Source organism: Meriones unguiculatus, chromosome 1 (assembly GCF_030254825.1).
Source record: "Meriones unguiculatus strain TT.TT164.6M chromosome 1, Bangor_MerUng_6.1, whole genome shotgun sequence".
Taxonomy (NCBI): domain Eukaryota; kingdom Metazoa; phylum Chordata; class Mammalia; order Rodentia; family Muridae; genus Meriones; species Meriones unguiculatus.
Genome location: NC_083349.1, coordinates 144,613,199 through 144,735,094, shown reverse-complemented (window position 1 = coordinate 144,735,094; position 121,896 = coordinate 144,613,199). Strand labels below are relative to the sequence as shown.

Genomic DNA, 121,896 nt, shown 5'->3' with positions numbered 1-121,896 from the left:
GGTGTTAATTTTTATTCTTCCAAACAAGGTGTCAGCTAACCCAGACTAGTCTCAGACTCAATTTCTAGCCAGTGAGGATGACCTTGAACTCCTGATCCTGCTGCCTCCACCTTCCATGGCCAGGATTATAGGTGGGTGCCATCATGGCGAGTCTCACTTCGTAGCCCAGGCTGGCTAAAATCTTCAAACCCTCCTGCCTCGGCCTCTCAAGATCAAGAATAAGATATGGCCACCGTACCCAACAGTGCCAGGGTTCTTGCAGGCTGTGAACTCCACAGGGCTGCCATGGAGTGATGCTTCCTACTGTGTGCAGAACTGTCTTGTGCTGTGACTGCCCAAAGGAGGGATTTGGGGAACACCTATTGACCAAATATAGATCCACCCACCAGTACCCCAATAAGGGGTATGTCCAGATGTCTGTAAAAGCAAATGGCAGCAGAAGGGCTCGGACACAGCACTCAGTGAGACACCAGCCAGGCTTCCTAAGTTTTGGTCCAATGAAGAACAGTCCTTGCCATGCCTCAGGCCCTGAGGATGGGAGGGTCCCGTAAGAAATGCCAACTGTAGCCTGTACTTCTGTCCTGGGAAGGGGGAGCTGCAGCTCAGCAAGAGAGTGCACATGACCCCCTGGCCCTGCCCTCAGAGTAAGGGACCTTCCCTGTTAAGACTCAGCAGGGTGGGAGGCAGGTGGAGCACGAAGGAACCTCGGATGGTCCTGTGTCCATTGCGAAGTACCTGGTACGGACTCAGATGGGTCCTTGAGGCTAACACTGCAGAGCCAGCCAGGATTCACTCTGCCCTCTGCGGCCCAGGTGAATGAGTACAGGCCCTACTCCTGTTTCTCCACTGAGGATGGCGGCCTCTGCACCCATACACAGGTTTGGTAGTGCCTCCTGTTCCAGGTCTTGCCTGGTGGCATGCTGCTGGCTACAGGGACACCAGGTACTTGCTCTTGGCCGGCAGCCTCATGAGGAGATGAAAGGGTGTTGGGAGTACGCTTGCAGGGCAGTACCGTGTGTTTGGGGATGTGTGCCACGGGGTGTGTGCGGAGGAGACAACACTAGTGGCTCCCTCCTGCCTTTCTGTGTGCTCTGATGATCAGGTTGTGTGACTTTGTGACATGGGGCAGTGCAAGCCCAGGCTGTCAGGGTCGCACAGCAGATGCCTCCACCCACTCTCTGAGAGAGAAGTCAGCTCTGGCTGGCAGGCACACACCACCACTAGCTTAGGCAGCGCAGGGTTAACCCAGGGCACTGCTCTAGTTAGTATTAAGTGATGGACGACCCCAGACCCCATTTGCTGCCATGCACCGCCAGGTCTCTCGCAGACTGGGCCAGTCGCACGTTTCAGGCAAGGAAGGCTGAGGACATGCGGTGGTTGAGCTTAAGTTAAACACCCATATGAATTTATTAAATCCAGACTGTGTTAAAGGGTGGCGTCGGGGAGCGGGGTGGTCAGGGGATGACGGACAAGATGATGGAAGACCACAGGCGTCCCACAGAAGAGCCCTGGTCCCTTCCCCGCCTGGCCCACCCTCGGCGCCATATTGGCTTCACCATGATTCCCGATGGTGCTGGGCTGGCAGGGCGAGATGTCTGCAAACACACAACAGACGGACAGACAAGACGACGGATGGTGCCTCCACATACACAGCCAGCCCTGGCCTGCCTGGCCCCACCTCACACACTGGCCCTGGCCCTAGGGGGCCTCCTGCTGCCCTGGCCTGATCTGTCCAGGAAGAGGGCGACAGGGAGGGGAGGGGTGGGGAGGGGCCAGGGAGGTGGGTGGTGGTCACCAGGAGCAGATAAGGGGGACCCAATTGGCTAATCCTTTTTCTTGTCCTCTGCTGGCTTTGGAGGGGCTTCCTGGGGTTGGCTGGCAGTGCAGGCCCCAGGAGCAGCCTTTGGGACTGTGGAGGCATCCTCTCCAGTGACAGCCGTGCTGGGTGCAGGTGTGAGATCCCCTGCTGCGGTGGACGCCTGGGCTCTGGACGCCGCTGCTGAGACGTCCTCTCCACTCATGCCGAACTCATTCACACGGGTGGGGTCGACGCGGTAGATCCACCGTTGGTAGAGGTATATGAAGAAAACCACGTCTGGGGGAAGGCACCATGTGAGAAACGGCACTTCCCGCCAGAGAATGAGGCTCCCCCCAGCCCACAGCATCCCTGTACCCTGTGTCCCTTGGTTGGGCCTCACCGTCCCGCAGGCAGCCAATCCGATACATGACAGGCATCTTGATGACAAAGGCAAACAAGTCATCAATGAAGGTGTTGAGGGCCTTGTAGGTGAGCATGCGCCATGGCAAGTGGGCCACAGACTTGAGCTTGTAGTTGATGAAGAGCTGGGGTGTCATGGTGATGAAGCCTGTGGGGGGACAAAGGGCACCATGACCAGCCACCCTGACTCACTCTGCTCCTCCGGCACAGCCTACCCCAGGCCTTTGCATTCTCTCTCCAACAATTCTGTTTTGTTGTTTCTTAAGACAGGATGTTAGGATATAGCTCAGGATGGCCTTGACCTCAGAGACCCTACCTCACCTTCCCAACCTCTAGAGTTCCCCTATCTTTATGTTGTCCCTCCTAGTCACCTTTGGGGACTCTTGAGGCATCCTTTCCTAAGAGTGATTCCTAAACCCCACCTAAGTTCGCCCTTTATTATTCTGCCCTTGCCTCTGCTTACTACTCACAGTGAGTACCTGGCTTCTCTTTGCACTTTGGGGTCCCCATAACACACGAATTCCTCGCTGTAGACCTCGCCAGAAGCCTTCTTAGGGCTCCCTATTCCCATGCCCCCCCACCAATGGGTGGGCACTGTCTGGACTGATCTGCCTCCATGCCTGGCCAGTGAGACCCAGGACAGGGACTGGCGGCCATGTTCCCTGAATCATGAGAACATGGCCCTGAGACGTGCTGCTGTCACCCGCCCTATGGGTGGGGGCAAAGGTAGGCCTGGCAGGCAGCCTCAAGGCCTACAAGAATGATTGGCCTGGGACAATTCGGGCAGGCCCTCCAGGCAGGGCACAGCTAGGCTGCTCACCAAAGGTCAGCAGGAAGCCGTAGAGCATGCTGAGCACCCACGAGTACCAGCCCTTGTGCTCCAGGTACAGAAGGCTGTAGACGGCGTAGCAGCCCAGCAGCGGGAAGAGGATCCATGACAGGTACCGGAACGCCATCTGTGTATGGGGAGGGTCACAGAACGGGCTGGGGCTGGCTCTGCAGGCCCTGTTCAGTGGCCCTACTCTTTGTCTTCATCCACCCACACCTGGTCCAACAGGCTGGGCCAGGGGAATTTCCAGGTGGCTCTGGGAATTCTGGACTCGGCCAGGAAGTAGATGTGGCAGGCGGGGAACACAGGGTGTGATATGGGCCTGGCAGTGATAGCAGCACTCAGGACCAGTGGCCCAGTCTGCTTCATGAATTTGGGTGCTGTCACCACCCCAAGGCAATGGGGTCACTCACATCATCATACACTTTGGTGGAAGACTCAATGTACGTGGACTTGTCTTTGAAGGTTAGGCAGGGGAAGATTCCTGCCACTCTGTGCTCCTGGTCCAGCTGTAACCGGGAAGGAGGTCAAGGTCAGCTAGGACCTGGCTCTTGCCACTCCCCAGCCAGAAACTGGCCCTGCCCTTCCTCACTCTTCCCAGTTCCCCTGCCCTAATATGACCCCAAAAATCCCCTGCTGTGAAAATCCCCTAGGTCCTGGGAGCCAGACAGGCGTTGGGAAAGCCCCAGAGACCAAGGCAGGGCCTGGCTGAGCAGGCGACCCTCTTCCCACCCGGCAAGCAACATGGTGCCCGACTCACCCGGACATCCATGACCTTGGTTATCTTCCAGAGGTCAATGAGGACCCCGATGAAGACGCTGACTTGTACCACGAAGTTGGTCTCATTGTCCAGGATGTAAAGGAGAACCACAAAGGACTGGAAGACGCCAAAGAAGACGGAGCGCACTGACAGGCCCTCCAGGGACTGACGACTGTTCCAGAACTGAATGTCTGCAGAGGGTGTGGGCACAGGTGATCAAGCAGCCTTCCCTGGGCACACTTTCTCCCAATAAAAGGCACATGGGGCCCTTTCCATGGTCACATGGGACAGGAACACCAGTTCCCTGGGTTTACCCACTTGTGAGGGTAGGACACCAAGTTAGCTGTGACCATACAATCTTGCACGGTAGAACCTGGGGAATACCAAGTCAGTATCACACAACATCACCCTAATTCCCCTGGACAGGAAGATCCAGGGTGTGTTTTGGGGATCTTCTCTTTTAGCCTCCCAAACTGTGAGCTATCCTTGGGCACAGACAAGGCCTGGTCTCCATGTAAATACCTGGGGGACCCGAGTTCACTATATCCCTCTATTTCCTGGTTTCCCTGGTGCCTGGATTAGAGGTCAAGCTGGACCACAGTATACAGGGGTCCTGGCACTCGTGATCCAGGAGCATGGACCCTGGCACACACCCCACTCACAAGTTCACCCATGCCCTAAAATGGTGGGGAAGGGTCTGGAGACAGGACTCTGGAGGCCAAGTGGACAGAATCCCTTCCTGGATCAGGGGGCACCTGACAAGGGTAAAGCTGAGCTCATGCCTGCGGCTGCGCATGTGCGGCAACACCTATTCCTCACTAATCTCCAGCTCTGCTGCGGTTTTGTGGTCCTGGGGATAGGTCCAGCACCTCACAAATGCTAGACCAGCTCTCCCTCTGCTCTGTGCAGAGGTAGGGGGCATGGGAAGCTCTCCATGTAAGGCCTTCCAGGAGAGGCCCCACTGAGTGCTCAAGTTTGTCCACTATATTCTGGATGGCAGTTTCCACTGTGCACCGTCATCATGATAGGGGTGCCATCACTCCTGACAATTCCAGGAGCTTCAGGGCCCCCCCAAACCCCCATGCTCTGGGCCCCAGTCCTAGAAGCCGACGGCCGTTGGAATGACTGCCACAGCAGAGCTGTGTAGTCCAGCAGTTTCATTCACTAGGCCTCTGCCTCCTCACCTCAAGTTGAACATAGTGATGGGCTGTTCCAGAACTGAGTAGCTGCATGTTGGGGCCACCCTGACGGGCAGGGTGCTGGGAGCAGCCCCGGGGCTTCCCTTTCTCTTGGCTTTGGAGATCCCCACCCTGCTTCCTGGTGGTGTCACCCTGGCTGTGGCCCAGACAGCAGGCCAGCCCCTCCCTCAGCAATGTGCCTGGTGGGGTCACTGTTGCTCCCCAGCCCATGAGGTCTCTAAAGTACAGTGAGAGACCCCAGGTGGCGGGAGGAAACAGGGAGCAAATACTTCCTCTGCCAGTTGCCTCAGTGTCCCAGGTCCCCATGCCTACCGTTTTTGAAAGCTAGGAACTCAAAGACACTGTGGACGATGGAGACGATGATGGTGAGTGCCAGCAGGTACGGGCTGGTCTCCAGCAAGGCCACCTGAGGAGAGGAGCCTGTGAGTACTGTCCTGTCCCTGCTGTGCCGCCTCACTTCCAAGAGCCATTCCCCACATGTCCCTTGGAATCCCAGGGAGGACCTGGTAGGACTTCTACAGACCTGCTCTAGGCTCTAGGAACCATCAGAGAGAGTGAGAGAGAGGTAAGGGCAAGAGAAAACAGGCCAGAGGAGGGCATGGGAAAGGGAGCTAACACAGGAGACAGCGAGAGCAACAGGGAAGAGCAGTGAGGAATGAAGCCCAACTGCAACCCGGCCCAGACAAGCCGGCCCAGCTTCAGAGTAGAGATGATAAAGGAGAAGACAGGAAGGGACTTAAAGACACGGGGAGAAAGTAGCAGACTCGAGTCAGGGAGCCAGGGATGGTACAGACAACCGGCAGAAAGCTGGGAGCCAGGTCCCTAGTATTAGCTAAGGTTGGGGACTCACTTCCTGCCCACTGCTTGGAAGGGGGCCTAGGCAGTTGTGAATCCAGGTCTGGGGGAGCACTGAGTAGGATTCCCTACTTCCCCTTGGCCCGTGGCCACCCTGCACACCTTCACTGAATCCTGCTCCTCATCCGATTGCTCATACAGTTCGTCACCTAAGAAGTTCCAGGGTGACTTGGTACTCTGCGCAGCATAGAGCTGCCAGCGCCACAGTGACAGCGGGCAGAAGGAGACGCGCAGTGGAAGGCTGGCCAAGCTCTCATTAATGGGGTAGTAATCCTTCTGCAGGTTCCAGTAGTCGTTGAAGTAGATGATGGGGTAGTAGTCGCCACTCACGGCATCAAACTTCACATCTGTGGGCACATGGGGCGGGCATTGCTCAGCCTGGCCAAGACAACACATAGCATTTCTTGACTGTGCCACGAGGAGCAGGGGAGTCCCTTGACCCCAATGGAAAAGATGCAGTGGCAAAGGGAGTGGGCCTGAATGAAGCCACTGAAGCTTCTGTCCAGAACAGCTAACCCTGGTGGCCATGTACCCCAGCTCTGGAGGAAACAGTGAGAAAGCAGGTGTGAATGACACTCAGGGCAGGTCTGCAGCCTCAGTCCCACCCAGTGGCCAGTCCTTGGCTCATGAGGGATGTGGGAAGGAGGGGACAGAGGTGTAAAGTGGTTAGGAGATGTGGAACGAGAAGGGTCTCTCACAGATGGGGCTGGGCTTACACTGGTCCAGTGGGGGAGGCACACTGCCCTTCACCCATGGTGTGTGGTCATCCACGATGTTGATGGTGATGTTGGGGTGCCAGTGCGAGATCACTTCCACAGGGCCATAATCCTCAGCCCTCTGTGGGGAGACGGGAATGAGCAGTAGGCCTCCGGCAGGCAGCAGCCCCATAAATACCACTGCTCATGCCCTCCCATGACAACTGGGGCAGAAGAGCAGCCACTACCACCATAACTGGTAAGCACATGCTAGTGTCTACTGCCTATGAAACCTCACACCAGACTTGCATTGGGCCATCCTCCTCCTCCTCCTCACCTGAAAGCAAGAGAGAGGCTCATGGAGGCAGAGGCAGGCTGATCACCAGCAGGACAAAAAGCCCAACCCAGAGAAAGCACCTCGGCAACCCCTGTCATAGGGTGGCCCTATTTCATTCTGGGACCATGCCTCCAGCCCAGAACCACAAAGGAAAGCTGTGTGCCTTCAGAGATATGCCTCGGCTTGCTCAGCCCACTAGAAGCCACAGAGCCCATTAAGCCCACAACTGCCCCAGCTACGGTCTCCAGTGCCTGCTCTGTGCAGGAGCATGGTGGAGAGCCAGCCTTACATCTGCTGCCTCTATAGCTTGGAGCAAAGGTCCCATCTGAATTGGACTCATGGCCAGACCTACTCCCAGGGCTGCTGGGGCTGACCTTGTCTGCAGCTCTTCCTGCCACAGTGGCCGAATCCCTGAATTCCAGGGAATGGCACAGAGGTGGCAACCACTTGGCCTGACTGAAGTTTGTGTGCAACTAGGTGATACCATGAGCCCCAACAGCCCTACTTGTGTTTACCTTGATCATTTCAGGGTCTGCTTCTGTCTCTCCTGTCAGCAGGTTCTTAGTCTTCTGAAATCGCCTACGCTTGTACTTGTTGATCACTGCAGGCAGAGTGCGGTGAGTGAGGCCTGTGAATACTTCAAAGCCTGGATCCAGAATGCCCTCCCTCGGCAGCTGTGTCCTGACCTTCTGCTCATGATCACATCAAATGGAAAGTCTCAACCACTCCCTAAATTTCAGGGAACCATCCATTATCCCACCTTTCCAGAGTCACCCTGGCAGAAAGCAGAGCCTCCCTTCTCTAAAACCTGCTTGGCCACACCCTAGGCCAGCAGGAGACATCCATCTACCTGGACCACACACCAGACCATTGCTCCCTTCCTCAGGACCTCCTCCTGAACGGCTGTGGCCACTTTGTTTTTCTGTGTGACCTAGGCTGGCCCCAGGCTTGAGGTAATCCCCCTGCCTTAGCTGGGATGGCAGGCATGAGCCACTTCACTGGCTCCACCCTCTCCTAGGAGGCAATGCAGCCCCTCTCCTGTACCGTCTAATTCCACCACTGCACAGGGCCACCCACCTCCTGTCCACCCGTGTGCTCAGGGACACCCCACTAAATACATGCTCACACATGGCAGCTCAGAGGACGAGGCCAGAGAAGGTCTGGGACCAGCAACGTGAGAAGCCAACACAAGAACTCTGATGCTGTGAATCCCCAGCCACAGGTGGACTCACTTCCCCTTGCTAAGGTCAGGCTAGCCAGGGTTCCCACCACCCTGCCCGAGACTAGAGCAAAGGGCCGACCACGCCCTCTCAATTTGTATGCTACTAGCTCTTATTCATGTTAAGAAGCAAAACTGCCTGCTTTGCTGGACCTAGTGGTGCAAGCCAGTAATTCCAGGTAGTTAAAGGCTCAGGCAAACAGGTAAGAGTAAATTCAAGGCCATACAACTTAGTTAGACCCTCTCAAAATAAAATCAACAGCAGCTGGTAATATGGCTTGTGAGTGAGACCACTGGAGTGCAAGTATATAAATACAAGAAAACCACTTAAATACATAAAATCAAATAATCTAACAAAACAATAGTAGCTGAGTATAGTGGCATAAGCCTTTAATCCCAGCACTTAAGAGGCAGAGGCAGGAAGATCTCTGTGATCTTGAGGCCAGCCTGGTGACTTACAGGACAGCCAAAAAAACACAGAGACCCTTTCTCAAAAAAACAACAACAAAATTTTAAAACAATGATGAAATGGGCTTAGGACTGTCAGTGGTAGAGCCCCTGCCTAGAATTCCCCAGTGAGGGGCTGGGGTGCAGATGAAAGCACAGCACTTGTCTAGTGTGTGAGAAGCCCTGGGTTCCACCCCGAAGTGGCAGACAAAAACAAGAAGACGTGCCCTGCTGAGCTGCCCCATTCCATCCCAAAAAAGGGAAGAGAAAACTGGCCAACACAGAGCTATGGGCTAAGATCCTAGCTCTTATCTCCTGCAAGGTAAGGGCTGCTGGTTAGTTAAGGCCAGTTCCCTGGACCTCAGTGACTACAGGGAGGACGAGAACAGAGCCCACACTTCATGGCTCAGGCTGGTTGCTCCTATGATGCCAACATCACCCCATCGTTTCTCTGTGAAGTAAAGTAGGCCTGATGTTCAGGTGGGCAGCAAGCAGCTCAAGTGGGTAGCTCAGAGAACAAACTCTAGGGCCATGCTCCAGGGAGGGAGAAGGCTGTAAGCCCTCAGGAGTACAAGGGACAGGCAGAGCTAACAGAAACAGGACAGAGATGGAACACGGACACGCACACAGCACCTATTTGTAGTTCCAGTTTCAGAGGGTCTGATGGCCTCTGACCTCTGCAGGTACCAGGAACGTACATGGTGTATATGCTTGCATGCATGTGTAACGCACACACAAAAATCTGAAATCTTAAGACAGACTGTAATAAGAATCCTCCCCAGTCCCATAGGAGCAGAGAAGCCCTGTTCTGGAAGGCCAAGCTTTTCATTTTTTTTTTTTTTTTTCAAGACAGGGTTTCTCTGTGCAGCCTTGGCTGTCCTGGACTCACTTTGTGACCAGGCTGACAGCGATCCACCTGCTTCAGTCTCCCCGAGTGCTGGGATCAAAGGTGTAAGCCACCGTTCCCCACTAAGGCCAAGCTTTTAAAGCCACTCCATCCAGCATAGGGTCACAGGTACTGGTACAACTGGGCATAAGCATGAGTGTGACACATAATGACTCTGACACTTGTTGCCCCAAACAATATAAAGTATCATATTTGTTCTTTTCCACAGTCCCATGATGAAATAATGTTGAATTCAGTACTATTACGTTGCTTTGCTTTTTTTCTTGGTGTGCGGTGTTGTGCCTGTGTGGGGAGTGTTGTGTGTAGGTGTGGGGCACGTGGAGGCCTAAGAAAGACATCAGTTATTTTTTGTATTCACCAATACAGAGCTTCTTCCTTGAACTAGGGCTTGCTGGGCTGCCTTGGCAGTTGACACAGATGCTGGGGACACAGACTCTGGTCCTCACTTTGACCACTGAACCATCTACCTTGTTACTGTTTTTGAGATGTGGTCTGGCTACACGACCTGAAACTTACTATTTATCCCAGGATGGCCCTGAGTGTGAGCACCATCAACCCCCAAGCCTGAAAAGTGCTGGGATTAAGGTACTTACTACCAGGGTGACTCAGTACTTTTCTGACAGTTACTATTATTAATCAGGTGGTTTATTTACTTCCCTACCAGAGCTTCTGCAGCAGGCAGCTGTAGGCACCCATCCCCATGGACAGAGCTGCCCCCAACCTTAATCACTAATCACGGGCCTTTACTGTCTGGTCCTCCTCCACCCTCCAGTGATGGAATCACAGGCATACACCACCACATCTGGTTTGCTGCATAAAGAATCCACAGCAGGGCTTCCTGCATGATAAGCAAGCACTCTGCCAACTGAGCCCCAGCGGCTCTTTCAAGCCCACTGCTCCTTCCCTCCAGTCCAGCCAGGCTCTGTGATGGGCGCCTTCTGCTCAGCTGTTCTGAGTATCACCTGCTCTTTCTGATCTGTTTGCTCTTACTGGAGCATCTCCCTGAGAAACCCAGTATGACTTCACACTCAAAGCCCTGCTTCCCCCTTAGCCCTTGGCTCCCCAACTATGATTCCCGGCTTGCACCACACCCAGATTCTCCTGCTCTTCCCGGCAGGCTCCTGGGTGTCCAGAAGCCAGGAAGAGATGAGTGGGGCCAGTACCTGTCTCAATCCCTAGTCCCAGAGCATAGGGCTCCTGCCTGCTCTACAGGACCTGAGATTCTGTGTGCCACACTCTAGTCAGGGTCCAGTGGGATCAGAAGGGAAGGAGCTTACTTCGGGACATGTGGACGGTGGCAAGCCGGCGGTATAGGGCCTTCTGCCGGGGGTCTGGGTGGAAACCGCTCTTGGTGAAGTAGACATGGATATAGATGGAGCCATTCTGTTGTACACTCTGCAAGAGAAGGCAGCCAGTGAGTGGAAAGTAGAAAATGCCAGGGCTGCACACCTGCCTACAGCAGCCTCCACCTCCAACTCTCTATTTACCAAGGACTCAGGGCAGTGGGCAGCTGACTGGTTCTGCACAAACACTGGAGCAAAACAGACTGAAGACTGGGTCCCAGCTGGACTGGACACTGAGAGCTGGCCCCGGCTTCTGTTATGGACTCTGTGCCACAACTGTGGGATGAAGGCCATCCCAGCATTGCAGCAAGGACTGCAGAGCAGCCAGCGGAGGAGCTTGCCCACTGGCCAGTCCTGCTCTAACATGTCATGGAGCACCACTCTACACTAATGGGTTAACAGCAACAGCACCTCAGCCCTGCAGCATGGCAGGGTCACAATACGACCCTGCTGTGCTGATGAGCCTCTGGGCCCACACCCGATGGTTAGAGACAGGCTGCAAGGGAGTCAGAACACAGTTTTCTGAAAGCCAGCTGTGGCGGTGCTTCTAATTCCAGCTGAGGCTGGAGGATTGAGAGTTTGAGGCAAGCCTGGGCCACAAAGGAAGACCTTATAATGATAAAACAAAACAAAACAGAAAGTAAGCAGTCTGTGAGCCCATGACCCTCTCTCCTACTCCATGTGCCACCCACCACTGCTCCTCTATCCACAGCCTTCCTTACTCCCAACTTTTCAGGAATGGGAGCTTTAAGGGAAGGTGGCAAGGCTGTGAAAGGGGGAAGAAAGGAAGGTCTGAGCTGAGTTTGCTGTCCTGACTGTTAAGCAGAGCTTGGCCCACACTGAGTCCTGCCCTCCAAGTCCACCAGGTATTTCTTGGAGATGTGACCTGAGTCCCCAAGACTAGCTCATTGGTCCCCCATCCTTTTCTGAACCTCAAAAAATGGCCACAGCATCACTAGAGTCACAAGCTGTGTTTGCTCACTTCCAGCCATTCAGTGGTGGGGTATCTCTTCCCCATTCCCAAAGCCTGCTGGGTATGAAGGACAGGAGCTCTACCACACCATGAACTAACATACACACTGGCTGTAGCTGCAGTTCTGGGCACAGGCCTGTAGTTTCAGTCATTCAGGAGAATGGGACAGGAGCTCACAGTCAGTGAGCCCCTCCCTATCTACATGTAAAGTAAAAAAAGGCTGAGGTCAGGTGTGATAGCACACTCTATGAGCCAAACAGTTGAAGTCAAAACCAGCTTTGCCAGGCAGTGGTGTCTGATACCTTTAATCCCAGCACTCTGGAGGCAGAGATAGGTGGATCTCTCTGAGTTTGAGGCCAGCCTGGTCTACAGAGCAAGTTCCAGGACCACCAGTGATACACAACGAGAACATGTCTCAAAACAATAAAACAAAACAGATTCAAAAACTAAAATCCAAGGCAGGGGATCTATCTCAGTTGTACAGTATTTATGTAGCATGCAAGATAGATGCTCTAAGTTCAATTGCCAACAATGAAAAAAAAATTGCTGTTTGCATATGGCCAGTCCTCTGCTGGACAGCGATGCGATACGGAAATTGCAAAGCCCAGCTTTACCCTCCTAGGTTTCAAGGACTCGTGAAAAAGATCTGTGCCTAAACAGAGGACCCAGCATGCCTAGCCTGGGCTATAGAAGCCCAGCAGACTGTGAAAATCCAGAACATATTCAAACAAGGTGAGGGATTCTTCCTGGAGGAGGCAGACAGAGCCAGGGAGCAAAGTGAATTTCTCAGTAGTTATTGCTCCTGGAAAGCCCCCAAGCTGCTGCTAAGCCCAGGTTCATCTATCGCACAGACAGCAGATGGCGACAGTTCCACAAGACAGGGACAGTTACATGGGGCAATAATAGCTGCTTTTGTTCAAGACAGGTCTCCCAGAGTTCACAGCCTGGTCTGAACCCATGATAGCTGTCTGTCTCAGCGGTCCGAGTATTGAGAATATAGGGGAGAGCCACCACACTGAGCTGCCACACTTCTCAAAACTATGGGTAACGGAGGTTTCCACATATCAGTCTGGCTTGGGTCTTGCACAGCAAATGCCCATCACTGTTCATTCGTATAAGCCTGAACCGAAGCTGTTTGGCACTGCCTGCTAAGCAGGCCCTGCAGGAAGACTTAGTGATGGCTGAAGGGCTAACGGTGGCTGGGAGGACCCAGACGGGACGAGGGTGGGGCGGTCTCGGGGAAGCCCAGGAAGACCTGCCTGCGGGATGTCAAGCTCTGCGAAGTGTTCGTAGCAGCCGTCTGAGTTCTCTCCGCTGGTCCAGTCACCGTACACCAGGTCAAGCTGCTCCCAGAAGAGTGCTGAGGTGGCGTTGAAGTCTGTGAAGTGCTCGTGCTCTGAGATGTACACATGCAGGTTCTGTGGGGAGCAGGGGGGAGTTGGGGCCATTTGTGGTCAGGATGTGTCAGAAAACTGGTAAACTAAACTTTTGTTTATGACATATGCTGGCTGGCCCTGAACTGTCACACTAAGGAGCCCCAACCTGTCAATAATGAACTTAAGGACAAGGAAAGCAGGCTCATCAGGGACGGCCTCCCATTTGGAGCTGTAGAAAGCTGGGACAAGGAAATTAAGTGCCTATACCCCAGAAAGGGACACAAGCTTGGGGCACCCTCTCCTACTCTCCCCATCCCAGGGATCCACTAGTCAGTGGTGGCCTGCTGACAAGCTAGGAACTGCAGCAACAGAGCATGGGCCTGAGAGAGAGAGGACAAAGGCTGGCTGTACTCTTAGCTCAGGAACCTGGGCTGATCCCGGCACCCTGTCACCAACAACCAGGAAGGCCACACACGTTTCTGAAAGAAACACCCAGGGACCCTGTTGCAAAAGGTGCACAGCAACTGGGAAGACAACTGCATGAGCTCCCCAGAGTCCCATTTTTTCCATGTCCCTCGGGTGGCACAAGTCACCTGCACTGATGGACTAGAGCATCTGGTCCCACATGTCCACAGCGCTGACAGCAGCCAGGACCTGTCCCACCCTGCCTGTCTCCCTCACATCTCTGTCTCTGCCCCTCAAGATGCTTCCCACCCAGCGTTACCATTAGAGTGTCTTTAGGGAACAGGTTGCGGCTGGCGACTCGTGGGGCCCCTCCGGGGCCTGACTGGTCCTGAGGGGATGGCCCTCGGCGGAACCAGCTGCTGATGGCCCAGATGATGAAGATCCTGAGGAAGGAAGGAGAACAGGTAAAACCTACACTCCGTGCTGGAGTCCACTGTATCAGCCTCCAAATCCATCTCCTACTTTCTGAGGTCTGAGGTGGCTGAGAATTCGCTGGTGGGGATAGTGAAGACTCTTTCGGGACCGAGGTTCAAGAAGACCCATACAAGTGGGCTGTCACCCACACAGGGCCTTGCCACCTCCAGGACCTCACATCATTCAAGGGCCACAGGGCTTAGCCACACAAGCTCAGAGCTGTCTAAGGCAGTCAGACACCCCAGCCCCCGGAGGCCTAACAGAGATGCAAAGGATCTAGAATCTTCCCACCATACTTAGGAAAGGATTTCCATATGCAGGAAATCTTAGTGCAATGACTTTCTAATTTCAATTGCAATAAAAAAGTGAGAGGTAATGGTTAACCTTTTCAGCCATAGAAAGGCAGGTTTTGGTAGTGCTGCTGTTTTTCTGTGGTACTAGAGACCCAACTGAGGCTTCTCACGTGCTAGCCAAGTGCTCCACTGCTGAGCCACACCTCCAGCACCTCCACACCTCCAGCGGGTACTCCAGGTAGATGCTCTGCCACTGAGCCAAGCCTCAAGTCTCTCACTGGGGACTCTAGGCAAGTGCTCTACTATGGAGCCAGGGCTTCAGCCCTGCCCTGGTGGGTTCTAGACTTTGGCACTCAACAATATTCCCAGCCACCTCCCCGAGCCCAAAGACAGGGTTTCTCTGTGTAGCCCTGGCTGTCCTGGAACTCACCGAGTAGACCAGGCTTGCCTCAAACTCACTGAGATCTGCATGCACCACTAGTGAACCAGGATTTTATTAAATTGTTGAAGCTGGCCTTGAACTTGAGATTTCTTCACCTTGAATCATCCAGCTTGGACAACATTTTCAAACTCACTCTCCCAGTCAAAAAAGCCAAAGGGCTTGATAAAGCTAAGTATCTTGTGTGGGACACACCTGTGATTCTAAGACTTGAGAAGTGGTGACAAGAGAAACAGGAGTTCAAAGTTATCCTTGGCTACACCGTGAGCTCAGGGCCAGCCAGAGTGATGTGAGATCCTGTCTCTAAAACATAAAAAAATTAAAACTACAACAAACAACAAACAAAACAAATAACAAAACAAAACAGGTCAGACAGATGGTTGAAAAACTGTTATGAATTAGCCTATGGCTATGTCTGTCATATGTCTTATGTCTTCATTATTAACTGATACAGGAGGGCCCGCTGTGGACAGTACCATCCTAGGCTGGTGGTTCTGGGCCATGTAAGAAAGCTGTACCTAAGCACAGATCTGGGAGTTAGCCAACAAGGATTGTTCCTCCACTGTTTTGGCTTCAGGTTCACACCCTGACCTCCCTCAACATAACCTGGAAATATAAGCCAAATAAACCCTCTCTCTACTCCAAATTTCTCCTATCAGAGTATTTTATCTCAGCAACAGAAAACTGACATCACTTAAAGTCCAGCTCTAAAGGGAGATGACCCTCTCCTGGTCTCAGCACACAGAGAGCCACATGGACTACACATATGAACGCACGCACACGCGCACACGCACATGCACACACACACACACACACACTCTTTCACACAGAACTTTCATTTCATTTTATGTGTTTTATTTATTTTGTTTTTTTGAGACAGGGTTTCTCTACACAGCCCTGGCTGTCCTAGAACTGTGTAGACCAGGCTGACAGAATTTTTAAAAATTAAGACAAAACAAAGAACTAAAATCAGTATGTAAAATGTTTTTTGTTTTGTTTTTACAAAATTACTATAGTAAAAGAGCTATGGGAACAGCATGCAGCTCAGTGGTCAGGAGTGTGCCTGGTATATGCAAGGCTCCAAGCTCCACTCCAGCACCAAACACAATCTGTCCTCCCTCCCTCACTCTCTCCTTCCCCCCCTCCTTGGGCACTCTATCAATACATGTTATATTTGCAATAATACTGACAAGGCTGCACTGGGCTGCCCTATCTCCATCAAAAGAGTCACCCAACTACAGATCAAAAACAGTAGGCTTACTAAGGCTTGGTGACATGCTTGCAGTTCAGAAGGCTGGAGCAGGAGGCCCCTTTGAGCCCAGAGAATTGAGGCCAGTCTGGGCAACACTATCATACCATCTTCTGAAAAAGAACCTAGATTTTGGTTGGGCTGACTGGCCAGTAAGCCCCAGCAATTCTCCTGTCTCTGGCCCCCTCCCACCAGGGTTAAGGTTTCAGACTCATTCGGGCCAGGGATGAGAATTAACTTGGGTGAGGCTGTTTGTTTGTTTGTCTTCAAAAGAGACAAGGTTTCTCTGTGTAGCCTTGGCTGTTCTGGATCTCTGGTGCTCTGTCCAGACTACCCTTAGGCTCACAGACATTCCCCTGCCTCTGCCTCAGAGTGCTGAGCTTAAAGGAGTATGCCACCACACACCCAGCTTCAGGGAAGACTCTTACGCTTTGAAGTGGGGTGTGAAGAACATACACCTTCACCAAGTTGTTATGTCACCACCAGAAATGAGCCTGGCACTCACCCCATGTATGCATTCCCATGTTGGCTGCTCCAGCTATTTCATCAGGGGAAATGTATAGCTCTCAGGGTGGAGCTCAGTGACAGAGCACTGACATGTGCAAGGCCTTAGATTTCAAGCTTTGAAATACAAAACAAGAACAACAACAACAAAAAAAAAAAACCACTAAGAGGAAAAGAACTGAGAGTGATGGCTCAGTGGGTTGTTGCCTCCCAGCTGGGTACCATTAGGGCAGGACTGGGCACAGAGACTTGCCTCTGCCTGTTGAAGCCATGGAGCCCTGGAGTCTGGGGTCTCAGGGGCTACAGCCCAGCTGAGCCATCTGTTCCCCGATGCACACAGCTGACAAAAGTCTGGAATCAGTGCTCTCTGGGGACCCCTGTCACCTCCATGGAAAGCTCCCACTGTAGTAAATACTCCAAGGGAGGGTGTGGGAACAGCACTGCCCGGCTCAGAGACGAGACCAAGGATTCTCAGGCCTCTAGCCTCTGTCCCCATGTGTGAACCAAAGCAGGCTGGACCAGTGCTTTCTAGGGTTCAGGTCCTAATCTGAAGTGCACATGAGGCGTCCGTGCATCACCTCAGGAACCTCTCAGAGGGCTCCTGGGACAAAGAAAGCCCTTCTTCTGTGCACCCAGGCCTACAGAGGAGACTGTCCCAAGGCTTCTCAAATTATTTGAGTAAAACAAGCATGGTGGTTCATGCCTGTGATTCCAACATTTGAGAGGCAAGAGGGCTGATCAAGTTCCAGGCGAGACTAGACTATGGAGCGAGACACTGTCTCAAAAAAGAAAAAAAGGAAAGAAAAAATATACATTAAATTCTCTATTCCATTTCAAATAGCCTTTTTTGAGGGGCTGAGGGGGGTCAAGACTGGGTTTCTCTGTGTAGCCCTGGCTGTCTTGGAACTTGCTCTGTAGACCAGGCTGGCCTCGAACTCAAGAGATCTGCCCACCTCTGCTTCCAGGTTAAAGCTGTGCATCACCACCACCTGGGCAGTTTACATAGCAATTTTTACAATCAGAAGTTCAGAAAGCTTATAAACAAATGTGCATATGATAACTCATAACTGTTAATTCCAGCATTCAGGAGGCAGACACAGATGGATCGCCAAGAGTTTAAGCTAGCCTGGAATACAGTGAGTTCAGTGCTAGTCAGGATTACATAAGTTGCTATGTATCCCACTCAAAAACAACCAAAACAACAACAAAACACACACACACAAAACAAGGGACGGGGCTCTAGTTCAGGGGGTAGAGCACTAACTTGGCGGAGCTGAGGCCCTATGTTTAACCTTCAGTACTGTCAAAAGAAAAATCAAGCCAAGAGCAGAAACACACAGAGGAGGACACACAGGCATGTGCACACACACACACGCAATTTGGAAAGACATGCAGAGAACCCTCTCTCCACTCCTTCTCCAGCTCCACTCCACCATTGTAGGTCAAAGGTGAAGTTCAAATCTGTGGACATCATCCCACCAGAGGGCCACTGGCACACAATCTGTGTAGGGGGCTCTGTGCATCCTTTAATTATCAGAACCTTGGTACTCATCTGTAAATCTGGCACTCAGAGCTTGAGAGATGGCTTGGCTTATCGATTAGGAGCACTGGCTGCTCTTCCAGAGGACCTGAGTTCAATTTCTAGCACCCACAGGGCAGCTCACAGCTGTCTGCAATCCCAAGGGATCCGATATATCATGCAGACATAAATTTAAAGGGAGAGAGAGAGGTGGCTGGGTGCAGTGGCTCACACCTTTAATCTTAGCACTTGGGAGGCAGAGGCTGGCTCTGTAAGTTTGAGGCCAACCTGATCTAAATACAGAGCAAGTTCCAGGACCCCATCTCAAAAAAAAAGAAAGAAAAAAAAGAAAAAAATACGGCATTCAAGAGGTGAAAGCAGGAGGTCATCCTCAGCTAAACAAAACTTTTAAGAGTGTCCTCAACTATGAAAGGCAAAAGACAGAACAAGGGAAAGAGCCATGGTCCTATATACAGCGTCGACTTTAGATTTACTCTACTTATTTTTAAGCTGCACCTCTGTTCCTGTTACTTTGTAAAACACATGCTGAAATGGAAGGTTCTGAGCATCAAATTCATATTGCTCAAACTATATGCATTTTAGTCATTAAACTTTCATCATTTATATGTTTAAGTTGAAAGTATTAAGATTATGTTTAAAACAAATTTTAGAACAAACAACTCACCTGAAGATGAGAAATAAGGGGAAAAATTTCCCCTTAACAAACAAGGGGAAAAATTATCCTTAACTGCATGAAACTTTTTTTTTGTGTGTATAGCCCTGACTGCTTACTGTAGACCAGGCTGGCCTCATAGATCTGCTTGCCTCTGCCTCTGGGCTAAAGGCAAATGCTGGGACCACTCCTGGTCCGCCTGAGTTTAAGACTGCCAACCTTGGGGCTGGAGATATGGTTAGCAGCACTTGTTCCTTTCCCTGAAGATTGGGGTTTGATTCCTGGCACCCACGTGGGGGCTCAAAGGTACCCTTTACAGCTCTAGGAGATCCGATGTCCTTTTTTGATAAATGAATGGAGCTCCAACCAACAGATGTACACTCTTTTTTTTTTTTTTTAAGATTTATTTATTTATTATTTATACAATGTTCTGTCTGCATGTAGACCTGCATGCCAGAAGAAGGCATCAGGTCTCATTATAGATGGTTGCGAGCCACCATGTGGTTGACTGGGAATAGAACTCAGGACCTTTGGAAGAGCAGCCAGTGCTCTTAACCTCTGAGCCACCTCTCCAGCCCCAGATGTACACTCTTGCAAGCACAGTCCTGAAGAGGCTGAGGTGGGAGGATCATGGTAAATTCAAGGTCTGCCTGGGTTGCATAGTAAGACATTGCCTCAGAAAAACAAACAAGTGCCTTCAATTCTAGAACCCAGGAGGCAGGGGCAGGCCAATCTGTGAATTCCAGGACAGCCAGTTAAATGGTGAGGCCCTGTCTCAATAAGTAAATAAATAAAATAAAAATTCAATGCTAGGGCTTGTATAATCAATGGCTCAGTAGATAAAGTGTCTTACTATGCAGGTCTGGTAAACCTATAAAAATAAGAAAACCAGTGCCATAAATTTGTCCCCTGACCTCCACGACAACACATGCGAGACTCCGACCTCACATACAAACAATAAATATAGTAACTAAAAAGAAACTCTCCTAGCATATTTGGGGCCCTCTGTTCACCCACAACACACACACACACGACTTAGGATGAGCCGGTCTGTGAGCTGCCGCCCACACCCACCTGATGTCTGCTGCCACTAAGGAAATGAGCTGCAGAGGCTGGATCAGAGCCCCTCAGAAGGAAGCATCCTCAGCATCAATGTGCAGATTTCCAGATAGGCAGTTAATAAAAAGCACCGGGAGGGCCTGCTGCCCTGCTGGCTGTGAGGAAATGAATGGAAGGACCTGAGTGAGCTGCCTGTCCTGTACCGTGGCTTGGAACATGAAAACAATGAGTGAGCAGGATGAGATGACAAAGGTCTGTGATCCAGCACTCAGGGAGTAGAAGCAAGAGGACTGTCCCAAGTTACAGGCCAGTCCAAGCTACCTACCAAGATAGTTAAAAAATCAAAAAACAGAGAGTGGGGGCGTGAGGAGAAAGGAAAACCTAAGGCGCTTCGCCGACAGAGTGCCTACCTAGACACACAAAGCCCTGGGCTGCTCCCCAGCACTTGGGGGATGAGAACATAGCAGGGCCAGAAGAGGCTCAAAATACACTATACACAACAATCAAAGTGTTACAGGGAAACCGCTGTTATATATAACTAATATATGCTAATAAAAACATTACCTCTAACACTTAAAAAGCAGAGGCAGGGAGATCTCTAGACACGCGAGGCCAGCCTGCTTTACATAGTGAGTGCCAAAATAAAATAAATAATTACGTATTAATTTTTCCTCAAAATAAATAAATGAGTAAATCCTGAGAGGGAGCTGGCAGGATGGCTTAGTCATCCTGACAACTGAGCTAACTCCTCAGGACCCACCTGGTGGGAGACAAGAGCTGACTCCAACTTCCACACGCATACCACAGGATACGTGTATATACACAATCAATCAATAAATGGAATTTTATAAAGTTTGGTTTTTTGGTCTTTAAGACAGGGTTTCTCCCTCTTTGTAAAAGCTCTGGCTGGGCAGGCTCTCTGATCACCTCCCCCTGAAGGGTGCAGCCTTGCCAGGCCACAGAGGAAGATGATTCGGCCAGCCTTGATGAGACCTGATAAGTCAGGGTCAGACAGAAGGGGAGGAGGTCCTTCCCTATCAGGGGACTAGGGAAAGGGCATAGAGGGAGAAGAGGTGGGGAGGACTGGGAGGAGAAAAGAGAGGGGGCTGCAGTGGGGATATAAAGTGAATAAATTGTAATAAATACATATAAGCCTCGACTGTGCCGGAACTCGCTTTGTAGACCAGGCTGACCTCAGACTCAGAGAGGTAACGGACAGGGTTCCATGGCTGGGAGGCCTAGGGCACACACAGCAGGAATGACACCCAGGTTTGGAGTTTCTCTCTTTCACACAGCTTCACACCTGGAAGCCACAGGCAGGCAGTTCTGTCCCACATCAATATGTGACTGGAGATTGCAACAGAGTTCATGAAGACTTGTCACTCTTTGCAGTGGTGGGGAGAGAACCCGGAACCTCATGCATGCTGGATGGGTGCTGTACTGCAGAGCCATGCCTACTGCAGACTTGCACCTTCTGAAACAGCAGCCAGCCTCCTTCCCTGTCACACGCACCTCCTCCCACACATGACAGATTTCCATGGGATGCCCGGGATGAACTCAGCATAGGGCTGGGAATGTAGTACAGTTGGCAGAACACTTGCTTTGGCATTCCTGATGGTCTAGACAGCATTCCCAGTACTATATGTGGCATACAGGTATGATGGCACATGCCTGTAATTGCCATATAAAGAAATTTAAGAAGCCAAGGCAGGAGGATAGAAACTGGGGGCCATCCTCAGCTATAAACTTGAACTAGCTTGAATTACAAGAGACCATGCTTTGAAAGAAAGAAAAAGAATGCTTTATTAAGCGGGATGTGGTGTCCTGGATCTGGAACACCAGTACTCGAGATGCCTGGGCAGGAAGACTGCCCCAAGTCCCAGGCCAGCCCGAGTAAACACCTGTCTATAAAGAACAAGGGCCAGCAAGAAGGCTCAGTGAGGAAGGGCACTTGCAGCCAAGCAGCCTGAACCTGAGTCTGATCCCCAGGTCTTAGATGGAGAAAACTGAATTCTGAAAGTTGTCCTCTGACCTCTGAGTTCACATACTCACACACAGTTCACCCCCCCCCCCCGGAAATAAAGCTTTAAAATACAGTTGGGTGGTGGTGGTACACTCCTTTAATCCCAGTGTTCAGTAGGCAGAAGCAGGTGGATCTCTGAGTTCAAGGACAGCCAGGGCTACACAGAGAAACCTTGTCCCAAAAAATCTTTAAAAGAAAGAGTGAGTCAACATAGGGCTAGAGATAGCTCAACAGTTAAGAGCACTGGATACTCTTGCAGAGGACCTGGGTTTGGTCCCCAGCATCCACAAGGTGTCTCACAACCATCCATAACTGTCTGTAGTCCCAAGGTTTCCATTGCCCTTTCCCGACCCCTGCAGGCACCAAGCATACACATAACACACATATATGTATGGTACCCATACATAACACACAGGCAAAACAATAATAAACATGAAATACATCTAAAAACCCTATTTCTTTTACTACAACACACAATGAAAGAAAGGAAAGAAAGAAAGAAAGAAAGAAAATATCGTGGGGACTGGAGAGATAGCTCAACACTTCAGAGTTCCTACTGCTCTTGCAGGAGACCGGATTTCAATTCCCAGCTCCCAGGCAGCAGCTAACAACTGCTGGTAACTTGAGCCCCAAAGGATCTGACATACTTACATGTACATACTCACAGACAGACAGACAGACACATTTAAAATTATAAATGGGCCGAGCAGTGGTGGCTGGCACACCTCTTTAATCCAGAACTCAGGAGGCAGAGGCAGGCAGACCACTGAGGTCAAGGCCAGCCTGGTCTACAGAGCATGTTCCAGGACAGCCAGAGCTACACAGAGAAACCCTGCCTCACCTTCCTACAAAAAAGACAAAAACAAAAACAGCTAGGTGAGCTGCTATGTGCCTTTAATGAAATGTTGGTAAAGGGTGATGTTCCTGTGTATTAACTGCGCTCACTGGCTCCCCTCAAATTCTGTTAGCCATCCTCTACTTTAGACAAAATGTTGCTCCTCATATCTGCAAACATTAAATACATCTGCTAGACCTGGTAGCTCACCCCTGCAATCCTGGCTGGGGCAGGAGGGTGGCCATGTTTGAAAGCTGGACTAGAAAGTGAGACCCTGTTTCAAACAACAAACTCCTGCAGTTACACTGAGTAAGTATAAACTTGTACTGTGGTTAGCCCCTAAATACGCTGCGCTGCGGGTCTCAATGAGGGTCCTGTGAGCCAGGAAGACCACTGCAAGCAAGTTCAGGCCAGCAGAGGCTACATAGAGAGACTATTTCTAAACAGGACACAACACCTATTTTTGTTGTTGTTAGTGTAAGGCCTATTTACAGGCCACTGCCAATAGAGGATATACACATGTCCTACGAAAGGGGATATCATTCCATTGTGCACATGCTCAGCAGCTACACGGTACAGTCTGTTGTAGAAGGGCACAGATAATTCCCAAGTTCAAGGAAACATCTACTAAGGCAGATTCTCTAATCTCTAATTATCACCTCTATAAAACCTTCTCCCCTTCCCAGTGCCTGGTGGAACTCCATTTCCCAGAAGACCAAGTGGGCTTTCAGCTAGACTTTGTGCTTCGGGCCTGTCACCTCAGCATTTGGGAAGCTGAGGTAGGAGGATGAAGGTTCAAGGACTAAGGACTTGGGCCAGTGAGACAGCTCAGAGGGTGAAGGTGTGTACCATGAAGCTGAGTTTGATCCCCAGGACCCACATGCATGGTAGAAGAACTGACTCCCCAGGCTGTTCTCTGGCCCCCCATGTGCATCTAGTCATGTACAAACCTTTCTTCTTTGCCCCCACCACAGGAGGTTTTATTAACGGAGGAGAGGGGTCACAGAGACAGCCTTTGGGTGAGGCAGGAGAGGGCTGTACATACCTTTCTTTTTTTTTTTTTTTAAAAAAAAGATTTATTTATTTTATTTATATGAGTGTTCTATCTGCATTTACACCTGCCAGAAGAGGGAATCAGTTCACATTATAGATGGTTGTGAGCCACCATGTGGTTGCTGGGAATTGAACTCATGACCTTTGGAAGAGCAGATAGTGCTCTTAACCACTGAGCCATCTCACCAGCCCCCTGTACATACCTTTCTAAGCCCCATAAAATTAATAAGTCAAAATAATAAAAATGCTCTAGGCCAGGGCTGGAGAGATGGCTCTGTGCTTAAAAGTACTGGCTACACTTCCAGAGGACCCAGGTTCAATTTCCAGCTCCCACATGGCAGCTCACAACTGTCTGTAACTCCAGTTCCAGGGGATCCAACACCATCACATAGACATACATCAAGGCAAACACCAATACACATTAGATAAATAGACAGTTTACATAGCAAGTTCAATCCAGCCTGGCAGCTTAGTGAGAACCTGCCTTGAAGTAATGGTCTGGAGGTGTGGCTCAAAAAGAAGGCATTTTATCACAGCACTCGGAAGGCAGAGGCCGGCAGATCTCTGTGGGTTCAAGGCCAGCCTGGTCTACAAAGTGAGTGTCAGGACGAGAGCTACATTAATAGAAAACCCCTGTCTCAAAGAACAAAACAAAAAGAAAAACATCTGTCCAGGAGGGCTCCCGGGGGCTCAGCAAACACCATAAAGAAAGCAGCAACTAGAGCGAGACTATGCAAGCCTGTGAGTGGCTGCGGTTTAGCCACAAGGACCTTCTCTGGGCACACAGGTCCTGAGGCCTCTGTGGGTGCAGCCCCCCACCTATGCAGTGATGTGCTATCCCTGGTCACTGCTCCCTCTCCCCAGGCCCCAAGCCCACCTGCTCACCTGAACAGCACGCCTTTGATGACCTGCCAGGCGTTGGGGGCTGGCTGGGGTGGGGGGTTCTGAGGCTGGGTCTCGGCTGGCGTGTCCCTCCCAATGCTGCCATTGCTGGTCACCTGTAGGAAGGAACAGAGCATAGGGTGAGGGGGTTGATATGGGTACCCAAGTTTCAGAGGCTGAGCACACAGAGTCTTTGTCAATCTTCAGGAAAGGCACATCCAGGAGTGCCCAGGCAGGATGGTCTTCCCAAGGATACCTGCGTTGGGACCGGTCCTGAGTGGCCTTCCAGTCTGTGGGGACCTGTCTACCAGCATCAGCCCAAACTGAGTGCACTGAGAAGTAAGCGCTCAGAGGGAAACTGTGGCCAGACCTGGCCTCAGATGCTAAGAAGTAAATCACAGTACACTGGGACAGGGAATGAGCAGTGCAGCCAGCAGTTGAGGGATAGTCCGACAGCATGAGCTGAGCATTGTCCATGGAGGGCTGTCCTGGGGCTCTGCAGCTGGCTTTAAGAGAAGTGGCTATCATAGAAAGCTGGGCTGATCCACAAGGTCCTCCCCTGGGCGGAAGAGCCCCAATCCCTCAACTCAAGCTCTCTGGCGGCAGCAGTCCAGCAGAGAGACTGACAGAACCTCGCTGCTGTGAGCTGGTATACAAACACCCATCCTGTGCACCCCTCCTGACTCCAACCTCTGAGTAGCTGTGCTCGGCAGCTGGGCAAACAAAGCTCAAAGAGGTTAAGACACTTGTCTGTGTTACTTAGGAGCAAGATGCCAAGAAGAGAGCAGGTGGGGATGCCATGGAAAGAAGCATCTCCCACCAGGCAGAGTGCACATACCTGTAATCTCAGCACCTGAGAGGTGAAAGCAGGACACTCAAGAGTTCAAAGTCAACCTAGGCTGTCTCAAAACAAAACAAGAACTCTTTCTCTCAGAAGCAGAGACACCCTGATAGCCAGGTGAGAGAGAGTTCAGGGCAGGGCCATTTTGAAAGCCTCTCTTTGGACAATGCAGGGTCCCCAGTCCTATGCTAGCCTCTCCCACCAGCTGTCCCATCCCACCAGCCTTCAGAAGGTAGGACCTGGGGGTTGGAGAGATGGCTCAGAAGTTCAGAGCACGGGCTGCTCTTCCTGAGGACCCAGGTTTAGTTCCCACCACCTACATGGTGGCTGACAAACTCCAGCTCCAGGGAATCCAATACCCTTTTCTGACCTCCATAGGCACTAGGCATGCATGTAATGCACATACATACATGCAGGGAAAGCCCCGCATACATAAAATAAATCAATCTTTTTTAAAAGAGCGGGGAGGACTCACTACGGCGGGCATCATGGAGAATCTGCAGCTGATGTACACTTGTGAAGTCAGCTCATACAGTGCCTCCCTGTGTCTGGGCCATCCACACCCACTGTCCCCAGGATCTGCTGCTCAGTCCTTTCCCCCAGGACCCTGAACTCCAGTCCTGCACATCTTTCCTCACCACCTCACAGCAGGGAACAGAACAACCTGGAGCAGGGCACATGTCACTTGTTATCTCTGGTCCTCATTTCCAGCAAGTGCACAGGACGGCACTCAGGTGGCAGGCAGGGGGCATTTGGGGTCCAGAGGACCTCAGCTGCAGTTCTTCCTCCATGGATCTCGTCTGAGACAGCTTAGGCATGTCATTAGGCATGTCACCCCTCTACCTTGAGGACAGGCTTGGGCAAACACAGGTACAGTGTCAACAGAAATGCTCTCCTCCGTGGGTTCCCAGGACTGCTCTGCATCCCTACTGTGTGCCAGGCCGAGCTAGGTGGCAGCCACTAAGCTCAGGACCATTAAACTATCCTCTAGATATGTCAGATTTTTTTTTTCCTTTTTGGTTTTTGGAGACAGTTTTTCTGTGTAGCCCTGGCTATCTTAGAACTTGCTCTATAGACCAGGCTGGCCTTGAACTCACAAAGATCCACCTCCCTCTGCCTCCCAAGTGCTGGGACTAAAAGCATGGGCCACCACACTGGGCTCTATCTGTATTTTTTTTTTTTTAGGTAAAGATAGAGGCAGTATCCCAGTCACTGCCCAGCCCTTCTTGTGGCATACTCAGTGTTCTTCCTAAAATAAGTAAATAAGACTAACAGAAATATGCTCTGGAGAAATCAAGCGAAGGTGACAGCCCCTAGGACATAAGGTAGGAACCACACGGATTGGGCTGACACCTCAGTGAGTCTCTCCCGCTGTGACAGAGAACACCCAGGGAAGAGTGTTTTAAAGGCAGGGAAAAGGATGAGGGCCAGGAGACCTGTCCAGCCACAAGGTCCCTACTCTGAGGAGTCTGCGGTTGGAAATCAGGTTTCTAGCAAGTCTGGGTCGATTCCGAGTCAAGAACAGAGGCAGGGCCAGGCCAGGCTTTGAGGTCACACCTATCAGCTCCCAGGTGGTCCAGCTGCTAAGCCTCCCACAGACAAGCAGACCAACCCCAAGGGGTGCTGCCTCATACCCAGGAGCACGACCACAGTCAGAAAGTCCCTTAAAGTGCAGCCTGGATGTGAGGCAACAGGAGCAGGCTCTGAGCCACTGCCCACCCAGAATTCACCACGGGGGGGGCATGTATGTTCAGAATTCAGGATATACTAGACCCTGGGGCCCAACAGAAAGGAAAACCCACATGGTAGCTCACAACTGTCTGTAACCCCAGTAGTTCCACAGATCTGCTGCCCACTCTTGGCCCCCACATGTACCAGGAATGCATGAGACGCACATACACACATTTGGGCAAATACTCATATATAAGAAATGAAGTAAACATAAATGTTTACCTTTTTCTTAGTGCTTCTTTCACTTTATTGGGAAGTGGAGGCATATGCCACAGCATGTGTATGGACACCACAGGACAATCTGTGGGAGATGGTTCTGTACTTTTGTTCCAGGGATCAAATCCAGGTTGTCTGCCTTGGCAATGGACACCTTTGCCCCTGCTCAATTGCACTGCTCCCTACACTGTTTTCATGTGTGAATGGTCAAGAATAACAAGTACTCTTTTTTTTTTTTTAAACAATAAGATCATTTTTATTTTTGATAAGAATTTTTTCTATAAATGTAAACAAGTACTCTTTTAGAAACATTTTTTAAAATATATATGGGTGTTCTGCCTACATGTATGTCTGTGCATAATGTACACGCCCAGTGCCTGGAGAGGCCAGATGAGGTCACTGGATCCCCACAAACTGGACTCACAGAGTCCACCATGTGGGTGCTGGGAATCAAATCTGGGTCCTTTGGAAGAGCAGCTGGTACTCCTAACTGCTGAGCCATCCAGAGATTTTATCTATCTACCTAGCTATTACTACACAACTTGTTTGGTTTTTGTTTTTGGAGACAGGTAGCCCTGGCTGTCTTGGAACTCTCTATACGGACCAGGCTAGCCTCAAACTCACAGATATCCTCCTGCCACTGCCTATCAAGTGCTGGGATTAAAGGTGCGAGCCACCGCTGCCCAGCCTTTTTGTTTTGTTTTAATTGTGTGCAGGCACATGGCATATACATTTGAGTGCATGTGCCCCTGGAGGCCAGAAGAGGCTGGGGAGCCCCTGAGCTGGAGTTCACAAGCTACCTGTGAACTGCCCGATGCAGGTAGTGGGCACTGAACTGTAAGAGCAGTACAGTTCAGTACAGCTGAACCAGCTCTCCAGCCCCTGAGAAGAAATGTTTAGAAGCTGACATGATGGCCCACTCCTGCAACCCCAACATTTGGGAGGCAGACACAGCAGATCTCTGTGGGTCTGAGGCCAACCTGGTCTACATGTCCAGTTCTGGTTCAGTCAGGGCTACACAAAAAGACCCTGTCTCAAATAAATAAATACACAATTATTATTACTGTGTACATGTGTATGAAGTTGTGTGCTCCATCATGTGTGTGGAATTCTGAGAACAACTCCACATAGTTCTCCCTCAACCTTATGTAGGCTCCAGGAACCAAATTCAGCTTGTCAGGCTTGTCTGGCCACTGCTGTATCTACTGGTCCATCTCAAGAGCTTCCCCGACTCCAGCGTCTTCAACTGCATCTGAGCCAGGTGTGGCAGTGCACACCTGTGATACCAACTGGTTGAAGAAAAGGCTGGAGGGCTGCCTTCAGCTTGAGAACAGCCTAGGTTGGTGAGATCCTGTCTCTACAGAACACAATAAAGCTGTTAAAGCTGTTGGTAGCCCACACCTTTAATCTCAGCATTTGGGAGGCAGAAGCAGCTGGATCTCTGTGAGTTCAAGGCCAGCCTATTCTACAGAGTGAGTTCCAGGGCATCAAGAGCTATATGAGACCCTGTCTCAAAACAAACAAACAAACAAACACCAGTGAACAAGGCTGGACAGATGGCTGAGCAATTATGAGCACTTGCTGCTCTTGCAGAGGACCAGAGTTTGGTTCCCAGCACGCACACAATGGCTCAAACCATCTATATCCCATTCCAAGGCATCAGGCAAACATGTGGTGCACATATATACATGTATGCAAAATACTCATATACATAAATCATCTGAAACAAAACCAACCAACCAAACAAAAAAGAACACTGCTTCTTCCTGCACATGTACACTACCACTACAGCGACCTCCACAGTACTTGCACCCCACTAGGCATGGGAAGTGAGGCGTGCAGGTTACATGCAAACAGTCTGTCAGAGGGACTTGGGCATCTGAGATTTTGAAACTGAGGGAATCCTGAAACCAGCCCCCAGGGACAAATTTGCTGATACCAAACTATGGACTCACATTACAGAATGCACCACAAGCCACTGCACTCCACACTGACATGAGACAAACGTGAAAGTGTCTACACTAAACTTCAACAAAAAGACTCCCCTTGCCCTCAGAGTCAAGACCAAGTCCTCACCACAGCCTGGCACGCACACCTTCACCATGCTCTACCCAGTTACCTCTTTGGCTACAGTAATTAGCCCATCTAATGCCCCTCCTCACACCAGCTATCTTCCACCCCAGGGGCTTTCCACAGACAAGCCCCATTATTTCGATGGTCTTTCCTTTACATGGTTCTGACTCCCTCCTTCCCTCCTCCAGGTCTTCGATAAAGTGCCACCTCCTCTGAGATGTCTTCCACCTACCCATCACTCACTCCCTACACATGACAACTACATATCTGTCCAAGTCTCTGCCATCTACGGTCAGGTATATTTTTGTTACCATGTCCCTATGCATGCTTCCACACCTCTTACTGGGCACAGGAGGTCCAACAAAGCAGGGCTCCCGCCTGTTCTTGGCTCTGCACGCCTGATCTTGAAGACCCCCTCCAGGAACATCCACCAGTCTGGCAAGCAGCTATGACCAAATACAACACCATGTACTCAAGGACTGCTCAGATCCACCAGGACTACCTCAGACTCTATCCCGGCCTGGCCTCTGGTTCAACACCCATTCACTGCTGTAGGAGTGAGTCAGTACAGAGCACCTGCTAGGGATGGCTAGGGGTGCAGCTCGGTGCAAAGGGCAAGCTAGGCATGCAGGAATCCTGGGTGTCGCTGCCTATACAATTAATAAAACAAAACAAAAAACGTACTCCCCTGGCCCCCAGCCAGGCGCAGTGGTGCATGCCTGTAATCCTAGTGCTCTGGGAGGCAGAAGCAGGTGGATCTCTGTGAGTTCTCCACCAGCCTGGTTTACAAAGTGAGTCCAGGTCAGCCAAGGCTGTCTCTGTCTCAAAAAAACAAACAAAAAAGTACTTCCCCCCCAACTTGTCATCTCCTCTGTCCAGCCCAGAGCTGAGGGGGCTAGTGAGACAGTACTGACCGAAAGTCCAGTGCAGGAGACAGTCACAACAACAGAACGGGCAGGCTGGACCAGCAGAGCCCATGCAGAGCCAGGGGCACAGCTGACCTAGTCCGAGAGGACTTCTTTCTTAGGGAAAGGAAATCTGAGAGCGGAGGACTAGGAAAAATCATCCAGGTAGTGGTGTATGCTGGCTCATGTCAGGAAGCTGAGGCAGAAGGAACTGAAATTGGGGCCAGCCTGGTTACATGGTGAGACTCTTGACATCAAGAAAACAAATAAACAAAATGGCCCAACCTCCTGTGATCTTGTATACGCCTTGCGTGGTCTTTCCGGCTACTCAGTGGATGTTCCTGAGGACTGAGTGAGAGAATAGACAAGAAGACCCAAGAAGGAGAACCAGGCAAACACTACAAGGAAAGAGACTGCAAGTACTCTAGCAAAGGTGATTCTGCCTCCATCGTCCTTGTTCTCATCCCAAAAACATTTAGAAACTTCCAGAGACATTTCTAGCTGTCAAACCAGGAAGGGGCATTTGTGGTACTGACGCAGCCTACAAACGCCAGTGGCAGTGCCAAGCACCCTCAGGGGCACAGGGCAGCCAACTCAAAATGTCTAACACCAAGGATATTAGAAAGCCTAGCAGAAGCACTCGGATCTCTGCTTTTGAGGCAAGCCTGGTCTACAGAATGAGTTCCAGGACTGCACAGTGAAACCCTGTTTTGAAAAACAAAACAAAAACCAAACCAACCAAACAAAAAAGTTTAAGCCTGGGCACACCCGTAATTCCAGCACTTGGGAGACATAGGCAGGCACTCTATATGAGTGCCAGACTACACAATAGGACTGTTTCAAAAATTAAAAAAAGAAGATGAACTAAAAAGAACGAAGAAAGAAAGCCTAGTCTCGTCTAAATAAAACAGTTTGTGGCAGGTCTTGATCTGCTAAAAAACAAAACAAAACAAAAGTGTACTTTATCCTGAAGGCCAAAGGATGAGCATTAAAACTTCTCATGCATGAGCTAGGCTAGTGCCATATGCCTGCCATGCCAGCGCCTGGGACGCTGAAGCAAAAGGGCCACAAGTCACAAACAAAAGATTTAGCGCAGAGATGGGAATCAGAGAGGCTCCACATGTGTCTGCAAGTTCAACACACTGTAAGCCTTGGCCTCTTGTGCCACCCACACCCAATAAGCAACAGAAATTTACAGGAGCTAGGACTACAAATCGGGGAGACTAGGAAGTCCCTGCCTCCCAGCCGGTGTACTCACTCCAGCAAGGACAAGCCAACAATTTCCTGAGCTGCCTGCACCCCAGGTCTGGTTGGAAATGCCAGAAAGACTCAGTCCAGATATGCTGGGCTCCACACCTCACCACTTCAGCCTGGTATCTTTCCCCAGGTGAGTCCATCTACCCGGCCTTTGAGATCCTGCTGCTCATCCATCACCCCGGACTTCCGACACTATCCTAGTCTGTTTACACTACAGTCTCCTCTCCCACTCCCCTGACTGCTGCAGAAAAATGGTTGCAGCCATGTTTAACAGCCAGAAAGGCTGGCCCTCCCACCCAGCTCCTCCATGAACCACGGGGGAAATGAGACCCACAGAAAGAAACTTGTCCAAGGCCACAGCCAGTGAGCTCCATGCACCCCTCCCGGTCGGTACTCCCTGAGCTGCCTCCTACACGTCAGTGGCATCCCAGTGGGTGGGTCGGCAGCACCTTGCTGTCACTCCATCAATTCCCCCAGAAGCCTGCACGGTGCCTAAGTGAACTGGTATGCTCTCAAGTCTCGGTGTAGTCTGGGGTGGTAATGGGTTAGAAGGCAAATGCATCCGGACCAATTTCCCTATTTGATCCGTTTAGGCTAGAAGCGCCCATCTCAGTCCAGACCACCCACAGCCAGCTTTCTCACGGGGCGGATTTTAAAGTTAACCTGCGTGACCTTCTACAGGCGCCTTCGTCTTGCTGTCCCTCGGATCCCTGTCTGTAAAATGGGTCTGTCGGCCTCCGCAGCCCATGCCCTTTACCCACCATAATAACCGTATTTCCCCGGAGCTAGAAAACTCCCAACTAACCAACCACTGCCTCCTATCTCGAGCACTGCGGAGCCGACCCGGAACACCAGACCTCTCTAGGAATGGCACTGGAGCTTGGAGCCTGGAATCGCACAGTTGGGAACGTAGGACGCCTGGGATTATAAGTCAGCGCCCCTCCGTGCCACTCTCTCCTCAGCTCGAGCAAGACTCTGCTGGACGCCCGGCGCGAGCCAGCAGGAGACCTGGCGCGCAACAGGGCCGGGTTCCCGCCACCGTCCGGCCTCCTGGGCGGCCGGGCGCCGCCTGGGCCCAATAGTCAAGGTCCCTCTGGGGCACGGAGGCCCCGATGCACACGATTCCTCCAAAAAGGACAGGACACTCCCAGCGGGAGTGACCCCCGCTGGGGAAGAGTTCCCCCAGGCACCTCTCGGCCTCCGTACCTGACCAGAGCTGCCTCCCCCGGCCGCCACCACGGCGCTGCCGGCCCCGTCCGCCTCCTGCGCCGCCGCCATCTTCCCGCTCCGGGTCCCCGCCCCCGCCGCCAGCCCCGCCCCGTCCCCGACGGCGCCAGCGCGATCGCGCGAGATTTCACACTTGGCCCGCCCCGCCAGGCTGCCCTAGCCGAACGGAGCACCTCAGGCCACGCCCTCTAGAGGGCGCGAGCCGGCCACCGTACTCCGCTTCCGCCCTTCTCCAGCGCAGCCTGTTTGTCGTCCATCTAGCGGGAAGTGGCTCCTCCGAGTGCTCGGGCCGTGTAGGCTAAAATGCGCTTTTCACCCATCCAAGTTGGCCGGTTCCCTCGGACTGTACGGTCGTGCCACGCGGTTCTGCCTCACTTCGGCTCGCCGTCTCTCCGCTTTACAGTCGACGGTTCCTGAGCTTCTCCGGCCACCGTAGCGATTCGGAGCGTCCCGCTGGAGGCACGCCCCTCCCGAACGGAAGGCCCCTCTTCGGGCCGCCGTTCTCAGGCTCCCTGGGGTGGTCGTGGCCTTGCGCTTTTCGCCTCTGATCAGTGTTCCTTAGTTTAAGCTTCTGCCATCATTCCCCAGGGGTTGTGGCCTCTCGGTGCATCCGGAGGCCGGATTTCAGCGTTCTGTAAGGGCTGGGGATGGCACCCTCGCCACTTTTAGGCAGCGTAGTTTAGCGCTCAAGTTTTCCATAGGGGAGTCTGCCTTCCAGCAGACCTCGGCAGCGGGTACTGGGAGACAGAGGCAGGCGGGTCGCTCTGAGTTCGAGGCCAGCCAGGGCTACGCCGAGAAACACAGTCTCGAAAAACCAACAAACAAAACCCACAAAGACAGGATCTCCAGGCTGGCCCCAACTCGTGATCCTCCTGCCTCAGCCTCTGGAGCACTGGGGATACAGACATGAACCATATGAGCTTAATAATCTTCCCGATGTTCTTTTTCGTTTGTTCGTTTTAATGGGTAAAGGGGAATGAGACGGTCTGGAAATGAAGCAGTGGCTGCGGCAGGCATAGGACTTATGCATCTTCCAGCCTTAGCCTCCCGACTGCTAGCTGAGGTTACAGTTTATGTCCCAGCACATTAAACTAGAAACCATGATTTTATATTAAGTACAAAATCTCTCAAAGGTTTTTTAGACCACAGTCAAGGACTGGGTGTGTGGCGCTTAACTTTAGTCCCAGCACTAGGAAGGCAAAAACAGGTGGATCTCTTGAGTTCTAGGCCGGCCTTAGCTACCTGTTTCAATAAGCAGTTGTGAGCTGCACAACGGAAGGGCTGGGAATTGAACAGTAGTCCTGTAGAAGCAAGGCCACTTGCTTAGTTGCTGAGACCAGCTATAGACCCACTAAAACATTCTTTAAAAAATTACATTTATTATTAGATCCATTATTCTCATACGGATGTGCACCAAGTAGGCGCCTGGTGCTTTTGAACGCCAGAAGAGGGCGCCAGGCCCCTGGCACTGGAGTTACTGTTGTGAATGGCCCTGTGGGTGGAAGTGAACCGCAGGTGCTCTGGAAGAGCAGTTGAGCCATCTACACAGCTCCAACTAAAACATCTTTAAAGGGCCTGAAGAGATGACTCAGTGCTAAAGAGCACTGGACTGTTCTTTCAGAGGACCCAAGTTCCATTCCAAGCATCCACATGGCAGCTCACACCATCCAGGTCTACAACTCTAGTACCGGGAATATGACACCCTCACACAGACATACATGCAGGCAAAATGCCAATGCACATAAAATAAAGATAAATTATCAGGGTGGTGGTGCACACCTATAATCCCAGCACTTAGGAGGCTGAGGCAGGCAGATCTCAGTTTGAGGCCAGTCTGAGCGACAGAGTGAGTTCCAGGTAAAGTCTATATTATTTTTCTGCATAGCACATTCTAGGTCAGCCTGAGTTACAAGAGACCCTGTCTAGAAAAAAAGAAGAAATAAAGGAAGGTAGATCTGAGCCTGGTGCTGGTGGAGCACACCTTTAATCCCAGCACTCAAGAGGCAGAGGCAGTCGGACCTCTGAGTTCAAGGCCTGCCTGATCTACAGAGAGAGTTTCAAAACTATCCAGGGCTGCACAGAGTGTCGGTATTCCCCCTACTGAGTGTGTCTACATGCATTGCACAGTCCAGACCCAGGACTACTGTGGTCACTAATGTGTCCCTAGCACTGACTTAGGGATCATTATTCAATCAAAGAACCAAGCTCTCTGGGTGACTTACCTGAGGGTCGCCACAATGGCAAGAGGAAACCACTAAAAATATATATGGATAGGGTTGGAGAGTCGGCTCAGTGGTTAAGAACAATGGCTGCTCTTCGACAGGTCCTGAGTTCAATCCCCAGCAACCACGTGGTGGTTCATAACCATCTATGCCCTCTGCTGGTGTACTCATAGGGGAAAGAAAGAAAGAAGAAAGGAAGGATACAAATGAAAGCTGGAGTGTTGGCTCAGTGGTTAAGGGCAGGAGATGCTACTCCAGAGAATCCAGGTTTCCGCTTCAGTTCTCAACACCCAAATGGCAGTTCAAAAACATCTGTAACTCCAGTTCTAGGGGACCTGATTGGCTTTTCTGGCCTCCTTGGGTGCCAGACACTCACATACCTGCAGGCAAAACACTCACACACACATAAAATCAAATTTAAAATCTGTAATATACAGATGAGGACTAAAGGTAGGCAGTAGAGTGCTTCTCATGCATTTTACCCTGGGTCGATTTCCAGCTTGCCTAAAACCAGGCTTTTCAAATGCCTTTAATCCCGGCACTTGGGAAGGAGGCAGAGGCAGAATTTGAGGCCAGCCTGGTCTACAGCATGAGTTCCGGGACAGCCAGGGCTACACAGAGAAGCCAACAACAACAACCTCCAAAGAACAAAGAAAACAAAACAAACAAAAAACCTCAACAAACAAAAATCAAAACAAAAAACAACTAGGCTATTGTTGTTAATTCACGTTTTCATTACGTATTGGAAGCTAGATAACAGGTCTATCTGTACCCCGCTCAATGACAATTCGTGCGTTCACTCTGCCCACCATTAGGGGGCACCCAACACCATCAGGAACTGTGTTTTCAGATTCTAGGGGAGAAGGGGCCTTGCACACCCATCTTCTAAGTCTTCAGGAGACGGGACTCGAGGGCTAGAGTCCAAAGTCTGAGCGAGAAGAAATGCAGGGTTCAGATCGCTCTTTCTTAGGCAGAATTTGTGCACCTGGACTATGTGGTCCCAAACGGAGTTGGTTGGGGATGTGAGGAAGAAAGGAATCTGGGGGGTAGCACCAGGACGGGCTGGGAGCAGAACTGGCCTGGGCAGTGGTTCCCTTTGGCTTGAGTCTGTGGGAAACACTGGACAGAGCGAGGATTGTTCCCCCTTTGTCTCCCCCTCCCAGGCACCCCTAGAGCTTGGCAGCCTCAGTTCTTCCCAGGCCCTTGGACTTGGGAGCCTTCCCAGCGCCCCTCCTTCCTAGTCCCTGTTTTCTACTGGACTCACAGCTGCCCAGCCTCCGAATCTGGGAAAATTGCCCCAGGAGTATTGAAAGACTGGCTGCAAATTTTTGCCAAACAGATTAGGCGAAATCCAGGCCATGAGTCCTCTGCGGGACCAACAGCGCCACCTATGGGACACGGGAGTGAGGGGCACAGACCTGTCCTCCGACCTCATAGGAGGACCTGGGCAGGCTTCGTGTAAGACCCTACCTTGTATAAACAAAAAGAACAAAGAAATGAAACACATAACAATGTTAAAATCATCAAAATGGTTTCAACTATTGCCCTTTTTTTTTCAACACGGGGTCCTTCTGTTTTGCCTCACCTGTCTTGGAATTTGCTCTATAGACCAAGCTGGGTTCCAAGATCTGCCTGCCTCTGCTTCCCAGGTACCAGGATCACGGATGTGTGCCACCAAGCCCAATACCATCGGTTTATTGTCAGAAGCCACATGAAAGCACGACTGGGTTTTTCTCTGCTGTGTCCTGTTCCTAAAGCTAGCACTTTATTTGTTTGTTTGTTTGTTTGTTTTTGGTAAAACCCATATGGGGTTAATATGTTGAAATTGTCCAAGAACCTAAGTTTCAGTGTGTCATCCTCCTGGGGCCCTGGCAACCTTAGCGTCAATTTCCTAACTTTAGCAGGGCTTTGTGAGCACCAACTGGCCTCTCCTCTGTGCCAGGCACCTTTTTGGACAACTCATTCCCACGCCCTTTCTGTTTTTCTGTACTCTGTGAGGACCCTCACACAGGCTGAGCAGGAGGCCTAGCCCTCTTATTACTATGTGTACATGCGCAAGCACACACAACACACACGTGGAGGCCAGAGGACCGCTTGTGGAGCGGGGCTCCCTTCCCACCTTTTTGTGTGTTCTGCACTCACTGAGCCACCTAGTCCGTGCTGGTTTTGTCTGTCTGTTTTGGGGATAAGGTCTGATGTAGCCCAGGCTGGTTTCCCTCATTATGCCGCTCAGAGTCACCTTGAGCTCCTGACTCCCCTGCCTCTGCCCCGGGACTTTGGGAGTGTTCTACTATAGGCTCCGGCTGCTACACCTGGGTCGTTCAGAGGGGTTGAAAGGTATATACTGAGCAGGTAGAGGCGGCGCCTTTAACCCCAGCACTTGGGAGGCAGAGGCAAACTGATCTCTGAGAGTTCCAAGCCAGCCCAGTCTACAGAGTGAGTTCCATGACAGCGAGGCAACCCAGAGAAGCCCTGTCTTGAAAAACAAAAGCAACAGCAACAACAAAAAAAACTTATTTTTAAGGGCTGGAGAGTTGGCCTAGCAGTTAAGAGCACTGGCTGCTCTTCCAGAGGAGCTGGGTTCAGTTCCCAGCACCCACATGGCAGTTCACTCCTGTCCACAACTCCAGATCAGAGGATCTGACACCCTCACAAAGAGAGACGCGCAGGCAAAACGCCAATGCACATGAAATTTAAAAACAACAAAAACAATTATTTTTAAGTTGTGTGTATATACTGTTTGTTTTGAGCAGATCTTACTCTGCCACCCCGGATGGCCTCAAAAATACTGCTGTATTAAAGAAAGAAAGAAAGAAAGAAAGAAAGAAAGAAAGAAAGAAAGAAAGAAAGAAAGAAAGAAAGAAAGAGAAAAGAAAGAAAGAAAGAAAGAAAGAAAGAAAGAAAGAAAGAAAGAAAGGAAGGAAGGATGGAAGGAAGGAAGAAAAGCAGGATGTAGTGGCACATGCCTTCCATCCTAGCACTGGGGAGGCAGAAGCAGGAGGAAATCTATGTGAGCTCGAGGCCAGCCTGGCCTAAATAGTGATTTCCAGGACAGTCAGGGCTCCGTAGAGAAACCCTGTCTCAAAAAAATTAAAATTGGGGGCTGGAGAGATGGCTAGTGGTTAAGAGTGCTGTCTGCTCTTCCTAAAGGATCCGGGTTCAATTCCCAGCACCCACATGGCAGTTCACAACTGTCTGTAATGCCAATTTCAAGGGATCTGACACCTTCACACTAAATGCACATTAAAAAAATAAATTAATTAAAATTAAAATTAAGCCAGGCATGGCGGCATACGCCCTTGATCCTAGCACTCTGAGAGGCAGAGGCAGGGAGATCTCTGTGAGTTCGAGGCCAGCCTGGTCTACAAAGCCAGTCCAGAACAGCCAAGGTTACACATAGAAATTCTGTCTCAAGAAAATTAAAAAGTAGAAATAAATGTAATTTTTTTATTTAAGTTTACTTTTTATTATAATTTATTCACTTTACATCCAGATTGTAGCTCCCTCCCTCAAAATAAATGTAATTTTATTTTCTTTTCAATAACTTATTTAATTTTATTTTGTTTGCATTAGTGTGAAGTTGTCAGATCCCTTGGGATTGGAGTTACAGACAGTTGTGAGCTGTCATGTGGGGGCTGGGAATTGAACCCGGGTCCTTTGGAAGGGCAGACAGTGCTCTTAACCACTGAGCCATCTCTCCAGCCTCATAAATGTAATTTTAAAAGAAAACTAAAACTCGCTATGTAGTCTAAGCTAGACTTAGAATTGCTATGATCCTCCTGCCTCAGGTCTCAAGGGCTAGGCTTACCGGTGTGAACTGCCTGTCTAGTATTTACTTTTCTTTCCGATGGACCAGGTTTCCTGTTAAAGCCACAGACTTACAGGTGCTCACCAAATGCTTGGAATGCAGGATGCTAACTCTCTTGTCATAAAACCACACTGATCAAATGTTGATGAGATTCCGTAGACCCTTCAGTTCGGCTCTGGGGGCCTCAGAAAAGGAACCACACCAAAGTCAATGAACCTGGATCAATTTATTCTTTCACTGGAAGAATTCCATCTACAGTTCAGAGCAGGAGGACAAGGGCTGCTGGGACAGGGGGATGTAGGGCCATCCTGATCAGGTGATGAGAACAAAGAGGTCGAGGGCTGGGTTCTCCCCTCCCCTGACTTGGGGTTTGCACGTCACTATTCTCCCTTTAGGAGAAGGAGGAGCTGGTCCGTAAAAATGCCCGCGTAAGTACTCATGGCCGCAGAGCTTTTGCTGTACGTGTCCCTGGAGAAAAAGCACAGTGGAGTTGGAAAGAAGAGCCTGGAAGCTGGAGCCCTGGGCCTAAAGGAGAAAAGCTAGGGTTTGGACCTCTGCTTTTGAGAGAAAAGAGATGTGGCCTAATCTTCCTTGGTCTGAGGAAGGAAGTCCGGAGTCTGGACCCTCAGCAGGGAGGAGGGAGGGCTGGATTCTAAACTGCTGGGACTGGGAAAAGAGAGTTAAACCTAACCCTGTAGATCTGAGAGAGCAGGGCTTAGGCCTGGACCTATCTGAGGGGGGAGGGAGGAGCCTGCACCCCTAGACTGGAGGGAGGAGAGCTGGGCCTGGACCCTTAGGTCTGAGGGAGAAGGGCCTAGATGAGGGCGCTGTCTTGCTCGGCAGGACGCACCTGAGTTTCTCATCCACGGTGGTCAGGAATTTGCTGCTGTACAGGCCTTGGGCAGCCTCCTTGGCAGAGTCCCAGTAACGGTAAAGAGACTGCTGCACCTTGTCCAGCAGGGCTGGGCTGCCCGGATCATCTTCAGGGGTTGCCTGGACCTCTGAGGGAGCATGATGGTTAGACTGGATGCACTGAGGTGTCCTTGGGTGAGTGAACGCAGGTGAGGAAGAAGACGGGACGGCAGAGGAAGGCGGGGCGATGCCTGAGAGTCACCCAACCCTTCCTCCCTGAGCCCTCACCACCACCTTGAGGCCCCACTCACCACATCCCAGCACCAGGAGGACGAGGAACACAGCCAGGAGGAACCGAGATCCCATACTGTCTGTGACCGGGAGCACTGAGGACGGTGTTGTGGTAGGCAGCAAAGCTACGGGGCGGTGCACTGCTAGGGTGCTGGTCTCCGGGGGTGGGCGGGCACCCTGCTCTCTCCCGATTCCTGCCCAATAAGGATTTGAAACAATTCAGATGAGGTCTCTTCTGAAATTCTATTCCAGAGGCTTTATTTATTTATTTATTTATTTATTTATTTATTGTGGGGGTCAGAGGTAACCACACAAGGTCTCACTATATAGCCCTAGTTGGCCTGGAGCTTACTATGTAAGACCAGGCTGGCCTTGAACTCAGAGAGCTACCTGTCTTGGCCTCTCAAATACTGGGGTTGGTGGTGTGTGGAACCATACCTGGTCCTGTGTGTGTGTGTGTGTGTGTGTGTGTGTGTGTGTGTGTGAAGCCAGGCATAGTGGTGTATGATTTTGATCCCAGCACTCAGGAGGCAGAGGCAGGTGAATTTCTATGAGTTCAAGGCCAGCCTGGTCTACATAGTGGGTTCTATGCCAGCCTGAGCTATATCAGGTGATGCCCTGTCTGGAAACAAAACTACAATAATAAAATAAGTGTATTTGGGTGTTTTACCTGAATGTATATAAGTGCAGTGAGTGTGTGCCCAGGGCCTGTAGAGACCAGAGGCCAGAAAAAGGTCACCCGAACCTGGAACGAGAGATGTCTGAGTCCCCTTCTGAGTGCTGTGAACCAAACCCAACTCTTCCTCTTCTTTTTTCTTACAGGGTTTCTCTGTGTAGTCCTGGCTGTCCTGGGACTCGATCTGTAGACCAGGCTGGCCTGGTCACAGAGCCACCTGCTTCCACCTCTCAAGTGCTGGATTGAAGGCATGCACCACCACACCGAGCTAAAACCCCAAGTCTTCTACAAGAGCAACAAATGCTCTTAACCACAGAGCCATGTCTCCAGGCCCCACGTTTGTTTTTCTGTTTTGTTTTGTTTTAAACACAAAGTCTTATATAGCCCAGGCTGGCCTCAAATTGACTTGAACTCCTGATCTCCTGCCTTCACCAGATACTTGTGCCTCTAGTGTCTAGGTTCTTTTTATTTTGTATTGTTTTGCCTTGTTTCGAGACAGGGTTTCTTTGTAGCCTTGGCTGTGCTGCCTCCCTGAGCTGCTGGGATGAAAGGCGCGCACCACCGCAACTAGCTATGTCCTCAGATTCTTGAGCCCACGGCTGCTTTGTTTACTCGCCCTCTCCCATTTGCTGAGGGTTGTATTGCCAGAACACAAAATAACCATCCTTTGGGGATGAGAAACAGACAGCAAGAGGCTGAAATACAGTCAGGCGCAGTGGTGCACGCCTGTAATCCTAGCACTAGCACTCTGGGAGGCAAAGGCAGGCAGATCTCTGTGAGTTCGAGGTCAGCCTACTCTACAAAGTGAGCCCAGGATAGCCAAGGCCACACGGAGAAATTCTGTCTTGAAAAACCAAAAACATAAAAACAAAAATAGATGCTGAAATACAGGCGGGAGAAATGGGGGTTCAGTAGTTGAGATCACTAACTGCTCTTCCGGAGGACCTGGGTTCAAGTCCCTGTACCTATAGGGCGGCCTGGCAACCGTTTGTCTGTAAGTCTACTCCCAGGGGATCCAACGTCCTCTTCTGGCATCTGCAGGGAGCCAAGCACGCACATGGTACATAAGCATCCATGCAGGCAAAACATCCATACACACAAAATAAATAAACAAAAGATGTTTTCAAAAGAGGTAGAGCTCAAACCTGGGAGAAGGGCCAAGTTAAACAAATAGACCACAAATCTAAACTCCACAGTTTTAGTCGGGCGCATGAGAGCATGCCTGGTCAGGCTGAGGGAAGAGAAGCAGAAGTTCAGGGCTAGCCTGGGCTGCAGAACGAGACCCTCTCTCAAAAAATGGAAGGAAGGAAGAAAAAAAGAAATAAAGACAGAAAAAAGCCTTTCAGTTTCATGATTCCAAGACGGACACCTAGGGCAGATCTAAGGCGGATCCTCCTGTAGTTTCTGACTTAGGAATCTCTACCCCTGACGCTCTTCCCCGCACCCTTTGGTCCACCTCTTACCTGAACGTAACAGACAGAATGGGACTGAGCTCACTAGCTCAGTGGGCTGGCAGGCTTTATAACTCCAGAGGGGCCCCCTCCTTCCATATCAGGCAGCTCCTCTGTCCTAGGACAAAGTCCTGGCCAACAGAGCCACAGAGGGGGTTGGGTGGCAGGCCTGGAAGGGCAGTGGCCAGGGACGTTCACTGCCAGGTTTCCATAGGGAAGCCCCACTTTGAAAAGCCACCCAAAAACTGGGCAGAGCTGCAACCTCAAGCTCTTTCAAGAGGCTGAGGCAGGAGGATCAAGAATTGAGTGAGTCCAAGAGCCACTGGTCAACTTAGCAAGATTTTTACCTGAAAATGAAAAGGCTTTGTTTTGGTTTTATTCACACAGGGTCTCATATAGCTCAGGCTACCCCGGAACTTCCTGTGAGGCTGAGGCTGTCCTTGAGCTCCTGATCTCCCAGGTGCTGGGATTACAGGCTTGTACCTCCATGCTCAGCCTAGTCTACAGAGAGAGTTTCAGGACAGCCAAAGTTACACAGAGAAACCCTGTCTGGAGAAGAAAGAGAGAGAGAGAGATCTGGGAATCTGAGCCATCCTGTAGAGGAGCCTGCTACTAAGACTGATGACCTGGGTTCAGGCTTCCAAGCAAAAGGACAGAACAGACCCCTTCTTCTCACCCCTACATGTACAAACCGCACATGCAGGCACATACGAATAAATACATGTAATACTTCGCAGTCCTTAGCCTTAACCACTCAGCTATCTGGTCATCCCCTAAATAGAGGTAATTTTAAAAGAGGGCTGGGGATGTGGCTCAGCAATAGGGTACTTAGCTGGCTTGTGTGAGGCCCTGGGTTTGATCCCTAGACCGCTGTCTCCCCCAAAAGAAAGACAACCCCCCAGTTCTTGAGAGACATAGGTGTGCTTGGGTATTGTGGAGGGGTTTTTCCATTTGTGGAACCCACTTGGAATAGGGTGTATTCTAGGAAGAGAGGGACACTGTGGGGATGTGGGTCAGGTGACCCGTAACTGGCCTCCTGAATCCCAGCTGGCGCCTGGAAGTCTCAGCTCACTTCCAGCCAGAACCATGGGGGGAGGGAGAAGGTTATCTCTGTGGCCCCTTCCCCTAAAGCTTTCCTCGTGCCCTCCCCAGCCAGGTGACAGTCTTTCCACTTATTAACTCCTAGATACGACGGGAGGTTGACCTCTGGCCTCAGGAAGGGCTACGCAGCCGGGCCGGTGACACAGATTAAGAACAAACACCTTTATTACGGGTGCCAGGGGAGGGAGGTGTGGAGCCCTTTAACCCTGAGTCTGCTCCCTGCAGAGCAGCCGGGGACACAGGCTGTGGGTCTTGTTTAGGAGGTGGTCTCTGGAGCTCTGCAGCCAGGCTTGAGTGCGGGGACCCAGGTCTTTCAGGTGATCTTCATAGTAGGTCTGCACAAAGCCCTGGACAGCTCCAGGACCCCTGTGGAAAGGGGACATCTTAGTTGGCAACCCAGATACGACAGGGTATGTGGCTCATTTACTTCTGAACTTCCTCGGACTCAAGACTGCAGACTCTTCTCAGTCTTCCCTCAGACCCAGGGGCCCAGGCCCAGCCCTCCTCCCTCAGAGCCATGGGTTCAGGCCCAGCCCTTCTCCCTCAGACCCGGGGCCCCGGGCCCAGCCCTCCTCCCTCAGACCGGGGGACCCAGGCCCAGCCCTCCACGCAGACCCAGGGGTCCAGCTGTAGGCTGTCTCCCCTCCCAGCTGAGCACCAGAACTCTCACCAGAACCACTGCCATTTGTCCCTGGTCTTGGTCACAAATGGCTCCACCATCTTCATCACCCTGGCCTTTACCAGGCTCCAGCGGCTGTTCTCAGGGCTAGGCGTGGGGTCCAGGCTCTCTGAAGATGTGGGTGCTGGGGGAAACCACAGAGGCTCAGCTTGAGTGGGCCGGGACCTCAGAACCCCATTCCTCTCTCCCCGAGTGTTACTCCTGTGGACAGGTGTACCCACCTTTGTATCTAGACATCCATGTCACCCCTCACCATAGGCCACGTCTGACTTCACCTGTCCTAGACTCAGTTTCCCTCCTGTAAATAGGCACAGGGACTTTGTTTGGTTTGAAGGTTATTGTGCCATCAGGGAACAAGTGACCAGGAAAGTGCCTTGTATGTACATTGCACAACCTTGCCCATCCGGGTTTACCAGCTCCCCCACACCACTGCCTTCACTCCCACCATCTGACCTCCTCTTCCCCACTGATGGTTCCTCCCTTGTCTCTCTGTCTCCTGAGATTTTCTGGCTCAGTCTGGAACCCCCCTTCCCACCTGGTGCCTCTCTCTAACCACTTAGCCCTCCAGCCCAAGGATGGCCCCTGACCCATAGCAGCTGCTGCCTCCCAGTTCTTCACACAGAATCAGCCGCCCCCTCCGTACACAGAGCAGCAAAAGCTATAATCCACCCTTTCCCGGGGACAATGTCCCTGGCTCTGTTTTCAGTCACTGTTGGACACAGTTCTCTCCCCTGCACACACACACACACACACACACACACACACACACACCCCTCTCGTTCCAGCACCTACACGCCTAGGTAGAGACTCACCCACAGATACTAGCCAGCATACAAATATACATGTGCTCACTTGTGTTGTTTCTTTTGACCTGTTTCGAATATTTATTGTTATCATGTGTACATGTTCCCGTCTGTGTGGCCGTGTGAAGGAATGCGCTGCCTGTATGGCCAAAGGTGGCGAATTCCCTAAAGCTGGGGTGGCAGGCAGATGTGAGCTCGGGAACCAAACTCCTGTCCTGTGCAAGAGCAGTAACCAGCTTTATCCCCGAGTGTGTGTGTGTGTGTGTGTGTGTGTGTGTGTGTGTGTGTGTTCGTTCAATGAGACATGGCTCCTGTATTCCTGGCTGGCCTCTCGAAGAGCAGATGACTTCTGACCTCAAACTGCTGCTCTCCTTTGACCCCACCTACCACGTGGAGGGCTGACGAGTGTGTGAGCCCACGCCAGGTTTGTGCTGGCAGGGCTGGACCCCGGGCTTTGTGCACGCTGGCTAAGGCACTCTGCCAGCTGAGCTTGTCCCAGGCTTGTCTTGAAGCGTCCTCGGCGGCTGAGGCCAGCTTGAGCTCCTCATCCTCTTGCCTCCCCCTCCCAACGCACTGGGTTTCAGGCATGTGCCACCACACCCAGGCTCATGCACTCTAGTTCAGCAAGTTCCACGTCACAGGCTGCCATAAGCCTCACCTATGACTTCACCTCTCTCAGTTTCCTGCTCTGTGAAAGGAGCTAAGAGTATGAGGGGTACCAGGACGGCGCCTGCCAGGCCACCAGCACTGTCTATGGGAGATGGATGTATATTTTAAGACAGGGTCTCACCTTCAACTTACTGTGGAGACCAGGCTGGCCTCAAACTCACGGAGGTCCACCTGCCTCTGCCTCCTGAGTGTTGGGATTTTCATGAGGATGAGGGCTTTGCTTATATGTATGTGTGTACTGTGTGTGTACCTGGTGCCACAGAGGTCGAAGGGGATGTGGAACCCCCTGGAACCCGAACTATAGATGGTTGTGAGCCATCATTTCGGTGCTGGGAATTGAACATGGGCCATCCACAAGAAGCCAGTGCTCTTAACCACTGAGGAATCTTGCCTGCCCGCCGAGTTTGTTTGTTTGTTTCTTTCTTTCTTTCTTTCTCCCTCTCTCTCTTTCTCTTTCTTTCTCTCTCTCTCTCTTTTCTTTCTTTTTTTTTTTTTCAAGACAGGGTTTCTCTGTGCAGTCCTGGCTATCCTGGACCTCTCTCTCTGTAGACCAGGCTGGCCTGGAACTCAGAGAGCCACCTGCCTCTGCCTCTGAGTGCTGGATTAAAGATGTGTGCCGCCACTGCCTGCCTTCCAAACTTTTTTCTTTAGTTAAGGAGTCTTGTTATGTACCTCATCCTGGCTGTACCCTCTTGCCTCAGTGTCCCCAGTTTGGGAATTTAGCATGTGCCTTCAGACATGGTTCCTTAGATGACTGTATTTTAATTGATTGATTTTAATGGTAATGGATGTTGAACGCCTGCTTGGCAGGTGTTATGCCACTAAGCTATAGCCCCAGGCCGTTCTGTCCGAAAATTAAAAAAAAAAATTGTGTATTTATGTGTCTGTAATACATGTTTCTATGTGTGAGGTCCTCGTTTGTGTCCCACAGCCCTCACGTGGAGGTCAAGGACAAGCTAAGGAGGCTGTTCTCTGCACCTCGTGGGTTCCAGGACCAAACTCAGGTCTCCAGGCTTTCATGGCACTTGCCTGTACCCACTGAATCATCTCACTAGTCCCTGTTTTCTGTAATTTTTAAAACCGAGTGTCACTAAACTGTCAGGGGGACCCCCAACCTGCAATCCTCCTGCCTCAGCCTTTGTGTAATTAGGATTATAGACCCCCAACCAACACTCTTCTCATGAGATAAAATTTTAAATGCATGAACAAAATACAGATCTCTGTGAGCACACACACAGAAACAGCTTCCTCTGCAGCCACACACTTGGGCCTTTCAGACCCATACCCTGTAGAGAGCACACACACACACACACACACACACACACACACACACACACACACACACGTGCCCGCCCAGGAACCGTCGCACACCTGTGATTCTAGTGCTCAAGAGGTAACATCCCAGAAGATCAGGAGTTCAAGGCTAGCATTGGCTACGCAGCAAGTTGGAGACCAGCCTAAGCTACCTCGGTCCCTGGCTCATAAAACCAAACAAAACAGAAACCACCAACAGCAGCAAATCCACAAATAAACAGTATCAAACAGTAGCAACAAAAGCATACTGTGCCCATGGTGTCACATAGATCCTTGTCGCAACTGCAGCTGGGACCAAAGGGCTGACCGTAAGGCTTTGCTTTGAGGAATTCTTGCCTTGTATGCACAAGGCCTGGAGTTCGATCCCCAGCACCACACAAGCCAGGCGTGATGGGGCATTCCTGTAATCCGAGCTCTTCAAGGATGGGAGGCAGGTTTTCAGAATTCAAGATCATCCTTGGCTCTATCTTTGGATAGTCTCCAAAGAACAAAACAAAACAAGCCTGTGGCATGTGGAGGCCCTGTGTTCCAGCCCACTGTGTGTGTGTGTGTGTGTGTGTGTGTGTGTGTGTGTGTGTGTGTGTGCTGCACTCACCTTACACGGCTACTGACTCATTTGATTAAAGCCACAGTCACCCCCACCCAGAGAACCCCACCTCCAGCAGGCCCCAACTCCTCACCTACAAAACAGGCCAGAAGCATCAAGGAAAGGCAGAGTGAGGGCAGGACCCACAGTCTGTATCTCATCGGGGACATTTCTGGGTCCCTCTGTCCCTTTGTCTCTTGGTGCTCTACTCTCCACCCTAGGGAAGGGACAGGCAACACTGGAAAGGGTCCTCCCCTTGCCACCTCCCCACTCTCCTTGGCAGGACTTCAAAGAGATGGATGGATCTGGTGACATCGACAGTCAAAGGCCATGCCCGCCCTTGTCTGCCTCCCTCTTTCGTACCCTCCTGGGATGATGCTCTGTCCTCACAGAAGCGTCAACACTCAGGCCACACTCTACCAGAATTTTCCTGGACTCAGTTTCTTCCTTTGGGAATTAAGATCATAATCTATACTTGAGAAATTGGTGTGTGTGTGAGGGGTTCATTCTGTTTTATTTTGAGACAGGGTCGAATGTAGCCCAGGCTGGCCCGGAACTCATTATGGCCAAGAATGGCCTAGACTCTCTATCCTCCCCAATGCCACCATGCCTGGTTTTCTTTCTAGTTTTTATTTTGTAGCAAGGCCTCACTAAGTAGGACAAGCAGGCCCTGAAACGGTGCTCCTCTTTGCCTCCGCCTCTGGAATAACTGTGATTACAGGCGTCTTCCCACACCGTGTATGGCTTGCATTGTGAATTCTTTTTTTCTTCTTCTTCTTTTACTTCTTTCTGTGTTTTCCTTGGCTGTCCAGGACTTGCTTTTGTAGAGCAGGCTTGCCTGGATCTCACAGAGATCTGTCTGCTTCTGCCTCTCTGAGTGCTGGGTTTATAGGCATGCGATCTACAGTTTCAAGAGTAAACTACATTAATGGGAAAAAAATTAATTTAACTATGTTCCATGCAAGATTTGGGAATTTTACCAAATAAATATTTAAATATGACCTACTCGTCTGCAGGTGAGGTGTAACTGTGTACCCCACGGCTCCCTGTTTCTTTTGTTTGTTGTTTACTGAAACATTTTCTCAGGGCAACCTGGACCGGCCTTGAATTTCTGATGCTCCTGCCTCTACCTGCCCAGTGCTGGGATCACATGAAATGCCCACGTGCCCAGGACACTCTGTTTTCACAAAGCAAATCTCCTGATGGAATCTTACCTGCAGCCAGAGTAACCCTGCCCCAGACGCCTGAGGAAGGCTGACCCACACCACGGGACGCTCATCTCCTGTCCATTTCTCGCTGACAGAAAAAAAAATCCCCCAGAGCTGCTGTTTGTCACCACCAAACATTTTTAGGAATAGACTCTGGGCCTGGTTGCACAATCCTGTAAATGTACCCAACACTGCTGACCCAGACACTCGAAAGTGGCTGAAATGGTGAATTTTAGGTTCTGTGGTTTGTTTAGCACAAAACGGCAAGCCATACATAGACTCCCCGTGTCTTGTCATGAAAACAACGTCTTGCTGGACACGGTTGTGGTGGCACCCCAGGGTTTGAGAAGCTGAAGCAGGAGTTTCAGCATGGGTGTCCTAGCGAGACCCTGTTTTCCACACATGTGGGCGGGATGTGGAGTTTACAGCCAAACTCCACCTCTTTTCGGCATTGAGACCTGCTACAGTTTCCTTAACCTCCGTGGGCTGATTACTTCACACTAAAATGTGATGGGTTGATTACCATTACCCAGCTTGGGACAGCACAGAACAGGGCCACCATAGTTAACTAACTGTAAGTTGCTATCTATTTATTCAGTTTTGAAACAGAAATTTTAAGCCAGGTGTGGGAACATATGCCTTTAATCCCAGCACTCGGGAGGCACAGGCAGGTGGATCTCTGTGAGTTTGAGGACAGCCTGGTCTAGAGAGTGAGTTCCAGGACAGCCAGGGCTACACAGAGAAACCTTATCTCAAAAAACAGAAAAACATAAAAAAACAACAAAAACAAGATTTTATAGCTAGGTATGTTGGTACAGGCCTTTGGTCCCAAAGCACAGAAAGCAGAGGCAGGCTGGGCACAGTGGTACATGCCTGAAATCCCAGCACTTAGGGAGGCAGAGGCAGGCAGATCTCTGTGAGTTCAAGGCCAGCCTGGTCTACAAATGGAGTTCTGAATGAAAAAAAAAAAAAGCAAGCAGAGGCAGGAGGAGGATAGCTATAGACCATCATACCAGTCTTTATTTATTTTGTTTTTTATTATTTTACTTTTGATTTTTGAGACAAGGTATCTCTGTGTAGCTAGGCACTTACTTGTTAAATAGGGGCTCTCTTCTTGTAGCCCTGAGTGCCTGGAACTGTGATCACCTTGTGTCTGCCTTCCAAGTGCTTGGGATCATTGGTCTTAGCCACCACACCAAATTTCATGCATGTTAGCAAGTACTCCACCAACTGAGTCCAAGGATGATGATCTTTATTTGGCCTGTGTAAGGCACGCACGCACTCACACGCTCACGCACACACAGTGCTCAAAGCCAGAGGGAGTGACTTTGACATTCTCCACAAATTAGAGATGTTTTCCTCACTGTTGGGAATTGAACCCAGGGTTTGTGTTTGAGCACAAACCACTGAGCCACACCCCCAGCCCCTCACTGGGGGATTTTAGGCAGGAGCTCTACCACTGAGCCATACCACAGCCCCTACCTGGGGGACTCCTTTCTTCCTTCTTTTCTCCTTTTTGAGACTGGGTCTTGCTATATACTTCCTACATAGACCAGAGATCCACCTGCCTTTTCCTCCCAAATGCTGTGATTACAGGTGTGTGCCATCACTTCTAGCTTATACAGAGATAATTTAAAAAAAAAAAGAGAAAACAAACTTTTTTATTGCAGTTACTCATTTTGTGTGTGAGTGAGTGTGCATGTTCCATGAATGTGGGGAGGTCAGAGGGCAACTTGCCCGAGTTGGTGCTCTAGGTCCTGGGGTTCAAACACAAACTCAAGCACCTTTATCCGATGGGATGGAGAGATGGTTCAGTGGTTAGGGGCTCACACTACTGTTGCAGAGGCCCAGGGTTCAGTTCCAGCATCCACAGCAGGCACTTCCCAGCTGTCTATACCTCCAGCTCCCAGAGGGTTGCACAGGTACATGATGTTCACAGCATATATGTAATTAATTTTATTAATTTGTCAGTTAAAATTTTATTTATTAGTTTTTCGAGACAGGGTTTCTCTGTGTAGCCCTGGCTGTCCTGGAACTCACTCTGTAGACCAGGCTGTCCTGGAACTCACTCTGTAGACCAGGCTGGCCTTGAACTCCGAGATCTGCCTGCTGCTTGCCTCCTAAGTGGGGGGATTAAAGGCTTTTGCCACCACCACTCAGCTACGTAATTAGTTTTTAATTTTTTTTTAATATTTAATTTTTTATTTGCAACAGCCTCGTGTAGCTTAGGCTAGCCTCAAACTCGGATGATGGTGGACTGTGAGTCTTTCTGCCTCTGCCTCCCAAGTCCTGGGATTACAGACTTCTGCCACTGTGCCTGGCTTTATGCAATGCTAGAGGTGGAACTCGGGACTTCACGTGTGCTCTACCCACTGAGCCTCATCCTCAGTCCCTCACTCTTTCACTCCAGATTTCCCTTTCAGAGCCCAAGCATCCAGCTTGAGGGGTAAGCAGTTGGAGGCCCTTGGAAGACGAGCGAACAAGAGTGAGGGTATGAGAACTCAGCAGTAAGAGGCAGGATTTTCAATCACAACCAAGAGAGGAGCAGAGGCACCTTGGAGGTTGAGGCAGGAGGATCATCATGAGCTTGAGAGCAGCCTGGCTACAGTGTGACTATCTCAAAAAGGAAAAAAAGAGAGCTAAGAGGAGAGTTACTGTTTGTTTGCTGGCACGCATGAAGGATGCTCCCCAGTCTTCAGACAGATCAGGGTATCAGGGTCACCAGCCTGTCCCACTCTCTTCACTGATCTCCTTCTTTCTCCTCCCATCCCCCTCCCTGGCACATTTGCTTTTCAGTTGCCCCGGGTGTCCTCCCAGCCTGTCCCTGTCCCCAGGCTTAGCAAACATTGCAGGCAGCACACAGCAAACAGCCCACAGCCACCTGACTTTGGCTTAAGGGCAGAGGACAGAGATTTTCCCCAAGCCCAGCCCCCACTACCTTAGCCTCCCTCTTGGACTGTGGGGTTTGCATGGGGAAGGTTATAGGCTGTCCCAGCCTGGTGAAATGGTGAAAGGTTCAGACATGACCACCAACTACTGCCTCAGTTTCCTCATATGTGAAAAAAACAATGCTTGGTAGGAGCATGGCTTAGTTGTAGACATCTGCCTAGAATCCCCAGTGAGGGGCTGGAGGTGTGGCTCAGTGGCAGAGCCCCTGCCCAGCATGTGTCGGCCCTGGAGTTTTGTGGGGACACAGTGTATTAAGGTAGGCCTAGGGCCAAGCAATGGTGCCACAGTCTTTACTACCAGGATTTGGGAGGCAGAGGAAGGGGGATCTCTGAGTTTGAGGCCAGCCTTGTCTACAGATCAAGTTCTAGGACTACACGTTGAACCCCTGTCTCCAAAAAGAAGAGGAGGAGGAGGGGAAAACAGGCTTAGCATGGTGGCACATACCTACAACCACAACACTCAGGAGCCTGAGAAGGCTGAGGCAGGATGGTCTTGAGTGAGGCCTGCCTGGTATCTAAAGCCATCCTGAGCCAGTAACTGAAACCCCTTCTCAAGAAACCAACAAACAAACAAACAAAAAACCCAAAGCCCCCCCCCCCCCAAGATGTAAATTAAGCAACCATTGCTTCAAGCTACATTATTCAACTCTGGCACTGTGGTCCCCTTTTGCTAGGCAGGTGACAACAGTCTTGGCCCTATTATCTGGGGACTCAGGGTAATAGTTCCCAGAAGGTAGCCAGCTAGAGTCTGCAAAGCTGCGATGGGAAAATGCCTGCCAGCCTGGGGTCTGGGAGGGCTTCCTGGAAAACGGGACATGGGCAACTTTAGTGTATGAACACCATGTCTGTCTTTTTGGTTCCCTCCTATGCCTTCCCCTGTCGCTGCCACTCTATTCCCTATTCCTTTTCATTACACATACAGCTCAATGAGTGCCTACGCTGCACTGAAAAATCAAACCCAGCCTTTGGGTCACATCAAACTAAGAGAGTGTGAACCAGCCATAAAGACAAACCATGCATTTGGTCTAGTTGCCTGCTGGCTGTGTGACCCTGCACCTGTAACTTTACCCCTCTGGGCCCCAGTGGATAGGGATCTCAAGAAGAGTCTGTGGGGAATCACAAAGCGGAAACTATGCAGACGGGGACGGAGCTGGAGAGAGGACTCAGAAGTTAGAGCGCTTGTTGCAGCTCCAGATCATGCAGGGTCAAACTCCAGCAGCCCCAGGCAGCTCCAGACCTCTTTTGTGGGTACTGCACACACATGGCGTATGCGAGCACACACATGCACGCACGCATGCACGCACACAAGCAAAACAGTCAGACACATAAAATAAATAACAAACACTCTGATTCGGTCCCAGCCCAAAGCACTTCCGGGAACACTTGTTCTCCATAGGTTTTTAATTATTGTGCGGTGAGGAGGTGAGGAGGGGCCTGGCAGGTCAAGGGTGTCCTCACGGGGAGGTAGCCTTCTGGGCTTCTAGGCAAACGTGGTTTTTAACGTATCTTTCGCTTTGCCGAATACCTCTGAAAACCAGGCCCTTCAGAGAGAGAGATGGGGACAGGGTCAGTGTTTACCGAACGGTCCGAGGGGAGGGGTCCAGACCTCTCCTTCCTGCTCCTTTTTGGTTTCTTTCTTTCATCTCCACCCATACTGTCTGTGGATGAAAACCCTGGGTTGAGTGTCAGTGTCTGCCTCAGTTTCCTCACATAGACAAAGGTGTGTGTGTGTGTGTGTGTGTGTGTGTGTGTGTGTGTGTTGGGACAGGGTCTCATGTAGCCCAGGCTGGCCTCAACCTTGATATGTAGCCCAGGATGATCTTGAACCTCCAATCCTCCTGCCTGTACCTTCCTAATGCTGGGGTAACAGTTTTATACCTTTATGGCTGTTTTTCTGTGCTGCTAGAGGACCAAACTCTGGGCTTCGTGCGTTCGAGGCAAACACCCCACCAACCAGGCCACGTCCCCAGCCTAGATCGGAGCCTCATGAGCCCAAAAGTCAAAGAACTTCATTTTGACCTGGCTTTCGAGGCCAGCCACTGTATGAGAGGTGGTTAGCAGGTGTGCGTAGAGGACAAAGGGCAGCCTCCGGCGCTCTTCGGGCACCATCTCCCTGGAGGAGGCTCCGGTGGCTAGCCCCAGGGACCTGCCTGTGCCTACCTTCCCGTCTGTGGGGTGAAACCCCTGCACCACTGAACTTCCCTTACACATCTTTGTTTTTTGAGACAGGATTTCTCTGTGTAGCCCTGTCTGTCCTGGACTCGTTGGGTAGACCAGGCTGGTCCCAAACTCACAGCAATCCGCCTGCCTCTGCCTCCTGAGTGCCAAGATTAAAGGTGTGCGCCACCCCATTGCCCTGACGCATTTTTTAACAAGTATTTTTAAAATAGACATTTTGTTCATGCCTGGGTGCCTCCAGAGGCCAGGAGGGGACATGGGAGCCCCGGAGCTGCAGTTACAGGCTGTACGGGCCTCCTGACATGAGTGCACCTGCTCTTCACGACTGCGCCCCAGGACTGACTGTTTAAAATACGCATTTAGGACATCCAATCCAGGGCCTCACAGGCATTTTACGCACTGTGTGATCTTCTCCCTCCATCTTCTTGTTTTCAGTTTTTTTTTTTAATCGTGTTTGTTTTATTTTGCTGGGAATAAAAGCGTGTGCCACCACACCCCACAAGGCTTGCCATCGCTTGCTCCTCCCTTCTCTAGCCTATGCTTGCCCAAGCTGTCATCCCTCTTTCTTGGCCTCTCTCCTTGGCCCACGTTATTTTCCTTGTATGGAAGGCCATTCTCCCTTGCCTGTGGATCTTTCTGCCTCAGGGCCATTGCACTTTCCCTTCACATGAAACTTTCTTGCCAAGTTTAGGCCTGGCTGGATAATTTGTAAACACACCCAGACCTCACTTTAAATGAATGATTTGTCCCCTTGCCAAAAGGAACAGAAATTGGCTAACCAACCTGTTTACCACACACCAGGTGCCTCTGGTGCCTCTTCACTTCCCCCTCAAAGCCACCCCCTCCTTTTTGTTTTTCTTTTGAGGCAGATTCTTGCCTTGTAGCCAAGGCTACAGGACTCAAACTCCTGATTCTCCTCCCTCACCCTTCCAATTTGCTGGAGCCGTTTTTGTTGTTGTTGTTTGAGGCAGCTTTTCTCTGGGTGGCCCTGTTGTTCTGGAACTCACTCTGTAGACCAGGCTAGTTTAGAACTCACAGAGATCCCCCTGCCTCTGCCTCTGAGTGCTGGGATAAAGGTGTGATCTTCACCTAGCATCCCCTAGCCTCTGTGTGGCTAATCTGAACTGCAGAGCCTAAATCAGGAACAGCTCCCACTATGACCCTGCCCCAACTTTCCTATATGTTTTCTGTGTCCTGGAGACTCAAGTTCATGCATGTCCTTCTTAAGAGCACACAGGAAAAGCCTGTTCAGGCTCTTTCCTAGCTTGTCAGCCACTAAGCTTGGCCCTTCACTGCCAGCTGGAAACACCCTCTAACAGGTGGCCAGGAGTTCCACTGCCTATCCTCACACTCCAAGCACCTTGAGACCTACGATTGGCCGTGAGATCTATGACTGGCTCAGGGACAGTGCCAAAAACTCGTCTTGTGCTCAGTTTCTCCATTGGATTTTCCACTAGGGTTTTCACAAGACCCCCCCGTCCCCCCAGAATCTGCCCGTGCCCTGAAAAGGTCCTAACCGTGTCTTGGTCAAAATTTCCTTCTCTTTGATATGTTCAATGGCTGCCCGAGCCTTGTCTTCCAAAGCGCTCCCAAACGCCTTCAGTTTATCTGGTATACTCTCGAATGTGCTGGCCAAGTCAGGGGCCGCCTGGGCAGGGGGTGGGCCTGCAACGAGAGGTTTGCAAGCAAACCCGTTAGCATGGGGGAGGGTATCGGACACTTGTTTTTTTTACCTCACTGTCCACCTCCACCATCTATGCCCCGCCCCTCGTAAGGAGATCAGCCAGTCACAGAGGGGTCTGTTACATCACCTGTAGCTGGGGCTCTTTTGAGTAGACTTGCCTCCCCCACTACCCACCTTAACAGAAAAGTAAGCCACCAGCCAGGTAGGGTTGGGGATCCGAGGTGGTGGAATGGTGGCCCAGAGAGGGACCTCGGAGCTCTCCCTCCAGGGTCCTCTAAGTCTGGACGGCAGGCCCACGACCAGCTGCTTCCCATTTCCAAGCCTCCTTCTTACCTTCCAAAGCCATGGCCACAACCACAATCAGGACAGGAAGTGAGATGAGGAGCCTCATGGTGACTGGAGGGGCACCCTGGAGGGAGACACGGGTGGGGCACACCACTAGCACCCACCACCACCACCACCGTGACCCCACCACCCCAGTCTCTTAGGAGGACGAGAGGAACCTCGGGTCACTTTTCCACACACTAACCTGGACCTAAGGATCTGTCAGGAGGACGACAGGGCTGGGAGGATCCTGCACAGTGGTTTAACAGGTTGAGGAGGGGGCGGAGCAGGCCGATCGCCCTTCCCCCGAGCCTCCCCTTTGCCTCTGTGCCTACCTACTTTTTTTTGGACTTGGGATCTTCGGTTGAACTGGAGCTGAACACATGATCTTCCTGCCTCTGCCTCTCTAGTGAGTGCTGGGATTACAGGAGTGCACCACAAGTGGCCCGTCCTCTGCCATGCCAGTGGGTACTGGGTGCCAGGTCCTGGTGCCCAGACCCATCCTTTAGGCCTAGGGCTTGTCACTGGTCAGTGCCCTCTCTCCCTCCCAAATAGCATTGCTCTTCCTCCAGCCTTGGCCCCTCTGTCCACTCAGGGAGTACATGGTCTCACCTTCTCTCTAAGGCTGTCCCATCTTAGGGGACTTAGAAACAACTCCCCAACCTCCAAATCTTCGCCCCTGGCTCCCATCCTCAGGTTAATGCTTCTTTTCCCTTTCCCTGTCCACACGTATCAGCTGACTGTCTATCCAGGGTGCTGGCGTCTGGCTGCATTCTTCCTTCAACAACAGAGCCTTTGCATCTGGGCACCCCAGGCCTCCTTGGATGCCCTCTGGGGTCTTAACTTGACACCCCCTCATCTCTTTTCTTTAGGACTTGCCTCTTCAGCTAGTCAAAAGTGCAGAGCCTCTCAGTTTGAAAAACTCCACAGTGCCCCCCAACCGGCACAACCCCATTCCCTGCTCCTGAAAACACTATTAGCTCTTGTTGGGCCTCCCAGGCCCCTTCTGGCCCCAAGCCTGCCTCCCCACCCCCTCCCTCCACCACATCCTTTCCCTGAGGCTGGAGTCCAAGGCCTTTCCCTCCCCCAGAGCTGCCACTGACCGGCAGTGACCCCCTGGCAGCTGGTGGCTATGGGCCCTAGACTCTAGGTTGCCTGGCCTGGTGCCCCCACAGCCCACGTGTCAGCTCTAGGGAGGGGGACACAACAGGGGGATGGTTGTGAAAGGGGTGGAAGAGACTGGACCCTGGCTGCGTTGCAACATCTCTGGGGCCAGCTCACAGCTTCCAGTCCCTGTGGGCGCCAGGCCCGACCCTCCTGCTTCCTGAACGGAGTCCTGCTCAGTCCTCAAGCACCCATCTGCATAGAAGAGATTTCCCCCCTTCCACACCGCTGCTTCCAGTTTTCTCCTCCTCTTAGCATCAGAGGCCACCTGAGCTACAGGTAGGGCAATGGAAGACTGCTAAGGGCGTCCAGCTACCAGTCATTCAACTCACATTTGTTTGTTTTTTAAAGGGTTTCTCTGTGTAGCCCTGGCTGTCCTGGACTCACTCTGTAGACCAGGCTGGCCTCAAACTCAAAGAGATCCACCTGCCTCTGTCTCTTAAATGCTGGGATCAAAGGCACATGACATGACCGCCTGGCTTTCAACTCTGATCCTTACACTCCAAGCTGGCTTTGATTTTCAGTACGGTCAGCCTAGCATTCTATGGTTCCCCCCACAATTCTTGTTTTCTAATGTCTTTCTATGGCCCCTGTCTACCTCTGGGTCTGACTGGGGTCATGGGGAATGGGGTTCCTCCTTTGCTCAGAAGTCTCTGCGTTTTGGAAGTACATCCTTGCCTGTAATCCCATCACTTGGGAGGTAGAGGTGGGAAGGCTAGGGGTTCAAGGATAGCTTTGGCTATATAGTGAAGTGGAGGCCAGCCTGGGGGCCCCAAGATCCTGACTCAAAAATCAACAAGAACAAAAAGGGTGAAGGAAGATGTGGTTCAGTCGGTTGAGCACTTGCCTAGCACGCAGGAAAGCCTGGATGCCGTCTGGAGCACCACACAAAACTGGGAGTTATAGCTGGGCTCAGTGGCACACTCGGGGAGGCAGAGGCTGGCAGATCTCTCTAAGTTTGAGGCCAGCCTGGTTACAAAGTGAGTCCAGGATAGCAAAGGCTACACAGAGAAATCCTGACTCTAAAAACAAAACAAACAAAACCCCTAAACTGGGAGTTACGCGCGTGCCTGCCTACCCAGCACCTAGGACTTTGAGGCAGGAAGGTCAGGCGTTCAAGGTCATCCTTGGCTATACATTGAGCTAGCTAAAGAATAGTTCTGGGTACACAAGCCTTTGCTTCAAACAAAACCAAAATCTCTCGTAGTAGTAGTAGTAGTAGTAGAACTCAAACTTAAGCCCTCAGCTAGGCCTGGTGATACAAACCTGTAAGTCCAGCATTTGGGGCTGAGGCAGGAGGATACAGTGTTCAAGGCCAGCCTGGCTCAAATAACATCAGAAGAACTCAGGTCTTCAGTGGGAGATATGCCTCATTTTGATAGTTGAGATTCTGAGGCCCTGATCGTAGCCCCTGGGCATGAAATGCAGCTGCCTCCTGCCTTGCTGCACTGGCCCTTCCTCTCACCGGGCCAGTGAATCATCTGTGGGCGTGGTGCCTTCCTCCAGATAATGCTGAGCTTGGTGCCAGGAAAAGCTCCTGGCTCAGGATGTGCCAGAGGCCATTGGGGCCTGAAGCCCTGGCCTGACCCAAGAGACAGCTTCTCAAGGCCTGACCTTGTCCCTGTTGGTGGGAGCCCTGCTGGCTTCCTGAGAACTGAGGGGTTGGGAGGGGAAGGCAGCCAGGGGCTGTCCAGCCCTTCTGAGTGCCAGCTCCCAGAGGCATGGAGAGAATGTGTCCCCAGGCTGAACTCACTTCCCATAGGCTTGTTGGGAACAGTACAGGTAGGGGAGAAAGGATAGGGCTGGCTCTGCCAAAGCCTGACCCAGAGGGTGCAAAGACCACTGGACTTCGGAGTAAAGGAGAAAGGCTGAGGCTGGAGAGCCACGATTTTGGAAGGGGAGGAATAACCCAGAGCAAAAGAAACTGCAAAAGGGTGAGGTAGCTCAGGAAAACAGGAAGCCAGAAAAGGAAGCCTAGAAGGGAGCAGAGAGAAGACAAGGCAAGAAGAGGGGATCAGATAAGGTACAGGGGAGAATGGAGAAGGCAGGAGGAAAGTAAACACAGCTGGGCAGACTCCAGTTTCTTTGGCTCGGAGGTAGAGCCTCTGCCTAGAACCCCCGGTGAGGGGTTGGGGTGTGGCTCAGAGGTAGAGTCCTGCCTAGAATCCCCAGTGAGGGGCTGGGGGTGTGGATCTGTGGGAGAGCACTTTTCCTCGCATATTGCTGGGTCCTAGGCTTAATTTCTATCGCTTCAAAAACAAAACAGAACCAAACTGGAGCTGAAACAAAGAACATGGCCTCTCTCTCTCTCTCTACAGGCAGTGACAGTGTCATGGAATGTATGATATGATATGTGAGGCAGAAAAGATAAACCGAGGCTGGAGCTGTGTGGAATCATTCACAGAGACTCAGCAGTTGCTTGGAGAATCTTTATTAAGTAAGGGCCACCAGAGGGCCAGAGTGGTGCTGGGGACAGGGCCACCTGCTGGTCGTGGATGGCGCCTCAGGGGGTGGAGAGGGATCTTCATTGACTCTCCTTGGGCACTGCGGTAGGGAGGATGGGATTGGTAGCCACGGAGGCCTGTATCTTCTCTACCAGGTTTGCCCACTGGCGCTGCATATCATCCACCAGTGGCTCGAACCAGCTCTTGAGGCGGGCTTGGAAGATCTCGGCCTGCAGGCGGATCTGCTGTGTCTGCTCCTCCATCTTGGAGCGCACCTCCTCCATCTGCTCACGCACCTCCTCTAGGCGGTCACGGGCCTGGTTGCCCATCAGCTCCAGCCGACCCCGGATGCGGGCACCCAAAGCCTGGGCACGCTCACGCAGGGGCTGTGCAGCCCCGGCGCCCAGGTTGGCCGTGCGCTGGCGACCTTCCTCCACCAGTGGCCCCAGGCGCTCGCGGATGGCGCTCACTCCGCGTTCGGCGCCCTCACGGGCTCCGGCCTTGTACACAGCCAGGCGCTTGTGCAGATCCTCGGCGTCCCGCAGCAGGCGCTTGCGCATCTTGCGCAGATGCGAGGTGAGGCGCGCCCGCAGCTCCTCTGTGCTCTGGCCCAGCATGGTCTGTACCTCGCTGCGGTACTGGCCCAGTCTGTTGCGAAGGTCTTCCATGTCCGCCCCAAGCCTGGCCTGGGCCGCCTGCACCTCTTTGGCCAGCCTGGCCCGTGTCTCCTCTGCCATTGGGCCCAACTGTTTTTCCAGCTCCTTTGTGTAAGCCTTCACTTCTGTCATGGTGTCCTCTATCAGAACCCTGCAGGCCCAGAGGAAACACAAGAGGGAGATGAGGGCCTAGACAGAAGGGCCCGGAAACTAGGGTGGGCGAAAAACTAAGACAGAACCAAGGTGTGATGTACTCGCTTGTCTTCCCAGAAGTTGAGAGGCAAGGCAGGACAAGTGTAGTGCCTTCAAAGCCAGTTTGAGCTACAGATCGGGGTCCTGTCTCAAAAAGCCAAAGCCAATAAACAAAAGAGTTTATTGTAAATAAATAGTAAATAAATAGCTGCTTGTTAATCCCAGCACCCTAAGGCAGGAGGGTGGAGAGTTCAAGGCCAACCTGGGCTACACAGTAATGGAGAAAGGAAACAAGGGCATTGGTGCTCAGATAGCGGAGATCTGGGGGCCTGGATGTTTAGTGGGTGCAGAGGCTGAAGGGACAGGGGCTGGGCACTCACGTCAGTTCCTGCGTGACCTGTGAGCTCTGCAGATCTTCCTGGACCTGGTCAGACAGCGTCTGCACCCAGCGCAGGTAATCCCAGAAGCGGCTCAGGGCCAGCTCCCAGGGTTGGTTGCTCTGCCATCCAAGCCGCTCTGTCACCTCTGGCTCGAGCTCTGGCTCTCCCTCGGCCAGGCATCCTGTGTAGAATAAATTCAAAGCTGGCTCAGGACCTACAGTGCTCTTGGGTCTCTTTGAAGCAACAGTGGGTTTGGAGGCAGTGGAGTCTGTTTAGTTACTACAAGCACGTATTGTCTCAGTATCATATATAGGACAGAGCTGAGACCAGGTAAGGTATGGAATTAGAAAATATATACCTCCCCTTTAAACACAACTTTTGATTTGTGTGTGTGTGTGTGTGTGATGTGTGCGCGCCTGCGCACCCCTTGTGGGTCAGAGGACAACTAGAGAAATCGGCTCTCCCCTTCCACCATGTAGGTCTTGGAGATGCGTCTTCAGGCTCGGTGGCCAGCACCTTTATTCACTGAGCCATCAATCCTGATATTACAGATAGGGGAAATCAAGACCTAAAGAGTAAATAAAAAAGCTGCTCGGGGCTATTGAATCCTAGAGAGGTCTCAGACATGCCCCAGCCCCAATGTGCCAGCCAGCAGAAGAGACCTAGGGCTAGAATGGGATCCAAAGAGAGGCTGGGACATACCTGCCAACAACACGACCACCAGCGCAGCCCACAGAGCCTTCATCTTCACAACTGTGATGAACCAGCCTGGGGAGGAAGCAATCGTCTTTCAACAGCTGGGATCTGTGACACTTTAGCCAATCACAAATATTTCCCAAGTAGAACACCCGCTCCTCCCAAAGGTCTATTTACTCCCCCTCTGATGTTCACTATCTCTGCATCCCTGGGGTGGATCGGCTGCCAAAAATTCCAGCTCCCTCTCCTAGGGTTCAAATTCCACTTCATCCAGCAACAGCAGGTAGTCCAATTTACATTCCTCTTTTAACCTTTGGGGCAGAGCCCTGCTGATTTAACGTGCTTTTCAATAGTCCTCCAGCCCTCTGCAGTGGTGCCCTTCCCCCCCTTCAGGACGCTGGGGCGCAAGGATCGAGGGTCGGCAGTTTGGGAGCAGCCGGGTTACTTGGGGACTTGCTGGAAACCATCCTGGGTTTTTTCCCTGTAGGATGGTCCCACCTTCTAGCTGTGCTAGTATGCACACACTGATAGCCCCGCACTCCCAGAGATGGCCTTTCCAGCTCCTCCATCTGTCCTGACTCTGGCGAAGGCGAGTTGCATGTCCTTAGTTTGTCCCCAAGTGCCTCTATTATGCTTCCTGCTTTTCCAATTCTTGTCCCTGTTTCCTGGATACCAGGGGATTCCAAGGTCCCCACCCCACATCTTCCCAAGGACCCCGAGTCCCCAGCCCAGCTTGTCTTACCGCTGCCTTCGGAAACAAAACCTTAGCCTTCGGGGGCTGAGCAGGGCAAGAGATCCCAGACTTGTCCAATTATAGGGCTCCCTCTGCCCCGCCCCTCCTCAGGGTTTGGGCGGGCTGGGCCAGGACCCTGTCACGAGGCGGGTTGTTCTCTCCCTCTTCACAGCAGGGCAGAGGAGAGAGGAGGAGTTAGGAGGCCTTGTGACCCCCCTGCCCCCCACAATGAGAGCTGAAACCTCATAAAATAATCCAGGCATCAGTGCTTTCTTTCCCTGTGGGGTCTGGTGCATTGTAAGAAAAAGGGTTGGTGGCTTAAATAGAAGTGGGGGGGGGGGGGTAGCTGGGGTCCTGTGGCTGTGTCTTGTGTGATGCTCAGCTTCTGCAGTGAAACTTGAGTTTTAACCCTCGGCCACAGGTGGACTCTCCCATCCTGGGCTGGACATGCTCCGGTTCCTTCAGGAGCTGTTCCATGGCGCCCCCACCCCAGCCCCCATGGGTTTGAAGACATCAAGCTAAGTCCTGGGAACCTGAGTGCTGATGCTTCTTCAGCCCTGTCTGCTAGTCGCCAGGTATACCTGTGGCCTTGGTAGGGCACTACCCCGGCCATTTTTATTCTGTGTTTGAGACAGGGTTTCTCTGTAGCCTTGGCTGGCCTGGCCTCCCTTTGTAGACCAGGCTGGCTTCGAACTCAGAGATCCGCTGACCTGTCTCCCCAAGTGCTGGGATTACAGGCTCGTGCCACAGTGCCCTGCTTGCCAGCACACTTTTAAAGTTGTTTTGGGACAGGATACTCAGGTCGCCCTCAAAGGCCCAAAGATCCTTCTGCCTCTACTGCTGTAGCATGCTGGGATTGCAGGTGTGCACAGCTTTTCCTAGCAGCATTTTTACTCATAAACCCAGAACAGCTACTTCGGGGGACTTGTGTCTGTATTACTAGCCACTTGGGGAAGCTAAGACTGGATCCACTGAGCTCAGAGGTAGTAAAAGTGACTTAGGCAATGGAACAAAGCCCACAGTGAGAACAAGAAGTGGGGCAAGCAGGCCTACCTGGGCTGTCAGGGTAAAGGGCTCACCCACCACTAGCAAGCTTTCTAGATGCACTGCAGGCACAAAGAGGTTTCCTGTTCCCAGCTGTTGCCCAGAGGGTGGTAGTGGGAGGGGAATCCACATAGGAAGGTTTGGCACTGGACGGGGCAGATAAAGGATTTTGTGGGATGGGAAGAGGTGGAACACCTGATTCCCAGAAGACTCCCGGGTGCCTGACCAGGCCCAGGCCTGTTAGGTTTGGCCTCAGAGAACACTGGCAAGGAGTAGGTGTGGCTTCCATGGGTTATTAGGGGTCAGCTCCACTGGGCAGCTAGCACCCCCAGACCAGGCACTAGAAAGGGTTTCAGTCTGCCAGTGAGGACATTGACTAGTTTGTTTGAGTCTTTGCTCGGCAAAACACACTCCCAGTGGGGTGGCACGAGAAGCATGGCCGCAGCCGCCAACACAGAGCCTAGTTTGAGGCTGTTAGCACATCCCCTCAGAGCAGGCGCTGGAATGTGGAAGAGCACTTTGGTGACCCGCCACCTGCAGGCCAACACTGCAAAAGCCCCTTCCTCCCCTCAGAGCCACTTCCCGTGTTGTGCTCAAGTTCCTCCAGGAACTTGGCTTCTTCCTGAAGTTTCTGAGACCTCTGACCTTCCCACCGGGAATCTCCACCCCACCCGCTACCACCTCAGCTGTTTTTGGAACAGGGAGGCTTCTGAGCCCCATTCTCCTTACCCCCACCCTGTTTGCAGAGACAAAGTCCAATGCCACCTCTCCTGGTCAGGCTGCACAGGGACAAGTGGCCTGGCGCCACCCTCCTGGTGAGGCCAGTCCTGTGATGTGTCTGCCCCTTAAGTCCCCAAGAGCAAAGGGTGTGAATGGCCAAGCTTTTCCTAAGCTTTCCAGTGCCACCTACTGGCAAGCCAAGCTCAGTGACTGGAGAAAACGGAGGCCTCCCAGATCCTTTTTTTCCGTGTGTATTTTTTGTTTTTTAAGTTTTTTTTGTTTTGTTTTTTTTTTCTGTAAAATGTCCCGGTTCTTCCATAACTTATAAACATGATTTCTATGGAGGGGTGGAGGGGAGTGAGAGGGGCGGCCAGGGGCGCTCCTCTGCTGTCCTCAGGAGGATGGGGACATCACTGTCTTTCCTCCAGCCGCCTCTGCCTGGGCGCTCACAGCCGAGTGCCCTTCAGATTCCAGAACTCCCTCCGGGACCCAGGCCCCTTGGACACTGTCCCCTGGCGCTGGGGACCCTCAGGCGTGGGGTGGGTCCCCTCCTTCCCACTGCCCCAACCCCAGGAGGGAGGGGGGAGAGGAGGGGAGGGCGGCCGGCCCAGCGATGTCTGCAGAGGAAGGGCAGGTGGGCTCAGCCGATGGTGAGGCCGAAGCCGCACAAGAACTTATTCTTGCGGTGGTTCAGGAAGGCGCAGAGGGACAGTGTCAGGGGTAGGGGTGGCAGCTTCTTCTCCAGCGTGGCGCCCACGATCCAGTTACTGTTCACAGAGCCTGTGGGTGAAGGGTGGGCAGAGACTGGGTGAGTCAATGTATCTGGTCACCTCTATGGTAGTCACACCAGACCTCTAAGTACATGCCGTCACAGGCCAAGCAGCTACTCGGCCCTGCTCCTCTCCAGTTCCCTGATCTCTGGGAATGGCTGCTCCCATAGACACACGGGGCTGACGGGCTCGGCTCAGCTATCATGTAAAGGGACAGAATGATTGGGACAGAGGCAGCACGCAACAGGGGATGCTGCTGGGGTCACAGCCACGGCAGCCCCAGACAAGCATCACAGCTCCTGGGGAACGGCGGCCACCCTAAGCTCAGCATCATCCATTTCGACATGACCTAGAAGGAGCTTCTGAACCTGGCTGCCACCACCCAGGCTCCCCAGCTGGGGGGGTGGGTAGCTGCGTACAAGCTAGTCATTTTTCTACACAGGGTTTCTCTGTGCAGCCCTGGCTATCCTAGAATTATGTAGATCCAAGGAAGCTCAATAGAAATGTCTCCCTAAGGGCTGGAGCACTGGCCGCTCTTCCAGTGGTCCTGAGCTCAACCACATGGGGGCTCACAACCATCTATAACGAGGTGCCCTCTTCTGGCATGCAGGAGCACATGCAGACAGAAGATTGTAAACGTAATAGAAAAAGAAATCTTTAAAACAGTTAAGAAAAAGAAATGTCTTCCTAAGTAAGACAGGGCTGCAGGCCAGCCTGTAGGGCATTTTCTTTATTAGTGACTGCTGTGGGAGGACCCACTGTGGGTGGAGTACAAAGGGGCTAAAAGCAGGCTGAGGAAGCCCAAAGGAGCTTCTGCATCAGCTCCTGCCTCTAGTTCCTGCTCCAACTTCTCTCAGGGACAGGTGTGTGATTTGAGAGTTGTAAGCCAAAATAAAACTCTTTTGCTCCAAGTTATTTATGGTTGTGGTATTTCATCACAGCAATAAAATCCTGAGAGTGAATGGGGGAGGGCCAGCATCTCCCCTTGGTGCCTTTTATTCGTGGGGAGGCCAAGTGCAGAAGGGCAGAGAGCTTGCTAGATGGGGATGGGAAGCAGGGTAAAGTGCTGGGGGAGTCCCACTGTTTGACAAGCCTCCCCGAGCAATCTGGAGGTGTATAAAGCACCTCATACACCCAAAGAACACTTTCATCTTCTCCATCTCCCATGGCCTCTACCACACAGGCAGCTAGAGGGAAACTGAGGCCTTCCTTACCTTTGAAGAGGAAGTTGGCCTTAGGCAGGTCCAGCTGGTATCCAAAGGAGGCACTGGTGTCCTGCATCCTGGTGCTGGCCTCAAACTCCACGCCTACCTGCAGCTAGGGGAGGGAGGACCCAAATACATGGGCCACCCATTAGGGCTCCTGGGCATACCAACAGCACTGGTAAACCCAGCCTGGGACTCACAACTAGGAGCTCCCTCCTGCTTACCTGGTCACTGGCTTTGTGGTAGTACGTTGCATGCATGCCTGCCTGGCCCAGTGTTACTGTCGCCAACCAGTTGTTCACTAGGAGAGCAGAGCTGGGTGAGGACTGGGGACATCTGGAAACCAGAGCCTTACTGTTCAGTCCCCAGCTCTCTTCCCTCTCATCCTCCCTCCTCAGTGTGCCCCAGGCTCACATGTGTATTTCCCAGCTAGAGACATGACCGTGCCCTCCTCTCCAGGCCGCCGGTGGTAGACGAGCTCTCCCCCCAGGGCCAGACACGGTGTGATGCTCTGGAGGTAGTGGGCCACGAGGATTCCTGCAGGAGGAGAGAGTGGTCAGACTGCCCAGCCCAGCCCTGCCTTTACCTCCCCAGAGGCTGCTCCCGGCTAACCCTTGCAACAGCTCATGCCACGATCCCTCGCTCTGCCTCTCCTGCAGTAGGACCCCCAAAGAGGCAAGCCGCCCTTTCACAGAACATGGCAAGCAGGAAGCACGCCCCTCTGCCTCACAGGCCAAGGCTCTGAGGCACTCTGGTTTAAAGGTGAGGGCAGGGAACTGGGAAGGGGGGCTGGAGGCAGGGTTCAACAGTAGAATTCTTGCCTAGCCTGAATAAGGCTCTGAATTTCACCCCTTGAATGGAAGAGAAAAAAATGAAAGTAAAAAAGAAAGGACCAGAACAGATGGGAAGACTGAGGAGTTCCTGGGGAGAGCCCAAGGCCAGGTGGGCATACTCCCACAGCCATAGCCTATCTCCTTGCACAAACTTTCCAGAGGAGTATCTGGCAGAAGAGTGGGCGTGCCACAGAGACTTAAGTGCAGGCAAAATACTCAAATACTCATTACACATAAAAAACAAAAAACAGAATTTAAGGTCAAAGCTGGGCTGAGGCACCTACAACCTGGCTATATATTAGGCTGGACAGGAGTCCATGTGCTCAAGGCATCCCTAAGATGGATGCTGGCTGGAAAAGCCCCACAGACTCTCTAAGAGGATCCACTGTGATTCAGACTTCAGTTTCAGCCCACTAGGAGAGGGGCTGGCTGGGTGGATAAGCTGACCAGGTGTCTCAGTGGTGGCTTCAGTATCTGGTGAACATTCTGTAGATGTTTGGCCAGGAGAGTAGGGGGAAAGCTCTGGTGGCAGCGTCAATCTAGAGGACATGGCTGCTTTATGCTGGGGCCAACCCACAGGGCACCACAAACTAATGTGAGGAGCTTGGATCCTCCCGGAGCACTGGGGACCTGTGGCAGGTTCTCAGTATATGCTCTGGCGAGATTCCCTGAATGTGCTGTGAGGCCTCTGGAGAGGCTACGCCTGTGAGGACGAGGAGGCCATAGGTAGAGAGCGGCTTGGTCCCTGGGGGTCGGAGAAGGGACTTCTGCCTTGAACTTGCCGTCCATAAATGGCTACTCAGAGGACTCTAGCTCTCAGTTTGCTGTCTGTCAGATGAGTTGATAGTGGTGATCAGAGGTATGCTGGGATTGAGTTGATCTTGTCCTGAAGCTAATGGTCACCTGCTCACTGAGAGAACACTCCGGCTGGCTCAAGAGCCCATGGTACCTGCCCCTGTCCATGGTCAGACAACTCAGCACACCGAGGCCCTGGCTGGGACTCTGGGCCCCAGCTCACACAAGTTGGTCCACAGTGGTCCTGGCCACTCTTCTGCCAGATACTCCTCTGGAAAGTTTGTGCAGGGAGACAGGCTATGGCTCCGTGGGAGCCTGCCCACCTGGGCAGCCACCTGGCCTTGGCTCTCCCCAGGAACTCCTCAGTCTTCCCATTGGTTCCAGAACCCATCAGAAATATCTTCATATATTTCTTTGTACGTAACAGAAAGGCCTTGTTTTGGGAACCGCTGCTGTAGTCAAAATTCCTGTCCTGCAACAGGGACTAGTACAGACAAACACGGTAGGAAAAGCAGGGCCTCTGATGGTACAACTTGGAGGGCCTATCTATGGCTAACTACTACCCATCCAAGTACAGTCAAGGTCATGTCCTGAGGCTGAAAGCCTGGAAGCGCATAGTTCAGTGGTAGAACACTTGCCTGTGCCTGATGTAGGCTGACAGCTTCTTAAAAACTTTAATTATTTATTTGTGTGCTTATTTCTAAGGCAGGTATCTGGCTTTTCAAGACAGTTTCTCTGTGCAGCCCTGGCTGTCCTGGAACTCAGAGATCCAAGCTTCTGCCTCCTGAGTGCTGGGATTAAAGTTGTGCACCACAATGCCTGCTTGGCTGACAGTCACTCTGCAGGGCAGGTGGCTCTGTATTCCAGCAGAGACCGTTCCATCCCTAACATGCTAGGAATACCTTCTTTTAATAAAAACAAACAGAAGGTCACCCTTTCTGTTTCTGCTTTAAGCACTTGCGTTGTTTTGGAGAAGCTGTCTGGGTCACCCCAGTAAAGGTGAGGCCCCTTATTAGACGCCATCATAGTTAGGCCAGCCAGATGGCCCGGAAGGTAAAAGAGCGTGCAGTGTAACCCTGGGACCTACAGTAGGAGGAGAACCAACTCCACAAAGTTGTCCTCTAACCTCTGCAAACACGCGTGGCATGCACTGACACACACTAATGATAAAGAAGAGATGTAATCAGTTGCTGGGGTTGTGGTGGTGCACGCCTTTAATCCCAGCACTTGGGACACAGAGGCAGGCGGATCTGAGATTGAGGCCAGTCTGGTCTACAGCGTGAGTTCCAGGACAGCCAAACCCTGTCTCAAAGACAACACAAAACACCTTGTTTATGTGCTGTGACCATAACCCAGGTCCTTGCGAGCACCACACCACCAAGCCCTGGCCTGCCACCCTCACTGCCAGATCTGGGCAGGTGTTAAGTCACACCCACTATCTCTACCTTTTTATCTGGAGGTCCATGCTCTGGGGATGGACATTCGCCAGAGGTGGACTCAGGGCTTCTGTTCACTGTGCCATCAATGCTTAACTACACTGTATGGGCAGGCTCAGTATGCTCCCATTTCATGGGCGGTTACACAGGTGGTCTGCAACTCCTGCCCACTACAAAAAAGGAGCGCAGAGGGGCCAGGCATCAAGAGTCATCCATACTCATCTTTGTTTTATCTTTCTGTCTGCACATGGCCATTCTGTGCCCTGTTCCATGACTAACACCCCTTAGTCCAAGCCCCACAGTACTGACACTAAGAACTATCACTGGAGCACATGACTAACCTCATAGGCACTGAGCCCACCAAGCTTCACCAGTGTCGCTTGGGTCTGCACGGCTGGGCTTGTGAAAGCAGCAGTCCAGGGCTGAACTATGGTCCCCAAGTACAGTTCCTGCCTAATGGTGCTGTATTGTTTTGCCCCGTGAGCATGGAACCCAGGCGATTTACCCGCACGCCATATGCCTCTAGTTACCTAACACACCATCCCTTTTCTGCTTTCTTTGGGGAGACAAGCTTTCACTGCATATACCAGGTGTGGAGGTTTGAATGAGAAATGTCCCCATGGTCTCAGGCATCCTACCACTTGCGTGGTGCGGTTTGGAGAGGCCCAGGCTCAGCCTGCTTGAGGAAAGCAAGTCTGGGTGAAGACTCTGAAGTTTCAAAGACTTAGGCTTTTCCAGTGGTCTGTTCCCTGCTCTTGCTGCCAGGCCTGCCACTTGTGTTGTATCTCACTGCCATGACAAACTCTTATCCCTCTGGATCTTTAAAGAATTCCAGCCCTTCCTTCTGTAAGCCGCATTAGTCAAGGTGCCTCACCACAGCAAACAGAAAACACAGCAGACTGGCCTTCCATTGCACCAGTCTTCCTGAGGGGTTGACCAGTATGTTTGTACTACACCCATTTTTGTTTGCTTGCTTATTTCACTGTGCAGGCCGGGCCAAACTTAAACTCAAGGGATCCACTGCTGTGGCCTCCCTAACGCTGGGTGTCAGGGTATGTTCCGCCAGGCCAGAACAATGGCTCAGGGGTTAAGCTGAGAGCATTGGCAGCTCTCAGAAGATCCAGATTCCACCAGCACCCACAAGGTGACTCACAGCCGTCTGTAACTCTAGCCTCAAGGGACCGGACAGGCTCTCCTGGCCTGAGGGCAGTGGGCACACTTCAAGTGCTGACACACATGTAGCAAGTACCACACACAACAAATAAAAAGCACATGCCTTTCCCTCACAGAGCTCCAGCCCTCATCTCTGACTCTCCCCAGTAGTACTGGAATTAAAGCTGTGGCAATACCTGGCTTTTCATTTTTCTTTTTTGAGAGGGATTCGTAGCTCAGGATGCCAGAAACTCATGCTGCCCTGCCCCAGGCTTGTGAGTGCTGGGACAAGCTCATGTCTCCACCCACGGATCCCAAGTCACTTCTACCCTGCCACCTCTCAGAGGGAACCACGGGAGGTCCCAAGAGACAAAGCCATGAGCCTTGTGGGGAAAGGGGAGCTGGATTAAGGCTTCATGACCACCTGTGAGGCTCCACCTCTTACCTGAACCCACCAAGACATCTGGGTTGCCTAGCGTGACAGCAGCCGTGAAGTCAGAGCCCCGGTACTCCCCATCCACCTGCCAGTTCACGAACTTCGACTGCTGGGTCTGTGGGAGAAGGGCCATGTGAGGGCCACGGATGAGGGGCACCTGTAGGGGTGGCAGGCCACGCTCACACATGACTCACCTGGATGGCCATCTTGGACCTGAGGCCTGGGCTCAGCTGGTGGATGACCTGTGCATTGAGGCTGCCACTGTTGTCCATGTCACCCACCAGCACAGGGAACGCCTGTAAGACAGAGGGCAGCCTAGAGGTCAGAGGCTTTGTGTGCACAAGGCAAGCAGTCAGTCTAAGCAAGAGGCTTGGATTCTGAGGGCCTCAGTGCTTAGACAGCGCCCTCTTGGGGCACGACTTCAGTGACACACCCCACAGCCAGGCAGACAGTCTGTGGAGGAGTCGCTTCTGCTTTTGAGAAATAGGGTTTCCTGTAGCTTAGAGTGGCCTTAAACAATCTTAACTAAGGTTGCTATTGCTGGAATAAACACCAGGACCAAAAGCTAATTGAGGAAACAAAGATTTCCTTCAGCTTACAGCTCCACACCACAGCACATTACCAAGGGAAGTCAGGAACTGAATGCAGGATTGTGGAGGAGCTGAGGCCACAGACGGGTGCTACTCACTGGCCTGCTTAGGCCTTTCTCAGAGCACCCAGGACCAGCTCAAGGGCAGCAGTGCCCACAGTGGGCTGGGCGCTCCCCCCTCCATCATCAGTCGAGGAAACGCTCCACAGGCAGCCTGGTGGTGGCATTTTCTCAGTTCCTCTCCCCAGGCTGACTGCAGCTTGAGCCACCCTGACTAGAGCCAGTCACCACACTAGCTACTGTCACTCAGGCTGCCCATGACCTCCTCAATGATGGATTACAGGTCTGGCCCATCTGCCTGTGTCTTGGTTTGTATGTTTACTTATAGAAGCAGGTCTTGCTACGTAGCCTGGAACTCCTCATCCTTCTGCCACAGCTTTTCCCAGGTGCTAGGATGACAAGCATGTGTCAGGACACCTAGCTGGGGTTGAGCTGGCTCCACTTCCATGCTGGCAACACATGACCTCTATGGCGGTCTTTCCAAACTTCCTTCTCTCCACTATTACAGGCCAGTCCACCCTTGACTTGACAAGCTATGTCACCTTGCAGCTTCGACTCTTAGATAACTACCAGTTTCACTTGAGGATCCAATGAGATGGGTCAGCGGGAAGGCATAGGCACTTGTCACCAAGCCTGAGGACATAAGTTCATTTCCCAGAGCACACAAGTGGAAGGAAAGAAATGACTGTTGCAAGGTGTCTTCTGCCCTCCACAGCACAACCCCAAACAAACAAATGCAATTCCAAGTGCAGCTCAGGCCTTTTCTGCCTTGCAACACTAGGGCACTATGACAAATGGGCTGAGCCAAGCAGGGACCCTTGCTACTCTAATAAGCTCCAGGGGAGGCCTTCATTCCTTGCTGATCTGCAGGTGGTGGTGCCAGACTTGTGACTTTGATTTTAAAAAGTACCAGGTGTGGTGGCACACACCTCTAATCGCGGCACTCGGGAGACAGACAAGAGGGCAAGAAGCCCTCGGAGTTGGCCTCCAGCCTGGCTTACAGAGGGCCTTCCAGTTCAGCCAGAGCTTAGAGAGGTGGATCAGGTCCCGGCACTCCTACACCGAGCACGAAAACCCAAGCCCAAATCCCCAGCACTTGTATAATAAGCCGCTCCAACACTGTAGAGAAGGTGGGCCCTGTGAGCTGGCTGGCCAGCCTATCCAGTCTAAACAGTGAGCTTTTAGACCAAATGCTCTGTTCTGGCCTTTCCAAGGCATCTGCACACAGGTCAAGTGCTGAGGATGTAGTTCAGTCAGTGAGAGTGCTTGTCTAGCATGCCTAGGTTCAAGTCCCAGCACCAGATGAAACCGAACATGATGACTTATGCCTGAAATCCCAGCACTAGGGGAGGTAAAGACAGGAGGACTGACAGTTTAAGGTTATCCTCAGCCACAGCTCAAGACCAGCCTGGGACCACATGAGATCCTGTCTCCAAAACAGTACCTCCTCAGAACTCCCCACTCCATTATCCATCCCTCTGCTACGGCAGCATGAGGAACAGACCTGAAGCATCCACCTGATCCTGTTTTCCCTTTGTCAGAGCTCTCTAGCGCCCCCTAGAGAACATTCAAGCACAGAGCTTGACATTCCAGCTCCTATACCTGGCTCCCAGCATCCAGGTCACCCTGGTCCCCTGGCCCCTTGCAACCAGCATCACCCAGCCAAGGACAAGATAAAGAATAGTATGTTAGGAATACTGCTGCAGGAAGGAACGACCTGTGTCCCAACACCTCCTCACCGCCGAACCCCGAGCCTGTCACTAGACTACCAGGTTCCTTAATGGAAGATTTGCTATTAGACCCACTACAGGAGCCTTACCTCTGTGGGACTCAGCTGCTTCGTCCCCACATATGTGACCCCGAAGTGGTAGTTGGATTCCCCAATTGTGCCAAGGGCTACTGTGTGGGTCACCTGGAAGAAAAGAGTGAGTTGGGGAGTCTTGGCAAGGCTAGTGTATCTATCCATTTGAGGATGCAAACACAGAGTTTTTGGGCTGGCTAGGGGATGAAAACCAGCAGTGTGGGGCTGGCGAGCTAACAGCAGGTGACAGGGCATACTTAGCATTGATGTCCAGGGTTCCATCCAAGGGGATAAAACAAAACACCAGGCCTGACCCGATGGATGAGATTAAAGGTTACTGGTGAGAAAATAGGGCTGAGTCGGGCTACGCATTCCTCACTACACTCCTTTGAAGGTGGCTGCATAAGAACTGGATGCACACAGGGGTATGGCTGTTATGACCCCTGGAGGGTCGCACCAGAAAGACTCACCTGGAAACGGTTGCTCAACCCTTTGTTGACTGTAAGTTTGACACCCTCCATCTGAACGGGAAACAGCTCTGCAGAAGAAAGATGCTGTCACACCCCAAATTCTCTGCAGTTTCCTCTCATTCCAAGCTCTCGCCAGAGACATCTCAGAAAAAAATCTCACTAGAGCAAACTCCACTTAGTGGTTGGGTCTAGGCCCTTTGCCGGTTTGTGAGACCCAGTGCAGTCACCTGTACTCAGGAAACTTTCTCATCCCTATGGTGGGTGGGCCCTCACTACACAGAACTGTGCCCAGCACTTAAGAAGTTAACACATGTCTGAGTATCAAAAATAAGAATGTACCCCTCTTATAATCAAATGATTCTGGGCCAGGATCCAGATCCCTTGGGTTGCAGCTCTCACGGGTACATTGGGGGACACCACTTGACACCATGACCTTGGGCTATAATTTCTTTCTTGATCACACTACGGACTCTGGTGGGGTTGGTCTCCGGGCTCTCAGTGCTCCAAGGCTTCTTTCTCTCTCCTGCAGTGGCATTCTTCCATCATCTGATCGCAGTTCTGAGCCCCAAGTTCAAGGTCCCAGAGTCCCATTTCACCCTCAACTCCTAACGTTCTGTTCAGTGACTGCAGCGACGCACGCCAATCCTGCGGGGGTCTTCCCCCTTTCCCTCGGGCGACCCCGGCCCGACGTCCCTCACCCTTGCACTTCCGGTGGCACTCCTCGAACGTGCCCGGGTTGGGCAGGCAGCCGCAGCAACCATCGTCCGAGGCCGCCGCAGCGCCGCTCGCCGCAGCCCCGGGAGTCCGTTCCGAACCGCGGCCCGCGCTCGACCCGGCGCCCAGGCCGCCTCCGAGCGGCGGCAGCGTGAAGCCCGACGGCGAAGGCGGCGGCGGCGGCAGCCCCACGAGGGACGGCGTAGGAGGCGGCGGTGGCCCTGCGGGCGGAGAGCTGGCGGCCAACACGTTCCCCATGGTATCTGCGAGGGGAAAGGTCAGAGGGCAGAGGTCAGGGGCCAAACACACACACGCACGCACACACACACGCACACGCCCGCATGCGGCCCGAGTCACTTCCCACCCGACTCGGACTCGGTGCTCACTGGCGGCGGCGGCGGCGCCTGTTCCCGGCCCGGGCTCCGCTCCTACCCCGTGCGCTACGCGCAACCTAACCCGCTGCCGCCGCCGCGGCCGTCTCTCCGCCCCGCGGAGCCCATTGGGTCAGGCTCCTTCGGGATCAGCCCACAGTCAGAGAAGCTGGAGATCCTATTGGAGGCTTGGCGGGAAGTTCCGCCGACCTCGCTGAAATGCCCATTTCTATTGGTTCTTCATCGCAGTCCATCAGCGCGGCTTCCTCGCCCTTCCTATTGGCTCGTCTGTTCCGTGCCCATTGGTGCGCGGCGCCGCGGGTCCGGGCGCTAGTTCGCTATTCGTCGACACCGCGCGCACTGAAACGATTATCGCGGATTGCCCCGCCCTCCTGCCGGAGGGGCGGAGCCTCGCCGTAGCAGATGGCGTCACCATTGGTAGGTCGGCTCGTCCCGCGTTCTGATTGGCTGGGGCCGCCCCAGGTGACGTATTATGCCGGTTCTGTCATTGGCTAAGGTGCCAGGGTTAAAGAACATGGGCAAAGGTGCGTTGCGCCGCAGACGCTGCTAGGCAGCAAGGTCAGCTCTCGCGTCCCAACAGGCACCGCGGTGGAGGGGCAGGGTCGCCGATTGGAAAGGCGGAACTGCTGCCCCTTCCCACAGTGCCTCGGGAGCTTCAAACCAGGGCTGTGGAAACCGGCCTGCGTCTACCTACCCGTAGTGCCCGCTTTCAGTCTTAACGCAACAGCTGCCTTGGACCCCCCCCCTTTTTTACCCATCGTGCCGTCTGCTCTCGCGTCACTGTGGCTTCTATCTTTGGCCCATTCATTCCTTTCCCATTACCCAGCATTCATCCATCCATTCATTGTGCTTCGTTTCCTAGTCTTCGGTTTAGCCCATTTCTGCCTGTTCACTTTCACCATTCTTCCGGCCTTTAATTAACCATCTTGTTTTCCAACCTTTTACCTCCTGACTATTGCCCATTATGCCCCGGCTCTTGTTTCCTCCTATCTCTTTGGCTCTGGCTCATTCGTTTAGCCCCCACGCCTTGGGGGCTTCTTTGAAAATAATTTCCCCATGGCCTATTTTTTCTCCCCTTCCCCCCAACATGTAATACCACGTTGACCATGAATTGTGGGCGATCCTTCTGCCTCAGCATCCTAAGTGTCCTTGGCCCATTAGCTGCAATTGACTGACTGAACCCAGCCCCTCGTGCTGATTACTGGTTTATCTGTTTCTATTACTTAACTGTCATTAGGCAGCTGTTTCCAAGCAGTGTGCAGCTTAGAGATCTCTTGCATCTCTATCGTTAGTTTTAGTTGATGCAGTTTGGCTTATTACTCATCAATTTCTGGGTCATCTTTGGCGTTTTTGGTGGGAGTCTATTATGTATCGACCTACAGCTCACCGATCCCTCCAAGCTCCAGCCCTCATTCATTTCACTCATGTCCTACCCAACTCCCTTCACTTCTCACAGAAAACACAAGACTTTATCAAAGTATAAACTCATATTTTGTAGGAAATGCTTACAAAATAATATCGCCCTAACTCCCAACCCAGATGCCCAGATAACCCATCTCAACACACACACCATCCCCTAAAGAGGGATGTGTAGTTCTCATCCCACTGGGTGGGCGTTAAAAGGATTCAGTAGTCTTCAAGACGAGCAGATTCCCCCCAAACCTGGGGTGGCAAGGCACACTTGCATTAGGCTCTTCCCTCTGGCACTGGGCCTGCGCTTTCTACTCTGAGAACAGGAACTGGGGTGGGGTGCTGGGTTTTGAGGAGAGGGTGTGAACCCTGAGATTCCTGCCTGCAGGAGTGGGTGGAAATGGGGAGGTCCTACCTTACACTGGGGAGTCAGCTCCTTTTCACCTTTGGGGAATAGGGTGGGGAGGGGTCAGGAGCTCCTGCTGCCTGGAGGGCTCAGGTCTGAGCAGCAGGGAAGCCCCTGATCCATTCTTGCAGACCTGTGTGGACTCTATTGCCTGAGAACAAGTCTGTGGTCCAGAGTCTTCTTTGGGACTTTAAGGGTAGTTGAGATATAGGTGGTTGGGTAAGTGGCATGGTCAGAGGGTCACAGTCTTAGGACTCCGTGAGGGGTCACGGGTGGTGCAGAAGGATCCTCTGAGCTCCCTGCCTCAGGAGATAAACTTTCCAGGGTTCCAGTCATGCAGGTTCGTCTGTCTCAGAAATCACAGGCTGGAGGTCATGGTGGAGCCGCTAAGAATTCACAAGTGGATTGCATGGGTGATAGCTGACCCTGGCTTGGCTGGAAGTCAGGGTGTTCTAGATCACTGGTGGAAAGCTGAGGGGTCAAGGGTGAAAGGTGGGCGGTCAGAGCCTCTGCGCTTCACACATACATGGCCCGTGACACAAAAAAGTCTTTGCTCTGGTAGGAGTCAGAGGGGCTAGGGTAGGACAGGGCATCGTAAATAGGGTTGATTTTGTCCAGGAAGTCTTCCTCATCATCATCTTCCTCCTCATCTTCGAGACCCAGGGAAACTCTCTCCACAACAGGGGGTCCTGTAGGCACTAGAAGAGAAGGTCCCAGGCCTGTGGCCCCCAGCAACAGGGGTCCTGACCGCTCTTCCAGGGTGGGGAGCTCGTGATACCGAGGCATGTCCTAGAAGTTGGGAGCAAGCCGGAAGTCAAAGTCACCTCAGTCTCAGGATGGTACCCCAGATCTTCCCCTTGACCCAAGATTTCTGACTGTCCTTGCCCCATGACAATCAGACCCAACTACTCCACTGTCATCTTTTCTCCCTGGATTGCTGTGCTCTGTCCATTTGACCTTTCCTTTTTTTTTTTTTTTTTTTTTTTTTTAAAGACAGGTCTCATTATGTAGCCTTGGCTGTTCTGGAACTCACTCTATAGACAGGGCTGGTCTTGAACTCAGAGAGCTCTGAATTCCTCTGCTTCTAGAGTACTGGGATCAAAGGTGTGCATCACCACCAAAGAGGCTGGAGGAAGGCCTTGGATCCCCTAAAGCTCGAGTGAAAAGAGCTTGTATGCTGTCTAACATGGATGCTAGGAAATGAACTTGGGTCTCTGGAAGAACAGCAAATGTCCTTAACCAATAAGTTGTCTCTCCAGCCTCTTTTTTTTTTTTTTTTTGTGGACCAAGGTCTCTTGTACGGAAGACTTGTAAGACTGGCCTTGAATATACTATGTAGCCAAGGCTGACCTGAACTTCCAATTTTCCTGCCTTTTTCTGCCCCCCTTGAGACCAGGTCTCTTTGTTTAGCCCTGGCTGTTCTGGTAGAAGAGAGCTGCTTCTACCTCTTGAGTGTTAGGATCCCAGGTCTGGACAGCACCATTTCAGAATGCTGCAGACTGAACCCAGGGCTTTATGATGCTGGACAAGACAGCACCAACCGAGTTATAACCCGGGACTGCCCTCCGTCACTTTGTTTGGAGCAGGGTTTCATGTAGCTCAGGCTGTTCCTAAGTTTACTCTGTAGCCAACGATGACCTTGAACTCCCAATCCTTCTGCTTCCAGCTCCTTAGTGCTGGGATGGCAAGTGGGTACATGATCACTGAACATTTTTTTTTCTTTGTTTGCTTTGTCTTGTTTTACACAAAGTCTCACTGTGTAGCACAGGTTGACCCGAACCATGGTAATTCTGCCTCCGACTCTCAAGTACTGAGATTACGAGTTTACATCCTACATCAGGCTTGGTTTCAGCCTTCTTTTCCTCGATTCTTGAAAATACTTGTGTTCGTATGTAAACGTGTGTATTAGTGTTTGTGCTGAGGCCGGAGGAGGTTATTTGCTCCCTCAAAGCTGGGGGCTGCTTCGTATGTGACTCAGATACAACTCTGGTCCGCACAATGACACAGCAAGCGTCAGACTGCTGAGTCAGCAATCCTGCTTCCTTCCTTGGCTATTTTGAAACAAAATCTCACTGGTCAGCTCATGCTAGCCCTGTAGCCCAGGTTGGTTGAACCCATTGTAATTTGAATTTATGGTGATCCTCCTGTCTCAGTTTCCCACGTGCTGGGATCACAGGCTGGAGCTACCATGTTCAGCTCTGACCTCAATCTTTGTTTAACCTTGAGTGCCAAATAGGTCTTGAAAACTCTTTCTGTTTGGGCCTCCTTATCTGAGGCCTCCTGACCATCAAGGGGATTAGGGGGATGTTTCTATCACAGAGGGGGCCAGGAGATGTCTCCATCACAGGGGACTCCAAGAGATGGCTCCACCATAGAGTGGTCTCCAAGGGAATGGCTCCATCACAGAGGGGATTCTAGCTGAATGCCTCCACCATGGAGGAGACCCCGGGGAATGGCTCCATGGCGGTATCTCTGCTACAGGCACAGTCCCTGGGCAGCTCTAAGTCGCTCCACTCTTCCTAGGCTTGACCCTGGGCCTTTAACCCACCCCCTAAACCCACCCCAGTTTACCCGGAAACTCCCACCTGGTCTGCACAAGAGACACCAGCATCGAAGTATGGCGTCTTCACTGGGCTGTGCTCCGAGGCCCCCAGAGTGAAAAGCTGGGAGGGCTGTTGCAGGACATGAAGTTAAGCCAAGATCCCTCTTCGTGACCTCTCCCAGCCCCGGCCCAGCCAGCCCAACAGCCCCTCCAGGCTTGACCCCAGGGAGGAAAAGTTGGTATGGAGAAAGGGTGTCGTGAGCTCCGGGGAACATCTCACCATCTCTGGTTCCTCCAGCTTGGCCTTGGGGGTCGGTGGCTTATAGGAGGGAGGTCCTTCCAGTCTGCAGGAGCAGGAGGCAGATCGAGGGGCAGTTAGCACTCTGGCGCCCCCCCCAGCTTCCCCTCTTTTATTATTTTGTTTATTTACGTATTTATTAATTTAGTTTTTTGAGGCAGGGTTTCTCTGTGTAGCCTTGGCTGTCCTGGACTCGCTTTGTAGACCAGGCTGGCCTTGAACTCACAGTGATCCACCTGCCTCTGCCTCCCGAGAGCTGGGATCACAGTAGTTTCTCCTCTTACAGGAAATGCCTCTGGTTCTCCAGAGGAATAAAGGACTGGTCACACTGGCCCTTGCTGTCAGTCTGGCCACTTTCGGGGTAGGTAGGAAATGCTGTTTTTTACTGTGGTTTTCAACACCATTTCTGCTCCCACCCAAGCACTGTGAGGGTGGCAAATTGAGCAATTCACCATTGTGGTATCTCAGAACCCTCTGGGAAGAAGTCAGAGAATTCTCTCAGCCAGGTGTGGCATGCTCCTGTAACCCCAGCTCTAAGAAGGACCTCTGAATTAAAGGCCCCTGCTACATGATGAGACCCAGGCCAACTAGTGCTACATAGTGGGGCCTGTCCTTGTTTCAAAACAATGAACCCAGGTGGATGGTGCCTACATCACCCAAGGTTGTCCTTCTCCCCGTGTGAGTACATCCTCAGGGTAACACTTGACTAAGCTTGTATTGACACAAACAATACACCTTCCTGGGTGAGGGGCTTGCCACCAACCTGATAACCAGAAACTCAAATGGCAGAAATAGAACACCTTTGACCTCCAACAAGATAGCTTTATCACACACACACACACTAATAATAATAATGTAGGAGGGAGCAAGATCAAATAACAAAATCAAGGTCAAGTTGGGCTAAATATTTAAAAGGGGACTGGAGAGATGGCCCAGTGTTAAGAGCCCTTCCAAAGGACCCATGTTCAGTTCCCAGCACCCACATCAGGGGGTATACAACAGTCTCTAACTCACAGAGACAGTTGTACATACATACATGCACAGAGACAGACAGATGGGGACAAACACACAGAAATAAAAAGAAAAATATTTTCTTTGTCTTTCTGTCATTTTTTCTTTCTTTTCATTTCTTTCTCTCTCTGTTTCTTTTTTATTTTTCTTCAAGACAGGGTTTCTTTGTGTAACCCTGGCTATCCTGGAACTTACTCTGTAAAACAGGCTGGCTTCAAACTCAGAGATCTGCCCACCTCTGCCTCCTAAGTGCTAGGATTAAAGTTGTATGCCACTATTGCCAGGCAAGAAAAAAAAATCTTGTTTGTTTGTTTTGAGACAGGGTTTCTTGGCTATCTTGGAACTCACTGTGTAGACCAGGCTGACCTTGAACTCACAGAGGTCCGCGTGCCTCTGCCTCATACCTCCACCATGCTTAGCTAAGAAAATAAACCTTTAAAAAAACAACAACAAAAAGGGCAAGCAAGTTGGCTCAGCAGATAAAGGCCTTAAAAAACCTGAGGACATGAGTCTAATCCTTGGAGCATATGGAAAGGTAGAAGGGGACATCCAGAGACTTCCCAAATCCTCTGGCCTCCACACCCACACCAAGGCTCAAACACACAAGAAGACTCATTTTACAAAATGTAAACAAGCCAGACTGTTGTGGTCACGCCTTTGAGTCCCAGCACTGGGGAGGCAGAGATAGCTGAAGGACTGCGATTTTGAGGCCAGCCTGTTCAACATTGGGATCTTATCTCAAAGATAAATAAAGGGCTGGAGAGATGGCTCCTGAAGAGTACTTGCTGCTCTTTCAAAGGACCCTGGTTCTGGTCCTAGAACCCACATGGCAACGCACGACCTCCTTGGGTACCAGGCATACATATAGTGTACACACATACATGCAAGCAAACACACACAGAAAATTAAAAAAAAAAAAAAAAGGATTTCTCTGGACTATCCTGTAGACCAGGAAGTCACAGAGATAATCCTCCCTGCCCCCAATAGGGGCTTTAGGGATGGAACTCAGGTTCTTGCAAACTGAGTAATTTCCCTGGCTAATATACAACCTTTTTTTTTTTTTCATTGCTGTTTTTTTTTTTTCTTTTCCTTTTTTTTTGAGAGTCTTATATAACAGAGAGAGCATGACCTTGAACTTCTGATACTCTTGCTTCTACCTTCTGAGGGATGCTAAGGGAACTCACACTTAGCATCCCTTAAGATCTGAAGCTCTAGAGAAGCTGGAGCAACAAGATCGTGGGAGCCTGGGCTCTGATTAGGTCTCCGAGACAGTCTCTAATACCCATACTTCATGAAGAAGAGAAAGGCCTTTCCTCCTCACTCCACTTAAGATGCTGTTTGTGGTCACCATAAATAACTCTGTCTCACACCGCCGTGAAGATGTTCCCTTCGGTGTTTCCCAACTGTCGGCATGCTCCCTCCCACCCGCTTCTCAGGACCTATCACTCACTCTTCTTCCTCGTCCGCCCCCTGAAGCCTCTGCTCCTTCTGCTGTTGTCGGCAGATGAGGACGCCCGTGGCAGCCACTGCAGTGGCGATGATGGCCGCGATGATGCCGCCGATGATGCCGCCTGTGGCTCCTGCTCCTGCTGTGCTGGGCGACTCTGTTAGGACAAAGACAGCATGGCGTCATTAGGAGGGACTCGTGGCTGCTGCTTCCAGCCCTGTCTCTCAGATACCACACACGGCAGACTTTTCAAAATGACTGTTTTATTTTTGAGACAGGGTCTCACTGTGTAGCCCAGGCTGGCTGGCACTCTCTATGCTAACCAGGCTAAATCCATGCCTCTGCCTTCCGAGAGTAGGCATTGCTAGTGTGTGCCATCATACCGGCCTTTGGCTACATGGGGAACTAAACCCAGGGCCTCAAGCATGCTAGGCCTCAAGTGCTCTATGCCTGAGCATATCCCCTGCCTGTCCACCTAACCACGGCCAGGGGCTTTGCTTCATCCAACTGTCCTATGTGCCTGATTTGGGAACAGTGATCTGTGTAGAGGAAAAGAAACTCCTGAAATGCAAGAAGTTTACACCCTCCAAGGCGCTATAGTTCACTATAGTTCAGGCTGGTCTTGGCCAACAGCAAACAAGCAGATTCGATGCTACCTAATGGCACGACGGAAATGACCGAGTGGGGAAGGGAACAAGGAAGTGATAGAATGCTAGACCCAACTAAGTCAGGCTATCTGTGAAGGGGCACTAGAGTCCTCTGGGTGTGTTTTAGACAAGGAAATAGCCAGTGCAAAGGTCCTGGGACAGCCTTGGGGTATTCTGAGGAACAAGGAGCGTCAGCTGTGACAGTTTAGAGGCACCTATAATTCCAGCACTCAAGAAACTGAAGCAGGAGGATTGCTGAGAGTATGACACCAGCCTGGGCTACATAGTGAGTTCCCCGCCACTCAGAGCAACATAGCCAGACTGCCTCAAAAACAAAACAAAACAAGCTCCCCGAACACGGTGGAAGCTGCAGGAAGAGGTTCAAGTTCAACCTCAGCTGCAGTGTTCGAGAACCAACATAAAAAAAACAAGAGAAGGGGCATGCGTGGAGAAGGAGGAGGAAAGGAAGGGGTGGGAGGGGAGGAGGGAGGGAACTATAGGGGAGGGGGGGATACAAAGTAAATAAAGTGTAATTAAAACAAAAAAGCCAGAGAAACAGGAACAGCATGGAGACTGTGGCGCTGATCTGAAGAGAAGAGAGCGAGGATGAAAAAGCTCTGTGGTGCCAGGAGGACCCCTCATTATTACAGGATTGTGATGTTTTCTGGCCCATCAGGAGAGCTCCAGGCTCCCAATCTCAGTTGTTCTGTGTGCCTCTCCTAACTGACGGACCTGACGAGATGCATTGCCGCACAGACAGAAACCAGGCAATCTCTGCCCTCCATGGCCGAGAACAGGGCGGGCTCACCAAGAACACTCAGATCGGACAGGATGCAGAACCCTAGAGGTGTCACTGGTGATGTTCGTGTGCCGCCCACACATGGAATGGAAGCTGCCCAGGGGATTCAGTCAGCATCCGCTCTCCAGCTGGGTGTCCTCCTGTGTGCGCGTGTGGTGGCCATCCCAAACACTCAGCGCTTCCTGCCATTGTTGCTCTTTGGCAAGGACAGAGGTCTGTGATCTGGGCCACAGATCATGTGTCCCCACCATGGAGGACATAGGCTTTGCACTCTGAGATCTATGACTACTGGTTGAATAGGAACCAGTATCCAGGCCTCCTGGCTGCTCTGCCCACACAGGAGGTGTCATCTGATCCTCGCTAGTGTCCCAGGAGGCCACCTCCTTCTTCAGGAGCAAATGCTCTAGGCCCCTCAGAGCCACAGGAAAAGGAATGCGTGTGTCTGTATGTTGTACATATATATCTAAGTGTGTGTATGTGAGAGTATGTGTGTGGTGTGTTTCTGTGTTGTACATGTGGTATATCTGTGAGTACGTGCCTGCATGTAAGTGGTCTGTGTGAATATATATATACACACACCATACATATGTGTGTTAGTGTGTCTAGGGTCGGGGCGGGGACACATCAGAATTGCTGATAACTCCCACAGGACCAGACCCACAGGAGGGTAGGAGAGAGGCACCCACTGACAAGCTGCTTTGAAAACATCCAGGTGGGGCCATCTGGGTATCGCCAACCCCTGGCCCCTGCCTCTATAGCCTTGAGGTCTTCAAATACAGACAGAAGCCACCCTCCGTTCCTAGGACCCTCTACAACCCAGAAAGACCCCTGCCCCCCCAATCAGGACCCACGATCGAGGTTACTAGGTTCTCTCCCTGAGCAAGCTCAGTTCTGAGAGCATGCTGGCCACTCACCTCTGTGCCGGTATCTAAGAGCTTAAGCTTTCCCCACACTCCTCTGAGCCCCAGAGCCAGGGGCACCATTTAAATCCCGGCAGCTTCAGGGCGGCTGGAGCACTGGCGGCCTGAGATCTCCCAATGTGGGCCCCCACGCTTCTCTTTCCAAGCCTTGGTACTGAGTGGCCCGCCCCACCCCCTCGTTCCCCAGGACACAGGGAGGGATCTGATGCACTACAAACACCCCCGAGGTTTTCTGACAAGGCATTTATTAGCTCCTGAGTGTTTCGGGGCCAGGGCTAGTCTGGGGCCGAAAGCAAGCTCTGGGGAGTCCTGAGTGTGCACCATGGGTCCCCTTTTCCACGAGGCCCCGGAGACAGGAGTCTGCTGTGTGGTTCCTCTTGTCCTCCATCCAGAAAAGGGGGGGAGGTGGCCTTCCAACTCCAGTGTGCCCCAGAAGAACCAGTCCAACCGGTCCCTAGCCATCCTTTTGCTGGCTGGCGTTGGTGTGGTTGGAAGTGGGGGTGGGAATTGGCGTTCCTATGTGTCCAGTGTCTGTGTCTCGGGGTCACACATAAACTGCCCGCCGAGAGATGAGGGAGCCATCCAGATGAGATTCCATGTCATCCTTAGGTGACTCGTGTGCAGGTAGCATGAGGCCTTCCTCTGCCTTCGCTTCTTCCTCCTCCTCATCTTCCTCCTCCCTGCCATCTGGCCTCATAGGCTCAGGGGATGAAGATCTCCAGAAGACAGGACCCCCGTTCCCAAACACCTGAGTCTTTGGATCGTAGGATCCTCTGTCGACATCATTTCCTCCTCCTCCAGGGCTCTTCCGCCTCCTCCTCCCCCTCAGCAGGAGCAAGGCCAGGAAACCCCCAGCCAGGAGTAGCACCAGCAATGTTCCCCCCACGGCCCCCCATACCAGCGGACCCACATCTCGGGAGGCTTGGGGGGTGTCTGAGGAGAAAGGAAGGAGAGAGAAAAAGAGAAGGAGAGGGAGTCAAGAGGACACATCTGGGGGTGAGGGTATGGGGGGAGACCCAGGACACAGGTTAGTGACCAGAACTGAGGTGACTAGCTTGGAGAAGGGAGGAGGAAGAAGAAGGGGTATCCATGACCCTTCACTGCTGGATGGGCACAGTATAAGGAGAGGCTGCCAGCTGATGCTGCCTAGCTATGTTTCCATACGTCCTCAAAAATGAAGATTGCATCAATTGACTGTCATCCTAGTGCTTGGAGAATAAGGCAAAGGATCATGCCTTTGTCTTATTAGCCTGGGCCACATAGTGAGACTTTATCTCAAACACTCTAAGATGGGGGCGGGGGGAGTGGCTGGGCTGAGGATGGTCAGAAGTAGAGCCCCTGCCTTAGAACCCCCCAGTGAGGGGCTGGGGTGTGGATCAGTTGTTTGCTTAAAGGCCCTATATTTTGACACCTACTAAACACTTTTTTTTTTTTGGTGTGTGTGGCCTGTAGTCATACCTATTGGGAAAGCTCAGGTAAGATCCCATGTTTGAGGCTGTCTTCACCCCTCCCTCAAAAACAATAAAAAAGATGATGAAGCCAGTAACAGAGTTAGGGGTGGTGTCCCAGCCCCTTGCACACACAGAGGGGCTGTGCTCAGGAGAAGCAGATATAAGCAGAACCCCTCTGCTCTCTCCCACTAGGACCCAGCAGGCGGAGGTGGGAGCAGGTAGCGGGAGGCTCTGATCACACCTGCGGATCTCCTGCTTGGGAGGTCTAAGATCCCCTTCCCTATCTGACCATGCTTCCTCCCCACCTGCTCAACAGTGGTGGGGGTACAAAGGAAATCAACAGCACAGGGGATTTGAAGCCTCACCCACCTGGGTGCCTTTTTGCAATACAAGAGTCCCATGGACTATTATGACGACCCTCAGCCCACTAAGGGAGACACAAATAGGTGCCTGGTTCCTGACAAGTGATGTCAGTGGGTGGCCAGGAGTCAGTGTTGCTCAGCCCCCTGTCCTCAGCATTCTATTACAGCTGCTTACCAGTGGACCCTGAGCTGGCCAAGCTAGAGTGTTCTGCCAACACTTACAGCTTTCCTTCACAGCACTGGGAATGGAGTCCAGACTCTTGGCCATGCTGAGGTGTTTTACTACTGAGCCATGCCCCTGCTCCGCACTGGGGGATTCTAGGCAGGGGCGGATCTCTAAGCTAGTCTTCTAGCCACAGTGTTCTATTTTTGAGATTTGTTGAGAGGACTTTTGGAATCTTGAGAGGATCTCATGAATCTCAGGTTGGCCTCACCTTCCTAATCTCTTTTTCTCCAGCTCTCAAATGCTGAGATTGCAGGGCTGGGCTACCACACCCAGGTTCTGAGTAATGTTTACAAATAGAGCGTCATGCTGGGTGCAGTTATTGCACGCTCTGGATCCCAGCATGCAGGAGGCAGAGACAGGCAGATCTCGGAGTTCAAGGCCAGCCTGTACATACTAGGTACATGAGTCCCCACCACCAGAGCGAGACCCTGCCTCAAAATAACACACAATACAAGATCAAATAAACACGATAATAAAAACATGCAAATAAAGTCATAGTTTAGGGGGTTGTGTGCAAGTTCTTACAAACAGGGCCTTACTCTGTATATGGACCTGCATTTACCTCGGTGGGTGGGTGAGTGCATGGGTGGGGCGGTCTCTGAAAGGAGACGCTGATGGTGTGTCTGCCTCTAAGCACTGCACAGAGGCAGGAAGGAGGGCTCTCCGAGTGCTACTTGGAGCGGCCCTGAGTCTTCTTCAGTTGGCCCTGAGTCTTCTTCAGTTAAGTGCGGGGCACCCGTGAGGTGAGGGAGGGGCTTCGGTGCCCGGCAGCCTGTCTCTGCCTCTGTGGGGTAAGGACCAGGAGTTCTCGGCAGAGCTCTGCCACATGGACATGGCACCCATGTCCACTTGTGTTTTCACCGTCAAGAATTTATTTATTATGTATACAGTGTTCTGCCTGCTTGTGTGCCTGTGCACCAGAAGAGGGCACCAGATCTCAGTCTAGACGGTTGTGAGCCACCGTGTGGTTGCTGGGAACTGGACTCAGGACCTCAGGAAGAACAGTGTTTTCAACCTCTCAGCCATCTCTCCAGCCCTGCGAATTTAAAACCACGGCCACGTGAGACCGTGAATGTGTGGGAACCACGAGAGTGCGGCTGGGCGAAGGCCTTGGACTCAGTGCCTTGGAGGGTGAGAGGGGCTGGGCCTCTCCAACTACTACCAAGAGGACTGATTTCCTTCCTTCCTCTCCCCCACCCCCAAGATATGGTGACTTGAAACCTGCTATGTAAACCAGGCTGCCCACCAACTCAAAGAAATCCTCCTGCCCCTGTCTCCCAGGTGCTGTGATTAAAGGGCTGCACTACCACGCCCAGCTTGCTTGGTTTTTCTGAGATAGAGCCTTAGCTCTGGACTCACAAAGCAGCCAGTGCTGGCCTTGAACATTTATTTGATCCTCCTGCCTCCGCCTATGTTCCTGAATGCTAGCGTCTCAGGTGTGTGCACATGCCTGGCCCAGCTACTGGATTTCCAGGGGGCTCAGTGTGCCTGTTTCTGCTGGTGTGACATTTTGGGCTTGTCTTCAGTGGTGTTATGTGGCAGTTTCCTCTGAAGCTAAAACCTCCATTCTGGAGGAAACCTCAAGGCAGAGGGTGTTAAAAGTGAGGTAAAATGTTCTACCTCCAGGGAATAGCCTTAGGCTTAGAACATAAATGGCTCAGAGGTTACAGGAAGTCCCAGAAAGTGATGAGACACCAGCTCCTCTACCCCCTCTCTAAGCATATATATAAGAGGCGAGGAGGGCCGAGGCTCTCAGACGCAGAGCCTCCTGGAGGAGACGCAGAGGTAAGCGGCGGGAACGGACACCCTCCACCGTGGAGCTGCCTGCAGGTGTGCTGTGCGCCAGACTCCCAGCCTCGTGGGCTACCAGCCCTGCTGGGGTGGGCTTCGCTGAAGCAGCTGTCCTCCTGTAAGTAACCTCAGGGCAATTCATGGGTCCCCCACATTGGACTGTGGTGTTCACACACTCATCTGTTGCTGACTCCCTATTTTGGGATACATGGACTTTTTTTTTTTTTTTTTTTTTTACATCTCTCGAGGGTTTCTCTGTGTAGCCCTGGCTGTCCTGGACTCGCTTTGTAGCCCAGGCTGGCCTCGACCTCAGTGACCCACCCGCCTCTGCCTCCCTGAGTGCTGGGATCACAGGGTGCACCGCCACAGCAGACTTAGATGTTTGTTCTTGTCTCCCCAGGAACAGGGTCCCGCAACAAGTGGGTCTGTGCTAGCTTTATGGGAGTCAGGGCGTCTTTTGTTATACTGCATTTTTTCTTGGGGTTGGGCCACCTAAGATTTCTTTCTCTCCCCTAAAGGTTTATTTTTAACACTCTCTCAATGTGTGTGTACACATGCCCCTGCAGCAGGAGTTAAAGGCAGTTGTTAGCCCCCCAGCATGGGTGCTGTGACCCAAAGTGTGGGGGTCTCTGCAAGAGCAAGATGCACCCTCAACCACCGAGCCATCGCTCCGGCCCTCCAAGGGTTCTCCCTGCCCTTAGGGTATAGGAGTAGCTGACTGAAGAGTGGACTATTCATTAAGCAAGACTGGGACTACGTAAGCGAGGCATAGCAGGGCACAGTCTCTTCAGCACTTTGGAGGTGAAGGCTGGGGCACTCAGAGGCAGGGATAGCCCGGGCTATGTCGCCAGACCCTGTCTCGTACACACACTTGTTCTCCATCTCTGCCACGTGATGCCCAGTGCTGTCTCTGCGTGCAGCAGCAAGGAGCTGTGGCCCGCAGGATCCGCACCCGCTGGGTCCCCGAGCGGAGAGGAACCTCTCTTTAGAGAGGGGACCTCAGTAGGGATTGCTCAGCACACGACTGAGTGACTCAAAATCCCTGCAGCGGAGTTTCTAGATACAGAGATCGCTTCTGGCATGTTCTTCTGGTGTGTGAGGAAGGGTGACTCTGTATGCGAACTGTGGCCCTGTTTGACAGTGTTTTCCTTTAAGCACATGTCCCAAGGGTTCAGGGCTGACGAGCAAGGTGAGTCTGTGTTCCCACAGGCATGTCAGCTTGCCTTTGGGTGTCCAGGCAAAAGGGTGTGTTCTCAAGAGGGGCGTGTCCAGCTGCACCACAGGGCCAGGCTATGGCTTTCATCTTCCGTCTAAGCCATTTCTGGTGTTCCTGAGGGGCTCGGGTCCTGCCTGGTAGGGTCCCTGTTTCAGATTCACGTTTTTGCACAGGCAAACTGTGTGGCACCCGCAACAGTATTTCTAATTCTTTTTTGTTTTGTTTTGTTTGTTGTCTAGACAGGGTTTCTCTGTGTAGCCCCAACTCTCCTGGAACTCCCCCTTAGACCAGGTTGTCTTCAAATTCACAGAGCTCCACCTGCCTCTGCCTCCCGAATGCTGCCTCCACCACCCAGCCAGAACCGAGGTTTTCAATATGCTAGTCAAGTGCTCTATCACGGAGCCACACCCCCATCCCCTCACTGGGGGATTCTAGGCAGGGGCTCTACCACTGAGCCACACCCCCAGCCCCTCACTGGGGGATTCTAGGCAGGGGCTCTACCCACTGAGCCACACCTCCATCCCCTCACTGGGGGATTCTAGGCAGGGGCTCTACCACTGAGCCATTTCCCTAAGCCTCTTCTTATGTTTTATTTTGTGAGATTATGGTTTTTGTTCTGTAGCCTGCACTAGATCAGAACTCACTCTGTAGTCCCTGTAGCCTCTTGTTTTTCTTTTGCCTCAGTCTTCAACATGTCTGGCTAATAATGTTTCTAAGAATGACTTTTTCCTAATTCCTGTGGCATGTCATAGGCCCTGGCCAGTGTCCCTCTTTCTTGGGGGTGATTCTGACTATATACAGCTTCATTTGGGACTGGATTTCCAGGTTTCAAGAGAATGAACCCAGCCTTGGTTCATCTCCAGCTGTGGGCCTTGGCTGTGTTTCTCATGACTGAGCAAACTATTTCTTGCTCTGTGTAGGTCTGTATGTTGACAGCTACAAAAACCAAGTGCACTAAGACAGTCCTCCTCCTCCCAGGGACAAAGCTTCACAGCTGTCTTTAGACCTTGTTTCCACCATAGACCCAAGCCAGCTTTCTGATTCCCTTGTCTCACTGAATTTTGGGGCTTCTCTTTCTTTCTTTGAAACAGGGTCTTGCTATGTAGCACAGGCTAGCCTCACAGCAATCCTCCTGCCTCAGTTTCCTGAGTAAGTGCTGGGACTACAGATGTCCACCATGCCCAGCTTAGGCCTTGGCTTTTATGACACCCCAGCACAGGCCCCCACTTCCTAAGTCCTCTGCCAACACTCCTTCCTGGTCACAGCTTGTGGTTAGAGCCTACACCTGCAGGCCAACCAAGATGGACAAACTGCTCATCTGTGCAGAGCGAGGCAAGTCTGACTCCCTCTCATCCTATGGCAGCATCAGTGATACCCCAAAGTAGACCCGAACCCGAAGGGAGAAACCAATGGGCTTTATACTCAAATACCAAGACCGCCTTACCTCGCACCAGGATGAGCTGCTCAGCACGGCCTGTCCCCACAGCATTGGTGGCGGTACAGATGAAGGTAGTGTTCACCATTCGATCCACAGAATGGACGAGCAGCTGAGAGCCCTGGACGACTGCGGAGGATGGGAAGACGCCCGAAGTCCTAAGGGTGTGGGGTGATGTGAGCAGCATAGCAGGTGTCCAGGGACAGCAGGCTCACCTGGACATTCCAACTGCCGGCTTCCTTCTGTAGCCCTGGAAGGCCAGGCCCTCTCCTCCCTCAGACCCCAGCCCTCCTCCCTCAGGCTCAATCTAGGGTTCATGTCACTCACGTGCTCCAGTCGTAGCCTGTGGGCTCTGGGTTGCTTCGAACGTCACAGGTCAGCATGGCCTCACTTCGGCCAAGGTACCAGTTGTCATCATAGCCAGAGATAGAAACTTCAGGAGGGTCTGAGAGAGAGGGATGACAGACTCAGAGACAAGTGGAATCCAGAACTTGGGGCAAGTTAGCAGCATAGATGACATCAGTCACTACAAACTAGGCTTAGCAGGCCACACCACGAATGCTCTAAACAGAGTAGACCCCACCCAGGAAGCCACATGGATGTAAGCTCAGGCAGGGACCAGAAAGCAAGTACAGGTATCCTGTTGTGTGTATGTGCATTCATGTGTGACATAACATGCCTAGAGTAGTGCAAATGGGAGAGAGTACATCCAGACAGTCTGGGGCAGCCCGTGCAGGCAGACAGGAAGCCAGGGTGGCCAGGCTCACACTGAGGGTCTCAGCATGACTATGGCTGGAGGGAGACACTGCAGAGGAGGTAGGGGGCTCATCACACAGTCTAGGGCACAACCACCCCACGGGGATCCTGGGTCGGTTGCCACAGTGAGCTGACAGGGTGGTAAGCTGCAAGTGCTGGGTTTGACGGGCATGGCTCATGCTTGTCACCAGGCACTGAGGTAGGTAGAGGAGGATGAGTTCAAGGCCACCTTTAGCTACATAGCGCTCAAGGTTAACCTCAGGCGAGAGAGACCCCGTCTCAAAAAAACAAAGTCTGGAAAGATGGTTAAGAGTATGCACTGCTCTTAGTGGGTTCGGTTCCAACACCCACATCGGGTGACTCGCCCGTGCCTCCAGCTCTCTAGAGGCATCTGCTGCCTCTGGCCTACACTCCGGCACAGACACAGACACAGACACATAGAAATAATTATAGATAATAAAGTAAGTCTTTAAGGAACAAAACAAAGCTGCCATCCACGGTGATGCATGGCTTTAATCCCAGCACCGGGGAGGCTGAGGCAGGTCCGTCCGTCCCTGTGAGTTGGAGGACAGCTGGGTCTAGGTAGAAAGCTCAGGGCCAGCCAGAGCTACAGTCAGATCCCGGCTCGAAACAAAATAAAACAAAAATGAGCCAGGGGTGGGGGATTCCAGCCTTTGTGTGCTGAGTGCTTGGAGGCATCCCTAGACAAAACTGAGGGCTGTCACTGTACGCAGTTTCTGGAGAAGCCCTGGACATTTGGGGACGGCTGGGGCGACTTCAAGGCCCCTAGCAGCCAAAGGAAACAGAGAGCAGGGGTCAGTGGAAGCCCCGGGGAGGTGATGTGAGCAGTAGGGCTGAGGCTGGCTGGGCTAGAGTCCATGCCCAGCATGCACAAGGCCCCTAGGCCCACTCTCAGCGCCTCACAGGGCCAGATGTAGTACACACCTGTAATCCCAGCACTCTGGAAAGTGGTGTCTGCTGGGTTAAGAGTTTCCTAGTGGTCATGCTCAACTACATGAGGGCAGCCTGGACTACCTCAGACTGTTCCTCAAAACCACAACACTCTGAAGCTGAGGTCAGGAATGAAATCCAGTTGATTCAGGCAGGGGAACAGCCCTGTGTGGAGAGCGAGGGTTACAGGTTTGGGTCGGGGGCTGCATAGGAGCGGGTTGTCCTCAGCTGTCTGGGAAGTTTAAGGCTAGACCAAGCTACATGAAACCCTGTCTTCAAAAATGAATCAATGAATGAATAAAGTGTGGCAAAAGCACCAGGATCAGCAGTGTCCAGGATAGCTGATGAAGGCTGTAAGGGAGTATTGTATCACCTGCAAGTCAGAGAAGACAATGCAGGGACAGCTGTTTGCAGGCAAACTGAGTCTTTTTTTTTTTTTCCTTAAAAAAAAAAAAAAAAAGCATTTCAATTTGTAACAGCCCTGGCTATCCTGGACTTGCTATATTGACCATGCTGGCCTTGATCTCACAAAGATCTGAGGCCTCTGCCTCCTGAATGCTAGGATTAAAGGCGTGTGCCACCACCACCTAGGATATTTTTCTGTTTTCTTGTTTGATCTCACACTTGGAAACTGGAAGTAAGTGAACCCCCAGGCTCTGAAAGCCCTCTCAGCTTAGCTCTGATTCTGGTGCAGGAAGGCGGGAACCCACAGAAGCCATCGTAAGCCTGGTGTGATGGTGCCTGCCTTAATCCCAGTATCTGGGAGGCCTCAGAAACTGGTACAGACAACAGGCCAGATTTGGCTGATGGAAACAGACGCAGACAGTACTGGGGCCAGCCAGGACAGCAGGTGTGAGGGAAAGCCACCTCCCTGCTCACTCACAGCGCACGGAGAGGGACACCGGCAACAGGATCGGCTCTTCGAAGCTCTCGTGTTCTACTTTGCACGTGACCTTGACGCCATCTGCTCGGCCCACGGGCACCAAGGAGTATCGGCTGATGACAGTGACCGTGCCAGGCTGCGGCCCCGGCTCCTGAATGTCTTTGGCCTCTCCACCCAGGGATGAGATCCAGGAGATTCGGGCAGGTGGGCGTCCCCCCGAGGAGACACAGCGGGCAACGGGCACGGACTGGGGACCAATCGTGACCTCCTGAGCTTCAGCGTGGTTCTCAGGCTGGGCTAGGGAGGGGACCAAAGGAGACATGTGACTCATGAGTTACAGTCACTCAACAAACATCTGAAGAGCAGTGGGGGTGGATGGGGCCCCACAGTCAGGGTCTGCTTCCTGGATTGAGAGCCCAGCTCCTCAGCCTAGCTGTGGGCAGGCCACTTTAACCCTTTCCTCTAATGTCAGAGTAACATAAGTCTGCACCCCATGGGGCCCATACCCAGCGCTTAGGATCTGTCTGGCATACATTATCCTAGACTGTGAGACTGGGTCTCACAGTGTGGCCTTGGCTGACCCTGAACTGACAGAGGTTCCTGCCCCTCTCTGAGTATTGAGGGTAAAGTTGTGCACCACCAAGCCAGGCGTGTGCAGGACATTTTACAGAACCCATTCTGCCCTTTCAGAAAGGTGCACAGGTCAAGGCTGGCAGCCCAAGCGAGTGATCCTGCCATTGGGAAGGGTGGGGCAGGAGGATGGTGAGTTGGAGGCTAGCTTGATCTACATAATCAGATTTAATAATAAAAAATAACTGGGGAGGAGCTGGAATTAGGGCTCAGCAGTTAAGAGCATTCCGCACTTTCAGAGGACCCGGGTTCAATTCCCAGCACACACATGGCGGTTCACAACTGTCTGTAACTCCAGAAGACCTGGCACCCTCAGGCACACATGCAGGCAAAACACCAATGCACATGCACAATGAAGCTATGGTGGGCTGCATGCCAGCACTGGGGAGGTGGAGGCAAGAGTATCAGAAGTTCAAGGTCAGCCTCGGCCACACAACTTCCTGGAATACATGAGGCTTTTGTCTCAAAAAACAAAACAGAACAATAACAACAACATAGTTGTTACAATGAATAAATAAAACCGAAAGCAGAGAGAGCGAAAGCAGAGAGAGCGAAAGCAGAGAGAGCGAGCGCACCACAGCCTGGAAGAAACTGAAAATTCTATAGCTGAGTCATACATACGGTTTGACAGTATAGCTTGAGCTGAGTGGCTACACAGGCCTTTGAGCCTAGTGCTTGGGAGGCAGAGTCAGGTGGATCTATGTGAGTTCGAGGCCAGCCTGGTCTATAAAGTGAGTCCGGGACAGCCAAGGCTACACAGAGAAAGAAACCCTGTCTTTTTTTTTTTTTTTTTTTTGAAACCCTGTCTTTAAAAAAAACAAAACAGAAACAAAAAACCCGAAACTAAACCAAGCAAAACCAAATAAAAAAATCAAACAAATAGAACAAAACACACACACACAAACACACACACACACACAAAGAAACCCTGTCTTGAAACAAAGAAAGAGGAGGAGGGAGGAAAACAACAATCTAGAGATTTGAGGGAACACATTCCTGACTAGGATGTCCGGGGAAAGGTCTGTGTGTGGGCTCACTGTTAGAGCTCTTATCTCCGACGCTGAGGCCCTGGGTTCCATCCCCTGCTCGAGAAGGGAAAAACAAAGTGTCCTATCTCTTTTCCTGTAATCACTATTTTCCTGTGCTTCCACACAAAAGGGATTCTCCAACTGGCCATCACTTTTGCTCTTTCACCTTATCCTCCCAGAAAACTTCCTTGGGGAAAAAAAAAAAAAAGCTTCCTGGGAAGCTCCTCTTGCCAGCAGAGACTGGCTAGGGCGCTCAGCCCCAGACCTCATCCCAGTGCAAGGTTAATTTCCTCAAAGGGACTCTGTGGCCTCCACATCACCAGCCTCTCCACAGAGGCAGAGGTTGCTCTAGCCACAGCGCCTGTGGCCTAACTGATGTTCTAAAAGTTGCCTGCCCTCACCCCCCCATCCTCCCTTTCAGCAGGCTGTGAATGGTGGGCAAGGCTCTGCCATTGAGCCACTCCCCAGCTTTCTCCCTGCCTCCCTCCCTGCCCCACCTCTCCTCTGTATCCCTCCCTTTTGTTTCTGTTTCACTGTGCAGCACAGCTTAGGCATGTATATCCCAGGACCTGGGCATGCCAGGCAAGCACTCGGTACTGAGCAACAATCCCAACTTTCCTCTATTTTTTATTGAAGTAGGGTCTGGCTGTGTAGCCCAGGCTGGCCCCAAACTCATGATCCTGCTTCAGCCTCTCATGCTCGAGAAGAGGCACATGCCTGGACGCCTGGCTTGAAGTCTCTCTCTCTCTCTCGAAGTCTCTCTCTCTCTCTCTTGAAGTCTCTCTCTCTCCTTGAGACAGTTTCTCTGTGTAGCCCTGACTGTCCTGGAACTAGCTATGCTGACCCAGCTGGCCTTGAACTCAGCGATCCGCCTGCCTCTGCCCTGGGATTACAGGTGTGTGCACCATGCCTGGCTTTAAGTATTTCTTGACAACACTTTTGTTGCAGCTACTCCACAGGAGCAGAAGGCTTTACAGGTTTGGGAGAAGGGCTTTGCATTGTGAGTGTGTGCGTGTGCACATGTGTATGCGTGTTGATTCAGAGACAGGATCTCACATAACCCAGGCTGGCCTCAGCTCATGTTATATACCTGAAGATGACTTTCAACCTCTGACTGCCTTATTTATAACTTTCAAGTATTGGGATTGCAGTCATGTGCTGTCATCTCTAGTTTCATGTGGTGCTGGAAATTGAACCCAGGGCTTTGTGAATCACAGGAAAGTACTCTACCAACCAAGCCACATTTCCAGCCCTGATTTTTCCCCCCATAGGAGATTGAACCCTAGAGCACTGTGCATGCTGGGCACATGCTCTGTTGCTGATCCCCAGCCCCTCACTGGGGGATTCTAGGCAGGGACTCTACCACTGAGCCACACCCCAGCCCCTCACTGGAGGATTCTAGCCAAACACCTGAAAGAGCTTCATCCCTAGCCAGCCATATTTTAAAATTTGACTTTGAGACAGGGTCTTAAGTTGTCCAGGTTGGCTTTCAACTCACTCTGTAGCTTGCCTCAGCCTCAGTTGCTGAGATGAAAGACCTGCTCCCCAAGAACTGGCAATATGGCAATAGCTATGCTCTTGATGGTGTCCCTGTTCCTCAATGTACAAGGAGGCTTTTGTGGAGGTTTGAGTGGATACGGCCCACAACAGTCATGTGTTTGAATGCTTGGCCCATGGAGAGTGGCCCTATAAGGTTGTAGCCTTGTTGGAGGAAGTGTGTCACTGCCAAGGCGGGCTTTGAGGTCCTCTACACACACACACACACAATCAAGCTCCTCCCAGTGTGGAAGTCCAGTCCCCTGTTGCTGCCTGCTGGCTCCTCCGCCACATGTGTGCCTGCACACTGCTTTGCTTCCTGCCATGTCGATAATGGACTAAACCTCTGAAACTGTAAACCAGTCCCAATGAAATGCTTTCCTTTAGAAGAGCTGCCGTGATCACGGTGTGTCTTCACAGCAATAGAGCCCAAACTGAGACACCTTCCTAACTCTCTAGAGTCAGAGAGGGAGACATCCTGGGGTGATGGTGTCCAGAGAGCTAGAAGGTGTGCCTTGCAGGGGACTTTCTGGCTTTCGTGCGAAATCTCTGTCACCATGCCAACTGGCTGTCAGTCCACTCCCGCTGAAGCCTGCAGCCGCCAGTCCTTCACTTGTTATTTTCTCTGTATGAGTGTTGTGCCTTCATGTGCCTGTGGAGTACAAGTCTTCAGTGTCCGCAGAGGAGGGAGGAGGGTGATGGGTACCCAGGAAGTAGATTTATAGATGGTTGTGAGCTGCCATGTACGTGCCAGGTCCTGTGAGACAGGGTTTCTCTGTGTAGCCTGGGCTGTCCTGGACTCACTTTGTAGACCAGGGTGGCCTTGAACTCACAGAGATCCACCTGCCTCTGCCTCCACCTGGCTCCAGAACTCTTCAGTCCTGTGGGTATCCTTTCTGGTTCTCCTTTTCCTCCAATCCAGGGATAACAGCACAAAGCTGCCTAAAACTGTCTCACCCCATATCATGGCAAGGCAACCTTAGACCTACGGCTGATTCTCTGTTTCCTTGAGCACTTCCTGCTTCTCCAACAAGCCTGCTGGGGCTCTCTGTGACACCCAGCAGGACTCCCCACCAAGCCACAGCTCCGTGCTTGCTCACAGCATCCATGGCTCTTGTTCTTAGGGCAAAATCAGAATAGAGTGTAATGGCTCATACACCTATAGTCCCAGCCCTGAGGCAACTGGGTTGTTTTGAATTTGAGGCCAGCCTGGGCTACATGTTGAGACCCTAACTTGAGGAAAAAATAAAAAGAATGGCTTGTTGTCCGCCATACCCTTGGTGGACAGAGTCAGCAACTAGCTCTAGCTCTCAGCAGGTGCTTAGTAAGCATTCACCAAAACTAGGCGCACTGGTACAGTCCTATAATCCTAGCGCTTGGGAGATGGAGGCAGGAGGATTTAGAGTTCAAGGTTAGCCTTCCATACACAGTGAGTTCAAGGCCAGCCTGGGCTACAGGAGAGCCGATCTAAACATAAGGAAGGAAAATGAAGAAAACTGGAGCTGAGGACGTTGGTCCTTTGGTAGGCTGCTTGTTGGTAGGTGTGAGGTGTAGGTGTGAGGTGTAGAGGTAGGTGCTGTGTCTACCACACACTGCTGACCCTGTCCCCAGGACCAAATAAACTGCAATGGCTCATGTCCTTAATCCCAGCACTCTGAGGTACAGAACCGGTCGAAAGGATCAACATTTCCAGCTCATCCCCAGCCACACACAGTTGAGGCGGGACTGGCGAAGTGGCTCAGAGGTAAAGGCAGCTGCTGCGAAGACTAACGCTTGGCAACCTGAGTTTGCTCCGCAGGACTCCCGTGGTCTAAGGAGAGAGCTGACCCCCAGAAGTTGTCCTCTGGTCTCCAAACACTGCAGGGGATGGAATCTCTCTCTTCCCTAATTTACATGACTCTCCATCTCCATAAAACAAAAACGTACACAAACTTCTACAAAAACAAAACATATTTGCCAACACACCAAGGACGCTCAACCTGAAAGCAGAGACAGAGAAATAGCCAGGGGAGGGGTCCTCACAGTCCCCCCCACTCACCTGTGACCCTGAGCCAGGTCAACCCCCTGCGGGTGCCGTTGGGAAAGGTGGCGAACTCGCAGGTGTAATTGCCCTCGTCCTCCACCCTCAGTCCCCGGAAGGCCAGTGTGGCATCCCGCAGGTCCGCGTTTGTGTCCTGCCTCGCTTGCACGAAGGACAGGCGCTCCTTGTTAAACTGAGAGTTGGGGAAATCCACGCCGAAGGATGGGTGGAAGGCGGCCACGACCGTGCCATCCAGGCGCTGCCAGGTCACCTGAGAGACGCGCTCTGACGTGGGTGGGAGGAGGCGGCACGGTAGCTCCACGGTGCCTCCCAGGCGGCCCCGGACCTCGGGGAGCACTCGTACCCGCACATCTTGGGCTCCTGGGGAGAGAGCAAAGAGGTTAGTCTTGTTTGTCGGGGAGGGAACAAGAGATCTCCAGGACAGGTAGGACCAAGGCGGAGATCAGATTCCTACCCACTTGACTTTACTTACTCTTATTCTAGGAATAAGTAGCTCCCTGCAGCTCCCTGTGTGGCCAACGCTGCCTTGAACTCACAGAGATCTGCCTGCTTCTGCCTCCCGGTGCCGGATTCAGATTGTGCGCCATTACACCTGACTACCTTGTCTTTTTAGTTTTAGATTCATTTATTTTCAGTATATGTGACGGGCGTTTTGCTTTCGTGTGTTTGTGTACCATGTGTATGCAATGCAGGCCAGAAGGGGGTGCCAGAGTCCTGGAAGCAGGAGTTACAGGTGGTTCTAAGCCTCTTTGTGGAAGCTGGGAGTCAAATGTAGATCCTTATTTGAGGCAGTGGCTTGCTGACTTCCCTGGCTCAGTTAGGCTGGCCGTGAATCCCAGGGGTCACACCCCATTACTTCTCATGCCCCCGCGGCTCCTGTTAAACCCATTTCTTCCCAACAAGTCTATCTCTGACTTTGATGACACTGAGTCTAATTTCTGGTGCTTTGCACGGGTATGGTGTGGGGTTATCTGCCGGAACACGGAAATCAAGCCTGAGGCTATACCACTCAAGAAAATGGCTCCCCTCGGCTTCAGCAACCATTAACTGCCAGCACCCCCCTGGTGAGGATGGTTCTTTCCAGCCCCTTCTCCTAATCTCCCACTTTACTTATTTTTGTTCTTTTGAAGATAGGCTCTCTCTACTCAGGCCTGGCTCTTCTAGAACACACTATGTAGATCAAGCTGGCCTTGAATTCACAGAGATCCTCCTTCCTTTGCCCCTGGAAATGCTTCAATTAAAGGCATGCACCATTGTGCCTGGCTATATTTTTATTTAAAAACTTAAAAAAAAAACAAAACCCTTTTTTTTTTTCTTTTTTTGATATGTGTGGACATTTTGCCTACGTGTATACCTGTGCACCACATGTGTGCCTGGTGCCCAGAGAGGCCAGAAGAGGGCATCAGGTCCCCTGGAGCTGGAGTTATGGACAATTGTGTGCCATCATGTGCGTGCTGAGAATTGAACCCAGGTCCTCTGGAAGGCCAGCCAAAACTCTTAACCACCAAGCAAACCCTTCAGCTCCCCCCCCACATTTATTTGTTTGTTTGTTTATTTATTTATTTGTGTGTGTGTGTGTGTGTGTGTGTGTGTGGTGTGTGTGTGTGTGTGTGGTGTGTGTGTGTGTGCAGGTACCTGCGGAGGCCAGAAGAGAGTGTCAGAGCCTCAGAATCAGAGCTACAGGCAGCTGAGCTGGAAACAAGTTCTCCACAAGAGCAGTAAGTGTTCTGAACTGTTGGGCCACCTGGCCAGACCCTGTCTACCCACTTTGAACAAACATGGAAACAAAGTAGCGTCTCCAGTTTGGGTAGGAAGTACTCCACGCTGACCCAGGGCACAATAATGTGTGGGTTTAAACCCAGGGCTTCCCACCTCTGTGCCTCAGTTTCCCAGCTGCATAATGACAGTGTCTCACCTTCCAGGGCTGTTTCAAGGACCAAGGAATGCTTGAAGAGCACTTAGCATAGGTCCACAGAAAACTTGAACTTGGTAAACAAACAAAGAGTCCAGATAATTACAAGTGTCCACTGACAGTGAGCCCCATGAGCCCCAAGGTGAGGGACTCATCTCCACAGCGAGGCAGAGCTGCCCTCTTGGTGTACAGGGGTGAGTGTGTACCGACCTGGCCTCCTCGCACACAGGAGCCCAGAGAAGGCAGGGTGGTAGCAAAGCTTTCAATCCCAGCACACAGGAGGCAGAGGCACCTGGGTGTCTTTGAGTTTGAGGAAATTCTGGGCTACCTAGTGAATTCCAGGCAAGCCAGGGAGACGTAGCTAGAGCCTGCCTCAGAAAAGTAAGATAGGAAAAGGTTAAGGGCTGGAGAGAGGCTTAGAGGTCAAGAGCACGTGCTGTTCCTGCCAAGGACTGGGTTGGGGTCCCAGAACCCAAATGGCGCTCACAACCATCCCGAATGCCAGCTCTCCCTCGGACACTGCACGCATGGTGCACAGATATGTATGTAGGCAAAACACCAATGCACTTAAACAAATCTTTAAAGAAGAACCCAGGTGGCCCTGATGAGGGACTCTGACAGAAGACAACACTGTGGATACACAGTGCCAGGGAGGATGGATAAGTGGCCACTAGTAAGCCATACCATCTCCAAATAAGCCTCACCACTCAAACCCAGCAACCACCTAAACCAAAAGGGCTTCATCCTCTGCCACAGAGCAGATCCATATGGGCTGGGAAGAGGACAGCTCAGGATTAGAGACCCCAAACCCCAGTGAGGGGCCGAGTGTGTGGCTCTGTGGTTAGAGCCCCTGCCTAGAATACCCTAGTAAGGGCCTGGGGTCGTGGCTCAGAGGTAGGTCTCCTGCCTAGAATCCCCCAGTGAGGGGCTGGGGTTGTGGCTCAGTGGTAGAGCCCCTGCCTAGAATCCCCCAGTGAGGGGCTGGGCTGTAGCTCAGTGGTAGAGCTCCTGCCTAACATATGGAAAGCTCTGGGTTCCAGCCCTACCACAGAGGGCAGCAGGCGCAGGAGTACTTCTTAAAATGATTGCAACACAGATGTGAGCTTCCTGCTGGCTGCTCCTTCCGGGCTGGGTGACCTTTTCAAGCCCAAGTTCTTCCATGTGTAAAATGGAGACATTTAAGCCACCCTGCAGGGTCCCCTGGGATAATTCCAGTAAAAGATCTGACACTCTCTGCAGGCCAGGTCACAGGGTCAGTGCCTGTCCCCACAGGCCACATGTGGCAGGGCTTGCATTCAATTCTGCTCAAGCAGGTTTTATTTTGTTTATTTAGACAGGGTCTCATTGTTTAGCTCCAGTTGGCCTTGAATTCATTCACATCAATCCTCCTGCCTCACCACCCTGAGCGCTGGGATTAAACATCCCTGGAAATGTGAATTAGAGCAGGGCATGGAGGTAGGCAGGAAATATATTAAAGATAGGAAAATGGGCTTGAAAACGTGTCAGGGAGAGGCTGGTGGGATGGCTCAGTGGGTAAAAGTGATTGCTGCCAAGACGGATAATCTGAGTTCAAGCCCGAGATCCACAAACTGGATGAAGAGAACAGGCTCCTGAAAGTTGTCCTCTGACCTCCACACGTGTTGTGACACACACACACACACACACACACACACACACACACAAATGCTAAAATAATGAGAGGTGGCAGTGAACAAGGCTCTGTGGCCTTCAGTTGTAATTCCAGCACTAAGGAGGAGGAGAAGGCTTGAGTCATGAGTCTGAGGCCAGGGAGTCCCAGGCTAAGGTACCCAGGGAGGCCTTGTCTCAAATCAAGAGATGAAAAACATACAGATGAAAACAAATCTCACCATCCAAGACCCCCAGACTAAGTTTCTGATTCTAAATAAAAGACAGAGATGTTCAGGCCCCTGCGGGACGAACGGCATTTACTTGTTATTACATTTATTTATTTGTAAGCAGGGGCGGATGTGCCAGTGCGCAGGTTAGCTCTTTCTACTGTGAGGGCAATCCTGCAGACGAAGCTTAGGCCCTCTCTGGGCAGCACGCACCTTCACCTGCCAGGCCACCTCGCTGGCCCCTGTTTTGTTTGGTTTTGTGAAATGGAGCCCGGCTACATAGTCTGGGCTGGCCTGGAATGCTACATCCTGGGGTCACACGCCTGTACCAGCACCTCCACGCCAAACCCCACCATGTGTAGCTCTTTGTTTTTCAAGACAGGGCTTCTCTCTGTAGATCTGTCTGTCCTGGAACTCAGTTTATAGACTCAGCTGGCCTTGAACTCAGAGGTCCACCTGGCTGTGCCTCCGGAGTGCTGGGATTAGTGGGGGTGGGGGACACCACTGCGAACATTTTTAAGGGCCTTTTGAAACCTCCGTAGGTCAGGATGGAAACCTGACTCATTCCCTCCCAACTTCCCCAGTAAAAGCCATCAGGAAGCCCATCTTTTGTAGGCTCCATCTTTAAAATCTACCTCAGCTGGACTATGTGTAGTCCCTCAGGCTCTGGCTGACCTCACCAGCATTTCCTGCTTGCGTCACCTCTGAGGTGACCTGTCAGCTTTTGTCTCCACACACAGCCAGAGAGGAACTGTGGTAGCAGGTATCTCTTCTCTGCTGGGAGCCTGTGGTAGTTCCCACCCGGCGAGCTTGTGCCCATCCCCTCTCCCCACCCCCTCTCTCAATCTCCTCTCTGAGCCTCTGGCCCAGAGAAGTCTTGCCTCAGGATCTTTGCACTGGCTGTTTTTCTTTCCCGACCGGTCACCCTGGCTTCCTCCTGATCTTGCTTTAGCGACTCGGGATCTGATCCCCACACTGATAACAAGGAGTCTTAACCGGCTTCCTCCCACAGAACCAAACACCTACCTCCCCAGCAGGTCCCATTTGTCCCTGGATCCCAGAGCCTAGAGCAGTGTCTGGTATTCTCCAGGTGTTCTGTAAATGTGCTGAATGAATGAGTGAATGAGTGAATGAATGATGGGAAACAAAGTGCCGGACTGCCAGGCACGGAGGAGGAACACACCTGTAACCCCACCCCTTGGGAGGCTGACGCGGGCAGAGCCTGGCCCACGCAGTGAACACCTGTCTTACAAACAGTAAACTGTCACACAGTGGCAGTTGAATTAGAGTGTGTGGGCTTTTCTTTGAGGGTACTGAGAGCCATGGGAAACTGTAAATGGGGGGGAAGGGACAGGACAAAGTTTAGAAAGATCAGTGAGAGTTAAGAAAATGCTGGGCAGGGGTGGCACACGCCTTTAACCCCAGCAGGAGGCAGGTGGGTCTTGGTGAGTTCAAGGCCAGCCTGTCCACAGAGTGAGTTCCAGAACAGCCAGAGCTACTGAAATAAACCTTGTCTGGAAAAACCAAGTCCCCCAACTTCTGGCTCTAGATCAGGCCAGAGGCTGTATTGATAGAGATCAGTGGTTCTCAGCTGCGGGTCTTCAGCCAATGGTCTTAGGAACAGAGACACCACTCAGTAGTAGCAAAATTACAGTTAAGAAGCAGCAATGAAAATAATCTTATGGTTGGGGGCTCCTAAGACCACTGATCTAGATGGGAGCTGTTCTCCCAAGTGGGAACGGGAGCTTTAGGCTGGGTTTGGGAGGGAAGAGAGACTGGTGGGAACTTGGAAGTCGGTGACCTTGCAGGGACACAGCCAACACCATACCCCATAGACAGTGGCCAGAGAACAGCCCGTGGGAACACTGGCCTCTCTCTGCCTCCCTCAGCAGGGCTGACTGCTGACAGTTCTAGAGACATGTCAGCTCTGTCTGCAAACACACTTCCTCTCCCCGAGGACTTGAGGAGCAGGCTTCCTGCAAGCCGGAGTGGGGACTGCCTCTGGCATACGGACAGCCTGGGGCAAGCGAAAACACAGGGGAAGGTTGGACCTGGGGTCTAGTAGTCTGAAGAAGGAAGGCTGGGTCCTATACACCAGATCAGAAGGAAGAAAGTTGAGGGCCGGGGTCTGGACCCCTGGCTTCTTACACTTCCTGCCTGGCTGGCTCCTCCAGTCTCAGCTTGCCCATCTATAAAACATGCCATGTTCTACCCTCCACCATGCTCGGGTGGGGCAGGGTTGGAGCAAACCTTTCAAGGCCAGAGTGCCTTGAGCACTGGCATCAGCTGCTGCCTCAGCCACCTGGTTAATTAATTAATTACATTAACCATAGTTCCCACCCCCACAGCGGACATCCGGAGCCTGTCCGAGGGGTGTCAATGCCACCACTGCTGCCAGGATCCACGCCAGGGCTGTGCCTGGACTCTATGTGGGCCTCGGCGTTAACACTTGCGGCTCTGGCCCCATGGACGTGCAGCCCTCCTTTGCCGCAGGGGCTCAGCTCCTACAGGACTTTTGCTGTGGAAGTACAAACTCATCAGGGTGAAGCTCCGGAAGGCTCTTCCTGGGATAGGCCGCTCACACATCCTACCAAGAGTGGATGCCTCAGTGTGCATCCCAGGTCCAGGAGACTCTGGCCCCTGCCTGCATACAGGTCCTACTGCTGAGGTCTGCTTCTTCTGTCCCTGACCATCATTCCCAGAGTACTACGCTCCAGCCTAATTCTCTACATAATAACAGTATGTATTACTATAATATACGTATATAATATTTTTTGAGACAGGGTCTTAATATATAGCCGCAGCTGTCCTGGAACTCTCTTATTAGACCAGGCTGACTTTGAACTCAAGAGACCCGCCTGCCTCTGCCTCCTGAGCGCTGGGATTAAAGGTGTGTAACCTGCAATAACATAATTTTTTTGAGGCAGGGTCTTATGTAGTCCAGGCTGGCCTGAACATAATTATGGAGCCAAATATGACCTTGAACCTCTGGTCTCTACCTTCCTTCCGTTTGCAGGATTCCAGGTGCACGCTACTGCTGGTGATGTAAAGGGTATTAGGGGACCGAACCCCAATCTTCACGCATGCCAGGCACTCTCCCAACTGCTCCCCTCCCCTTTTCTGAGAGAGGTCCCAGGTAACCCAACCCCACTATGTAACTGTGTAATCTTGAACTCATGCTTGGATTCCGGTCTTGGGCACCGTGCCTGCTTCGGGAGGTGCCGAGGACAGAACCCCGGGCTTCACTGGGTGATCACTTTGCCAACCAAGTCACTGTCCAGCTCATCTTTCTTCTTCTTCCTCAGCTCTATAGCCAAGGCTGGCCCTGGGGCTGGCGATTCTGCTGCCTCAGCCTCCCCCATGCTCGCAGTGAGGTTCCAGGCCTGCCTCCACCACTCCTGTTTTTCCCGAAAAAAGGTCTTTCTATGTAGCTCTCAGCCTGGCCTTGAACTTCCTGCCATCCTCCTGCCTCAGCTGGTCTCCGTGTCCCTGTGTGTGCAGCACCCACAGTTCCTGACACACTTTCTCACTGTCTGGGCCATCTCTCTGGGTCCCTCTCCTCCCCGCCCCCTCCTGCTCCGCTTCTCAGCATTGCTGGGGCATTAAAAATGTAACAGCATCCCAGGCGGGGGCAGAGGAGCTGGCCCTTGTGCGCGCCTCCCTGTCCCTCCAGTGTCTTTAACTCCCTGTGGCCCCTACATGCTGACTGGCCTTGAGCCCGGCCTGTGCCCTGACCTCTCTGGGTCACGGGATCTCCACAGCCCCTCGGCTAGGTAGTCTTTTGGTCTTCTCTCCTGTTACCCAACCGCTTTGCCCTCGCAGTGCCCCTGCCCCCACTCCCGGCCCTCCCCAGTACCTTTCTGCCCTCCCTTGCAATCTTCCTTCGTTCCTTGCGCATGACTCCATCCTTCAGTCCTGAGTCCCAGTCCCCTCCCTCTCTTGGCTCCTGTCCCTATCCCTGCTCGCTATCCTGTCCCTGTCCCCCCCCCCATTTCTCCTCTGCTCACTCCCCTTCCCTAACGAGAAGAGACAGCCAGGCCTTCGGTCCCTTCTCCCCTCCCCCGCTGCTGTGTGGGGCTGCCTAGATGACATGGATGAGCAGAGAGAGATGGGGAGGAGTGCGGAGGGAGGCTCGGGCTCAGGCAGGAGATCCAGGTGGTGCAGCCCCATTCCCTGAGGAGGCCAAAAAGCGGGGAGGTGGAGCAGCTGGAGTCAGGGGACAGAGATGGAGGGAAAGCATGGAAGAGATGGAGAAAAGGGAAAGGAACAAACAGAACAGAGAGGAGAGAGAGCCAGGGGAAGGGAGATGAAGATGGGAAGAGAGAGAAGGGGAGAGATGAAAAGAGAAGCGAGTGGATGGAAGAGGAAAAGAAGGAAAAATGAGAGGGAGAGAAAGGAATGAGGAAGTGGAGGAAGGAGCAGGGCGGGTTAGGAAGGGGCAAGGTCCCCTCTCCAACTTTCTCCTGGTACACCCAGCACCCAGGAATCCCCCCGCCCCAGGGGCCAGTCAAGAAGAGATAGTCAGTGTAGGTCTAGGAAACAGGAAGCACTTTGGGGAGCTGCCCAGCAAGGGGGACTGCTGGCCCTCAAAGGCCTCCAAGGGACAGAGTGGTGCAGGCCGGGAAAAGGAACAAGGTTAGCATTGGGGTTCTGTGAACTCTTGTGAGGTTTCACACACAAATCGACGCTTGCTGGGTTTGGAGGGTACTTTGGATTCTGAGAACTGACCCAGAGCTGTAGGTTCTGATCTCCTCGTTTCGCTGAGGCAGAGACAGAGGCAGAGGCTGGGAGGTCAAGGCTGATGATGTCAGAAGTAGGCATGGAAGGGAAAAAGAGGCCAAAGGAGTGATAGGCATTCTCCCAGGATCTCTCTGACCCCCTTTCTGAGCAAACTCTCCGGACCCTCCCAGCCCCACATTTTCATAGTTTTCAGTGAGGAAGAAAGCGCCTGGTCACCTGCTGGGGGCGGGATGAGGTCACACACCTGTTCCTTCCCTACCCGCCCCCATCCTTCTCTCGGGGCCTCTTCCTTCCAGGAGTAGGGGGTGAAAGGGGAGGGAGCCTTTGAGAGGAGACTTCCCCCATTTACCTCTAAGTGCTTCGAGGACAAAGGCGTGACCAAGGGAAAGATAAGGTCCCGAAACCGGGAGTCGACTCCTGAACGCTCCAGCCCCGCCCCGCCCCTCCCAAACTAGGTGAAAGCGATACCGGAAAACTTCCCTAGGGACAACGCCACTCCGCGCTCAAAGGGAAAGAAGGGGACGGGGGTTAGAGAACTCCAAACCTACGGGCTAAGGACCCAACCGGGTACACAGCCTTCTGAGTTCCTAATTTCAGGCAGAGCCTTTAGCCTCTGATTATATTTAGGGGCCAAAGGTCAGGGTCCCCTGGTCATTAAATTCCATTGCCCACAGTCAAATCCGAAGCCGCCGAGACACTCGGACCCCAGTGAACACAGCTCTTTGCCCACAGTTAAATCCAAGACCCACAAGTTGGAACCCCCTTTACCCAATTCTACCCAGACCCCCGGTTAAGACAGCCTTCTGAGATCCTGGAGGCAGAACCCCTCGGCTCCCAATTTTTCCAAAACCGAGCGGCCAGTGCCTGTAAACTCCCTGAGGCCTGAAGCGTGCACTCCAGACTCACACCCTTCCCCCTAGGATGCCCCCAACCTCCTCATTGGCTTGCCAAGGGCCACCCGAGCTCCCCACCCCTCGTCTAGGGAACCTGGAACGTGGGTTCCCCAGCGCTCAATTCTCCCGGGGCCGCAGACGCCCAACCCAGCAAGAAGGAAAAGAAAAAAGGGGAGGGGGCGGTGTCGTCCGACCTCACCATCACGACCCTCCAGCTAGTGTGAGTGGGGGGAACATTCTCCACATTCCTGAGGGGGGGTAGCAGAGACGGAAATCCAGATTCCGGATAAGCGATCGGCGGCGCAGGATGGGGAGGATTTAACCCTTTCCACTCCGAGGGAGGTGGAGGGGACAGAGAAACCCGGGCTAGAATGGGCACTTGTGATTAAGGGGGGTGCGGAGAGGGAGGTTAGGAGACTCGGAGAGGGAGTCGGGTATGTTGAGGGGAAGCTCTGGATCAGCAGGGCCTGCCTGGAAGGTGGGCACGATGGAAGGGGCCTCGGGGAGCTGGGAGTGAGGTGGCGGACGATGCCCAGGCTCTCTCCCTCCTGGGGACAGAGGAAGGCACAGCGCGTTTTCACCTGTTTCCTGAAGCAGGAGCAGTAGCAGCGGCAACAACGGCAGCGTCGGTGACAATCTGGACGGCGGGAGGACTGCGGCCCGGGCCATGGGGGGCCCGGGGAGGGACAGGGCCCGGGCAGGGGGTGCCTGGGGACCACTCTTCGCGCACCGATCGGCTGGGTGGGCAGTCAGGGGTCTGAAGTCTCCGGCTCCAGGCCGGCTTTCGCCGCTCGCGGCTCTCAGGATCAGTTCTTTTGGCCCAGCTCTCCCCGCCTGGCTCTCAGGATCCGCGCCCCCCGGCCCCTTGCTTAGCTCCAGCGGGCCGTACACATGACGTCACGGCCCCGCCCCTCTCCGCCGAGCTAATCCTGAGGCTCAGGCCCCGCCCCCTTCCCCAGCTGTGGCCCCGCCCTTCCTGAGTTCTACACCTGTCCGGCCTCACGATTCTATCTCCGCCCTCTCTTGGGACTAAGCACCACCCCTTCGGCAACCTGGCCACGCCCATTCGACGCGGAGCCACGCCCCCACGCGCCCGGGAGGACCCAGTGCGTCCCCTACTGGTCATTTTACTGAGATGCGGTCACACCCCCTTCTAAACTTCCGGTCGGCTCCCACCCGCCGGAGCCGAGCCTCCTCGCCCAGACCACGCCCCGCTGCCCTCTGCTTAGCCCGAGCGTGTGGGCTGCTCTCGTAGGGCCTCCCCGCCTGAGGTACGGCTCCTCGGCGAGGCCACACCTTCCCTCCCCAGCCCTAGCCCTGCCGCTGTCGTGGCCGAGGTCACTTCTCAGTGGACTTCGTTTCTTTCTTATCTCTGCCCCGGGTTCTCGTGTGGTCGCATCATTTCTTTCCAGATTTCTCCTCTCCTCCCTCTCTCTCTCTCTCTCTCTCTCTCTCTCTCTCTCTCTCTTTCCGCTCTCGTCATCTTTGAGTCTCCCTTCGCGTCCCTACGTTGCTCTGTCGCTCTGCTTCTGGTGTTTCTTTGTCCCTCCGTGTGCCCTTGCCGCTTGGACCCCCGTGTCTCCCTGCATTCCTTTGACTGTCTGTGCATCTCTGGGCGTCCCTGTCGCTTTCTGTTTCCCGTCTCGTAGCTTTCTCGGTGTCACTCTCGGCGTTTCCCTGCCCCTGGCTGGGCGTCCCTCCCACCCAGTGTCCTTTTCTAAGTATCGCAGCCTTCCGCTAGGGGGCAGCACAGGCAAACCCGGCGAGCCAGAGCCCCGCTGGGTGGGGCTGGACCAGTCAGGCCGGCCTCTGCCCCCGCCAGGCCCTCCCGACGTCCTTGTCCCACTTTCTCTATCTCACCAGCCTCCTCTGGTCTTTGTGGCTCGTTTTGACTTAACCCTTTTGTCTCTTCCTAGACGCTCCACTCCTCCGCACCCCCGCTTGCCTTTTCCCATTGCCAGGGCCACTGAGGGGAGCTAGTGAGAAGGTCTGCTTGGCAGGGTGAGGGAGGAGAGAGGAGGCTTAGGGAGGGGATTAAGCCGAGGGCGTGCCTGACACTTGGAGGTTTCTTGCGAGAGGGCCACCGGGACAGGACCCCTTCTCAGCCGGCCACACTCCTCGATTCCCTCTCCCAGGTGGCAAGGCCCTAGGAGTGGAGGCTGGCTCCGACCTACTTACTTTCCACTCTTGTTAATGAAACTACTTGTTTGCTTGATTATTGTTTTGCATGCGTGCAGGCCAGGCCGGAAGGTCAGAGGACAACTTGTGTTGTTTCCCCGTCGTCACATTTGGTGGCAAGTGCCTTTACCTGTGAAGCCATTCCACCCACCTTGGTTCTGTTTTCTGAGACGGAGTCCCACGCAGTCCTCCTGTGTTCGGAGTTGAGGAAGACAGTGCTGGGCTTACAGGCGCAGACTGCCATTCCTGGCTATGTGGAGTGCCCTGGATTGAGCACTCTTTAACCTGAGCTGCTGCCATATCTTTTTAGCAATACTATTCATAAAGCAATACTATTAATAATTTTAGCTTTCTCTATCCATCAGGCACTCATGTAAGCCTGCTGCAAATAAGGCCCCCATCAAACTTTGGGGGAGGTAGGGAAACCAAGTCATGGGGAGGGGGAAAATGACTTGTTTCCAAAGTCAGAGTTACAGGGAGGAAAAAAGGCAGGTCCAGAATGAACTTTTGCCTTTGCTCATTAAAAAAATCTCAGGAAGGGGCTCAGGTTGGTGCCATACACCTTTAATCCCAGCGCTCAGGAGGCAGAGGCAGGAGGATCTCTCGGAGTTCCAAGCCAGTACGTCTTGCAAGAACTGTAGGGCCAGTTCTAATCAGCCAAGACTACACAGAGCGGCTCTGTCTTCAAACACCAAAACAAGAATCCCAATAAGAAAACACTACCGTGATCCCTTTCCTCTGTGTGAAAGGGAAACTGAGGCACTGGGTCTTTTTTAGGGTTTCTCTGTGTAGCCCAGGCTGTCCCGGACCTGCTCAGTAGATGAGGCTGGCCCCAAACTCACGTCAATCGGCCTGCCTCTGCCTCCCTGAGCACAGAGATTAAAGGCATGCACCATCACACCAGGCTCCCAGGTCCTTTCCAAACCACTATCAGAGAAGTAGCCGGATGAGGTTTGAGCCTAGACTTTGGTGTTTTTAGTAACTATGCAACATGACCTCCAGATACTATCTCTGGCTTGGAACAAATGTGACATGAGGCCAGCTGAATGAACAATGGGCAGAGAATAAATGCACTCTAGGCCTCAATACCTCTTTTTTTTTTTTTTTGGACAGGGTTCCTCTGTGTAATTGCCTGTCGTATATTCGCTTTGTGAATCAGGCTTGCCTTGAACTCACAGTGATCACCTGCCTCTGCCTCCTTGAATGCTGGGATAAAGGCTGTGCCTCCATGCCTGGTTTAAGACAGTGTCTTAGTTAGGGTTTCATTTACTGCAGTGAAACACCATAATATAAAAGCAACTTGGGGGAGAAAGTTTGTTTTTTGTTTTTGTTTTGCTTTGTTTTCTTATACTTCCATATTGCTGTTCCTAAGGCAAGAACTCAAGCAAGCCAGGAACCTGGAGGCAGGAGTTGATGCAGAGGCCATGGAGGGGTGCTGCTTTCTGGCTTGCTCAGCTTGCTGTCTTGTAGAACCCAGCATTACCAGTCCGGGCATGGCACCATCCACAGGGGGCTCGGCCCTCCCCCATTGGTCACTAATTGAGAAAATGCCTTACAGCTGGGTGCTGTGATGGCATTTTTTCAACTGAGGCGCCTTCCTTTCTGGTGTTTCTATCATGTGTCAAGTTGACACAAACCAGCCGGTACGCAGGGTCTCACTGTGTAGCCCTGGCTGTGCTGGAACTTCCTATGTAGACCAGGCTGGCCTTGAGCCACAGAGATCTGCCCGCCCCTCTCTAGTGCTGGAATTAAAGGGATGTAGCATCACACCCAGAGCCTTGACGACTTTTTTCTGTTTCAAGATTTCTTTAAAGTTCTGTATATGAGGGTTTGCCTGTGTGTATATGTATGTATGTTGGTGCTGCCTGTAATGGCCAGAAGCAGCCTCGGGTGTCAGAGCTCCTGGAACTGGAGTTATGGAGAGTTGTGAGCTGCTGTATGGGCACAGGGAAACAACCCCTGGTTCTCTACAAGAAAGAACAACAAATGGTCATAACCCCTTGACCACATATGTGTATGTATGTATAATACACATGTACGCATATTATACATACATACACATATGTACGCTTATACTTTAAGTTGTTTGTTTTTGAGAGGGGTGTAGGTGCCAGGTGCCGCGGCGTGTAGACCAGCTGTCTCCTTCTAGTCTGTGGTCTCTGGGGATTGAGCTGAAGGTGTTAGGCAGGCAGCAAGTACCGTCTTAAAGATCAAAACTTCCCCTTCCTCTTCTTACGGTGGGGGGGGCATGCATGGAGGTCTGAGGAGTTGATACTCTCCAATCATGGTTCCAGAAACCAAACTAAGATGGTCAGATTGGCATGGATTTGATGAACTGGCACCTTGCTGACCCATCCCTGACTTTCTGAAGCCTTTTATCCTGTCCCAGCTAAGGAAGGAGGTCTAGAGTGTTAGCCTCACTGTTGACATTGCAAAGTCCTGCCCCTGCCCTTCCTCCTGTGAGTGGAAGAGCCGGCCTGCTGAGCGGTCTTTTCCCCCTCTGCACCTGCTCTTCTGGACAGCCACCAAGTGGTCTCTTCTTCTGGCTGGTCTTTGTGGATAGGGCGGGCTCAGGAAGGAAGCCAGAGGAGTGCGGGCTGGAGTATGAGGCATGCTTCAGGCCTGAGATCAGCCTGGTTTGTTGACAGAGGACTGGGTGGGTCTCATGCTTGTGAAGTCAACTTCTGGGGTCGAGGAGTCCCAGAGGTAGCACTTCACTCAGGAGCAGCAGCCTGCTGGGAACACAGCCAAAGGCTTCCCGTTCCAAGTAATTTACCTGCACTGCAACCCTGCTCTTGTGGGCACAGGAAGCAGTAGCCACCTACCTTGGGCCAATCACAGCCCTTGGGCATGCCAACCCCTAATCAGTGATATTGTTTGAAACAGAAGTAGATTTGAGCTCCTGAATCCAACTGTTTCAAGTAGTTTGCCTTTGAACTTCCCAGTTATGTATCTAAACTTTTAAGTTTTATTTAGTGATGGTAGTGTCGTACGTTTGTTTGTTTTGTGTGTGTGTGTGTGTGTGTGCGTGTGTGTGTTTGGGGTTTTTTGTTTGTTTGTCTGTTTGAGACAGGGTTTCTCTGTGTAGTGGCTCTCCTGGAACTTGCTCTGTAGACCAGGTTGGCCTCGAACTCAGAACTGCCCTGCCACTGCCTCCCAAGTGCTGGGAGTTTACTTTTAGATAAGATCTTAATAAGTTCCTTGGCTGGCCTGGAACTCCAGCTAACCTCAGATATAGAGTAAACCACCTGCTTCTTCCTCTCCAATGCTTGGATTCCCAGCTTGTACTCGGTTTTTATTTGTTTATTTGTTTTCCCTGAGGGTTTCATTACATCAGCGTTTTGCTGGTCTTAATCTTGCAGCAATCCTCCTGCCTTGCCTCAATGTTCCACTGACAATACAGGCACAAACCACCATGCCTAGCTGAACTGAAATCAAAATGTCACACCCCCCCCCCCTTAGTCTATTTAGTGTTGGATGTGCCCCTGTGAAGTGGGGCTCATGCAGAAGACAGCTTGTGTGAGTGGTTTACCTTCCCTTATGTTGGATTTGGAGACTAAACTCAGGCCATCTAGCTTTGGGGCGAGCACCCTGGCCTGCTGAGCCACCTCACTAGCCTTCCTTTGTTCCAGCATTTGAGAGTGTGAGGCAGGGGGGTGGAGAATCTGAGGCCAGCTTGGGCTGCTTGAAATCCTGTCACAAACAAGCAAGCCAGAAAATTCACAACGTTCCCATACAGACGACAAGAGGGCTCTACCTACAGGGACGGAGAGAGGGGAGGAACAGGAACAAGGCATGGGGTCTGATGACTGGAAGCGCCTCCCCAGCCCAGTGTCACTCCACACGGTTCCAGTTACCCGTGCTCAGCCCCAGTCCAAAAATGTTCAATGGAACATTCCAGATATAAATAATTCACGAGTTTGAAATAACTTTTGTTTTAAACAACAATCTTTAACAATGGCATACTTTGTGCCCTTGTAAGTGTTCTATTTAATTTGTGTAAATGTGCAAGCATGTGTGTGATTGCGTACATGGGTGTGCATGTGGAGGAGAGAAGCTAATCTCAGGTGTTCTTAGGCAAGCTCAACCTTAGAAAGACTATCTTAATTATGTGCATGTTGCATGCAGGTGATGCAGAGGCCAGCAGAGGGTGCCAGGGACCCTGGAGCTGGTTACAGGAGCCTGTGAGCTGCCTGACATGGTGCTAGGAACAGAACTCCAGTCCTCTGCAAGAGCACACTTAACCACTGAGACTTCTCTCTAGCCCCGACCATTTTGGTTTTTCTTTGAAACATTTGGTCTGGAAACTTGCCAAACAGGCTGGACTAACTGGCTAGCAAGCCCCAGGGACGGCCCGTCTCTGCTTCCCTAGCACTGGGGCTATTGTCCAGTTATGTGGGATCTAGAGATTAAACTTACATTTTCATTCTTGCAAAATTAACACTTATTACTGAGCCGTCTCCCCAGTCCTCTATTTTACTAACAACTGCTCACTTTCTTTCCTTACTTCACTTACTGAGACAGGCTCTCATACTGTAGCCCAGGCTGTGCTTGAACGCATGGCAATCTTCCTGCCTCAGCTTCCCAAGTGCTGGGATTATAAATGTGCGCCACCACACTGGCTCTATCAATAGCTACTGTTTTCTTACTGATCTTAGTTTGTAAAGTGGGCTTTATCGTAAGTGCTCATGTATAAGAGAAAAAGTGCATATAAAGCTCAGTGGTTTCTGTGTTTCTGGAATTCACTGGGGACTTAACAAGTAGAGGCAGGAGAATCTAGATTTTAGGGCCATTTTCAGCTACATAGCATGAATTGGAAGCCAGCCCGGTCTACATGACCCAATTTGAGTTGTCAGGCTTGGTAGCAGTACCCCCACCCACTAAACCTTCTTACTGGCCCCCGTTATCTTGGGACAGTGCCTGGCTTTGCCGTCCCAGCCCACCCGAAGTCACCCCGAAGTCACTGTGTAGCCCAGCCTGGCCTCCAGCTCCTTACCCAATGCCTCAGCCTCCCAACTGCTCAGATGGCAGGCCGGATCGCCTCCATCCTCTCCAGTCCTTGTTTGGATCTCAGAGAGTCTTTCAGTTTCTCCACTCTGCCCCAGGTCCCTTTTGCATTCCTTTTGTCACTCCTGATTCCCCAGGGAGTCCCCAGCAATTCCAGGAAGGGGAGAGGATTTTTCTAGTCTTAGCTCCAGCTCCCTAGGGACTCTGGGAATTTTTCCTTAATGGGACAGGACCTTATCCCCAAGCAGACACTGGGCACCAGTCCCCAGTGTCCAGACTTGCTTGGACCCCTGGTGTCTCCTCAGCATCAGCCAGCCGAGTCTTGTTTCATGCTAGCTGTCTCTCACCCTCTCCAGCCTGTCTCCTGCTGTTCCCCTTGTTATCAGACCTTTCTTGAGGGTATGTGAGGAGACAGCCAGCCAGTAGTAGTAAAAGGGAAAAATGGCCTGCACCCTCCTTCCCCTTTATCCCCCTCCCTTAGAAGACGATCTGGCCAGAGGAAAGGAGCCATGTGACAGGCAGCATTTATTTCAGAATCCAGTGTTCACAGATGATGGGCTGGGGACAAGGGCAGGGATCAGGTGGGTTGGGGACTCCAGTGTCAGACTACAAGCAGGGTATCAGGTGGGGGTAGTGCCTAGCAAGGGACACAGGAGGTAAAAATAGCCCCAGGCTGCCGACCCTCAGCGCCATATCCCAGGCCAGGCCCTGGGCTTGGGTCCAGGAGCTATTCTGGGGCCTGAGAGAGTTATACTCCCTGGAGGAAGGCCTCCTCCCAGGCCCCCACCCCCCTCTTTCCCTCAGTGAGGCTGCTGGCTACTGTGGGTCCCTGCCCAGCAGGCAGAGGAAGGAAGGGAGGGCCTAGGCTGGAGGAGGAAGGAGGCGGGGATGAGCGCAGAGCCGGTCCTCCGATGATGCCCAAAGTTCCAGATCCAGAGACTCCCTCTGGAAGGCCCTCAGCCTCAGCACTGGAGACAGAACAGGGAGTGGAACCTGAGCCCACGAGGCTGGCCCTGCACTTAGCTGGCTCGCTACTGGACACCCCAACATCACTCACCTCATCTCCAAAGCCCCCGCTGCCACCTCTGCCTCCTGCGGAGGGCCCACCCATGAGAAGGCCTGTCTGCTCTGGCCGCTCTGAGCCAGAGTGGCTCAGCTCTGGCTCCCTGGCTGGCCTGGGGGAAGACAGTGGCACAGTGAAATGGTCACTGCTAGAGAAAGAACTGAGACTGGGTAGGGGTGGTGATGGCATTTGGGTTTGGTAGTGGGAGGTGAGGAGCTGAAGGCGGGAGATGGGCTTGAAGCAAGGCTACAGAGTATCAGAGACCAGTCGGGAACAAGGATGAGAGGCTATGGGAGGCTGGGGATGAGGTGAGATGTGGGTGAATTTGGATGGCTACAGGTACAGACTGTAGAAGGACTGGGTATAGGCAGTGGGGTTCGGAGCTAGACTTGGGGTTGTTGGAATGGGACTATGAAGACAGCTCCTGGAAATGTGGCTTTAAGGAGCAGGTCAGAATCTGTCCCACGTGAGACTTCAGATCCCACAAAGGCTTGACGTGAGATGAAGCTGGGCCTTATGGCCCAGGGATCTAATCCCGGCACTTGAGAGCTTAAAGCACGAGGACTGAAAGCTCTAAGCCAGCCTGGACAACTCATTGAGACAGTTCCCAAAATACTCAAAAGGGGGCTGGGAGTGTGGCTCAGTGGTAGAGCCCCTGCCTAGAGTCTCCCAGGCTAGTTGGTCGTCAGTTTAACACAGGAGAGAGCCAGCTCTCAACTGAGGAGATGCCTCCAGAAGATCGGGCTGTGGGGCGTCCTTCTTTCTTTTTTTATTTTTATTTTTGGTTGTTTTGAGACACAGTTTCTCTGTGTAGCCCTGGCTGTCCCAGAACTCACTCTGTAGATCAGGCTGGCCCCTCAAACTCAGAGATCCACCTGCCTGTGTCCGCGTGCCGGGATTAAAGGTGTGCGCCACCACTGTGCTTGTAGGGGCGTCGTTCAGAAGTAAAGGGTTTGTCTAGTACGCATAAAATCTGGGTTCCAGCCCCAATACTTCAGACAAAACAAAAGAACTCAGCTACAGTTAGATAGAGACCCGTAATGGAGGATGAGGGGATGGGGACGGCGTTAGGTCTGGCTGGTGAGATTTAAGGTGGCTTTGGGTAGAAGCAGGGGCTAGGTAGACGGCCACCCTGGAGCCGGACGGGTGAGGAGACGGGACAGGCCCGGGAGCGGATTGCTTTGGGATTCCCTTAGCAACGGAGCTGGAGTGTTTGGCTCACGGCAAGACGTGGCTGAGGCTGAAGCTCGCAGGCACTTACGGGGCCCCCTTCTCCGCTCGCCGGCAGCAGCCAGGGTGCCCCTTGCGCCTCATGCAGTAGAAGGCCACGACCACAAGTAGCAGGAGGCCCACGCTGACGGCCACGGCCATGACAGCCACTCCGGCCTGGGCAGTCTGCGGAGCCACTGTATGGAGAAAACAGAGAGGTGCTCAGCTCACCACATCAGGACTGCCTGCACCCAGCAGCCCCCCCCCCCCGGTGGTTACACACCAGAGCCGAAGTGGAAGACGTGACCTGTCTTGCCATGGATGTTAGCCGCCTCACAGGACACGCCCTCTCGGCTCAGGGCGCTGGTCAGTTTCACCATCAGCGAGCTGCTGCTCCAGCCGCTGCCCTCAAAGGGCGGCTTTCCTGGCTGTGGAGGCTCGGATCAGGCCCGGCCCCTTGGGGCCAAGGGCTGGGGGCAAGGGCTGAGGTGGAGTGTGGGGATATGAAGCCTGGGTCCATGAGGGCCAGGGTCCCCCTGTGCAAGTTGGGATAGGCTCAGGGTGGCAAGGACAGTCTCTTACAGTATCGCCTCCTCGCTGACTCCAGGTGAGTTTGGGCTCTGGGAAGCCTCGGGCGGAGCAGGTCAGCAGCACTTCATCGCCTTCTGTCCAGATGTTCCCTGATTTGGGCTTTATCTCATTTGGTTTTAATTCTGGTGGCCCTGTGGGTGGTGGGGACCATAGCAGTGAGGGGGAGGCATGCTTCAAGGGGAAGGAAGGAGACACAGGAGAGCAAAGAGGAGAAAACAGAGGAGGACCTGGGGCATGGCTCATTGGATAAAGTGCTTGCCATCCAAGCCTGAGGCCCTGAGTTCAGATCCCTAGCATGCACGTAAAAGAAGGGTGCAGCAGTGAGCATCTACAACCCCAGCCCTGACAACAGATGTCCGCCTTGAATCTCTGTGAGTTCCAGGCCAGTCTGGTCTACACAGTGAGTTCCAGGACAGCTGGGGCTACAGAGGAGACCTGTGTCTCAGAACACACCCACTCCCAGCAAAAAATGGAGAGGCATAGAAGAAGACATCCAAGGTCAACCTCTGGCCTCAGGCATGCTTGTTTGATTGTTTGCTTGCTTACACGTATGCACACACACACACACACAAAGACAGTCAGTGTCCACACACAAACCACCCAACAATCCAAACCTTGGACCACCAGCCGGAAACTCTGTGTGCGGCTCAGGAGGGGGACTGTGGGTGTGGAGGCCTCACATACGTAGGTGCCAGCTGAGTCAAAGGTAACTGAGTCGAGAGAGAGCATGGGACCATCTGCAAGGGTCACAGAATCCTAGGGAAGGGACAGGAAGGAAGCCAGGCAGAGCCATGAGAGGATGAGAGGCAAAGTGGAGTCCCCCCCCCAGGTCCCACAGCTCCTTCCTCCAGTCACCTTGGTCCAGCGCACGGCAGGAGCAGGCAGGCCTGTAGCGGAGCAGCTCACCACTGTGCCAGTGCTGTTCAGGGACACAGAGAGCTCCTCGGGCACGCTCAGCTCCAACGGATCCAGGTCTGCGGGGGAAAACATGGTCGCATTCCCCAGCCCCTTGGCCACTCAGCCAGGGCCTCTAGAGGGCTATCAGGCAGCAGACAGCACCATGTTGTTCTTTCTATTCTCCCCAGTACAATGGCATCTTTACTTTCCATCCAGGCCCTTCAGCCAAGACCTAGAAGAGCAGCTCTTAGAGAATGCACTATCTGACCTGCTATCTGCGGCTTTACAGTACTGAGAATAGAACCCAGGATTTCCCACATGCCAGGCAAGTAACTGCTCTACCTCTACCACTGAGCCATGCCCCCAGCCCCTCACTGGGGGACTCTAGGCAGGGGCTATGCCACTGAGACACACCCCAGCCCCTCACTGGGGGATTCTAGGCAGGGGCTCTACCACTGAGCCACACCCCCAGCCCCTCACTGGGGGATTCTAGGCAGGTGTTCTGCTTCAGTGCCTCCAGCTCTCTACCCAAGTTTTGCTTCAGCTCAAATTTTTGCTCTCCCCTGCATTACTCCCATCCATCTCCATAAAAACTTGATGGGCTTGGACCAGCAAGATGGCTCAGTGAGTAGACACTTAACCACTAAGCCAGATAACCTGACTTCACTCCTCCAGACCTGTGGTTGGGTATAAATACCGGTGGTAGAGAGCATTTGTCTAGCATAGTTAAGGCCCTGTGTCCAATTGTCAGCATCTCAAAACACAGCAACAAAATTGTGCCTGTCATCCCAGCACTTGGGAAATGGAGGCTGAAAGGTCTGAGTTTCAGACCAGCCTAGGTTACATAGGGAGGTACTGTTAACAGAAAAAAAAAAAAAAAAGATTTTATATTTCTGCCGCAGAAGGATCCCCCCTCATCCCTATGTATGACCCCAAACCATCCTCACCTCCACACTAGTCCACCCCTCACTCTTTTGCTTCTTTGTTTGGTTTTGGATTTTGATACAGGGTTTCTCTGTGCAGCCCTGGCTGTCCTGAAACTCACTCTGTATACCAGGCTGGCCTTGAACTCACAGAGATCTGCCTGCCTCTGCCTCCTGAGCACTGCGACTGAAGGCGTGGGCCCCCACTAGCCATCTTATCTCTCATTTTTTAAAAGTTGTATTTTTATTACTTATTGTGGTGCATGCATGCATGAACGCCATGGCTCACAGGTCAGAGGTCAGAGGGCACTTGATGGAGAAGATTCTCCCCTCCTTCATGTGAATCACACTCGGGTTGCTGGGCTTGGTAGCAAGCTCCTGGACTTGATAAGCCATCTTGCCAGCCCCGATTCTCCCTTTTGTCTTTTCCGTCCATCCTCCACTGACCAACCCAAGAACACACCGGTCCATCTTCACCTTTGCTTAAAATCCTGCCATGGCTCCCCAGTACCCTTGGCATCATGGCCAAACTGCCACAGCTTACAAGAGCCTGCCGAGTTAATGAACACTGCCTTTCGTCCGCTCTTAACTGCTTAGCTAGAGACTGTAGGTTTAGTTTTCTCCGGAATGCCAAGTTCGTGGCTACAGCCTCTTCCCCGGCTCTCTCTGGCCGCAGCAGGAGTTTCCAGCTCTGTGGGTTTCCTGTATCATTCTTCAGTTTCTTAGCCATGTTCTCTTCCCTCAGAGGTCCCCTGCCTGGCTGCTGTGGACACCCGGAGCTCGGGATCTCTCTCCCAACACCGACAACTGATTCCCCCAGCTGCCAAGAGGCCCGGCAGCTGTCAACCTTCAGCTGTCAACCCTCTGTGGGAATGCCCTCAACTACAAGGAGAATCCCTCACCCAAGGTCATGCCCCTCCCCTGCACAGAACACAGACAATCGGGCTCAGATCCTTCATCCGAAGGGGACAACTGTGGAGTAGCCCCCCACGCCCAGGCCTTTTGTAAAGCACAGTCAAACCTCGGCTCTTGCTCATTCTTGCTGCTTCAGAGCACATAGAGGGTTTCCATAAGCAGACATTCTACCTACAGACCAGGTGAAGGAGAACAGCTCCAGGGAACTCTGACTGTGACAATCCGTGTCACCTAGCACCCTCCGTCTTATCAGTGCTCTAAGACACGCTAAGGTGACTAAAACAGTTTGAACTAGCACTTTTCTTTTGTCTTTGCTTCTGTAGTAAGGCTGGCTACATAGTTTGTTCAAGGCCAGCCTAGTTTTATGAGAGTCTGTCTCAATTAAAACAGTACAGGCAAGGGGCTGGAGAGAGTGGTTAAGAGCACTGTCTGCTCTTCCAGGGGATCTGAGTTCAATTCCCAGCAACCACATGGTGGCTCCCAACCATCTATAATGAGATCTGGTGCCCTCTTCTGCTGCGCAGGTGAACATGAAGATAAAGCGCTCATAAGAAATAAACAAATATTTAAAAAGCCAAACAAACAACACAGCCAAACGTAGGCTATTGAGACAGCTCCACAAGTACAGTGATTACTTTACAAACATAAGGACCAGGGTCCTAGAGGCCCTGTCTAGAACCCCCCAGTGAGGGGCTGGGGGTGTGGCTCAATGCTGAGAGCCCCTGCCTAGAATCCCCCAGTGAGGGGCTGGGGGTGTGGCTCAGTAGTACATAACCTGCCTAGAAGCCCATATTCCACACAGACAAAAGGCTGGGCATAGCTGTGCATGCTTATAATCTTAGCATTAATGAGGCAGAGGCAGATAGAGCTCTGGGCCATACTGGCTAGCCAACTTTGCTTAATCAGCTCCAGGCCAATGAAAATATCCTTCTCAAAAAACAAAGCATCCATCTCAAGTAACAATAGCTAAGGTTGACCTCTAGCCTTGACAAACACATGCACAGGAAGTGTGTGTGCACATGAGCATGTACATCACACACACACACACACACACACACACACACACAAGAACAGAGCTTTCTTCCTAGCAAAGTGAACTGCAAAAGCTGTTTAGAACCCAGGATCTAAGGAGGGCTTTGCAGCCAGTCCTGAAGATACCTGATAAAACAGGATCAGATGAATGGGGAGGAGGTCCCCCCCATCAGTGGACTTGGAAAGGGGCACGGTGGAGATGAGGGAGGGAGGGAGGGAGGGACTGGGAGGGAATGAGGGATCGGGACACGGCTGGGATACAGAGTTAATAAAATGTAACTGATAAAAAAAAATAAAATAAAAAAAAAACTGAAATAAAAAAAAAAAAAAAAAAAGAACCCAGGATCTAGGATCTAGTCAGGTTAATTCAGTGGACATAAGATTGAGGAGTTAGAAAGACGAGAGGAGTTTGTGATGCGCTGGAGCTGCAGCTTCGATGAGGGTGGAGGGTGGAAGGGGAGAGTCAGCTGACAGTGAAGCTGCTCAGGTGAGCAGAGACCGTCAAAGAGGGACCCAATCTTTCTCTACGGAACACGGGGAAGCCACAGCGGGTTCTAAGCAGGGGAGAGAGGCAAGTGTGTGTTCTGGAACCAGCACTCTGG

The 121,896-nt window shown here is 52.1% G+C and overlaps 8 protein-coding genes across 16 annotated transcripts in view; all 8 read right to left on the bottom strand.

Moving 5' to 3' along the window:
* Window positions 1-1,377: 1,377 nt before the first annotated feature.
* On the bottom strand, window positions 1,378-32,939 carry Clptm1 (CLPTM1 regulator of GABA type A receptor forward trafficking). The gene is made up of 14 exons (XM_021642163.2): window positions 32,796-32,939; window positions 24,570-24,682; window positions 13,883-14,006; window positions 13,042-13,200; window positions 10,744-10,861; window positions 7,409-7,494; window positions 6,578-6,698; window positions 5,964-6,208; window positions 5,319-5,412; window positions 3,808-3,998; window positions 3,461-3,556; window positions 3,039-3,174; window positions 2,199-2,366; window positions 1,378-2,095 (listed from the first exon to the last, which is right to left on the bottom strand). Exons 1-14 carry the CDS (start codon window positions 32,865-32,867, stop codon window positions 1,824-1,826), a joined length of 1,995 nt encoding a protein of 664 aa, XP_021497838.1. The 5' UTR covers window positions 32,868-32,939; the 3' UTR covers window positions 1,378-1,823.
* A 6,114-nt stretch (window positions 32,940-39,053) lies between these two features.
* On the bottom strand, window positions 39,054-42,282 carry Apoc2 (apolipoprotein C2). Of its 3 annotated transcripts, none has more exons than XM_060368669.1 (5): window positions 42,129-42,260; window positions 40,660-40,734; window positions 40,010-40,183; window positions 39,697-39,888; window positions 39,054-39,314 (listed from the first exon to the last, which is right to left on the bottom strand). In XM_060368669.1, the coding sequence occupies exons 3-5, from the start codon at window positions 40,012-40,014 to the stop codon at window positions 39,227-39,229; spliced, it is 285 nt and encodes a 94-aa protein (XP_060224652.1). In that variant the 5' UTR covers window positions 40,015-40,183; window positions 40,660-40,734; window positions 42,129-42,260; the 3' UTR covers window positions 39,054-39,226. The 3 variants fall into 3 exon arrangements, with proteins under 3 accessions (XP_060224652.1, XP_060224655.1, XP_021497860.1); XM_060368672.1 differs by having other exon boundaries at window positions 39,697-39,847; window positions 42,129-42,198; XM_021642185.2 differs by lacking the exon at window positions 40,660-40,734 and having other exon boundaries at window positions 39,697-39,847; window positions 42,129-42,282.
* A 1,082-nt stretch (window positions 42,283-43,364) lies between these two features.
* On the bottom strand, window positions 43,365-48,602 carry Apoc4 (apolipoprotein C4). 4 transcript variants are annotated; one of them, XM_060368639.1, is made up of 4 exons: window positions 48,483-48,602; window positions 47,363-47,485; window positions 43,888-44,097; window positions 43,365-43,583 (listed from the first exon to the last, which is right to left on the bottom strand). In XM_060368639.1, the coding sequence occupies exons 1-4, from the start codon at window positions 48,545-48,547 to the stop codon at window positions 43,418-43,420; spliced, it is 564 nt and encodes a 187-aa protein (XP_060224622.1). In that variant the 5' UTR covers window positions 48,548-48,602; the 3' UTR covers window positions 43,365-43,417. The 4 variants fall into 4 exon arrangements, with proteins under 4 accessions (XP_060224622.1, XP_021497855.1, XP_060224625.1 ...); XM_021642180.2 differs by having other exon boundaries at window positions 43,888-44,020; window positions 48,483-48,501; XM_060368642.1 differs by lacking the exon at window positions 48,483-48,602 and adding an exon at window positions 48,004-48,022 and having other exon boundaries at window positions 43,888-44,020.
* Window positions 48,603-52,807: 4,205 nt separating this feature from the next.
* Apoc1 (apolipoprotein C1) lies at window positions 52,808-58,195 on the bottom strand. Of its 2 annotated transcripts, XM_021642133.2 has the most exons (5): window positions 55,950-55,975; window positions 55,816-55,860; window positions 55,620-55,695; window positions 55,120-55,267; window positions 52,808-52,965 (listed from the first exon to the last, which is right to left on the bottom strand). In XM_021642133.2, the coding sequence occupies exons 3-5, from the start codon at window positions 55,675-55,677 to the stop codon at window positions 52,905-52,907; spliced, it is 267 nt and encodes an 88-aa protein (XP_021497808.1). In that variant the 5' UTR covers window positions 55,678-55,695; window positions 55,816-55,860; window positions 55,950-55,975; the 3' UTR covers window positions 52,808-52,904. The 2 variants fall into 2 exon arrangements, with proteins under 2 accessions (XP_021497808.1, XP_060224633.1); XM_060368650.1 differs by lacking the exons at window positions 55,816-55,860; window positions 55,950-55,975 and adding an exon at window positions 58,041-58,195.
* Window positions 58,196-59,189: 994 nt separating this feature from the next.
* Apoe (apolipoprotein E) lies at window positions 59,190-62,034 on the bottom strand. Its single transcript, XM_021642198.2, has 4 exons — window positions 61,885-62,034; window positions 61,149-61,214; window positions 60,447-60,627; window positions 59,190-60,025 (listed from the first exon to the last, which is right to left on the bottom strand). The coding sequence occupies exons 2-4, from the start codon at window positions 61,189-61,191 to the stop codon at window positions 59,299-59,301; spliced, it is 951 nt and encodes a 316-aa protein (XP_021497873.1). The 5' UTR covers window positions 61,192-61,214; window positions 61,885-62,034; the 3' UTR covers window positions 59,190-59,298.
* A 1,822-nt stretch (window positions 62,035-63,856) lies between these two features.
* Tomm40 (translocase of outer mitochondrial membrane 40) lies at window positions 63,857-74,432 on the bottom strand. The gene is made up of 10 exons (XM_021642197.2): window positions 74,287-74,432; window positions 73,885-74,163; window positions 73,187-73,254; window positions 72,735-72,827; window positions 70,461-70,562; window positions 70,276-70,381; window positions 66,029-66,151; window positions 65,839-65,915; window positions 65,624-65,726; window positions 63,857-64,419 (listed from the first exon to the last, which is right to left on the bottom strand). Exons 2-10 carry the CDS (start codon window positions 74,156-74,158, stop codon window positions 64,280-64,282), a joined length of 1,086 nt encoding a protein of 361 aa, XP_021497872.1. The 5' UTR covers window positions 74,159-74,163; window positions 74,287-74,432; the 3' UTR covers window positions 63,857-64,279.
* A 1,328-nt stretch (window positions 74,433-75,760) lies between these two features.
* Nectin2 (nectin cell adhesion molecule 2) lies at window positions 75,761-108,418 on the bottom strand. 3 transcript variants are annotated; one of them, XM_021642187.2, is made up of 9 exons: window positions 108,061-108,418; window positions 98,076-98,438; window positions 92,844-93,140; window positions 90,581-90,698; window positions 90,263-90,411; window positions 81,410-81,563; window positions 78,931-78,994; window positions 78,694-78,780; window positions 75,761-76,897 (listed from the first exon to the last, which is right to left on the bottom strand). In XM_021642187.2, the coding sequence occupies exons 1-9, from the start codon at window positions 108,146-108,148 to the stop codon at window positions 76,625-76,627; spliced, it is 1,593 nt and encodes a 530-aa protein (XP_021497862.1). In that variant the 5' UTR covers window positions 108,149-108,418; the 3' UTR covers window positions 75,761-76,624. The 3 variants fall into 3 exon arrangements, with proteins under 3 accessions (XP_021497862.1, XP_021497863.1, XP_021497865.1); XM_021642188.2 differs by lacking the exon at window positions 78,694-78,780 and having other exon boundaries at window positions 108,061-108,350; XM_021642190.2 differs by lacking the exons at window positions 75,761-76,897; window positions 78,694-78,780; window positions 78,931-78,994; window positions 81,410-81,563 and adding an exon at window positions 84,001-84,705.
* Window positions 108,419-115,171: 6,753 nt separating this feature from the next.
* Bcam (basal cell adhesion molecule (Lutheran blood group)) overlaps window positions 115,172-121,896 on the bottom strand; it is a 13,652-nt gene continuing 6,927 nt past the window's right edge. The window contains exons 9-15 of the mRNA XM_021642178.2: window positions 118,383-118,501; window positions 118,142-118,283; window positions 117,519-117,658; window positions 117,220-117,364; window positions 116,989-117,133; window positions 115,722-115,839; window positions 115,172-115,632 (exon numbers count right to left, since the gene is read on the bottom strand). Coding sequence (XP_021497853.1) covers window positions 115,627-115,632; window positions 115,722-115,839; window positions 116,989-117,133; window positions 117,220-117,364; window positions 117,519-117,658; window positions 118,142-118,283; window positions 118,383-118,501 — 815 coding nt within the window. The 3' untranslated portion in view covers window positions 115,172-115,626. The remainder of the gene's footprint in view (window positions 115,633-115,721; window positions 115,840-116,988; window positions 117,134-117,219; window positions 117,365-117,518; window positions 117,659-118,141; window positions 118,284-118,382; window positions 118,502-121,896) is intronic.

Coding starts and splice junctions, on each gene's coding strand:
- Clptm1 (XM_021642163.2), bottom strand. CDS start 32,867: ATGGCGGCGGCGCAGGAGGCGGACGGGGCCGGCAGCGCCGTGGTGGCG. Junction 14,007..24,569: donor ATCAAAGGCGTGCTGTTCAG/GTGAGCAGGTGG, acceptor TTCCTTCCTCAG/GATCTTCATCATCTGGGCCA. Junction 10,862..13,041: donor CAGAGCTTGACATCCCGCAG/GCAGGTCTTCCT, acceptor CTTCTCTTGCAG/AGTGTACAACAGAATGGCTC.
- Apoc2 (XM_021642185.2), bottom strand. CDS start 40,064: ATGGGATCTCGGTTCCTCCTGGCTGTGTTCCTCGTCCTCCTGGTGCTG. Junction 39,848..40,009: donor CCTCCTGGTGCTGGGATGTG/GTGAGTGGGGCC, acceptor ATGCTCCCTCAG/AGGTCCAGGCAACCCCTGAA. Junction 39,315..39,696: donor ACCGTGGATGAGAAACTCAG/GTGCGTCCTGCC, acceptor CTTTTTCTCCAG/GGACACGTACAGCAAAAGCT.
- Apoc4 (XM_060368639.1), bottom strand. CDS start 48,547: ATGAGCGTCCCGTGGTGTGGGTCAGCCTTCCTCAGGCGTCTGGGGCAG. Junction 47,486..48,482: donor CAGGGTTACTCTGGCTGCAG/GTAAGATTCCAT, acceptor TCCCTTCCCTAG/GGTGGAGAGTAGAGCACCAA. Junction 43,584..43,887: donor GACAAATGGCAGTGGTTCTG/GTGAGAGTTCTG, acceptor CCCTTTCCACAG/GGGTCCTGGAGCTGTCCAGG.
- Apoc1 (XM_060368650.1), bottom strand. Junction 55,268..55,619: donor TGTGGCCATGGCTTTGGAAG/GTAAGAAGGAGG, acceptor CTCTCGTTGCAG/GCCCACCCCCTGCCCAGGCG. Junction 52,966..55,119: donor GAAATTTTGACCAAGACACG/GTTAGGACCTTT, acceptor CTCTCTCTGAAG/GGCCTGGTTTTCAGAGGTAT.
- Apoe (XM_021642198.2), bottom strand. CDS start 61,191: ATGAAGGCTCTGTGGGCTGCGCTGGTGGTCGTGTTGTTGGCAG. Junction 60,628..61,148: donor GGTGGTCGTGTTGTTGGCAG/GTATGTCCCAGC, acceptor TATTCTACACAG/GATGCCTGGCCGAGGGAGAG. Junction 60,026..60,446: donor CAGGTCACGCAGGAACTGAC/GTGAGTGCCCAG, acceptor CTGGGCCTGCAG/GGTTCTGATAGAGGACACCA.
- Tomm40 (XM_021642197.2), bottom strand. CDS start 74,158: ATGGGGAACGTGTTGGCCGCCAGCTCTCCGCCCGCAGGGCCACCGCCG. Junction 72,828..73,186: donor GGTTGAGCAACCGTTTCCAG/GTGAGTCTTTCT, acceptor CTTTTCTTCCAG/GTGACCCACACAGTAGCCCT. Junction 70,563..72,734: donor AGCAGCTGAGTCCCACAGAG/GTAAGGCTCCTG, acceptor TCTGTCTTACAG/GCGTTCCCTGTGCTGGTGGG.
- Nectin2 (XM_021642187.2), bottom strand. CDS start 108,148: ATGGCCCGGGCCGCAGTCCTCCCGCCGTCCAGATTGTCACCGACGCTG. Junction 93,141..98,075: donor GACCTGGCTCAGGGTCACAG/GTGAGTGGGGGG, acceptor TCCCCTCCCTAG/CCCAGCCTGAGAACCACGCT. Junction 78,781..78,930: donor AGCTGGAGGAACCAGAGATG/GTGAGATGTTCC, acceptor GTCCTGCAACAG/CCCTCCCAGCTTTTCACTCT.